Consider the following 144,179-nt stretch of genomic DNA (forward strand, 5'->3'; position numbering starts at 1 on the left):
AAATGTGTCACCCCCTAACGGTGGTTTAATCACAAAATATGCTTTCATTTATGAGCTTCTTGGAAATGAGTTACAAAATACACATTCATTTAAATACTATATATAGACATTTATCAAAAAAGATCTAAAAATGCCCTCTGTTCAAACAGCGGTGTTAAAAGGGAAGTGAAAGGGAAGGTCTGGTGGTTACTTCTCGTGCAGCTGTGGATGTCTGTTGACTGTGTACTTGCAAAACTACAGCATCGTAAGAATTGCTATGTTTTATGTCAGAAAACATGACCCATTGACATCTCCCTGGAATGTCACATTCCAGGGAGATGTCATTGGGGCATGTTTTCTGACATGAAACATAGCAAAAGTCCTTTGGATTATGTAGATACACAAGTAGGGGAACTTAAACTAGCAACTAACAAGCTGCAGCAGTTTCTTATGTACGTGTCCTATTCCGCAGTCTGGACAGTGTGCTTGTGTTGGCCTGTGACCTTGCAGCAGGAGCAGTGGCAGCGCTGGGTTGGGCAGTGGGCACAGCTCTTGGCGAGGGAGTCCCTCCTGGACGGGCGCCAGGGGCTTTTGCTGGCATTGCGGCCCGCTGTCTAGCTGCTGCCCCTCTCCCCCGGGCTGTTCCTCTCCCTGCGGGCGCTGTTACATTGAGTGACGGCTCAGTAGCTTTCCCCTTCTCTTTCTCTCTCTCTACCTGGTCCTGCCACCACTTCTGGCCTGTTTTAAAAAATAATATTTTCTGTTGACGTGTCAGCAGTGAATGGGATGTTCTTCTCTGCTTTAAGACCGAGCCAAAATAACTGTGGCTGTGCAGTTACTCCACATCAGTGCTACAGTTGTCTAATATAACACAAGAAGTGTTCAAGCTGTGCCAAGCCCATATCCCGCTTACTTGCTAATTGTGTCGGGGGAGGTCCAGAATCTGGCATGTCCTCAAGGTCAATGCTGGCTCGGAAACTGAGGCGGGCCTCGCCGAGCACACGTGGGCTGTCCTTGGAGTCGGGGTTGTTATCGTATTGAGCCAGCTGTGCTGCACCCAGGAGGTACAGAGCGTGACTGCTGCAGGGAGTGGCACGGACTCCTAACTGGCAGACCTGTTGAGATGAAGACGATTCATGCCACAGGATGACTATTTAATCTGCAAGCACAGGCCCTGACAAAGCCTCCAGGAGCTTTAACAGCCATATGAGAAAACAATAGTCTAGCAGCCACTAGATTTGTACTCTGTACTCTGTACTCCTAACATCTGCGTGTTGGCATCTGACTTCTATGTCCTGGATATGTGTACACACTACAGTATAATATCTCCCTTAGTCAGGCTGTTTGTCAGACACAGGGTACCTTTTCCTGCATGTCTAGGAGCTCTCTGCAGGCGGGAATGGAAGTCAGTCTTATCAGGGCAGTTAACCCTTGGCACCGCTTGGCGATCCAGTGCTCTCTGCCCCTGGGCTGAGCCACGAGATCCTCCAGGAGGGAATAGTGTGCCTCCAGCAGCACCCACTCCAGCTGCTGGCCCACTGCCCCTCGAGATGGCCGCCCACACACACTCCGCGCTGCAGCATCCGCCACGCTGCGATAAAAAAAGGAAAACCAGTGAACACGTATGCAGTGTGCGTGACTCTCCTCTCGGTGAGGGGTATACGGATTCACACTGACATGTGAAGGACCTGCTCGGCGCTCATGGATTTCCCGGGACCTGGAGCTTTTCTCAGCCACTCTCCCAGACTCAGGCAGCCCCTCAGGAATTGCGCGTTCGTAACAGAGAGGGGGATTGCCGCCTCTAGGTGTTCTCTGAAAACAAACAAAACACATTCGTTTTTTAAACAGTACATGATTTCTGTGGCTTGGAATGGTCCTTGTAAAAAGTGCCTTATGAATCAGGACTGATGGGTTGATTGAGGAGCAGTTTGGCGGCTGGTGAATCGAGCACAGACCTCTCTGGAGAGCCCCCTGCCGTGGTGAAGTGTTGAGCGAGGACATGTTCCAGACCCTGCTGTAGATACATCACTGCCTCCTGCTCTCGCGGACCCGGCCCTCCGTCCTGCTGCAGCAGAGCCAGGCCGGTGTAAAACCTGAGACAGCACAAACCCTAGCCTTACTAAAATAAAAATATTGACAATGCCCCTCTCCTGAAATTGTTATTTTAGCCAGCATTTACGCCAAAACAAAAAAGCAAGAAGCTCAAAAGCTCCAACACAGCAGAGTTGCCGAGGGCCGCCGCTGTGTTGAGTCGATACCTCGTGGACGCTCTGCAGGGCTGCAGGGCGAGAGCTTTCTGTAGGTGTTGTAGTGCTTCTCTGCATTTCCCCTGCAGCAGTAGATGCCTGCCTACATAGAGATTGTACTCCCAGTGCTCAGGATTCAAAGACCAGGCATCCAGATACTTCAGAAATGCTCGGTGGAGTGGACTTTCTTCATCCGAAACCATAGCCCTTCCACTCTAAACAAGGGGATACACACTATAATTATTGTTGTTGTTTTTGTAATTACAACAGTTATTTGAAATTGCAGTCATTTGAATGAATCTTTTGTAGTTAAATTGGTTTCCATGACAAAAATATAAAATCAGAGTTTCACTGAGCACGAAACACACACATAAAAAGGCTTAACTTCTGAAAAACCCTCTTGACCTTCTTCGTGGAAAGGAACATCTCTTTGAAGTATAAATAACTGCCAAGTTACCTTTCCAGCCTGCTTTGATAGCCAGATGAAAAGGGTCTGGATGTAGTCAGCCCTGCTGGACTGGCCTTGTTCCTTCAGCTGCTGAAACTCAGCATCCAAAGCTTTGAGCTGGTTCTCCAGAGATGGCTGACCCTGGAGTCCATGCAGCCTACAAATAGCCAGGATTTCTTCTTCCCTACCAGCAGCCTTGGCATGGCTGAGGTCTTGTGTTTCCTCTTTGGCCTGATGAAGACCAAAGCAGTGTTCACCACAGGGGAACAAATTCAACTCTCCTTCATCCCCACTTAATACTGATTAAGTGCATCACGATGGTCTAGATAAATTAACACGGATTTCTATTCATTATGTCTGATTCTGTGAGTGTAGGCACAAGAGGTGAACAGGGAGACATCTTTAGAGGAAGCTCATAACCCTGTCGGGAGGCTGAGTCAATCGCATATCCACAGTCAGTTCAATCAGAAATAAATACAGTGGAAACCTTTTGAAACACAATATAGGAAACACAAGATGGTAGAGAACCTACAAGGATGCCGTGCCATTTGTCCTGTACCTTTTTCTTCAGCCCGTAGATTTCAGTAGCATAATAGTGTTCTTCCAGGGCCAGACCCAAACAGAAGTGCAGCCTTGGATCTCTTGAATTCAGGCTGATCCCTGAAGCATAGTCTACAGCTACGTGGTGCAAAGCATCGAGAGGAGATACTCCTTCATACTGAGTAAGGTCTCCTGAGTTCGAGCATAAGAGGTAGTACTGGGATTAGTATTCAGCCAGCAGTCATGTTTAGTTATTCCTCTCATTTTATTTTTAGTTTTCATGCACAAAAGCACACACTAGATTGTAAATTGTGTAACTGTGTAAGTTCTCTTTTAAAGTTGGGTATCTAGCAATGAGATCTTTATATAAATAATGTGTTCTATTATTCGCGAAATACACTTCAGCCAAATTATCTTGCCTATGTGGGAGGATGTCAGGGGAATGATATATTTGTATAGAATATACTCGGCGTGTAGGTGCATGAGGAATAAAGAGCTTCATTAAAATGTTTAAATGCAGTTTGGATCCATCCTGGTTTATGATTTTCAATAGTATCGCTTTGCTTTTCTGTTTCATTTGAAGGGAAACATGCAAACAAATCATGAATTCACAGCTCTGGTTCAACACATGGATTTTGCCTCGACTCAAAGTTAGATGAATAATAAATGAGAGCAACAACAAACAAAAAACATGCCTGCTTTGGGAAGCCTTTGTTTGTATAGTTGAATGTGCTCGTCGGCTTGACGGCAGAGTTTGTCCACGTCGTTGTCTCCCAATGCTTTGTGCAGTCTCCTCTCCCAGTTTCTTGCCTTTAAAAAAGTGTTTTTCTTAGATTGTTGTGGAGGAACCTCAAACCCCACACTCATCCTCATCCCTAGTCAAAGCATTGCCTTAATATATTAATATCAAACCACAATGACTGTATTGTACCTCTAGAGTATGTTTGGTCTGAATCTCAGGACTATCTGAAGATGCAAAGTCAGTCTTGTACCACTGCGAGTCTGTGACCTCCTGAAAAGAGAAGACATTTCGTATTTTACTAAAACAATCATTCCTACTGTTTTTGTTAAGGAAATAATTATTAGTGCATTATTATAGTTATACTCTGTTTTGGAACAGATATGTTTATCATGATATATTTAGATAACTTACATTTGAATACTTTTCCCCACTGTGTTTTTGTACTCATGGCTAACACGGCCACGTTGAAGCAGGTTGTAAAATGTTTTTGAAGTAGTGGCGGAAGGATCTTTTAAATGCGACCCACAAAAGAGTAACCTAGCAATGCCACAACCAGTAATACAGTAACCAAGTGATAAACAAACTAGTTGTAGACCGTGCATGAGGTTCATTTCAGTGACATGAACTGAAATGATCCACCTATTTTTAATAGCAACAACATTTTGCTAAGCATAACAAACAAATATTTATACCACTTTTTTTTGGCGTACATTTATATGTAACTTCATAAATATATAAACTTTTACAATACTGCCTATTTGTATTGTTTTTGTTTGTCTTTTAATAAAATACATTAGATACACTGCCAAATAGGGATCTTTGTAGAGCATATTTATTATTTTCATATTAAAAAAGATGAAAGCCACAGTGAAATCCAAAGCCGTGACTCTGATAAAAACAGATTGTCAATATTTAATGCTGACCTTTGCATCCAGCTCTGGCTCTTGCTTATGTGGACAGTGTATCGCATGTTCCCCGAGATCTGAGAATTTCACAACAGTCTCACAACCTTACAATTAAGAAAGAAAACACATTTTATTCACCTGATGGTAATTCTAATTAAAATGTCATTAAAAAAGAAATGTTGGCAACACAATTAATAATGGGAGTAATGTAGCATAATCTAGTTTACACGAATGCCTTATCTGATAAATGCTCCTAATCCGCCAGCCATCCTTTTAAAATATTCCAACCACTAATTGCTGTGGATGCTGAAGAAATCTCGCCCAGATGTCGTGCGAATTAAAACATTTGAGCATCACTGATTCAGACTGTCTTCTGAGGAAGGTTTCCTAACAGCTTCTGTTTGCTAATGGTCACGCTTGTTCATCAGTAATTATTCAAACTTTTTTATTCTCAGCCACAGTTCACAGGTTCACACACAAGTGAGAGTATGTACCTTGAAAGCTGAAGCAACACTTCACAAGGGCTGCGCTCATCCTCCTCTCCACCTCATACTCGGGGGTCTTCCAGCCCTCTCCTAGAGGACGCTCATCCAGGGGGTCCACCTTTGACCTTCGGGTGAGGACGTCGATGTATGGAGCTGAAAAGATGTGTTTTGGATCACTGCAGAAAAGGCAATAGGAACCCCAGTGATTACACAACACATTGATATATTATTTGTAGGGGGCCAAGCAACGAAAGGTGGCTGGACCACCTTTTGTAATTGTTCTGATTATTATTATTATTATTATTAATAATAATAATAATAATAATAATAATAATAATAATAATAATAATAATATTATTATTATTATTATTATTCCGCCATATATTTCAAATGGCCATCAAATGAAAACTACTAGACAGAAACTCACCAAACTTGGTATGCTGGTAGATGCCTATATGATGTCCTCAAGAAATTTGGAGGTCATACTTCATATCATTTGGTGCCAATATTGGATTAATGACAATTATTAGACAATATTCATACCACACTGAATGTACAGCTGCTCTTGAGACAGAGACAGGGGCGGACTGGCCATCTGGACGTTCTGGAAAAGTCCAGAACGGCCGTCCGTTCGTCCCCCAGACCACACTTCGCTGGCACCCAGGTTAGGGATAGAGGTTACAGACTTGGTTTTGGGTCAGGGCTTATACAAGAGATCAACCAATTAAACATTACTTTGCCCTGTAAAGGCTGTTATTGCCTTACCTCCCATTAATTGAGACAGGCCTGTAAAATGCCGTTAGAGAGATAGCACACTCAAACTCGATCTGGTCTTTTAAATCATTGAAAGTGACAATATGAGGAATCTGTTCCCGAGTGATCACGACTGTGTACAGCTGAAAAAGACAAGTAGAAAACAATATGCTTCTTTAACTGACTTGTATATTTCAAAGGTAGACAATATACATATGATGTGCTATAAAAAATGATCCAAGATTGGCTACCTATTTGCCCATGCCAGCTCTTCTGAACTGTCTGATGGGTAGCACTGTGAAACACTTGTTCATTTCAATGCAATGTCTGTCCCTGGCGATGAGTTTCTTACTTGGGATTTGGTGCCATCTGCTGAAGAAACCTGGACTTCAACCAGAGTTTCTCCAACCATCAGCTGCACAGCCACGCATGCGTCTGCGTCCTGCACTGACACCTGCATGTTGCTGTCTGGCACCTTTGGCTGCACAGTTACAGCAGTTATACAAAAAGCAACAGTACCTGCCAAAGCATTGGAAAACAATTATATATTAATAGCAGAATAGCAATGCACAGAATACATAACTATGTATATAGATCGACAGATAGATATTTGAATTTGACTCACATGTGTATTCAAAAACGTCCGGAGCAAATTCCGGCTGCAGCTGCGCATGCCCAGGTATTTGGAGACCGTGCAGCTCTGCAGTGCTGGCGGACAGCTTAGTTACCTGGATGGTGTACTTTTTAGTCGTGCCATCCTCAGCTATTACTTCAATGTCAATGATGTTCATCCCATCTTTCAGCTGAATAACCTTTGACCCGTCACCACCCAGCTGAAAAATATATATCATTGAAAACACGGTATATGTCATCATCATCATCAGCAGCCTATATCGATCCACTGCTGCATGCTGGCATCCCCAAGATATATAATTAAATATATATTCCTACTTACAATTTTGTATGATGCCCCGCTGTCGCTAGTTAGTAGATCTAATGTTATTTTACTGACGTTGCTCGGGACATTCACTTTATAATTTGTTATCAGTGGCTGAAAAGGAGGATCTAATTTTCCCGTGCAGACAGAGAGTTTCTCCAGATCGCAGTTATCCATTGCATTTGCACTTACAGACGGTTTGTTAAGATGGAAATGAACGACACGAGTAGCTGTCCGTCTTTGTCTGTTTAGTTTCTGTGTCAAGATGTAGCCATAGGAACAGGTGCAACTATTGTTTTAAATTGGATCCTATTTTTAAAATGCATTTGTATTATCTTGTATGAGACCATTCATCCCAATGCCAGATTTGCATATGGTTGAAATCACATCATCTCTTTTAACTGGGAAACAAGTTTCTAACGAGGAGAATGTAAAACCACAACAGTTACAACCGTTGCATTATAGTAGAGGCCTACAATTCCCACAATGCAACGCGCAACAACCATTTCCTGAAATGTCACCTTTAACCCAGGAAATACAAGTGTGCTGTGAAACGCGTGTGGAAGTTGTGGTGAGCTTAGTGTTTTCTTTTTGCGAAATTGTATCTTATTTATTACTCGCATTATTGTAGATATAGTTTTATTTTCTTGCTGCAACGTAATGAACAGTATGTTAGAACAATTGCGATTCCTGTTAGCCTATTTCAGTTTTAATATTCATTTAAAAATATAGACATACATCATATTTAAGATGCCAAGTAAGGTAATTTCAGGATTTTTGTGCTATGGGTTTGTTTAATAAAGAAAACATTGTCCTGTTCATTAGTGGAATAGAGTTATATTAACGCTAGTAATTTGATTTAAGTCACGTTTTAACAATGTAACCAGTCAGTACGAAATATAACCTTTTCTCTACAGAATGTAACTTTGCAAACATTTTGTTCAATTTTTCGTTCACATGTCCCCAAAACACAGAAAACTACTTTTACATTAGACTCTTCACATGCTATGAGGTGTTGACATGTGAGACGTGTGCAAATATTAGCCAGTGCATTGTGTTTTTAGACATTATTTTCATTTTCAGAAAATGGCCGATGAAGATGTCCCTGTGGAAGACTATCCGTCAGAGATCGCAGAGTACCTGACAGGCTTTGAGTCCTCCCTGGGCTCTGTGAATGAGATGATCAAGACCATGATGTCCATCTCTAGGAGCGAGCTTCTTCAGAAAGTAAGTCACATTAAAGGTTAAATACCAGGGATATCTCTGCACTATTATCATCAAGATATATACACAGAAGTTCAGTATTCTTAAATGATGATGAATTGGTAAATTGTAATGTTTAATTTCTTTGTCAATTTAAACTGTATATGTATGAAGGTGGAATAGTGATTTGTGCCTTTTCATTTTAGTTGGACCCCCTTGAACAAGCAAAACTGGATCTGGTCTCGGCTTATTCCCTGAATTCCTTGTTTTGGAGTAAGTATTTCTGATCAGAACATCCCTCTACAAAGATTATTTCTTTTTTGTGTGTATGCATACATCTAATCTCTTCTCCTTTGGCAGTATACTTGGTGACACAAGGGATAAACCCCAAAGAGCACGCAGTTAAACAAGAATTGGTAAGTATTTTATTATTATTATTATTATTTAAAAATCAAACGCACAAACATCTGCTTTCTGCTGTTGGATTGACCAGGCAAGAACAGATGTGACGCTAGGGGATAGTAAAATCCCGATTAAAATGTATAGACTTCACCCCGGCTTGTGACTATACTTGCCTAGATCTGAACTATCGATATGTTTTTTTATATGGAAATTGTTTTCTAATGCAGTCTGAAAGCTTTTTTGGCATAGTCTTATTATGTTATATGGGGAAACGTGACAGTTGTGACAGTTTTACGTGGTGTTTTGTGATCTGGTTTATCTTTTGCCAGCTACAGGATACATCTTGAAATTCAATTATTCTAAGAATCTCAAAACCATTTTTATTTCTCCTTCAATTACACAGTGGTCAGAACAGAAGGCTTGCACTGTACATTAGATAAGGTGTATATTTTCCAGCAAATATTGCCTCATATGTTGTCCCTGTGCAAGGATATGACATATTTTATTTTGGTTTAAAACAAATAACAAGGCACAATTCGATAGAGATATTACAATCGGTCAGATATTGTTTACAAAGAAATAAAATATAAAATATAAAGTATTTGTATATTAAGCCGAGCATCTGTACTGTATATATTTAACACAGTTGGGCAGCATATCTGTGATTTCCAAAGTCTACAAATGTCTCGCAAGTAATAAAGTTGCATAAATCTGATATCGGATACGAAGTTACTGTATATAAACTTAAAATCATTTGATAGGACAAGTGTAGAAATCATCCAAATATCTAAACCCTTTGTAAACATTTCGTATTATTTTTCCACAAGCACTTTATGAAGGAAACTGCTTCAAAAATGGTTTTCTCTACTGTAGAAGCAATATACTGTAGTCACATTTATATAAAATACATAATTACAAAATTACCGCAATAGAAATGCATAAAATCATGTGTTTATATGTAAATATGTAAATTGTTGATGGGTTACATCTGAAACCAAAATGAATTCAGTTCCTACATCAGCACAAAAACAACTTCTTCACTAAACCGAGCCATAATTTTCTCTTCCTATAAATAACTTTTTTTTTGTTTGTAATTCTCCTCGCATAAAAGCTTTTTTGGCAGTAGACGTGAGATGTGGTCTCGTACTTTTTTTTTTTTTTTTTTTCTTGAAGAATTCCATTCTGATATCGAGCTCCAGATAATTAGTTTCCTGTTTATTAATCACATAATTGTTATATCTACTATCTAACTCTAAACGATATGCAATCCCGCACAGAATTACTACTTTAAAAAATAAAATGATACAGAGCTGAGTAGATCTTTCGCATGTCTTGTGAGGGATCATAATGTTGGCTGTGTAATCAGTTTTTTTTTTTCTTTTTCTGGGGGTGGAAGTAGGTGTATGTCTGGGATTGGTTATCTTTTACAAGTTAAGTTAGCTCACATGTTTCTATTTTGGCCAGAGGTGCATTGTGAGTTTACTGTTTAATAGTTATGTTCCTTGAGATGTTTTGCCCTTCCAATAAACGTCAGTGTTTTTTTTTTTTTTTAAGTTTTATTTCACAATTCTTAGATTTGTTTTTGTCTTTCCCTGCTGAGCAGTGTATTTGACTTTGAAGAGTTCCAATGCTGTTGTACTCACATATAAATGGGGATTCCAATATCCATACTTTATTTAAAAATAATAATTGTGCTATACAACTTGTTCCATTGTTTCTTGCAAATAGATACATATTTAAGTATTCAAACCTTTAAATTACCCTCACATACTTATTGAATACTTACGTACTGTGAAGTGAAAGATATTTCTCAATTTTTGGACGGCAGAAAATACCTTCTGCTTGTAGAGAATGATCTTGGTTGGATCCACACAGCCAAATTATAATGAGTGTTGTCTCAGAGAGGTGCTTGTTCTGCAATCACACACACACTCGCAAAGCTATGGCAAGATAATTGTAATTGCTACTGTCACATGAAATTCTAGTGAATAAACACTGTCAACAATGGCTTTGGAATCACCATAAACTTGTTTCATTGTGCAGGAGAGAATAAGAACTTACATGAACAAAGTGAAAGAAATCACTGACAGAAAGAGAGCGGCCCGCCTGGACAAAGGAGCAGCTTCTAGGTTTTTGAGAAATGCTTTGTGGGAGGCCAAGTCGGAGGAGCCCAAGGCTGCACCTGAAGGTTCACATCAGTCAAAACGCAGAAAGCGGAGCTGAAGAAGAACCGCAACAAAAGAGGAGAAGAATGGACGCGTGCCGAAGACGACAACCTCTCCGTGCTGAGTGAATTGTGTGAAGATAAAGGGATTTCTCAAGACAATGCTTGAAGACACTTAATTAATAAGCAATTGTCTTTCCCGTACTTGCAATTAAGACGAGACACTGCTGGAAAAAAAACTGCATTTTCGTTGCAGCTCTTGGTAATGTAGGAACCTGTATTTTATATGCATAAACCAACCCAACATTCATCCCTAGATTGTAAGAGTCTGAAAATATGTACATAGAATATCAAGTAATTTGCAAACAAAATAAATACAGTATACATCAAATTGTGTCATGAGTTTAACATTAGTCAAGTTTGTATGTAGAAATTCTCTCTAAAGATTGTGTTGTTGTTGTGTTGATGTGTATTAAATATAATGGATCAAACATGTTCTATGAAGTTGCCAATGAGAAGACTGGATCGGCATTTGTTCACATAATTATTGTGTGTGTACATGTTTATATCCACAATATATAGAACATGTTCAGTTGCATTGTGTAAAATGTACCTCATGTCCTCCTCTCCTTTTCCTGTAATCATCCCAAACTTCTCATGTTTACTCAAATGTTGCTTTTCATTTGTGCGTTCCAGTCAAATCAATCTGCCCGTGCTAATCAAACGCAGGAAGCAGACGAGTTGCCATGCTCCAGGGTACTGTTCAGGGTACTTCATAATGGTTTTCAAGCAGGCTCCGTTGTTTTATGTTTGTTTTGCAACCATTTATGATTGTCTCCTGGTCTGAGGAATGTTATAATGGTGTTTTGTATTTTTAAGTGTTTTCCTTCTTTACCAATTAATTAAGCTTGTTCGGCTTCATTGATTTCAGGTTCAGCTCAGTTTGAGATCCCGTGTCAGTCCAGCCATGTCGTTTTTCTAGGAGTGTATTGAAAAAGTGCTTTTATTTTTTATTATTATTATGAGCTACTAAATCCCCGAACTTGTAATTGTGCCATATATCCTCACTGAGGACAAATTTGGTCATGAACCAAGAACACGACCCAGGAACGAAATAGAAAAACAAACTGCAGTCAGATGACATGCAGTTCAATTTCCGTCTTGACTTTATTTATTTCTTTTTATTTGTTAGTATCATTACTGTTGGAGACATCAGTGTGTAATAGATACTGACACCATCAATGCAAATAACCCGAGGGCTAGAGTGAGGGCAAGGAAAGGTTTCGTGTCAAAGCTCATTTACTTGTGATTTATTTTACAATGTGAAACTTTTATTTCCACAGACAAACTGAACATTTTTTTTTTTCCTCTCTGAAACAACAAACAGTGGGATCTGTGTTAAGACTTGCTTGAAAGGTAGTTGTGCAAGAACATGACAAGTAAAATCTGAGAGGTAGTTTAGGGACTAATTAAAATATTGCTTCAGAACAGGATGACTGTTGTTGGGAGAGCTGCGGCTGTAATTCTGTGTCAGTTTAATTTCTCTGTGTGGTGATATGGCAAAGAATGCATATCGTGCAGCAGTGTTTTTAGTCTGCAATAATTTCATTGGAATCAGCATTTAATGGCTCAGACACACCACTAATTATATTTATTAATGCCATGGTATTGGAACAGCATCGAATAAATGTGCACCTTTTAACAGGAATAGTTTGGGGCTGACAAGAATTACATTTTAATTACAGTAATGGTGTGTTCTTGGGAAAATCCAGAAAATGACTGTAGTGAGAAATGCCACATTCTGGCCAGGGAAGTTTGTGTTTCTATCCCATCATATCAAGACTAGAATCCCAGTAAGGAAAGGACCATTTAAACAAAAACTGTTCAAATAATTTGTAAACACGATATCTGTGACATTACATTTGTGGCAGAATAATGGCAGCAAAACTGTTTAATACAACTTGATAAAATCTAACCTTCTAACATGACTAAACCACACACATGTCAAATGTTACTTAATTATACATTCCTTTAAGGTTAATGGCTGCAGATGAATTAAGTTTGGCTCGGTTGATGGCACCTGTTAAATAATGTAATGGTTTGAGCACAGAGGGCACAACTTCTAGGTGCAGGATTCTGGAGAACAGTTGTTTGTTTCTGTAGGTGAACTTCAGTTTGCCACTAGTTTAGCTGTATTAAAACATTTTGGACACAACTCATGGGTTTTACTTCCAGCCTTCATTCTGCCTGCGTCCACAAACATTTTGACAGCTGTACCTTTTTCCTTATAAAATATAAACATTACAATAAAGAGGTTTTAGTGATGTCCTCAATCAGAAAACTTGTTTAATTATTCTTTGCAATTAAGATGAAAAATCCCCGCACAGCTGTTTGCAGCTGGACTCTTAGTTGTTTTCTGTATCTGTGACCCAGTGTTTGTGGTCATGGTCTGTAACTTTGTTCAATGTCCATGAAAAGTGCTGTACTGTACTCTCCACAGTGGTGTTATCTGTGAGTATTCGGTCTTTAAGTGGTGAAGGAGATGTAGTTTGAGTACAAAAATACTGATGTAGCATGCAGTTATTGTATCGAGGTACCCTCTGTGTATGTTGGCAATGCGGGTAGTCTTTGCCAAGGGGGAAACGGTTGTTTTTGTGATTTAATATAATAATAAACTTGACTCACGCTAAACTTCCTTGTTGTTCTTATTGGACTTGTCTGCACATGAAAGGTTAGGGTTGACTTCACCACGTAGTGTCATGTGTGGGTGATTACCATCAGGGTGTGAATTTGAAAAAAATAAAGAACTGGAAAAGACAATAAGTCCAAACAGGTGACAACTCTTTAAAGTTGGCAATACAAGTTTGACAGAAAATGGCCAGGAATATTTCAGTGTATGATTATGAATCAGTTGACAAGAGTTTGTTTGTAGTGTGGTGAATGATTTTGTACTCTGTAGAGTTAACCGACTGAGATTTGTTGTTATTAGTTGTATAAGATAACAAAGAACATACGACCTATAGAAATGTATTAATTTGTTGATTTTTTTTTTTAATCATCCGTTTACCGTGGAATAGTCGGCAGCAAAGATATTTCTCCACTTCAAAGGAAGTACGTGTCAATGGGCTTTAATTCAGCTTTGCAGGGAGGTATTTAAGATTCTCAATCATGGTGCAGTCATGAGTTCCTGAGAGGCAATTTTCAATTAGCCTTGCTAGGCTGTAGTACAGAGCATCAGTTATTAGCCAGCGCTGAAGAACCGGCCTCCACTTGTAGGGCACAACAGTCGTTTAATTTAATTGAGAAGAAGGCCTGAGCATTAACCAGATGATGGCTGCTGGGTGAACGCTGGACAAGAGGGAAATCCCTGGCAACCTGCTTTTACCTATTAATGCAATTGTTAAATGCGTGGTCGTTGTCTGACATGACTCCGACGTGATTTACGGTGCCGAACGCTTCAGGCAAGACCTTAACACACACTACCATGCCAATCTCCGGAGTGTCTTTGTGCTTTTGTTTTTTGAGCTGCTACTGAAAAGCGTCCTTTTGTTATTAATATTGCCTAGCATGTGTCTAATGGCGAACTAATTATAGATCTCACTGAGGTCATTGTGGATAGGTTACAAAGTGTCCTTCATTTATTGGCCTGTGCTAATAAAATCACCACCGACGGCAGGCATGAACAAAAGGAAAATTAACTAATGGGATAGAAAATGGGCAACAGGGATGACTAGAAGCAAGCAGAGGTATGATATAGAGTTGTTACAGTTGCTGTATTCTCCCTGTGGCCTATAAAGTTTGCCGTTCAAAGTCAAAATGAACCTTTTTCTGTGAAAAATGTGTGCTAATATGCTGTTTAACCTGGGGCGGAATAAGATTAATGATGGAACCTGGCATTGTATCCGATTTTGTGAATTATTTCGCAGGCTGCCATTCCGGATGAGGGAATCGTCCACTTCCTGGTCCTTTTTTGGTTTGATTTGATCTGATTTGGTGATTTTGCTTTAAGCTGGATCTCATTTGCTATCCTTCATAGTGAGTGTACAGCCGTTTCTGTGTATGCATCTGGCTCGGTTTCAAGACTTCTGGATCTGTGGAACGGAGCATTTACTCGTAAGCTATTAAACTGGTCATAAGAGCTTCTTTATTAAACGATTGCGACTAAATAATAAAGAAAGTTGCTTTATAGTCTACTGCTTGTCTTTAAGTATCTGAAAGGGAATACTAAACCCATAACTCTTTCTGTATCTGAACTCCTATCTGTTCAAGATTATGTTTTATTAAAGACTTCTGTACATTTCGTGGGGGGGAATCATGTAAACTGGAGGAGTCCATAGCCTCTGAACCCCCTCCTAATCAGCACCTATGACTTCACTGGCAATTGCAGTCTTTCTAAATAAAGCCCGAGACTCCAGGGGCCTCGGGAGAATTCCTGATGTGACGGATGGTATGGAGAGTGGCCCAGGGCTGTTTATATAAGCACTCAAAACATTCTTGTAAGTAATTTGTGCCACCTTCCATTCACCTTGTATCGTGCAGATGGATAGATTAATCAAGATAAGAGTTTTTTTATTTTATTTATGCACATTGGCTTCACAGGCAAGTTATATTTCAAAGCGAATCCGGTTTTGTGATGGAGCTAAACTCAAGCAAGTCTGGAACGGTCTGGCAAAAAAGTAGTCTTTGCACGGGATTCTTCAGGAGAGAATCGGGAAATCAAGGACTTTAAGACATTAAACTCCGTTTTACTACCTCAATTTGAAGCTTTAGACGTATTTTGCCACATAAAATCCTACACGTATTTGATCAAAATGCTAAATATTGTTTATGTGGCCTCTTTAGAAGAACAATAACTCATCAGGCCTTGTTAGACTGTTGCTGAAGGTTTATTTTATTCGCACTCCTACCAATTTGCCTTTGTAACTTTATCATACAAACAAATTGCCACATCCAGAAAATGAAATTAAATAAATTTGTCCCCCAAATGCCTACATGTATCTTCTAATTAACTGATCACTTAAGTAGCTCGAAAAGCAGTGACCTTCAGGCCGAGAACAAACCAGTTTTTGGTTGGGTGAACTTTCTAAAGAAGCAACTGCTAAAATGTACTTTCTTGGTACAAAAATATATATTGAATTTGACACTGTAGGTAATGTGAGGGGGCAAGATTGTGTAATTGGTAGTATTTAGGGTCCCTGGCCCATTATGTACCTAGTTAGACACTTGTCTTGTGTGAAACGATCTTCGTAAATGCTGGCTGTATGGGAACATTTTTATTCTGCAGCCCCTTGAGAAGTTTGAAGCCGTGTATGTTGGTGGTTTGCTAGTATTGTCACTGGGATCAATATTCACCTCTCCCCTGTGTAAATTGTTCTACGTTTATTTTGTGGGGAAGGTGGAATGCTGATAGAGCATGAATTTCAGGTTTTTCTACACATCTTTATCGAAGGGTGGGTTATGTGTGCTTTTAGATACATGTGTTGAACATATAATCATGTCCACAACGCTTGCATCACCCGGCATTGTCTCCGGCGCTGGGATTGTGCAAACCTGCTGGGCGTCGCTGTAAACGATGCGTGTATTTTCCTGCTTAAGCTCTGTTAAGGCTATTATAAGGCTTTGGTAAAACTGCCTGCAAGTATTTCTCTTCAGCTTGATGATGCCTTACATGCTTCATTTCCCTTTTCCAAGATAAAATAAATGGTTTATAGAAAGTCAATACTATCATTCATCTTCCTTGTAGTCCCTTTTATTGCCAGTGTGGGCACATTCACAGCAGGATTGGAAGCCCCCCCCGCCCTTTTGTTAAACAGTAGCTAAGAGTCAAATAAAATATGGGTCCCTTAATTTTATGGAGATGTGATTTGAATGATGTGGAAAGAAAATATAGGCAATGCATCTTCATTTGATACACAGCTAGCGTTGCGCTGTCCGAACGGTGCCTTCAGCTCTGCTCAGACACTTTATATATGAGAGTGGCGCTATGCGGCGTGTTTGCACGGTACTCTGCTTTTCAATCTACCCCCAGTGTTAAGTGGCTGAAGTCATCCCACACTGATTGATGCGTGAGCCGTTTTTGCAGACAAGTGGCGGCAGTTCCAGAGCGCGTGCGTTGCGTGTCACGTGATCTGGCTCTCTCTCTATAAAGCTGTGTGTTGTGTTAATAGTCTCTGTTGTGGAAATTGAAACCACCAGTAAATATGGAAGGTGGTATTCAAATTGGAAAACGCGCTGCAATTTGCTGTTTGGAAAAGGAGCCCCAGATTAGCCCCAGTGTTTTAAACATGATAGCAAGAGATCTGACATGTATGACACAACTTAGGTAAAAAAAAATGTAGGTGTCTTATCACGTGTATCTCACTGAAGCTTGCCAATCTGTCATGATTTCTTCTTGCTGCTTTTCATGTTGACATACCAAACCCATAAGATACCATTTCAATGCCTGTAATACATGTATCATTTCAGTCCATGGATGAAACACACAAATAAGAAAATAATGTGAGATTTTTGAACCCATAGCAAGGCCATATATATGTATGTGTGTGTATAATTTGTACATCTGTCTATCTCTCTCCACCCCGCTATCAAATTAGCACCTACTTTCTGAAAACAATACCGAGATCGTTGCCTATTTTTATTGGGCCACTAAAACCCATCTCCCTCGTGTGCATCGGAAAAGCATGTGTCCCTAATCCCTGTGCGGAGCCCGGGCCGGCTCCCCGCGCCCTGCTCTCCAGTTGTTAGCAGGGATATCCTCGCAGAGCAGAGATCAAGGCCGCGATTCTTCAAAAGGAATATCTTAATCCAGCTATTTTCCAATTGAATGAATCGGGAGGTTGTTGACATCCCCTCGAGGATGATTAACAAGCCTCAAAGTAACAACAACATCTGCCGCAGGAACATCCCTTCTACCGTTTCTACACCTCTTTTTATAGGGGCTTTATGTCTTTTTTTCTTTACTACGCTGCCAAAACAAGTGCTAATTAAGGTGGCGCTAAATGTGGGCACGGAGAGTGAATCTGTAGAGCCAGGGAATGAAACGGATCTACTGCAGAGTCAAGCATCAGATTAACCTACTAATGAAAATGAACTGCAATCATTTTTTAAAAAGAGTAATGTAGATTCAGTTCCACCATTTGTGTTTAATAACATTTTAAAAATATCAGGCCTTACATTATTGTTACAGTCGAATATAGTGGCATTTGCATCATATCAAAAATCTTGCTCTGCTCTTAGTGCAATACTTTTCTTGTGAGCTTTGCTTGAAATAAATAAATAAATCTGTGTAGCCTTCTGAATACTAGTGCTATGATCAAAATTACAATGTGGCAGCGCATATGAATAATTTAAACACATTTCAAAGGATTAACTGCCGAAGTATAATGTGTCATTCTATGGCCGTCCACCTGATGGCAGCAAAAGATTGTAAATTCTCCTATCTCCTTTTCAGGGTTATTTTGTAGATGCCAGTTAAATCTTTCTAAGATCATAAACAGTTATTTTTCATCTCACACAGGATACACTAATACAATGTGAATATTGTGGTTTTGTTCTCATAGTTGTATGTGTGCAGTATAGTTCACTGAAGTATATTAGCTATTTATTGTCTTAGATTTGTCCATGTGTTGCAATTGTATTTTGTTTACTATGCCCAACGAGTTTAAAATTATTATCAGTAAAAGGCCGTCTTTAAAAATGATGCATTGTTATATAATGAAATGGATTGTGATTAATGTTGAGGAAAGAAAGGTAAAAAGAATTACTCGGTGAGTCAGTATCAGTGTGAGGTTAATACTTTTCATAGGACAATAAAGTGAATTAGTGAAGGGGAATGAATATCTCCTGTGAAATGTGATGACTGTAAATGGGGAATATAAATCTCGCAGCCCCCTCAGTTCTGAAGTGATTGTAACATAAACAAACAGTGCGCCGCTAGCTGTAAGGGACGAGGCTGCCGGTCCATTAAGGGTTTCTAATGAAAGGGTAAGTCATAAGAGCAACATTTTATTTGTGGTAAGAGAACACTGAGGCATATTTTGGCACTTGACGGAGAATGATGTATAAAGTGTACAGTGACTTTGAGGAAATTTCATCAGAATATCGGGTTGCACTGACATCAATGAGGTAATTTGTAGCTGCATTAATGCTGGCAGATTTGTTCTTTTCTTTTTTTGAAGTGTACTTAGGCTGTTTTGCTTTTTTCTTCCCGAAAGATGACCCAACCTTTCAGATTTAGAATCCATCGCTTACTTTAGTTGTGTTTGGCCTACTGAAATGGGGATGAAAATAGTTGAAAGTTTATGCATGAAATGACTAAGGTTTGAACAATGCTTTTTAAAGACACATTATTATTATTATTAGAATTCGAGAAACCTATGAAGTATGGGATTACTGTCAGAAAGATTGTGTTTTAGTTGTAAAATGTCTTCTACAATTATTCAATAAGTTATGTAGGTTTAATTTTCTGCTGGATTCGATGCTTTTAAAGTATGCCTGGAAAACTGAAGTGAATATCATTTCGAAATAACTGGATTCTCATTTTGCTTTGACAAAGTTTTTATTTTATTTTTTACAAAATCTTTGGAACACGGAGGGGAAAAAACGTAGCACATCTTGTTTGGCCACCGAAGTTTCACACCACATTCACTCGAGAGCTAATCTTACAGTTATCAGAGGCTCAATAATGTGAAATGTGAGTTTCCCACATGTGAAGAAGACTGTGAAACCTTTCTGTCCTACTTCCCTTTATTAAAGATCTCACACTGGCAAAATCCTTGTTACGTCTGACCCCTTTATCTGACTCTTTCCCTCTTTAATTAGTAATTTCTTGAGTGAAGCATTGATTTGCATTTTTTTTTTCCTTCCCTGTTTTCCCCGACAGTATGCTGCGACGCAGAGGCAAAACACGAACAGCAGTGCACCTTCCCATGGGCTTTCAAAAGTAGGACATACCAGCATTATCTACAGGTGCGTAGAGCAGGAACCCCCATCTGAGACTCAGTGCCACAAACAGGCCCCCTGGGTCTGGCCTGCTGCCAATAACCGAGAGAAACCACAAACTCGGAGATCTGCGGGGAGGACTCGCAGCACGGGAGAAAGAGTCTACTTTCAGATCTGCTGTGAGGTTATCAATGAGGGGTCTCACTTCTCCTGCTTCTCAATATACTTGGAGATTGTTCTGTATAGCAGGGGGAGATGCACACATTAAAACTGATTTTATTTTTTTGTTTTTGTTTTACTGTACCTGAAAAATTCCGGCATTCAAAAAAAAAATAGTGGAATAGCAAATGTGTGTAATAGTAATGCTTTAGCATGTGGTTTTAACTCATCACCACTTCAGAAACAAATTAGCTAAAAACTACAGTTGACCAAAAGTGGGATTGGTACAGATTGCAAGGGGGGGTTAGGGAAGACCTGGCCGAAATCTTTTAAGGCGGTAATAAATATTAATGACCTTTTCGGGGGTTTAACACTGAGCTCCTAAGTGGGATTAGAGGTCAGATCCTCTAACGTAGCAACGAGAGATGACTGCTGTGCTGGATGGAGAAAGCTGTCGATATCTGAAGAGCGGTTCTAGTTTTAACTGTCACTATTGATTCATTCGGATCATTTAAGATGCTGTTTTAGGACCCTCGGTCGGCCAGTGACCTTTCTGTGATGCGCGTTCCTTGTGTAAAACGTCGCCTTTCAGATCTGATATTCATATTCCATATTGGCAAACTATATTGACAAACCGAAACACCGCGGACACTGTGAACCTGTTCATCATTCTACCTGCCAATCTCCGTACCTACTTCGATATCTGTCTTAGCGATCTGATCTTTGTGATTTGTGTGTATATATATATATATATATATATATATATGTGTATATGCAGTGTATTTGCAGCAATTTTAGTTTTAAGTAGTTTTATTTTAATAGATAGCATGTGGTCATTACAAATGGAACAAATTAGTATTGTCAGTGTGCCGTTAGACTGTCTCAGCTGGGGCTGTATCGGACTATTACGGCCCTGAAACAGCTGCAGTCTAGACTGACACTCTCGCGGCTCGAGCGCTTCACACAACAGAGGAGCAGAAAGCAGAGCTCCGGCCTCTCGGTGAGGAAAGACCCCCACTCTCTCCTCCTCCACCACACACACACACACACACACACACACACACACACACACATACAAGGGGGTCTGCGATCATATCGAGATCTTTAGCTATAAAGCATTATACATCGAGCATGTGTATCTATTTATTTATTCTCGTTGAGGAATTGCATATTTATAGAGTCTGTTTAGGTTAAATGTAGATTAAGGAAGACCGTGCCCACCCCCCTCACCCCCTGCTGTGCTCGGCAGTGTTGCTCGGCAATGAGACCGTATTCCCCGACACTGCGGCCCGGGCTGCCCGGCCGGGGTCATCTGTCTGAATCTCTGACCTTTCCCCCCCGAGTTCCTCTTTGCTAGACAATGGTCAGCAATCTTCAGGTTGGGTTTACACAGCCAGCACCGCGCAGCCTGGTAAAAGCAGTCCTCCTGCTGGCCATTGTTTCATTCGCACATTGTTCTCCCGCACTTCTGTAAATCCCACGGTCAGAGCGTGTGTTTGTGACTGCAGACTGCAGGGCTGTAGGTGTGGAGAGTTTTCCAGTGTCATCATTTTTGTGTAGGTTGCCTTTTATTTACCAGCGCAACCAGTATGGCAAGGGTAGATCTTTAGCCGCAGCATTTGGTAAATATTTCCCCACCAGATACCATATATTCACATGTTTAGGCAACCAACTGCTGTAATTAGAATTCTGTTTTAATTCAGTCTGTACAATATTTAGGTAAAGCAATTCTGTTCCACTTCCACAGTGTTACACAATGATTCATTACTGTGAGGATTTGATTCTCATCTAACTAATGTACTGAAAAAAGCCACATTCTGCGCAAAGAATACACATGTAGAATGAAAAAGCAACATGAACAGATTTGTATTCCTCTCTTTACCAGTCCTTTAATTTGTTTATTGTTGCACACACACGTTTATTTATACATTTTTGATTAAACGCGCCTCCCGACTTGCTGTGATTGACAAAAAACTAACACTCCCTTGACATGTAGGAACTGTCTGCACAGTTCACACACTCCCTGCAAGGCTGCGCACAGATGCCAGTGAAAGCACCAAAGTGAGCTGTAGGAAATGCCGTTCTAAATCTGCGTGGCCCGAGGTCTCTAATGATAGGCTGTTATATCCTATTATATCTAATTGACATAGAACATATCATTAACTAATTGAGAGGCATTTGCTCTTTGAAATATTTTTGGACAGTGGATTGGATTTTCTGGCTGCTCGTTGAAAGGACTTCATTATACTTCAAGAGCGTGTAAACAGTGAGACGCGAAATGATCATTTCCAAAGTTAAAGAAACATCATTTATCACCCAGCTTGGCACCTGCAGGTGTGACCCAATTCCCACAGCTTAATAGACACTGAAGCGGGAAGTAGTTGCCTTTCTGGACCCGATGCCAGGCCGCGTAGGCACTCTGTACGTGACTCTTGTGCTCTGGTTCATAAATTCTACAAACGGCACGGAGTCTTGAAAAGTGGAGGGTCATGTGAGCTGTGAAGGCAGGGGATACTTCTCAAAAACTGTTTGCTTTCTCTGTCTGCCCCGGGAAGAGTTAAAATGACATTGGAATGCCACACAAATCCATAGTTTACCCCTGTGTTGACTTTACGATGGCCCTAGTGGTGTTTTACTGCTGTCCTTGCATGTCATCTGTGTAGCTACAAGTTAAGGTTTTAAAGGGTTTTGTTAACTAAGGAGAACAGTTGAGTAAACACTGGTGATAGCCAGCAGTACTGGAGTCCTGGGACGACTGCCAAGCCGCCGTGGAGGGTGGCACGGAGCGCGCAGGATTACACACACCGGCTCTTGTTTACTAGACCCTGTATTTTCACACATACAGTGGCAGGGTCACATATCTTCTCTGCCACAGGTGTTTCATTGAGAACCAGGCCAGTGACCTCCTGATAGCATTTTTAAACAATCAGGTCTTTTTTAACGATAGTACATTTCACAACACCGGGCTGCTGTGCAAATAAGAAACAGTTTTTCAGGCCTTCTTGGTGTCACCAATACTTAATTGTTGAGGATTATTGAGTAATGTTAAAAGTATCTCTAGTATACTTTGCATTAGGAAAACCTTTTACCCTAAAGCCCAATATGAACAAACTCGGTGAAAAGAAACTGCGCAGTCTCCTATTGGTTATATAATGATAAAACTTGACTTTTCTGCAATTCTGTCTGATTTATTGTTTTGGCAGCAAAAGTGTAAACGCGTCCTTTCACATCAACCCCTTCGTTAATCTTGATGAATGAATACATTGCGATTTGAGAAAATCACAGTGAAAGTGTGAGGAAAATAAATCATATTGTTTAACCGTGCAAAACTGCAAACAGACCCCACCAGCCAGGCCGGGGAACACGGACATGCAGCGCGGCAACGTTAAACGTAGTGCTAGTGTTTGGTCAGCGTGTCAGTCTCTTCCTCCATTTGACACTTGACATTCCTTTCTGAGGGAAGGGCTGAGATGAAAGCAGCAATTGATGATTATTCCCTCGCGTTAGTTAGGGCTGTTTCCTGCGGGTCGGGGTTAATGCACTGTGGCCTCTCTGAGTTGCACCTGCTCTGAGGACAAGCATATGGGTTCACTCTCCAGTGAAGATATTCCATCAGTGATGCTTTTCCATGTGCACCACATTAGACATTAGCCAAGTGAAGGAAAATTACACTCCTCCATTAATGATACTGGCAGCACACTTAATAGTTTAAAGTGTTTCCACTGTGAAAGAATGGCACACAAGCAAGCTGACTGCAAAAGGGTTATAAGCTGGAAATCCATAATGAAACTGAAGCGTTTGGGCCGATGTCAGATGTGAACGTGACACTTTTTGAATCGGGAGGCTTGGATTGTTTTCTTTTCTATTTTTTATTTCTATGGGATTTATCTGTATACCAGAACTGAGAGTTATATTTCTTCTGTAATAAACTACCATAGAGTTAATACGTCTTTTTGGTTCATTTTATAACCCCAGATGTTTATCGTGACATGCTTTATCATCAATTCATTTCTGATTGGCTTCTGGTCCTGTTGGAATGAGATCAGTATTACTATGCTAATAAAGAGCTTGAAGTAAGTGAAATATCGTGTTGGGGAAAAAAAACATCATGTACCTTCAAATGCAGCTTTACTTAGATTTACTGGTTCCCCAGAATAGTTTACATCTTTCAGAGAGGCGAATTTCATTATACAAAAATTGTTTCTTAGAACTATGAAAACAATGGGTAAAATGATGCCGTGAGCCAACAAACACAAGGTTTGGCAGAATAATTGTTTGATCACTATTTTGGTTGAAAACAATATAATTTGTTCTCCCCGTTCAGCAAAATTACATAATTAACAACATCTGTTCGTTCAGATTGGACTGAAAACAAGTGGAAAGAGGTGAACTTTTAAAAGTTAGTTTTATAGAGTTAGACAAAATACATTATTAAACTAGCCTGCCAGGACTAATGAAATGAGTCCAAGATCCCGGGATTATTCGTTAAAAATCCATTTCACTTATTGGATTCTATTTCATGCCACTTGATAGCTGTTATCATTCCCGAAAACCCTCTCATACTTCTAGTTAACACGCACACATATGCACATACACTGACTGTACCTCTTTTTTACTAAAGCTTACAGTGTTACAGGTTAGAGATTATGTGTTCAATATTTCTCATGAAATGTGATTATAATCATTTTAAAATGAGATACAGATTTTTTCCTTTCCCATGATAATTAAGACATTTTACATTTCTGTAGTACTGTGCATTTGTTAGTTTCTTGTACATTTTCCTCAAACATACACACTAATAATTTAGGAAATTAACTATTAAACTGATTAAGGCTCATGGGACAATATTTATTTCCAGTGCATTTAATCAACACATACTTCCTGTTTTTTTTTTTTTAAACCTTAAGTAGAAGGGTGAATGGATTACTAATCTTTATTTTATAAATAGTGAGCAGTCTAATGTAGCCGATTTGTTTTATTTTTATTTTCATTGCTCAACACCATTGAAGAAAAACGTTTAATGATTAATGAGACTCAAAAGAAAAAAAAAATACGAAATACGAAAATACTAAAGAACTTACTGTTCCTGCGCCTAAAAGGGAATTATGCATCTGCTGTGCTGAAGAGTTAAAACCTTTCTATTTTCTTGCTACACTGAACTCGAACCCTTTTTGTTTTGTTAATGAGAGATTGTGTTTGAACTCCGCCATTACTCATCAGAAGAATACAGTCAGATTCTTAAATTTCAACCCAATGTGTTTATCACACTTCTGTCAGCAAGCTTAGAAAGGCCCCAGACCACATTCGATGGAGCTTTTACATTTTTTTTCTTTTTTGAATAAATGGGTTTGGCTATCAGGCTGATAAAAAAATGTTAACTGTAGCAGCCTGTCATTGTGGGTCTATTTTAGCTCTTGCTCTCGCTTGACACGTTGCGTTCCACCCATTTATCTGATGTTTGTATAGTGTGTGTGTGTATGGGGGGGGGAGTAATACCTGCATGCATGCACTTTAGTAAACCTGTAGTATTTTATACCCAGGCACAGAAAGGCATTTACTGAACAAATTAAGAAATGTGACAACCAGATAACGGCTCTGCAGTTTGTAATCGCCTGCCGTGTCACAATAAGGTTCCAGCAAGTTATACTATTGGAATTGTTTGCATATAAACAAATCTTTTTTTTAGTTTATTTGGGCTGTGTGTATCCCAGATACAATCTAAGGCGTACGTTTGCAAATTCACTTTTGTTTCCCTCGTTCAGAGAGACTCATCCAGCACTGTCCTGAAGCGAGAGAGCGAGAGAGCGATAGAGTGGGAGGGAGGGAGGGGGTGCAGGATACCACATGGCAGTCTCTGAGAAATGGGATTTAGTCCTCAAGTAAGGGGGATTCTGTAGCAACAGAGCAGCTGTTGTGACAGCTTAAAGAATGAGCGTTGTTAATCAGAGAGTATTTTGGCTTCTGCCAGTTTTTTCAGGTAGTAGTCAGGGGAAGGGGGTTGTTGGAGGGGAGAAATTAATACTTCCTAAAGATGTAAGAAGTTGCGTTTTACAGTAATACTACTACTCGCACTGGTACTAGTAATAAGAAGACTACAAGAAAAAATAATTATGCAAATAAAACCAATTCGGATTAAAGGGAAACCCACTTTACTTACTGTTACATATCGTGCCTTTGCAATGTCTAAATTCATTCTTCTGTTTATGCTGTTTAATTGTCTCTAGATAATTAGAAGGTGTGTCTTATCGGGCTATGATCTACAGAAGAAGGAAAAAGAGAAAAACTCAAAAAACAACAACTAATGAAGCCCATCGACATGTTTTTTCAGAAAGCTGGAGGAATTTCTTTTGAAAGGTTAATAAGACAGGGAGACATAGATCTGAGTGTTAGGTAGCAGGGTGTGCAAAAAACTAAAATGGGAAAAAAATGTCAATGGTATTGCAGTCATTTATTTCTTCCTGCAATCACTTTATAATGTTTTGCTTCTAATTAATCTCCATGAGGCGCTTTATGCTTTTTCTATTACTATCACCATTGATTGATTAATGGAAAAACATTTATGTTTTCCTATTTTAAAAGTGTGTGAAGCCGGTACCCACATATTTCCAGTAGTTAGCAATTTTTCACCTGATCTTGACCAAATATAGTGAACATCTTCCTTTGAGATTTCATATCCATCTAGCCATCTATCTATCTGTCTGTTTCTTCCCCATGATTAACTTATATTGATCCACTGCTAGATGAAGGCAGTACATTTTGCCTCCATATCTCTGTGCCCACATGGCAGCACTGAAGACGTGGGCAGCTGTTGCGTACTTCATTTTACGTACTTATTTCCGATTGATAGACAGTTTTAAGGGGCTCTTGTAAGTAATCAGGGTTAGAAAGGAACTCGGCTTAGACAACATCCGAATATGACTCTAGTGTTTCTGGACGAAAGAAAAACTCTTTATGTGTGAGCCAACCTGATATCACAGTTGGATACCCCAGCTCATCTACACCGAATCTTAAGCAGTACTCAGTGAAATAAAATTGACCTTGAAAACGGATGCATATTTGCAGACATTTAAGGTGTACAGGGATGCTATACGAACTGGGTGGCAATTTTATGGAGGCGTTTTTCACTGGAAAGAGAGAAAAACAGTACATTAAGCTGTTAGAGACTTTGCGTGTCTCCTCATAGTAAACAGGCCAGTATATGACTCTTATTGAGCTCTGAGTCACCTTTGCAGTAGAAACCACAGCTTGCAATTACTTTCCCCCAAATAATTAAACCAACATTTAATTGTTGCATAAACGAAACGTATTCAAATAAATCATTTTTTCTATAATACTGTTTATGAACTACGTATAATAATAGTTTTGAATATTCAGAATAACAAATCTGTTATACCCATGGCACAAACGTTTATATTAAGGAGCCCACAATAGCAGGTGGAAAAAAAGAAAACACGAGAAGACAAAAAGAGCTTGTGGTATGTACAGTAATATTAGCCCTCATTGTGTGTAATTGTTGGATAAGGGTGTGTAATAATCCCGTGTTGGGAGGCTAAGTCCCCTTTCATGACGCTAGACCACCCAAGACTGTGTTTTTCACAGCTGCTGAACCAAACACTCTCAGACAGAGTCCATTTTTAATTTTAATAAACACACCTGCTGACTAATTGTCAACAGGAAACAGAGTGGATCCCAGAGACATGTTTCAAGAAGGAATTCAATCACTCAGTATATAATGACTTTCTTAGACTTTTCACCTGCTCTTTTAAAGTCCCCTGATCAAAGGGGGAGATCTGGAGGTAAGTATCACTGTTACCAAATAAAAGACGGAAAAATTGCCAGCTTAAATGACGGAATTTGAAAACAAACTCATGCCTTAAGGCCTAGTTCTCCTCTCACTGTCTTTTTTTAAAATCTTCCATCCCAAAGGTCTTTATATATATATATATATATATAAATACTGGTAATAGAAAGCTCTCTGGCACAAATTACTGGGGTAGGATTTAGTTTCACCCTTTAAAAACCCTGTGATATTAGTTTTAATATCTGTCACTGCTTTATTCTTCAAAGGTCAACTGGCAGGTTGCTGTTGCTTTTTTTAGTCAGTTCACCCCGTTTGCTCTATTTGCTTTCGCCGCTTCACAAACTCTTGAGCCCTAAAGCCTTTACGGCAGAAGAAAAAAAAAATGTGTTACCTTGGAAGTAGGTTATAAGCAAAAGGATAAGTCCAATTTCTCTCTCTCTCTCTCTCTCTCTCCCCCACTCTCTCTCTGTCTGTAAGACTGATTGTATTGTAACAGAGCTGGCTTCGTTCCAGCACTTCAATTCAAAGCAGTTTCTTTTATTGAATTCCATCCAGAGAGATATCATAACCTCAAAAGGCTACTATTACCCAGAGGGTTTCAGATGAAACCGTTCAGCCGTGACTTTTGAAATGTAAGGAGTCAACAATTGCCATTTGACTACATGGGACCTGTCAAGACACCTCATTCAGGCAGACAAGTTGTTTACATAATCCGGCCTTCTGCGCCCATCTCGAGGTGAAAGCTCCTGATTGCCTCAGCTCTGGCGCTCAGCAGGTGCAGATGCCGGGGAAGCGACGTGTTTCTGCAAAGAGGTCTCTGAGCCTCGTCATGCAACATTTCAGCTGCAAATGCAGGAGCCTGCAATCGGAGGACTGTCACAGGTCAACGGCAGACCTGCGGATTCGGCGCGGCAGGCAGGCCCGGGGTTTTCATTCCTCTCTGAGAACAGGGAACCTGCAAATCAAAACAAAGCCCATCGGGGCGAGCGCTGGACCTGCCCCGGCACATAGGAATGCATGAGTAACAGGAAAGTGATGTCATGGCACCGTGCAACACAGCCACCGCAGGGGAGTAGGTGTTCTCGTCAGGAGATCGGACTACAGACTTTTTTATTTTTTCCCTCTCTAGTTTATGAATGGTTCAGGTTTAAGGAATTACCTCATCTTGACTCTAAACAATTTACTTATTTGCATTTTCATATATATATATATATATTTGGTAAATGATGGAATACATTTTATCCTCTTACATGTATGTATTTAGATGCTTATGCATTAACTTTGACGTTGGTTTATCACCTAGGCTACCAGGCACCTTGTGTGTTGTGTATTTTTACAAAACCTTCACAGGCTTTTAACAAAACCGTTATCAAGTGAAGGCGGTTTGAAATGGCTTTTATATCATTCTGTTTTGATATAATACATTTTTTTCAGATTAGAAAGGTTGGTCGAGTAGTTCTTCGGTATGTGGGTAAGGTGAAAACAATGAAGTAGGTGATAGTTATGAATAAAAGGGTTTGTGTACATTGGTGGATTTTCAAACCTCATCTCCTGCTCGAACCTGTTTATGAAGTGTCAGAGGATGACCAGAGAGGACACTCGAATTACACCCCTATCACGCAGCAATTTAACCCGGAAAGTAATTTCTGAGACGTAGGAATAAAATACCCCTCCATTATTACATATTGCTATTATTATGAAATACTGGCTGTTGCTGACACTTATCTAAACATGCTTCAGCCCACAATATTTTTGTTTTCTTTAGATTGACACATGGCACACTTAAAAAATAATGCTTCTTTGCAGTTCCTTGTCAATGGGTTTGACTGAGTAGCATTTCCAAGTACTGTTGGCACTGCTTGAATCAGGATTGACTGGAAGGGCCTGGTTTCTTTTAGGCCTCTTCAGAAACTAGGCCAACCTCTGGGCTAAACAGTTTGAGAATACTTCTGATACCCAGAAATATTTGTCTGCGTGTGAAGAATAAAGACTGACTGTCAAGTCATAAACAAATGCATGACAGCTGTAGTGTCTAGTAATCTCACCAGTTGTTCTCTGCAAGCGGGGAGGGGCAATGTTTTCTGTCTAAAAAATGAAAATTAGTTTTAGAATTATAACAAGATAAGTGAAGCTCAAAAGCATTTAAAATCGAGTTGCTTAAACAAAATAGGAAAATGAAAGCAACCTGCAGCCTTGAAATACAACACCAGTTCAGCCAGGTGACATAAAAACAGTTTTGTCTAATATTTAATGTAGCATTAGGAACTTTTAAAACCAAAATCTCTAACATAAATATTTGTTTTTCGTTTGCCATTAACATGGACAAAACTATGCTTCAGATTTACTCTTGGCATTCATCGCTCACAGCTAATGCAAATAGTCAGAAAGGCTAAAGCAATTATCATTAGCAGCCAGGGCTCTGTGTTTTTGGTTGCTATGAAAGCTGGCTGTGAGCGGCTTCATTTTAGCCCTTTGAAGTTAATAGACTTTTGCTTTCAGGTCTTTTTGCTTATAACCAGTTTCCAGTGAAAGAAAAAAAAAAAAAGTTTGAAATGATCAGCTCCTTTGTAATATGAACTCAGTCCCTCATTCCCAGTAATAAATAGACCGGCAAACTAAAGAATAGCCTTCGTATCGAGAGACCTGACATTCCTCATCCACTGATCCTCTGGAGTTCAAGTTTCTACTTCTCTGCGTTTGTTGAAAAGCTCCTGACATGGCAAAAATAGTGCCTATAAACATCCATCCCTTTCTTTTTCTTGTTCTTATTTTAAGCACCCTTTTAAGACACTCTTAAATGTGACATTTTGGCTGAACTAGAAAAGGATAAAATATGTGATCACCATTGGATTAGATTAAATTCAAAAAGCGACTCAAGAATCGCACAATCTTGGTCTGATTTGTACATTTAGAATCAGACATGTAGGATTAGGTTGCCCATGTCTTCAATAAACATATTCATGATATGGTTAAATATATTAGGATGGTGTATAATGAACATCTGAGATAATTATAGTGATCATTAGAGTGGAGGAGCGGCCCTGTGAAGGTACACACCAGATGGTGGTGTTGTCTTGTCCCCTGGGCCGATGTAAAGGCACACGTCTCGCTGGTGGTTTCAGATTCCTGGGGAATGGGGTTTGTTTGCCTGTAAACACGGCTCGTGGTGCTGAGGATAGCGGCATAACGTATATCATGCACGGCTGCAAGAAACACACCAGCTGAAACCCGTCTGGCTGACGCTGTGTGTAAACCTCGACAAATGACTTTCACGCAAATAAAATACATGCATTTGTGAAGGCTGCCAGTTAGTCATTTTGTTAATTCTTTGCGGGTATAAGTATGTCTTCTAATGATTTTGGTTATTTCACTCTATCTGCAATTTTGGAAATGTTTCATACCGCCCTCGTGCAAATGACAGTCTCTAGTTGTGGAAAGGCTTAATAAGTGAATCAGTAGATCAGTAGAAAAGCTACATTTTTCTTGACGTTTATTTCTGCAGTCACAACCTGGAATTGGTGTATATAGTCCATGTCTATTTTCCCAATTTCAACACACAGGCCTGATGACAGATTACACATTTATTAATAATTGCTTTCCATTCAAACTAGACATTTTTGTAAAGTCATTATGCCAAATTCTAAAACCTGTTCATTTTCAACGCTATACATTACTATGAGAGACAGCTAACAAGGAAAGTGTGTTTGCATTGTATAAATATAGTCAATACCATTATCACTCATGGTTTGTGAGCAGTGACCTCCAAAGCTCATAGAAGTATGTAAAAAAGTACGGTCTCTCTCTCTCTCTCTCTCTGGAACCTGATCCTTGGCTTGAATATAATAAAAAGAAAAGTAGAAAACTCAGCATTAGATCCCATTATGATCCCCAGCTGCCTTCTCAAAAGCATCCAAGGTTATCTGTGTACGCAGCAGTCATTTTTCACAGTTTCTACCGATTTATATTTCTTCTGTTTATAAATGATATCCAGATATCCCAGAGACTGGTTAATGATCTGTTAAATGACTTTCTGTGCTTTTAAGAAACCCGTTTTGGCACAACTGTGTGCATTGTCGAACACCCATAAAGGTGGTGCCCATGCTAATCACTCCTGTAATCGATCTTTTCAGCTTTCTCCCGGCATTGTAGGAGGCTGTCATCTGCTTCTTTGATGTTAACTAATGATCCTACCAGCAAGCCATCCCAAATAACAGGCTTAGGTCACACAGGCATTTTAGAGATGCAAGTTCCACATGTTAACTTTCTCACGTTACCTAACATCATGCACTTTCCAGGTCACTGTTCAGGTAAGAGGGTTTAATGCTAGAAAAACAGATATCTAATAGTGCACAGATAGAATCCGATATATAATCTCAGGGAAAAAAAAGAGGTATACAAGCCATTATGGGTCTCTTTTGATAATCCGGCTAAGATCAGTCACACGGCGCCACCAGAATCAATCCGAGGGAACATTTTAAAACACGCATGTGATAAAACAGAGGAGAAAATTACTGTTTAGACCTCAGTGACCTGCAGATTTATAACTCTATTAAAAACAAGTTATATTTAAGCAAGAACTATGCATTAACTACGTACTAACTATTTGGGTTAAGTAATTAAATCTCAACACTTTTACAACCTTTTTGTGAACGCGTGCTTCCTGATTTCTGTCCTGATTACACTAACATCTCAGATATATTGTGGACTTCAGTCACTTAAAATCACATGGGCTGCAAATGCCAGCCAGGAAATCATTAATATAGTCTGAATGCATAAGAAAGAGATTCTTTGAGAAGGAGGAACGTTTTATTGATGTTTTTAAATATGCTTTCCCGTTTGCCTGGCGGGGGAAATGCTGCTTGATCTCAGGCATTGAGACCACGCCGCCCAACAGATCTGATTTGAGATTTATGGTTTAAATTCGACCTCTCTGCGATCTCGTCCGCCTCAGTTACGGATACTCCTCGAACAATGGATGTGCATCATACATAATGGCAAGCTTTGCAGCGCTGCGAGGTTACTGGGTCTCCAAGCGCCCGGTTCGACCTTGAAAGCCTGTTTGGAAGGGCCAGCCAAGACACAAACCTGAGGGACTGTTCCCGCTCACATGTGTAGGTCAAGTGATCTCACAGCTAAGAAATGTAAAACAAGAATACGGAGGTACATTTGGAATGGGTTGTTTCATTATTTTACACATAGACACCAGCGGGGATTTCTTGTTCTCATGTGCAACATTCATATTATATATCTTCCACCTTTTAAAGAAAGGTTCCTATTTGCCGACTAGACAAGCTAGACAAGTATTAAACTACAGAGATGATTTGGGATTCAAGATCTGGCCTTGAGAAAAGGAATACTTTACGAATTTACCAGCTGCACCAAACTACAAAATACAAATAACAAAGCTCATATATGTAATACATAGTGTATGGTGCATTATTAGGGAAGAAGATTCCTTTTATGACATTCCATAGGAAATACTAAGTAAAAATGACAAATGAGAAATACCTGACTATTTTTTAATTGAAGAACAAACACTTATTAAAATAAACAAGGAAAATTAGAATGATAATGACGATGGAAAGTCAACCATGCGCTCTAGCACCTAAACAGCATCTCAGACACTGACACGGTTCACAGTTTAAGCACTAAGAGAACTACAGATCAGTGGATATGCATAGCTTCAAATGCTTTAACCACAATGGGAATATCTATCACTGTAACTGCTTTAATTTTCATTACAGATTTTTTTTTTTTTTCCTGAATACATATGGCACAATTATGTAGGTAATATATATGTTTATATACCAGCACCTTCTGGTCCAATTTGAGAGTAATGTGAACAAGCTGGTTAGATCCCTCTAAGCCATTTCAGGATGAGTGGTCATTGGGGACCGGGGAAGCGACCCCAGGGACACGGCCTTAAAAGGCTTGTCCAGCAGAAAAGAACAAGATTACTGATGCTGATGGGTTACAAACCCGTTGCCCACTCCAAGAAACTATTTGTTTCTAAAGCAGAGATGGACAACGGTAGGGTTAATGTATTTTAGTATAAAACAAATGTCACGGCGAGGGTGCTATTTGAGACCCTGTGTTTTGACTTTGTCACACTGAATGCATTGACATTTACTCTACTATCACTTCATTTCCAATACTTTCTCAGCTTCCACTGAAGGTATTATCCTGGGGTAACCAAACATACTTTTAGTGTGCTAAAATAGAAAGAAAATGACATTTTGTTCTGGTATTGGAACTGGTATACAAGGTATGTTTTTTCATCGATATGTTTTAGTGTTATCGTTTTATTGAAATATGTGAAATCTGTGTAGTGTATGCCTTGATATTTTTGCCAGATTGCACCAAAGTTGCGTTATTTTTGATGTTAAACCCGCAATCTCTTTCATACACAGAAGAAAGGCTACTTTATATTCTAAGGTGGTATAAACAAAGGAGTCTTGGTCATTTAACAGTGCAATACATTTTTTCTTTTCCTTTAATTGACCACGTTTTATTGCTGATTACTTCAGTCAGTGTAATTGTAATTGAGCGCAATCCATATTTCTGCCATCACACCCTATAATCGTTACTTTGCACATTTCTCCTTGGGAGCATCTCAAAAATCTGGAGGCATCCATGCAAGAGTGTTTACATTCTCAGACCCTAGCAAACAGTGAAAGGAAATTAAAAAAAAGCACTGAATTGGTACATTTTCTAGTCTGACACATGTACAGACTCGATCATGAGGTCATTAAAAAACCAACAACATTCCTTTCACGATTGAGAGTTGGGGTTTTGTTGCTTTCTGTGCTGTATAGCTTTACAGAGATCCCATTAATGAAGCACGCTGTACTCAGTGTTGTTTTTTTTAGTTTTTATGGTGAATGTTGAAGAATAAATATATCAACAAAAGAAAGAACAAAAAGCTGAAAACATCTCTGGAATAAACATCAGTGAGGTCTGAGTCTCTGTTCTAATCTATTTTGGTTGTTGCCCTGTGATATATACATTTAAAATCTAGATTTGTGAGTTCAATTAAAATGTTTGTGCTTTTTCAAAGTTTATATTAAGAGTTTGAAGTCTCACATTCCGCCACCCACAATTCATAATACTTCAGTTTTATGATACCTCTTAATTAGCCTATTTAATGAAAGGTTGGGATAAGCAAAGATAATATTGTCTTGTACACAAGCCTTTCATTCATTGAGATGTGACGGAAAGCTGAAAAGTGCTATATTGGTATTAAAATAACGTTCTGTCTGCAACTCTAATTGCAGCTCTTCTGCTCCTACTACCAATCAGACTGATACAATGAATAATGGATAGAAATAGAATAAATCACTTTTTCACTCTGCGGATATACCGTTCTTTATTTGGAACAATACACATGGAGACACACAGCTCATTTACAAGGATCTTGGACCAAAACTGGCCAAATAAAGGAATTCCACTTTTGAAAAAACAAACATCAAATAATAAAGATTAATGGAGACAGCTGATAATTACATTGTTTTCCCAGATGGAGGCTCAATTGAGCTGGGTCTGGATTATCGCCAGAAAATAAAATTACTTTAAAAAGAAAACATATCATATCATATTTTGTGTGGATATTGGACTACAGTATTATATTAATTGGTTCAGTTCTATTATCGTGTAGTCTTCTTATAATTATGGTTACTAAATAAAACAGCCAGACAAATGAACCTGAATTTAAATTATGAATATTTGTCATAGGTGTCTAGAAGTTAGTTATTTCATTTTCATTGCATCAAAAGTTGCATCAAAACAGGGCTGTTCAGAGTAATCGTTATTATGACGTCGCGGCTGTGGTGACGCACTGTTATTATACGAGAAACAAAGCCTTCCTTTCAGGCGTTTTTTTTTTTCTCATCCCCCATGAATCTGGGAAGTCTCCTGAATGTTATCTGGCATTCTTAACCAGCAGCAGCAGAACAAATGTCTTCCTCCGTCGCGGGTTTGAGCTCTGAGCCGAGCCTCCTTGGTGTCAGCCTCTACGAGCAGCGCCAGCTTTTGATACCAAGTATCAGGGGGCAGTGGATTTACGTCCTGAGTTCGGGTTGGGGGGGGGGGGGGGTGGAGGCAGACCCGACTCCCTTCTTTGTTATTTATTGACTAGAATTTTTTGTCTCTCGTGTCCAGATCAGGCCCAGGCAAGGTTTTTTTTCCCCCTCTTCTTCTTTTTCTGCGGCTAGAAAGGCTCTAAAGAAACCCTTTATGGTAGCTCACAGTGGGCCTGCTCTCAGTGTATACATGGATTGGATACAGCGAAGCCAGCTGGTGCAAGATCGGGTTTCCACTGGCATGAAAATGTTCTGCTTATATCATCAGCAATCTGAGGAATTACATTCAGGTGTTGCAAGCCATATTTTGTTTTCATACACGTACCATTTACTTTACAGAGACGTAAATGATTTGGCACTAATTCCACCCCCCTCCCCCTCTAAATATATATTTAAAAACATATCAGAAATCAAATAAAAAAGGTAATCAGTTCAACCAAGGGGACTATAATGTTTTCTTATAGATACATCGCAGCAGTTATGTTTTTGATTAGGTTGAGAGACAAGTGCAACAGTGTCAAAAGGGCAGCATGTAATTTATAGCTACATATTCTGTGCTTTTCTTCAAAATAAAAATGTGATTACATCCTGGAGAAAAAACCCAACGCAAAATATATACCATATGGTTCCTTTGATAAAACAATCTCTGAAAGGGATTATGATGATTGAGAAATCAGCATTGTTGAATATCACTAATACAATATCAATGAGATGAAGGGCATACTAAGATATTTTTTATTCCTATACATTACAGCTCACCTTAATTTGAAAGAGACTGCAGTTCATCAGTTCATAATATACAGCATATCCATGATCAAAGTTAAAAGTTATATATTACTTTGAGAGTTTGAGAGGTTTGTGAGTGGGAGACATTATGATGATGACATTGTATTGAAGATAATACAATACAATTGCATAATAGGTCTACGCTTTGCAACTCTGAGCATTTGTTCATCAGTACCAGCGCTGTTATTGAATTAACAAAGATATATTTTCTTCTACAAGCTTATAAGGGTATGAAAACTTTCTTCTGGCATATAATGAGTTTCTGGTCAGGATATATTTTACTTTCTGAGAGAGTTGGTTGAACGAATTGCTGTTCTTTTCAAAGTATGCTTATGCAATTCACACGTGATCTTTTCACAGCCGTTCAGCTCTTAATAGCAGAGGAGGGTGATGGAAGTGTAGCCAGCTATTTTCAACGTCAAAGATTTATCAACCAATCGGATCTGTCCCAACTTTTCCTTGTAGATTAACGTTTGAACAATCACATCTTAATAATGTCGATTTTTTTACTCCCACCACTCTGATTGCTTGATTAAAATCAGTGTTTTTGCCTGTAAAAGGAAGCATTTCTCAGAGGTGATCATACGAGTAAGGGGCCCCCGGAGGCTGTGTTAATTTGGAAATAGATTGTAAGGGAACTGTATAGATGTGCGTGGCCCAGAATAAACCCAGATCCCAGTCACACGAAGATCTGCAATTCGTCAAAACAGCCAATTGCGTATTAATGAATACCCTGCTTTGTCACATACATTCTGGCAAGTCAGTTGCAATAAAGCCTTACATCATGTTGACAAAACTATTGGGACAGCAGACAAATACCAAGACTTTTCACAATGTATTTAATATACTGTAGAACCACCGCTTATCTCTTGTGTCTGATACAATCTGTTTCAACGATAGGATGCTAATTTCTAAGCAGGCCCTGAAATGTTTTCAGAGCTGTTCTCTTTTTATCACTGTGCGACTGGGGTAATGAAAACAAAACATTATATTTTTAACATGCATTGTTTAGTCACATCCTCAGTTCTCATTAGACATCTGAGAAATACGTCTGTTTGATATGTTCATCAAAACAAGCTGCGACCTGCGTCTGAGGCATCCCTCCGTGTACGAGTCAGCCCAGTCCCTTGAATGCCAGTCTGATGTAGAGCTTGTATGGATGTACACTAGAGTACATGTGTGAGTAGCTTGGTAAACACAAATGAGAACTCATTTGTTACTATTTGACCTTGCAGGTTACCTTAGGGCCATGACACATTCTGATAACCTTAGACTAACGTTATTTTGATATGGCACAAGTCTTTAAATAGGATGACCTTTTTTGAAAAACAACAACAGTTATATTACAACCAAAAAACATATTTTTCTCCGTATCTTTTCTCCAGTCCTTACAACAGTGTTTTCCAGCCATTTAAAGCCTGTGTTACACCTTTTTAACACACAACATTGGGTAGCACACCAACCCATTACACCCACCCAATACATAGTACAACACACAGTGAGAAGATAGAGCTGATGTACAGACTTCTGGTGGGATTGATTTCTTAATTTAGTATTGAATTTTATGTGTGTCTTTACCACAATTAGGCTCATTAGTTGCCATATCTGGATTAAGAGATGTTTTGGGGGGTGGAGGAGGGTGAAAAATAAATCAAAAGGAAATCAAAAATTCGTATTATTATATAGAATATTTCAAATAGGTAGCATATTGATGCAACGCAATGAACAGCACCTAATTTTGCGGAACACCCATCTCTGTTTGGATGTTTTTTAATATTTAGGTCTTATTTGATCTTTCTCACTCAACACATGACTCAAATCTTTCCCTGGCACATCTGTCCGTGCCTGCCAGGCCCACCGATCTGCAGGGGAACTAGCTGAGATATCGGCTGCAGTGATAATGATGTGTACATCGGACTTTCACAGGCCAGGCAGTCATGATTTTCAGTTTTGTCTGCAATAAACAACACGGCCAGTCAATAAAGGAGAGTGTGTATGGATTTTCAATACCAATTCAGTACGTAATGGAGTGAAGTTATTTATTTAACTATTGATCCAAGAAATGGGACCCAGTCTTAATCAGTAACTTGTGTGACTTTCTCATAAAAAAATAAAGCAATGTGTCATTTTATGGAATAATTTTATGAAATGATCATCTACATCTCAGGGCAGGGATATGTTAATCATCTTGAGTAACAGACGGCTCTATTGGCATTGTATGATATAAAAGGGGAAAACAGAGATTTTATATTGAGAGCTTTACCTAAGTATGAATAATAATGAAAGAAATTGGGATATAACAACATTTTAGTAACACTCATTGATTAACTTATTTTACTAATGAAAACCCCACCCCACTTACAGCACCAATTTCCCCCCGACTCTAAATGATATCTTAAGTCAGTACTGTACAACAATTATATAACATGTGACTTCATATGGCAGACTGCTTTACAAATTGCTTCATAATTGCTTTTAGTCTGACATCTTGCCAATTTGAAGTAAAAATTAAAATGAAGCAGAGCACAAATTCAACAGAGAGTAAGTCTTACAATTGTTTGCTTTCATTAAGGTGTGCACTGCTTGAATCTTGTTCATTGTTTTCCAGAGATAAACAGTACAAGAATGTTTCTCATACACGCCCTCCCTTTTTTTTTCTGTAGCTTTAGAAAAAAAAAAACATCTCTCTCATCATTACATTAAAGGAGGATTTAATTTATTTTGTCCCTGTAATGGTCTGATTATGTTGGACTATGAAGTCCCATTTCTTAACTATTCCATAGTTCTGGATTTGATTTCCAGTTCCAGACAGATTGTTTGCAATGGCTCATTTTAAATGGAAGAAAAAAGAAAGGCAGAGAGCTGTAAACTTTAAACTCTTTAAACTCCAGTTCACATACAGTACCTATGAATGAGTCAAACTGCTTTCTTCAGATAATTTTTCACTGTTTCCTGAATTCCTTTAATTGAGATCACCCAAAACGTAACCACGAGCGCCAGTCACCATCAATTAAAAATCACATTTATATTCCGTTCGCAAACACATGGACTTTCAAAGAGTGTGATTTTCATAGGACCTGCTCATCTGTTTGTGATTTAAGGTCCAGGCCATTTTCCATATTTATTTAAATGTGGCCCAACATGAAAGCCTTGTGAACTAAACTGCGAAATGACTTTTTGATCATACAAATAATCTCACACTTGGCAGAAGCTGCCTTTTAAATAAATATCCGATTCATAAAATATTAGCTTTTTTAAGAGCTCTGTTTATTGTACAAGTGCCTTTAGTCTAAATTAAGTATGAAAACACCATGATTATCACAGAATTCAAAACAGGCTGATTAAACTGCAAGCCTGATAGCAGTGATGGCCAGGCTTCACAAATAAATAGTGCGTTTCAGTCCTAAACGCCTGCACATGTCACAGTGACTTGGGGAACCCAGAGTTGAAGTAGCATTATTTAACTAAGGGTTTGAGTTCCTGTAGGAGGCCGAGGGACTCTGTTTGTAAATTGCATTCCGTCTCATTTTTTTTCTTGTTAACGTTTTTGCAGAAGTTTCAAAAGTCTGCCAGCACAGTTTTTAGTTGTACACCATATGGAATGTTTGTATAAAGACCACTCTGGACAAACAAAGAGATCAAGCCATTACATTGGGACTTGAATGAACCGTATGTCTTTTGCTGTGTTATTTTCTTAATTCCAAGAACACTGGATGTAATTCAAAGTAATTACTGTCTGCTAACTTGTTTTCAATAAATGGTGCAACATTGCTGGTCATGTGTAGTGCCAACGATCGCACCGGAGTCAAATTCCAGTCCTCAATATAAGTTGCTTGATGATCTGTACCAAGAAAAGGGTGAAGCTCTATTGACAAACCAACTAATAAACAAACAGCCAAGGAAATATGATAGTTTGGTTCACTTTAAAAATGAAGAGGTCAGCTGAATGTTTCACATCATTAGGAACTGAAGACGTTATATGTTTTTAAACATTACTGCCACCATTAGAGTCTAAAAACATCTGGTTTTGTGTAGATCTTTCTTTCCATTTCAAGTTCAGTACCTTCAAAAAAAAAAAAAAGTACCTGTACTCCCTAGACCTAAATACAGGAAACTGTCCTTCCTTAGTTCTCTGTCTCGTCCTACAGGGTTATATTCCTGGAGGCCCCGCAGTCCCCTCTCAGACTGAGCTGTATCAACGACGGTCTCCATAGCAACCGCCTCCAGCATGCACATTTTCATCAGTCCAGGTCTCCGTCCCACACCATTGTCCTGCCTGAGATTAGCTGACCTTGGCCATGGACTGAACCCGTGACCTTCCAGTTCAGAAAATCCAAATATGACTTCAACCGTTAGACTTCATAAACTCTGAGCATACCGACATGTGTTTCATGGCACTTTCACAGACCGCACAATACAGTTCAAGTACAAACATGAATCAACAATTAATCAATAAGCCTTGAGGCTATCAAATCATAGATAATGGAGCTATTTCACATTTCTACCATTTTCATATCATATTGGCAGCAAAGGTAATGTGTTGAGGGAATGCCAAGGAGAACAGATGTATCTTCATTTTAGATGTGAGTGAAAAAGTAGTGGCTTCTCTAACAGTAACTGGCAGAGGGTCCTAGAGTAAGGACTGGAAAATTTCCCCCAGGTGTGTCTCACTTACTGCAGCTAATGGTCCATCACCAACACAATCTCAGTTTCTGCATATGGAGCAGATCAGAGAAGTAAGCAGAGTGCACGATCCTGTGTATTTATTTTCCAATTCAGATCCAAGTGTGAATAAGAGAGCCATTCTTTGGCATAGGCATTGACTTTCCTGAACTACTGTGTTTAATCAAACTGTGGGGGCATTCAGAGACGGGGGTGTCATTCCTGGTGACATTAGCAAATGGGGTGACAGCAAAATCCCTCAAAAGCCCCACTCGGGGAACCCTGCTGTCTGAAAGATCAGCCAGCTTACATAAACAGAAAAGAGAGGGACGCGCAGGCCAGCTTTGCAGCCAGGAATGCCGTGTCAGTAATGAGTCTGCTCCTTCTGAAATCGGATGCTGCCCTGACCCTGATTAATTACCTGCAAGTTATTCACACAACCGAATTCCTGCTGTCAGTGGGCCCTGCGCTACACTCCAAACCTGCCAATGAAAATAGAGCAGTAATAATCGGAGTGAATTATCGCTGCCGCTGGATGCTGCGTCTGATCAAATGAGTATCATATGATGAGGCTGTTGGTGTTGGTGCGCCCCCTTCCTCGCCAGCTCAGGCCTCTCCCCGCCTCCCCAAGGGCTGGGGGAACGGGGCGCTGGGTCGCGTGTTTGCTGGAGGAGTGGCACAGCTGCTGTGGACTTCGTGCCACAGTATGGGGAGAAGATCCTCTGCAATGTCAGCACAGCTTTAGGAGCTCAGTATCGATATAAATAAAATTAAAAAAAGCTCAAAGTGCTAAGGGGGGATATGAAGGGGCAGTCTCCCGTTTTAGTTTACAAGTGCTTAGCAGTGTGAGGACAACAGAAATGGAGCCACCGGGGGATCTGGTCCAAAACCTAAGCTGCCCCAAGAAGGCTTAGGGATGCAGAGACCCCGCTAGAAAGCTGCCGTGCAAACCTGCCTTCATCCCTCCAATAACGAAGGAACCCCAGTGTCGTTCAAGGGAGCAATTCACAGTAAAGGCTGCTAAATGTTTGCTAAGTATAAGTTCATTATAAAACAATTACTCAATGGTAATTAAAGGAATTAATAGCACTTAAGTACGATAATCCTAAAACGTAGTGTGATGCTTCTCGGGAAATTACACACGTGTTGATATAATGAAGATACACTAACGTGGATAAAGCATGACAATATGTGTTAGACTACGATGATTAACTTTCTCACAATATGAACAATATATATATATATTTTTTTTTTAACTAACGTCGTCAATCTGAGGGAAAGACATTCGAGTATGGAGTGGTCCCAACTACTTCATTTATAAATGTATAAATATTCCACAGCTGTATCCCGATGAGCAGGACGGAGCCAGTTCTCAGCGTGAGAATCGAGGCTGTAGCTTCCTTGGAAGAGTTTACAGTGGGAGTTGCCTTACAAAGAAGGCTGTAATACTAACTTCGCGCACAGCAAGGCCCCCATTTGGTGAATGGGTGAATCCGGATGATTGAATGTTAGACAGACTCCAAGAGTCACTTCCCACCTTTTTTTAATACATCTTCTTTTTGTAATTGATGACAAAGTTCAGATCGCTCCTTCCTGGATATTAATCTTTTGACACAGCAAACGTGAAGCCATGGGAAACTTCAGATATCAGATTACTTTCAGTGTGGAGCGGGGTCAGCTGTTGAACTGAAATATTACACAAAGTAAATGCGTTAATATAAAAACTCTGAAATAGGGGAAACAGTTCTGATTAGATGGTAAAGTGTACATGCAATGCATCATTATACTAACTAAACATTAAATAACAGATTTTTCAAAAACTCCTTCAACTGCAAATAGAAATGCAGCACAATTATTGTAAACATTAGTGTAAAGCTTACCTGTTTATTCTCAAAATAAATAGAGACACATGGTTCTTGGAGACTTTTTGTTATTTATTAATTAAGAAACATTATGCCATGTTGTTTTGTTTCCAGTCATGGATCACTGTTCAACTGAGCAATCCATACAGAAAGCGTGGACAGTCTGTTGAAAGCTGGTACAACCCTTGTTCACGTAACTACATAACTCTTTTTATCCCTATAAATCAGCTTAATCAAAGCTGAAAAGTCTCCAGTGTTTGAGAGAGAACAGACTAAAGCCAATAATTTAAACATGGTGTCATCAAGTACCTCCTGAACACTCCTTTTAAAAGTCGTATTAGTGGAGAGCTTTATTACTTTAATTTGCCTGGATTAATCCCCCTGCCTGTGCCAAATCCACGACAAACCTTAAGTTGTTGTGGACTTTTCTGACACATCTTCACTCAACGCACATGCAGTACAAACCTGACAGCAGTGGATGTTATTAACAGCACTTGGTTAGTAAATCTTGGGAGCCCTGGTGTTGTGGCAGGCTTTGACCCATATTCTGTTGCAAAGATGGCATGTGATAAATATAAATGATAGTGATAAATAGCACTCTGTCCACTATCACAGACTGCTAGTGAAATGTGAATAGAGTCGTCAGTGTTTGCTACTTTGTCTACTATGTAGTTTACTCTTTATGTACTGGCATTCACGCACAATAATAATGGGCCGTTATTTGATAACCAGTTCCATTTCCCATAAGAAATACATGTTTTTGTGCTTAAGCAAAAAATGTCTCAAACTGTTATGTTTCATAGATAGATTTTTTTCTTCTTCATGAATTCCTTTATTAATTTATTTTTTCACACACCCACACACAAATATTTATATAACAACATTTAACAGAAACTCTACAATATGTGTTTATTGAAGCTAGGATGACTTTTTCAGTTTGGCTAGTCTTCATCCACGTAATTTAATATATAAAATATGTGTCTAATATGTTTTTGAGCTACATCCTATCTCATGTAAAGAGATTTTATATAATTTTATTTCAAAGTGGAATATTTAGCATAATGCTTTTCTTCAAATATAAAATACCCTTTTGCTGGTTTTCACAGACCTCGACTGGCAATAGTATAGGACTATACCTAAAATAATATTGTGCTTATTTGGGTCTGTAAAACCAGGCCTTTATGTTATTATTATTATTATTTACCTGGAGTATACATGAATAAATACATAAGCTCAGAAGGGAAAGTGTACAACATCGCATAGTGTAATACAGTATTTCATTTAAACACTTGCATATGTCTGGTGTCTGATTGCTGTCATTGGCAGATTTCCCATGATGCACTGTGATCTGACGCCTCACAATGAAAGTATGAGCTGATGGCCCAAGGCTGTGCAGGCTATCAGAACAAGGATTGAATTTGATAGTGAAACAAGCCATCACAGGTCTGGAGTTTGTGCCTGGGAGAGGATTGGGCTCCATCACACAGTCATAAATCCTTTCCATGCCCATAAATCCAAACAACGATAAGATTTGCACAACTCCATGTACTCGTACTTGCCATTCTCCTGACAAGCTCCGGGACATACGTCGTCATCAGTGCCTTGCTGTTTATCACCAGGAAAAGTATCAGTACAGATGTAAAAGATGTTAGAACTGAACTTTGGAGATGATGGTTAGGGGCGAATTTAAATATTTTCATTTTCGTACTCTTGAGAGATAGTAGCTGCCTCAGCTGATGAAGAGGGATGGGGACTAAGACCTGGAATTAAGTCACAACTTTGACCCACCAGACTTGATTCAGGCTTCTTATGTTGCCCTTAAATTGGCCATTAAGGACGTTATCCCAGATAGAGGCTCTCGTCACATTCTGTGTCGCTCAGCGCCGCTTATATTTAACCGGTGAACTTTATTCCTTGAAAGCCGGCTTAGGGATTGTAATTAAAGTGGATATTCATAGGTATTTCATGCTAGGTGTAGCTGCCAGTGTGGAGATCTTTATCACCTTTTTTCCAGCTTCATTCATACTAACTTCAGTATTTCATTTCAATGGCAAATCCCAAGTGGAGGTAAATGGTGCGTGCAGGAAAGGTGGGGAGCTGCAGCACCTCCTGCCCTGTGTCTCTTTCAAAGGAAGTAAATCAGAGCTGCACGGCACATTTGAAAAATAAAGAAACATCACCGGGCGCCTGTCCTCCAGGGAACTGGGGCGAGCAATAGTACACGATATATTTGAAAAGCAACCTTTTAAATAAGACCAGCTTGGGGTGACAAGAGCAATGGAGGAATGGTAAAAAAATAAACAAATAGATACAAATGAATATATGCATCAATACAATCAAACAAAAACTGAAATCTGACATGACTCTGAATATAAATATATATATATATAAATCACCCTGTAAGATAAATAAGCAAATAGGTTAAAACTATAAGAAATGGACACACGTAGTACCAGGATGATAATGAATGCAGTCATCTCCACACACTCAATACATATTAACAAATTCGACAGGAGTCTGACTCCTAGTTGAGTGAAATCTCAAAGTGCACTCGTGGCTTTTAACAAGAAGAGTTCATTGTCAAATGGATGTCAATGTAGCTCTTATCAGGTAAACCAATCCTCCTTTTTCTTGTTCTCCCTGACACTTTTATTGCCAATAAACTGCAGAATATGTCCCTCATAAATTAAATAATTCTGTGAAGCATGTCCTCTCGCACAAGCGTGCTCCCGGGCTTCTTTTCCCTCGCTTTACTGCCAATGCAAATGTTGTCACCACAATGGCCTCATAAAGCACCGCATAAGCATTTCTATTCAGATAAACTGCCAGCTCGGTTAATGCACAGGGCAGGGTGTGACATACAGCTGCTCGTCTCATTATGGCTTTTGTGTAGATGGAATAGCAGCATTCATGGTCAGAGAGAAGACCCCAAGCTCCTTCTCCTTCTATTTTGCAAATAAGATGCTCTGGTGGCACCATTTCTACTGACAAGGGTATTGCTCAGCTCATCTTCCCCCAGTCAAATGGCCAGGCATGTCATAAACCCACCTTTTCCTTTGTGTAACATTGCCACTCACATCCAGGCCATGTCTCCTGTCCTTTTTTATATCAGGCCGCAACAAGCTCTGAAGAGACGGGTCTGTTTTCCGCTGCATGTCCTCGGCAGATGGAAATGCTGTATTTCGCAAGCTCCTGGGTACATACATTTCAAACTCCTTCTGATTTAGCCAGCAGCTGCCACAGCTACTCCTACAAACCCCCGGGGGAATGTTTCAGCGGACAAATACGGTTCTGAAGTTTCTGATGCAAAAATCAACAATTTATGTCTTCCTCGCATAGGCTTATTGTTAATGTTCAGAACATACGGTATGTAAAAACAGGTTGATTCATAAATCGTGCAGCGCAGTCAAGGCAGGGTGAAGACATGGCGGAAGAGAAGTGAAGGAGAAATATCTATGGCACCCAGATGCACCATTAGACCAATAATGTCAACATTTAATTGGAACTGAGAACAATGTAAGCCAGTAAATGCTGGGAACAGATCTACAGGACTGCAGATCTGAAGGTCAAAAGGACTTTTGTTTTTATTTTATCAAGTGTTTACCTATTTATTACTGCATGTTGCATTGTTGTACCCCCAGTTATGGCGATCACGTTGGGTATTTATCTCCTGGGACTTTGCAGCAGTGAATTTGTGATACAGAAGTGTCCCCAAAGAAAGGAAGCCTGCTGACAGGAGAGGCCAGGGAACAAGACCCAGGCCTGGCTTAAATCAATACTCTGACTTCACAGCCTCCCAGTCAACAAATCCCTAACTCTCTTTTTCTGGCTTTCTGTTTACCACAGGCTTCTTGTGTCGTTCCCCATGCAACGCCGTCATCTAGGATTTGGTTTGGAAAGTGGAAAATGTGATTAATTCTGAGCGCTAGTCTACCTTATCCATCATCTTGCCCGTTCACTGTCTAACAGAGTATAAAATGAAGTATCCCCCATCCTTTCTCCAGCCTACATTGCGTTCCTGTTGAAGTGAGAAATGGTCTCCTGTGAGAACATACCTGGCACAGTAGCCGTGCGCTTCAGGAGTTTGGTCGTACTTTACAGAGTGCATTAACAGGTCAAGCACTGCTGCTCTTTGGACATCTTTACTTGGAAGACTTCTGTTTTAATTATCTTCTGCATGTGATATGGCTATCGAATAGTTACACAGAATAATCTCAAGATGGATGAGATTCCAATAGATTAGACTGTTTAGGATTTTAATTTCTGATGAGATTTTTTATTTTGTAATTAAAGCAGTCCGAGCTGTCCCACCCCCCCACCCTTTCTTTCTTCTATGTTCTCAATTATGTGGATATCTAAAATCTGATACAGGAAATGAATGAATAGTGGCATTTGTTTTGCCAGTATGTACCAGCTTAAACAGTTTCAGATTTAAGAAGTGGGTTTTAAATGTAATTTGCCATCCAAGTTTTGACTGAGTTGCTCTTTTCAGTTAGCAACAAGATACTGGCTAGTGTCAAACGCCATATGGTTTGAGGTTTTTTGGCCTGAATATACATACATTCTCAGACCCATCACTGCTTTGAGTCACAGCAGGTTACACTTGTGGTGTTCTTTAAGTAGCTTTCCCACAGATTTTTCTTTTAGCTGTTAACTCTGTAGTTCTTTTTTCTACTTTCTCCAGAGTTTATATTTGCAGGAATAAAAATATATATATATCGACCAGGGTTTCACTTTTAAAATTCCCTTTTCTCCTTTGAGCGGAAACCAAAACCATATAGAACTACTCATACCCCACACATTGAAGCAAACAGCTACGGAATTACACTTGTTAATGATGAGTACTAATGGATTTCAGCAACATCGTAAACTGTAAAAATATTAGAACCAATCAACACACTAAATAAATCATCACCGCTTGATGGATTGCACACATGAGGCATGTGTTCCTTTACTTTTGCTTGCAATGCTTGCTCTTTTAACTCGTTAGTTAAATGTCATGCCTTTTAAAATTAGGTTTCATTTTTATACAATAAACTTGCATATTTTAAGATGCACTTGGCAAACAAATCTGTGTAAATCTAGTTCATATTTAATTTCTGATCCTGTTAATATAAAGGAATTTAAATCGGGGGAAGAAAAATCTCTAATATATTTTTTGACTAGTGATGTATTAGGGAAACTAATAATATCTTACTTATTAATCTTGGAGTAGTACATTTTCCTTGTAATTATAGCTCCACTGTTAATTGATTTGTGTACTTTAGGAATAGTAGTCTGATTAAAATGTATAAGGCCCATGTTTACCTCCTTTCAGTATTCTTTTGATGGTAAGCTGTAAATGTCAGTTTTTATTTTATTCTGTTCACCTCTTCCCATATTCCTACACTTAATTGAGGCCTGTTCTTATAATCTTAGGTCATTGAACTATGTACTCAATATATTTTAATACCAATACAAATGTTTTTGACTAAAAATAAAAAACTATGAAAGGATAAACATTTTTGCACACTTGTAACAAACGCTTCCCATTAAGATGTGCATTATCCTCTCAGAGTTGTCAAATGTATCCCAGTTTGCAAATTCCTATGTTCTTGCTCAGACTGTGCTCTGTGAATTTCAAAATCCTCTCAGTGACAGATGGAAATGAGTCATAAGAAAGTACCTTAAAACATCTTAATTTCATCAGACTAGTCTTTCCATGGCATAACTTTATATAGCAAACACACAAATGAAATGTACACATTTTAAATAATTACTTCTCCAATACGGAATGTCAGAGGAATTCAAACTAAATGAAACGATTAAAAATGTTATTTTATCACCCTCTGTCATCTTGAGAAGATAACTGAAAGTGAATGTGCTATAATAATAATAATAATAATAATAATAATAATAATAATAATAATAATAATAATAATTATTATTATTATTATTATTTTAAATACAGGCACCATAAGAGGAAATTGTTCTCCAGCTTCATGGTTTTAAAATACCCCAGAAGCAGAGCAACAAAAAATGGGGCTTTTAGAATAAGTCTCAGGTGTGCTTTTATATCCACCCATAGTTAAGCTAATAGCGAACAACAGAAGCCCTCAAATATATACGCCTCTTGACATACATTATGGCATTGCACACATAATAAACCTGGTACTTACAGCCATTTAACACTAAGGGAACCTATTCAGCACAGTAATGAGTGCAAAAACTTTCAATCTGCTTTATGAGGCCCAGATAATCCGTATTCCATAAAGGGTTTCAAGGACAGTGCAATGCCATTGGTCATTTAGCTGTGTTTGGCTACCTGTGGATAGTTATTAATTACAATCGTTCCTTTCCCTCCCTGTTTTGATACTGGTCTCACTTTACATGATGGATAAGCTGTCGTGACGAGGGTCTGAGCCCTTGTGCTGACGGGACGCTCTGGACTTACTACTGCATCATAACTCATCCCCTGCTCCCCAACATGCACATAAACATACACAGACACATGCACCTTCACATTGGACATGCTCTGTTCTCAGTTTCATTGCTGTAAAAGAAATATCACACATATCATGTTGGGTAATGGAATTCCATCCCGCATTTCTTTTTTTATAGTCCCTTAATGCCCATTCGAGTTGAAGGCAGCCATTCAATTAAACGTTGCAGCGAAGGTAAACCGCCGAGTTTGTGATGGCAGATAGTGTCGTAGCCTTTTACTTTAGGCAGCACCGCGGCACCTCCAGAAGCAGATTTAACCGAAGGACCAAGCCGCAAATATAATTGTTGTAGCTGGTGACGACGTGAAACACATAGCTTATTTGTGAGTCCTTGTACGCAAAATATATGATTTTTTTTGTTTTTCTTTAATGAAGTCCAGTGATTAAAAAGCATCTTCCAGAAAGTTCCCAAACACCTTTAACTTTTGACATCAGTACTGTTTAGTAATACGCCATAAATTATAAAGTCATATATATTTGGCAGTTTTTTGGATAATGTTTTAAACTTGAGCATCCCAGCCCAAACAAATGGTGCTGATTATCATTAAGTGCTGTGATTTGGTTACATTCACCCTTGTGTGGATTTCGCTGGATTAAACTGAAATGTACCGATTTGGTTTATAATAAAGAACAGTTGTTTCTTGCCCTGAGATAATCAGTTTTAGACCCTGTAGAGTCTAAAAAAAGAAAGCGAAACTTGCTCTTGTTTTGAATTGCTTCTTAAAACTGGTCTCCTTTATATAACGAGATGTCAATTTTAGTTTTAGAAACTCAAACACATTTTCCACCAGGTACCTTAGAAGCTGAATCAATGTCACAGTCAGTGCAAAAATACAGCAGATACACTAAAAGAGTTAAAACCACAAGATTTTTGCCTTCATCATCAGGTAGAAAGATAAACATTTGAGGGAGTCATGCCAAAGACAGTGATGAATCTCAGATAACCCTCATCTGTAGATAGGGAGAGACAGGATGTATTTCCTTACTGGAATCTCCTTGTACTCAATCTTTTTACATGGCCCCTCATAAAAGTCTGACATTGGGTATCTTGGGAGCACCGCTTAACTGTATTGTCTGGTGTTATATTAATAATTCATGCCCTCAAAGGCAAAAATCACATATTTTTGAATGTCTGGTTTGCAACGCTATAACCGCATGGCAGCCTGCTGCTCAGATATTTTTGAGCAAGTTGCTGTTGAAAAACATCAGGGCAGATTGGCTATTTTGGTCACTGCTCACCTTTGTGTTCTATCTGCATCCATCAACATAATTACAATGAGAATGGAACCTGCCAGAAAGAGAGAAAAATTAACCCCAAAAACGGTATTCTGTGATGGATTCCCCCCTAATCGAAACAATTTGCTTAGTTTCCCAGCTGGGCTTCATGTGCTTTTGATTACTGTCTGCTATTTAGTTCCACAAAATTACATGCTGCTTAATGGACTTTTAATGGTTATAGGTTTCTCTACTTTTTAATGAGGTTCACCAGTTGGTTGCTAATGCCCTATGGAAATTTGGCAATTGTCCAGTTTTTAAGTTACCGTTTTTTATTTCTTTGCCGCATAAAAATCCAAGAAGGCCATTAAGAATCCTGGGTGTTAGACTTTCTTCAAAATGCCTTTCCACCAAACACCTAATTGTAATCCCAGCAGTCAAATAATTTTGTCATTAAGTATTTAATCACTTTGCTGCTAGTGTTTCCTTTTGCTTGCTTGTTTATGGGCACAAGCAATACTGCCAGTTTTCCCCCCCCCATCTCTTTCTTTTTATTATGCAAGTGCAGCTTAACAACAAACACCGATCTCCTGAGTCTATATGGGAGATGGTAAGTGGGATCTAGTTCAGGTTCACAACTGACCTTTAGCACCCCATGGGGGAATGGCCAGATTGAGGACCTCTGTAATGAGAACTCGCTTTTAATGGGAACATAAACAGCTGCTTTCTGATGAGTGCCTGTTTATGGGACCCAATTAAGTGGAAAACAACCACATATCTTTTCACTAAATAAACCACACAAACGGGAGAGGGCGGATGAGGAAACTCAAGCCCACACCTAACACAATGAACCTCGGAGTAGCGCCGGGGGATTCTGCACAATGTCATTGATAGTATGACTTTCGTTGTCGACTAGAGCTAATATAACACATTGTTCTTTACATGCCATTATCCTCTTACGTAATATTTGATTATCTGCTTTAACTTTAGCCCATAGAAACAACTATTTCTCATCACAGTAAACTTAAGAAGCTTGGCCCAAAGTTTAAATTCCACTGAAGGGGTACACTTTTTCCGCAACTTGTATCTGATGAGCATCATTTAAATACCAAATGTGTATCTTATGTTCGGTTTAATCTGCATGAATATTTTTGTACTTGAACTTCAAAGTTTACTGGGGATTCTTCTGAAGGGCTGTGATGCATATGCAATGAGTTGGTGGTATAATTTGTATATATATATATATATATATATATATATATATATATATATATATATATCGTATGGCGGAGATGTTAGGCTCTTCTGTAAATATGGCCCCTACCCCTCTTTATTTGTATTTTCTTATTATGTTACCCCTTCTTTACATGCAAATATATATTTATATTCAATGTGTCAACAACAAGAATAATATTTCCAAATTGTTTAACAGGCACAGTGGGAGATCAGCAACACAAATCTGTAGCTTGGGGACTTTTTGAGACGTAGAACCCTTTTCTCAACTTTTCTCAATTACAGTGTCACAGACTGGTATAGTGTGCATTTATTTAGTCATAAACAACATTGGTATGTCGGTCAATTTTGACGTTATTAGACTTATAGGAAGATGTTCCTTAAGATATTCCTAACACTGAACAATCTCAGTCCTTTGAACTTCAAAAGAATCAAAGAAGTCTTACTCCCCGTGTTCTGTGTTTAAATTAAAAAGTAGTAATAGATAGCTGAAGAGAAGGGTATTACTCCCACTGGATTGGAGATTAGTTCTTGTTGAATTATTTGTTTTAGAAACAACAGTCACAGCTCAGAGAAATAGGTAAACACATTGCAAAATGTGAAATTATATGAGTATCTTAGTGGAGACACTTTTGAAAGTGTGAAACGTGTATATTCAAATCAACTCATTCATTTAAATGTTTAGATAGGAACATCTAGAACTAGAAGTGAAACTTGTATATTCTTCTTGGACTAGAGTACCTTTTCTGTCACATTTTAAAAAAATGCTCAAGATTATAGATACAGACAGTGTTAATGCACTGTTTGCAAAAGGTGGGGAAAAGAGACTCTGTAAAGCTTATATAGAGTCTACAACTGTGATTGTCTACGGTTTCTATGGATCGGTGTGTTCCAGTTTTAAATCAGAGGAAAATCTCTCTTGCTTTGTTCGAGTACAGAAATGAATGTCAGGACCCTAACACTTTCAAAAACTGCGAAGCGGGTTCCTTCACAATGGAGAGATGTGAGCTGGAGCTTCTGCTTATTGAACTGAAAGATTAACACTCTCCACAACTCGACTTCCTATTCCAAACCCGGAGTGCCACAAATCACAGTAGTTACACAGGGAAATTTCCTTTGGGTTCTCCCGACTTGGCGGCTAACTCTGCGAGCTTTATGCAGCATTTGATCCCTCAGTAAGCAATCATGAAAAAGAGTCATTGAAGGCTAAGATCTATAATTTTGGCAGTGATCAACCTTAGTAGAGAAGCCAAAATCCATGTGTTGTGAGCCTGAGAGTGTGCTTAAAAGCAGATTATACTAATTCAATCAATAATATTAATGAGATATGCATCTATGATGTATGGAAACTATTTTCCCTCAACACTAGATGTTCATTTTGCAACATACTATATTTGCATCAATGGAAAATGGAGCATTACATGCAGTGATATATGAAAAATAATGGGAGAAGCATCTTTCCACTGGTGATATATTGAGCCGAAACTCATGTTCTGTGGTTTAGGTTGTTTGTTTGGCACCAATTATTGATTATTATTGTTGATTTAATTTGTAATAGTCTGGATTACAGTGTGCTTTAAGTATTTAATTATCTGTTGAGGGTCCATACATCCACCAATAGGATTATACAATGACATGTTCTGTGTTTTGGAGCCGTTTCACATGCATAGTTATTGATATTGGCCTTCAATGGTACTTACTGTTGAATTAAACTTTAGGAGCAGTTGTACATTTTAGGAAATGTTGAAGACCAGCTCACCACAGTCTTCAAAGTTCCTCATCCAGGATTCAATGCATGATCACACCACATTATCTGTAATGAATGTACCTTTTCATATTGTTTTAAAATATATATAATACAAGTGTTTTGTAATTTTCCTTGATCTTTTTGCTGATGCCTTGCTTTTACAAAGCTTTAGTAATTGTATATTGAAAGACATTTCCAGAGGTTAAATACAATAGCTGGAATGCAGTTCTGTACACTGTATGCAAGGCTTGAACATGAAAGAGTCTCCTTTAATCTTCCCAGTAATCAAATCCTTCTACTTTAAGCTCATAATTTATAAGTTCAGTAGAAAATGAAAAACCTTTAGTTAAGTCCAACTTGAATTCATCAGAGATTTGAGTTTCAAGACCCCGGGTTGGGTGCCGGAGCCAGCATCACACTGCAATGTTTTTCGCATGCAATGCTTCACTTCTTAAACAACAGTCGTTTGTATCGTATTACGTTCATTTCAATCATTCGTCACTTCCCAGTAGACCTTCTGTCATAAGAGTTGTTCATGTGTGAAAGAAAGACAATTGTCAATGGTAGATGTTGTCATATCTAACCTGTTTGTTGAAATTTTGCTGATAAGGAAGAATGAGTTAGTTAGCTTCACCTCAGTTTAGTGTTGATCTTCCCACAACATTTCTAACATGAGCTTTCCTCAACTGATTAGTTAATTGAAATACTTATGAACAGTGTTATTCTACATTATTAATTCCTTTACACTGCAAAGATAAAGACTTTGTAGAAAAATAAATGCGTTTTATGAAATAACATCTTGCACCATTACCCACACCAATAACGTGTGTCACAGATTCGACTGTGCTATATTAATTATGTTATAATTCAAGGTGCAACATTGGATACACACACACGCACATCAGGAAGTTGAGGACGGCAGATTACTTTTTACGAGTGTATCATCTTCAGAAAACTGAGGTGCTGTATACATTTACACTCCTCATTAAAAGGTTTTTGCTGGTGACTTTCTATAATTGGCTTAACTGATATGTGATACTTGTATGGCTTTAGCGTGTTACAAGTTATGACATATTTGGAATGTCCTTGGATCAGTGATCAGAGCAGTGAGAGCGAGTCAGTGCTTCAAAATGCTGATGTCTTACTACTGTAGAGGGCAGCATGAGACTGTGGTTCACTGCCAGACTAGCAGGCCTGCACACATCCGCTGAGTTGTCTTTTCCAGAAATAAGACACCCCTCATTGTGAGCTGTGCGGTGGGATTAACATAGGCATGACAACGCTTTAGGCCACTGTGAACCTTCAAATAAATTAGGTCTCTTATCCCTTTCCGATGGCATGTTATCTTCCTACATGATGCATGTACATCTATCCTTAATAAATTATTGTATCAGCACATCCACCCTGGAAAAAAAAGATAAATCAGAAACTTTCCCAGGTACCCAAAATGGCAATGCAACCGTAAAGGGTAAGAAAACGGTTTTATATCCATACACTATAAACAGTTATTTAAAGAATGAATAAACCGATGAGTTTAAGGCTTGTGCTTCTGTGGAATGGTTAGCTTACTAAATTATTCAACTGGGTTCAATGAATTGCTCTACATACTTGTGTCAGAAGCAAAATAAATTGCCTTTTGGCGAATGCAAGAAACATTTATTTTGAATTAAGGTTTGTTTTGGACTAAAGCTTAACGACTGCAACTTCTGGAAATAGTAGCAAAACAGGCTAAAACAAAATGATGAATGGATACGTGTGATATGATCTGGCCAAAGGCTAGGCATTGTGCAGAATGAAAGACCTGTTTTGGTAAAAACAAATTCACTGTAGCGTCTGAATGCTGCCGTGGTTTGGATCACCGATTGTCAGTTTTATTACCAAAGAGGACGACTGTGATCCACTTCCAAATCAGCCTTCAGCCCGAGCAGCATTTGACATTCTCCTTTAGATCTTAATGGGAAAGACACCCAGTGTAGCGTCTCTATAACAACTCTGTGTGTGGAGCATCATAACTTACTCCCTAATAAACTGCTCTGCTGTCTTCCACTGAATTTATTTCCCCGTTAAACATCTCAATTTAAATTTCAGCACTATTAACAAGCTTGAAATACAGAGACGGCCAATAAAATCCTCTGGAAATAGCCAGCATAGTCCTATACCTAGCAACTCGGCTCGGAGACATAGCTGTAGTTTTCCTCGTGAAACATTAGACATGGATACAATCATTTTTAGCTCATGAATACTTACAAATAATGGATTCATACTTAGTTTGCAATGTGCTCTGATACCCTGTGTGTTGAAATGTCCCCCATTAGCTGAAGATCTTGATGAGTTACACATCTATTTTAAGATTGTAGTAAAGTATTTGAAGTAGGTCAGTATATAATAACAGCTATAGTGAAGCAGTGGAGCATTAACGGTGTACTGTGTAATCTCATCTCATTGCCTCATTGTGTGACTTACCGGTACTTGGTGTTGTTTAAGGCATTTCGTTTGGAACCAACAAATGTTTTGTGAAAAATGTGAAAAGAAAAAAGCCAATGTAAATGTTACCATTAGAATCAAGACACTATTGACTGATACAATTTCAATTTTTATGTTTACAAAATGTTTACAAATGTTTATCCTATATTTTAAAAAGCACATAGCATGGAATATATTTGCCACATAGTGGAAGCGGAGCAACAGCAGTGTATTTGAATATATTTCTATTACTATGCTCTGAGAAAGTTTCTTACAGGAAAATAAAAAGGCACTTTTATTACAAGCAGCATGATTCACCCAGAATAATTAACGCCTCTGTCCAATTTGCTATCTTTATACCAGTGGAATGTTTTATGCTTCCCAATTTGTTTCAAAACAGAGCGCGATTATGAAGCTTACATTGCAACACATGACTGGATGGTATAAGCAATTACTGTTTTGCTGTACTAACACAAATGACAATACACATTGCTGGAAAAGTTCAGACAACAAAATAATGGTACCAAAGCAAAATCGCAATGCAAATCAATAAGAGGGAAAGAGAGAAGTACAACTTTTCCCACTCAGAAACTTCCCCTGTCCTTTGCCTTTATAAATTATAAAGTCTCCTAGGGAAGAAAAAAAATCCTGTTTGCTGAAACTGAAACCTAACTACAGTAACAGCAGAGGTCAACTGGCCGGTCTCCATTCCAGAGCTGTCCCCTCCTGGTTGACACTTACCAGCTCCTCACCTTTACTGACCCAGCACAGCTGCAGGAATGCAAGCTTCTAAAAAAGTACAACTCGCTAAGGCCAGAAGGTATGAGATCCCGGTACTTCACTTCATTAAAAGTCTGCATTCTTGCTTTTCAGGTAAAATAGTTAAATTGATATTGTGTTAATATTAAAAATGATAAAGCTAGTAAAAACATTTGCCCCCCAAAAGGGATGTAATCTGTAGAAGAATATTTGTATTGTTGATTTAGTTAATAAAATAAATACATACACAGGTATGCACTGAAAATAAACAAGAACCTTATTTTTTTACTCTGAAAAATGTAATAACACACCAACAGTACAATATGTTTCTATTTTTCCTATAAAGCAGTGTTTTGGAAGCTTATGACAACAGGGTTCTGGAACACAGCCCCTTCTATTTATATGGTCTTTATTGTGCCATTTGACTTCAAACCTACACTGTGATCAAGGTCTAATCCAATTTTATTAAACTACTTGTATCTCTGGCAGCGTTACATGCCAACCTTTCTGTTCTTGACAATTCTTTGATTCCTGTTTCAGTATCAAGAGGATATTCACTCTCTGTTGTACTATTTGAATAATTCCTTCAATAAGGCCAATATTTCACAAATAGCAAAGCAGTGCCAAAGACAGTTGCCAAGTTTGCTATTGTACGCTATTGACGGCATGCAAAACACGACCCTCTTCCTTATATATTTACATCAAAAGGGGTGTGGTGCAATATCTGGAGAAGTATATTTCAGTATGTGGGATGAACATAATACTAATTAAGAATAAACGCAAGAATTTCAAACAGAATAGAAAGAAATTTCAGAAATTTGATACATTTGCTTAATGAACTAAACAAGCATTACATCACACATCTAAAACGTTTTTTGGGTGTGTGGAGGACAAAAAAAATACTTTTTGTTTTGTTCACTAAAAATTACCACCAGCTTAAAGTTAAGTATCTGGATTCAGCTTGTGTTATGCAATGATTAAAAACCTGTCGGTGATAATGCTAATTTATGCCATTCTTTACCGCAGAGCTGTCTCTGTAAAGGGGAATGATGAATGAGGTTTATGTTAAAACTAATATTACAACTTTACATTGTCAGAACAGTTTTAGGTGTAGGCTTTCATGGGCAACGGGTTGCATTCTCCATGCTACATTCGTCATGTATTTGCCTTCCTTTACTTAGCTTTGATAGATTATCTGGAGGCTGCAGTGCGTGTTTGTGGAGGCAGAGTATCCACAGGTTACTGGAACGTCTTGCTGCTTTGGAATTGACTGTTTAATTACAAGAAAAAAGCAGGACAAATAATAAATACCTTGTCTTTAACAGGGTCCTGCAGCACTGGTCTTCAAAGGGATGACTGGTTATAAAGCAACAGCTATTTGGCACAATTAATGACACCATAGTAAAGGGTTTGGGGGAAATATTCCATTATGTATGCTTTTCAGCAGACGGAGATTAAGTTTTTGGACAAATGACTGAGTTAATTCCCTGGAGATTATTTATAGCAGTTATCAATCCCCTGCCAAAGTGTGCCCCTGGTTCAGTTTCCTTACTTAGCAGAATGACAAAGTGGCTGCGCTGTGTGGCTTACTGGCTTAATGCAGGTCTCCTGGACTCTTCAACGGGATGTCTGAAATGCACTCTGTAGGTATGTGACCCATAAACAGTTAATTGGATACACTACATATCGTGCAGCGATAATGACGCTGACTAGGTCCAGTGTAGTAATCACAGCTACACAGCCTCCTTTGCGGCTCCAAGAACAGCCTATATATACATATATCAAGGGCTACAAGAAATACAAAACTATAGAAAACTATTCATGTATGCATAACAGCAGTGGGGCCTGAACACCAACCGGAATCATTCAACCACTGCGGCACCAATTGCCCAAAGGTCAAACACTCTACTGGCTAGCATGCTTAGCACGGTCATAGTCATGCTAATCAGCTCTTCAGTGGAGATTATGCAGCACTGCTACAGCAAGTCATACCAAGCTCTACAGATTGCATATTGCTAGTTCTGACTTTCATTCATGTTGGGCCTATGCGTCTACCCATACCAATTAATCAGTGAGTCAATCAACCAATCAATCAATCAGTCAATTTCTATTTAGTATAGTGCCCTTCACTGGGTATACATACATGGATTGATATACACCGATCAGCCATAACATTATGACCACAGACAGGTGAAGTGAATAACACTGATAATCTCATTATCATGGCACCTGTCAGTGGGTGGGATATATTAGGCAGCAAGTGAACATTTTGTCCTCAGAGTTGATGTGTTAGAAGCAGGAAAAATGGGCAAGTGTAAGGATCTGAGCGACTTTGACAAGGGCCAAATTGTGATGGCTAGATGACTGGGTCAGAGCATCTCCAAAACTGCAGCTCTTGTGTGGTGTTCCCGGTCTGCAGTGGTCAGTACCTATCAAAAGTGGTCCAAGGAAGGAAAAGCAGTGAACCGGCGACAGGGTCATGGGCGACCAAGGCTCACTGATGCACGTGGGGAGCGAAGGCTGGCCCATGTGGTCCAACAGATGAGCTACTGTAGCTCAAATTGCTGAAAAAGTTAATGCTGGTTCTGATAGAAAGGTGTCAGAACACACAGTGCATCGCAGTTTGTTGTGTATGGGGCTGCGGAGCCGCAGACCAGTCAGGGTGCCCATGCTGATCCCTGTCCACTGCCGAAAGCGCCTACAATGGGCACGTGAGCATCAGAACTGGACCACGGAGCAATGGAAGAAGGTGGCCTGGTCTGATGAATCACGAGTTCAAGGTGTTGACTTGGCCTCCAAATTCCCCAGATCTCAATCCAATCGAGCATCTGTGGGATGTGCTGAACAAACAAGTCCGATCCATGGAGGCCCCACCTTGCAACGTACAGGACTTAAAGGATCTGCTGCTAACGTCTTGGTGCCAGATACCACAGCACACCTTCAGAGGTCTAGTGGAGTCCATGCCTCGATGGGTCAGGGCTGCTTTGGTGGCAAAAGGGGGACCTACACAATATTAGGCAGGTGGTCATAATGTTATGGCTGATCAGTGTACACATACAAAGAAATGATCAGTCTATCATTTTAATGGTGGGTGTATTTTAACAGTGAGAGACAGAATAACAACAAAAAAATCCAGAAAAACGCATTTCAAAAAAGTTATGAATTGATTTGCATGTTAATGAGGGAAATAAGTATTTGACCCCTTCGACTTAGTACTTGGTGGCAAAACCCTTGTTGGCAATCACAGAGGTCAGATGTTTCTTGTAGTTGGCCACCAGGTTTGCACACATCTCAGGAGGGATTTTGTCCCACTCCTCTTTGCAGATCCTCTCCAAGTCATTAAGGTTTCGAGGCTGACGTTTGGCAACTCGACCTTCAGCTCCCTCCACAGATTTTCTATGGGATTAAGATCTGGAGACTGGCTAGGCCACTCCAGGACCTTAATGTGCTTCTTCTTGAGCCACTCCTTTGTTGCCTTGGCTGTGTGTTTTGGGTCATTGTCATGCTGGAATACCCATCCACGACCCATTTTCAATGCCCTGGCAGAGGGAAGGAGGTTCTCACCCAAGATTTGACGGTACATGGCCCCGTCCATCATCCCTTTGATGCGGTGCAGTTGTCCTGTCCCCTTAGCAGAAAAACACCCCCAAAGCATAATGTTTCCACCTCCATGTTTGACGGTGGGGATGGTGTTCTTGGGGTCATTCCTCCTCCTCCAAACACGGTGAGTTGAGTTGATGACAAAGAGCTCAATTTTGGTCTCATCTGACCACAACACTTTCACCCAGTTCTCCTCTGAATCATTCAGATGTTCACTGGCAAACTTCAGACGGGCCTGTACATGTGCTTTCTTGAGCAGGGGGACCTTGCGGGCGCTGCAGGATTTCAGTCCTTCACGGCGTAGTGTGTTACCAATTGTTTTCCAGGTGACTTTGGTCCCAGCTGCCTTGAGATCATTAACAAGATCCTCCCGTGTAGTTCTGGGCTGATTCCTCATGATCTCTCATGAGTTTCATGATCATTGAAACTCCACGAGGTGAGATCTTGCATGGAGCCCCAGACCGAGGGAGACTGACAGTTATTTTGTGTTTCTTCCATTTGCGAATAATCGCACCAACTGTTGTCACCTTCTCACCAAGCTGCTTGGCGATGGTCTTGTAGCCCATTCCAGCCTTGTGTAGGTCTACAATCTTGTCCCTGACATCCTTGGACAGCTCTTTGGTCTTGGCCATGGTGGAGAGTTTGGAATCTGATTGATTGATTGCTTCTGTGGACAGGTGTCTTTTATACAGGTAACGAGCTGAGATTAGGAGAGTCCCTTTAAGAGAGTGCTCCTAATCTCAGCTCGTTACCTGTAAAAGACACCTGGGAGCCAGAAATCTTGCTGATTGATAGGGGATCAAATACTTATTTCCCTCATTAACATGCAAATCAATTTATAACTTTTTTGAAATGCGTTTTTCTGGATTTATTTTTTGTTATTCTGTCTCTCACTGTTAAAATACATCTACCATTAAAACTATAGACTGATCATTTCTTTGTCAGTGGGCAAACGTACAAAATCAGCAGGGGATCAAATACTTTTTTCCCCCACTGTATATGTTGCATTCATAAAAAATTGCCTGAAAAATATAGCTAAATACATTTTGAAATATATTCAGTCTATGTTTCTGGTGTTTGTTTGTTTTAAATATTGCAGAGAAATGCTCACAAAGTGTTTACTACAGTGCTGGCCCACTCTAAGCCTTAATGACAGCTGCCATCTTGTTGATAGATGGCAGGAGGAATACTGTGCCATTTGTCCCACAGCCCAGTTTTTCGTACAGCAGGAGAAGGTTGACTTTAGAGTTCATCTCAGGTGGTATAACAGGAGATTGAGGAGATTGAGATTGAGGCCACGGAGGTCTTCACCGCTGTTTATCTCGAACCACCGATACAGTCCCGGCTTTAAGATGTGGTGTATCAGACTGGTGGTAGACTTACAGGGAGTGTTAGAGGAGTGTTCAAAAAACGTACATACCAGCAGCTTCGGCATTAAGGCACTCCTGACCTGACCTGAGTTTGCAAGCTCTTACATGCACATGTGGATGATTTCATTCTGTGCATACATATTTTAAGGATTATACAGATTTCTGCATGCCTAGTACATTTTACTAGCATTAATCCTTGAATAAACTTCGTCAAAATGAGTCTCCTCATGGAAACACCTAAACTAAACTTAGATGGTTGGCTCCATGACATATTCTGGCGTTTGGTAACTATACCAATTAATAAAGCAATTTTTATAATAATAACAACAATAATAACAATGTTGGTATAAATCCAGTGCATAGACAAAGGAATGGTGGTGATCTGTATCCATGTCAGTGTTATGGTTTATATGAAACAGAGAGTAACATCAATCTTGTATAAGTATTTCTAATTTTTAAATGTTTGTTTTTAGGTTGTTCTACAGCATATTATACAAAAGGTGTTGCAGCATTTAGGAACTCAGAAATGAACCTTCCTTTCCTCAAGGTCATTGTCAACATATATAAGCAAATTAGCAAAATTAAAAAATGAACCCCCCCTATCTTTTAAACATACTACTTGTGTCCTTGTCGAAGTTTTATTGGTAAATATTGGCACGAGGCAGTATTGAAACAGGTGGCACTGGGTTATTTCAATAATAAGTAATAATATCATCAGGTTCCCATCTGGATAGCATGTGCTTGTGTCTAGTTATGGAGTGTCAGAACATCCCAGAATGCTTTGGGAGGGTAAAAATAGCAGAGCACAAATGCTTCCAGAACAGCTACTTAAAAATACATAACCAATACATATATACAGGAGTATTCTTTATACCCGAGATAAGCATACACATACAATCATAAGACTTGAAGTTAGTGAACTGTTTGAAGCGATCTTACATGTTTCCATAAATTGTCACACACACAAAAAAAGAAAGCAAATTGGTCTTGACCTGAGCAAAACCAGTACAGTTTTTTTTTAACTTAAAAATGTATGAAGTTACATTTTTTAGCTTCATCCATCAGAAGGTTTCACTAAATCTTAATATCACCTATGGCAGGAGAATTACATGGACAGAATCCAGAGGTGAAGAGTTTAATGCATTCTGCATCATAAAGAAGCAATAGATCTACTGTACTGCAGAGATCTGCATTTACCCAGCAACCTCTATTTATTGCAGCAGCACATTTTGCCAAGACTGTACTTTGACTGATGAAGGCTTGAGGAAATTACTTATTTCCCAGTAACCTTACACCGATATATTTCTTTCTGTCCTCAAAAAAGAAAGTAAGACAGAAACAACCAAAGAATTCAAAACCACAGGAAATGTTGCTTTCCATAGTAAAGAAGAGCAGCCATGACTTTGGCTTGTATGAGGTGTTTGTTGACTGTTGAGATTCCTTTACAGCATGCAAAAAAAACTCCCCAGAAGAAGTTCAGTATTTGTGATTTTGTTGCATCAAAAATAATAATAAACATGAAAGAGTTGTTGAAGAAGCACATGTGACTGATATTTTAACGTTCATAGCCTTTCATTTTCACTTGCCTATTGCCTTGCCCCTGCACCTTATAAACATTAACCCAAGCCACAGAAGTTTTCCCTTGAATGACCAGGCAATGGAGATACAGATTTCAATCCATGTGTAATAGCTGCTGGAAGCATGTACGTTTGAAAAAATAGTGAATGCCCTACTGGTTTTTCATATTACTCTTAATGTCTCTGTGACTTTAACTTATTTCACACTCTGGAACGTATTTTATAAGTGACAGCTAAGCAAAACAATCTTAGGGGATGAAAAAAAGAGACTTGTCTCAATGAAATGATCAGAGCAAGATTTAATACCATATATTGTAATCTCTTTACAAAGGCGACCTATTTTTACCCTTTTCAGGTATCGTTTTTCTCTTGAGTGACTTCTGCTTTAAATCACAGGTACTGTTATTGTATCAGACTATTAATTCTGCTGGGATAGAAGTTCTATGACACTTAACAGTTTCCAGTACAGATGTGGAATAATTTAGTGTGTAGCTTCAACAAAGGGGACATTTTGTTTAAATTTAAAAATTACAATGGAGTAATTAAAATAAATCATCTGTTGCACTCCCATTAACCTTGGCTGGTTTTACGTTTCACTGTGAAAACCCACAGGATCAGACTAGTTTAAGATTAATGTTATCTTCCCCCCAAAAATCAGAGGGAAGAAATTGGCTCAAACCTTCTGTTTCCTTCTTTTACAGAGGGGGAAATTTTTGTATTCGACAACATTAAAGCACTTAATAGAAATCATACATTTCTTGTGTTTGGTTAAAACCTTTAGGAAAGTCTTTTAGGGGATGCAGTATGCATGCTTTACATTTTATTACTTAAAATTATTTTTGATCTCTCTAGAAAATGTCTGACAGGGCAAATGATCATGTTCTTCTTAATCTTTTTTAATAGATTGAATTAATATGTATATACAGGCCTTGGGAGATAATCTACAAAACACTTTTAACCAACACACAAACCAACCAATAAAAACCAAACCCAAGCTTGTTAGATTGGAAACGTAGCTTAATCACAGAATATATTGGTTTAAACAATGAGAGTAGTCATTGCATTTTCAGGAAATGTGTATTATTATTGCTTTCTGATTAAAATAAATACATATTATATGTAAACAGCTACCTAGAATATTATAAGGGTTTGATTACTTAATAATCAATAATAATAAATACTTAATTTGTCCCTATTGAAATGTTTAATTCTAAAATTGTTTCATACATCTCCAGTTTTGATAACCGCCACAGGCATATTAATATCTTTCCCCTAGACTTCTTTATTCATCATACAGTCAGTTATTTCATTTTAATTATTTCTTGCAATCAATGTCAATGGAATGGTCTGGGACTTTTTTTTTTTTAAGCTAATTTACAGAACTGAGTGTAATCAAGTGCACTCCTAGAAACAGCTGGAATACAAATGGTCTGGCGATATTGAATCTTAATGATGGAGTAAATGTGTGTGTCATTTGAAATAAATTAAATATTAACAGGTTTAATTGTATTTTTGATACAAATATAGTCATCCAATCGAAACACAGGTTGTAATGTTTCTCTCTTTGTTTGTTTGTTTTGAGGTGTAGCCTTGAAATCTGAGAGTCCGTTTCAACGGTTGCTATTTAAAAATAATAATAGAAGGAAGGAGGGATCACAATTATCTCACGAAAGCTTTCCCATCAAACCTGGAAACAGGAAATAAATCAATACTGCTGAAGTTTTAAAAACAAAGAAGGATCACAACAACAACCAGAAAAATGCTATTAACATTTATCAACAAGCCCACGAGTAATGAGAACTCACATATTTATATGAAACAGACGGGGGCAGGAATTTATCGTGTATTTGAAGGTCCCGGCTTATGAGTAATTCATCACGATTACCATTTGTAGGAGCAACTCAGCCCAATTGTTTACTTCAGAAAAGTAAAAAAGCTGTTGTAATAGAAAAGCTGGCATGTATTGAAAGGCTAATTTGCATTAATTGTGATGAAACCTGGTGATATGGTTTTGAAAGTGTGTTATTAAAATACACAGATAAGCTATTTCTCTCTGTGCTCTTCTGAAAGTCTTTTCGCAGTACGGGGGCCTCTCGGTGTGGATCAGTTTTCACCCTAAGGAGTTAGGTGATGAGCTTTTCTCAAAACATGGTAGTGTGACATAAACACAGTAATAAAGGCATGACTGGCGGCAAGAGAATAACTGAAACTGAACACTTTCGGTGGCCGAGGAGGAGGGCGGAGTGGATTTTGACCGAGGCCGAGGTGTTTTTCCTGAGGACAAAAAATTAAATTTAACCAAAATTCCCAGAACCTTGTCATTAAGACCCATTTTAAGTTAAGTCGCACCAAAGCTCACGATGGAGATCTAATAAATAGTTTTGTTTACGCTGCCTCTGGGACAGATTTGTCGAGAGGATACCGTGTTAAAAAACCCGTTCTCTGTAAAACAAAAGAAAATGGCCCCAGGAAAGGCAGGGGAAAGAAAACAAACACAGGTCGGTCATGAGAAAATGTTTGTCATGTGTTTCCTGCTCTTCAAGTACGTCAAACGAACGAACGCAGCGCTAACTTTTGCAACTGCGCCAGCTAGTCACACCGGAGAATGTCAAATATTACGAAACCAGAGTGAGTGTGCGGAGAAGCTTTGATTGCCATGACAAGAAAGGTTTAAGCGAGGTGTTGAGAGTTGCATTGTTCCTCCTACTTTACAGCTACAGTGTACATTGTATTCAGCAAAGAGACAACCTGTTTCCTTCTTATTCATTGTGACTAATACCACAATTATAATTTCCTATCACACCACCATCGCTTGAGCTGCTGCACGTTGGCTTAAGGCAGAACACTTAACACAGTCCATTCCATTGCTGAATGCTTATTATATTGACAGGTGCTGCCTTTTTTTTTGTTATGAACAATTTCATCAATATGCTGGGGCCTGTTTTTCTTCTTTTTTTTGTTTTTTTGGTAAAAACCTCAGGGCAGATTTACATCACACCCAAGACCTGGGCCTCACACCCTGACTGAGGTTTTATTAAAAAAAAAGACATAACAAAAAGGGCCCTCAGGTGTATGAAGAATGTGCAAAACTTCTCAGCAGCAGCTTTTTTTTTTAACTCCAAGGCCGAATGCTGTATTACTTGCCGGAACAAGTAGTGGCTTCAGAAGATTAGCCCCCAAGGGTTCTGCTTGCCCTTGACATCGCCCACTTTCTAACCACAACAGGGGCCTGTGGCAGGAGTCACAGGTTGCTGTAGTGCCACGACAGCTGCACAACTGCGCCTATTGATTGATGTGTAATGGGACTAATTCAATCAGCCTTGAAGAAGAAGAGGTGCTCACTAAATGTAAAAATACAGGAGAAAGAGTAAATATTTCAATGCTTTTTATCTAACCCTTCTATTAAACCAAAGAAAGAGGTTATGCTCTTTCTGTATTCCTGAGTATTAATGGCAGGGTACAAATCAGTGTTTACAGTGGCAGCAATTCAAGTTTGGTTTGTCTGGCTTACTCGATGATATGTAGGCAGAGGGATGAATACAGTGTTTCCAGCTTTTATCAGAAAAGCACGGCAGTTTCTCTCTTACAGTACCTAAACTGGCTTGCTTATACAAGAGGAAAAAAACCGACATGTAAACATATTCCCTGTTAGGAACTGTTTTGAGTGTAAATCTATAGTGTGTGACATTTGATGTGATACACTGAGCGTATGAGCTGCGGGCTGATGCGTTGCAGCTCTGCACCAAGACTCCCGAGGATTCAAACAGCATCTCAGTCACTTCCTATGAAGCAAATCTGCTCTCTCATTGTTCGTGCCCATGAAGCTGTGCTTTGAATGCCCTGGACTGACACTTTCGGTCCCAATAAAGCACAGCATTTGGTACCTGAGAGTTCACCAACCTGTAAAAGATGTTTAAGAGATTGACGTCCAGCAGTCCTCCTCTGAATGAAAACAATAGGTAGGTATTTTAGTGAATAATTAATTGAGTAGCTACAGATTCTATACGTAACATCAGTTTACAATGCCAAATAACTACATACCAAAGCGTTTGATAAACAACACAGTGTTAACGTCTCCTCACTTTCTACCAGAAACCATTTCTAGTACAAGTATGATGTTTATCTCCTAGTATTGTGATTTTGTATTGCTGTGAAATAAATGTCTCTTTTAAAAAGAACCATAACCTCAGAAAAAGAAAACGTTGTTGGTAATTTAAACCATGTTTGTAGAGCAGCTCGATGAGAGGTTCTCTTTCTCATGTACCTTGGGATTTTTGCTTGCATGCCCCGACGAAACCACAGGAGTTAAAAAAAACATTCAGACGTACAATTCAGACCCACAGTCACCTAATTAAAATAACGCACTCAAAAGGGAAACGATGAGACTGAGATAATTCTGAATTGCACGTAACTTGCAGCTGCAAAGACACTGTGACTTAAGTGTTTTTTTTTTCTCCAGATTTTAAGCTAAAGACTTGATCAAAGAGGTTTTAAAGTTCTTTATGTGAGGTCTGAAGTTGTCTAGAGTGACTCGTTCAAGAGAGGATGAGTCACTTTACTGTCTCAACATACACATAATATATTTTAAAGATAGAATTTTTATTTTTTATTTCCTCTGTTGGGTTGTTTATCTATTTATTTTGCTCTTATGGGTTAGGCCATAACTTATCCTCCTGTATAACACTGACGTTGGTCACTGGTCTGAGGTTTCCCCTTGATTGATAGAATTGTCACCAAGGACTCAAGGACTGGGATGGGCCCATTCAAAAATGCTCTTGGTATTTTAATTCAAATCATATGTAACCCATTATCTGTCATCAACTAATAGAATTACATTGTCAGGCAACAGTGGCTTCACTAATCAAAAGAAATATAAGTATCCACACTGCTGTGCATGGGCAGTGGAGATGTGTGTGAGAAGCAATGAGTTAACTGTAAAACTAAACTAAAAAAAAACGTGTAACTTAATTTAAACCCATACCACCTAAAAAGTGTTTTTTATTTGTGTTGTTAGTTCAGACAGAATGCCACAGGCAGAAAACAGGTCCCTTTGATATTTAACAATACAATGGACTTTTTTTTTTTTAATCCTCTTATGTTTCAACTTGAAGTAAACAGGTATCAAAATGTATGATGAGAAAGAGGTACCGTGTTTTCTCTTACAAACACAAAAGCAAAGTAGTGAGAGCAAACATTTGGAAAGTCAACTGACACTAGCCTGAAACCGGTGGCTGTTTGAAGTCTGATCATTTAGCTTGATGTGGATGCTGACATCATTCATAGAAGTGTTGTCATTGAATATCAATCCTCCCTTTTTGTTTGAATATTTCCCATTACTGCATTCCTAGTTCAATTTGTATATTTTGTATTTTTCTATGCTTCCAAGTAGGTGTTCCCTACTTGAACTTGAAAATAGTACGTTTGACTCCAGCTGTGAATGTTTTAAGTGAAAACCTAACTCCTAAAGATTCAAAACAGGAAGCCAACAATGACTGATGAAACTTGATTCTGGAGTTTTCGCTCCTTTTCAATTCTTCCACCCAACATCTGTTTAATGTCCTTAGCGAAGAAATGTGCGCCATTGCGATTGTTTATTTAGATGCAAATTTATTTACCGAGCTGTGAGAACAAACGGCCCAATGAGCCATTATGAGGTAATCAACGGCGAAGACTAAACATTTAATCCCATCTCCAGGGGGTAGCGCAGACGGACATTGAAAGATGCTGATGTTATCTTTTAATATTAAGAGGAATTATCCCATTAAACAAGAAACATGCAAAGCTGTCATGTCCGCGAGGCAGCCTTATTTATCAGAAACTGATTGGGGAGGCTCAGGTTACAGCGCCAGCCTGGTGCAGCTTGGGATTTACCTACTGCTCACTCCGGGCACAGGTGAATGAACAATAACCGCAGGTCTTCCTCCGGCGGCTTTGTTCTGTGGAATTAGATACAACTTTGACAAATTAGAGAAGCCCCCTGCCCCAGTGTCCAGGGAGCACTACAGTCGCCCCTTTATTTCCCTCTGCGTCTGAAGTCCTGCAGTGTCAGAGCCATCAATGGGGCGCCGTATGCAGCAGTGTACTTTTAATAAGCCCAGTCTGTCAGCACTGGATTCCAGCGGTCACACAAACCTCCCTAATCCTTAGAGTCATCTGCCTCCCCATCAGATTCGAGTCATGTGAAGTCACCGCCTGTCTGAAATAAATATTCCTTTTGTTTACAGTTTATCTAGCCCGGCCTGTAAGGAAACTGCAAAGCAATCCCTCGCTCTTGTTCTAACTCTGCGGCATGTTAGGGTCTTTCTTTTTTCTCTTTTTGGTTTCGCAACTCAGTCAGTGACTGGAGTCTTGGTTCTTGCCATTTATAGTGTGTTCGGAAAGCTGAAGAAGTGATAAAGATATAAAATACAGCTGTGCCCAGCAGGACTCGTACTCTGGCACCGGCCCAGGCTGTTTGTAGAGAGTGCTGGTGGGTAAAGTGTGCAGGGTGTCTTGCTGCAAAGGAAGTGTGCAATGGTGTGTGGTAACTGAATAAAAACACTAATTGTCTGGACACGTGCTCTGAAAGATCAGTAAACCTTCCTTGGGTTTGTTTCCAGCTCGGTGGGAAAGCCACACAAAAGGTTTGTCAATTCAGCCCACACATTTGTACAATGCCAGTACAATCCACCCAATATCTGGATGTAAATGAGTGACACAAATGTCCAGGTAGAAGTTTGATCCCAATCCATGATTTAATGTAAAAATGACATCCCCTTCAAAATAATCTTCTGGAAAGAAAACGAAAGCATCCTGTCACCCCATCCATCGGCCGTGTGCATTTAGTTCTGAAGAACAACCTATGATAACTTTAGTTTTTTTGTTTAATGTAGGAAATTATGTTAAAACTATTATTTTGCTACCCAGATCTATTTAAGTAGCTGTGAAGTAATTTTTTTATGTTCTCGTCTTTGTGTTTCTTATAATCAATACTCAAATAATAATGCAAAATAAGAGGTGGAGTACAGCATGATATATGAAAAATAATACAATCATAACGTAATCAAAATGTATAGTCAATGTCAAATGTACTGTACCTTGATGACTGTGATACATTTTCTTGCATCTTAATGAGTAACCTAATCTAATCTAATTTATTTTAATTCGACGTGTATGAATTCTCATATGTTTGGGTGGAAAAAAGCTTAGTGGAAAGTGTAATTAATATAGACTTTTTTCCCCCGTTTGAAGCCAAGCACTTAGTGTACATTTATCATATGATGTCTATTCTTATTTTGTGGGACACTTCTACACATGCATTTAGCACTGAAATTTACCTCTCACATTTTGCATAGCGTCTATTTGTCTCTCATACTATTAGTATACATTTATCTTCTTCTGGTCAGTTTTATGTAAACTATGCTAGTGGCATCTTGTCATTTCCAGAGCATTAGTAACAAACAGCAGCCAAAGACCAATTCATCACACTGACCCAGAAGTCAGGAGAGTGGAAACGTGTTTGTGTCAATACAGTGCCTTGGAAATAAAGCAAAACCACTTAACCGTTTTTTTAATGAAGAGGATATTAATGTGCTTGCTCAGCTATGGAGTCTTCACCCAAAGATTATGTACTGTCATTGCACCATAGCTATGTACTTTCTTTTCTCTCATAAACCTGTGAATTACATATCTGATTGATGTTTGGACTGCGTTGTGCATTCTTAGCATTTCATGTGTCCCGCAGAACAAAGCAAACATGGAAATGGGACAGGATTGTGTAAGTCTTTGCTTAAGATTAAGATATTTTCACATATATATCACATGAACAACATGAATTTGGTTGCGTTCGCAATTTAACAAGTCAAAAAATAATAATCTGTAGGATTGAAATACCTTGTGTATAAAATTAAACAGTTTCAGATTTTCTCCCAGAAAATTCTTTGAGAAAATTTGGCACTGGAGCAAGAAAGCTTTAAAAGTAGTTTTGCCAGTAGTTCGTATGGGATTCTAGTGCGCAAAAAAAGCCCACCACATGTTTCCATCCCTTTGAGAGTTTTGGGAAAGAAACATCTTTCAGAGAACAGATTCTCCGGTGCCTTCTTGATCTTTGGCAGAACTGCACAGTTAATGTGAACCCTGCCTCTGGCGTATCCCCTTGGCCATGCTTTTTCCATCCATCGCTTCTCCTACTTTTGGGTCTAGAAATGCCACAGCTCCCCTCTATCATTGATTTCCTTTAATATTCATATTTTTACGTAGAAACAAAACGTTAAAAAAATCACAATAATGTTAGCTTTGCTTACTTGTACTGTCATGGTCGTCTATGGACTTGTACAGCAGTCAACACGTGTCTAATCGCAGTATATTTACAATGTTAATTAACAGGTATTCATACTTCGATGCTATGTGCTTAAAATACACCCAATGAGGTCATGTTTGCGTCCTGAATTTCAAAACGTGTTAATTCCTGCAATTACCTATACTGCTCTTAAAGTGTAGCAAATAAAGTTAACCGTAAGTACGTGTAATAAGAATTTAATTATATCAATTTAAATTTATGTGCTCTCCCATTCCATGTGAAGTATTACCTCTTTGTCTTTTATGCGTATTAATACCTACATACCTAATAGCGTGGAACTCAAATGACTTTAATTATACCCCGAGAACAAGTTAAACAGCTGTTTTGCGTGTTCCAAAATTTCAGACGTCCACGGGTCAGACCGGTCTTTGAATACAGCACCCTTTCCTCTTTGAATTTTTTTCTCCCGGCTGCATCAGGAAGTCATGATGATTTTTACTGCCGTGGCCGTTTATCATGCAGGGAAAGACACTTTTTGGTATGTCAGACAATGCCAGTGGTAATTATAGACAACAAGGCCCATACCATAGGGGTTAAAGTTTGATGTCGTAAATTCGGACAACCTCTCTGCTGGTGAGAATTAAATTTATTCGGCGGACTCCTCTCATCTTCCTCCGGAGAGTGCAGACACATAAGTCAGGGTGACAGATTTATCAGGGCTCGCAGAGATAGTGGGTGTTTTTCAGGGAGCAGGTGGAAGGGAGAAAGCGCTCTGGAGGCAGCTGCTAGAACCGGGGCCTTGGTTGAACCTGTGCCATGGCATGAACATTAATAATAAATCTTCCATTGAGGAACAGCTCCTACTCTTATTTCAGTCCAGGCCTAACCTTTCTTTCAGCCGTATCTCTGTTTATTTTAAGCCTGTCTCATACCCGAGAGGCCTGTGAAGTAATTATTTCATAAAGTTACACCTCCGCTGCCACAAATTACCAGCGCTGGCCCACACTTTAAAAGGTGTACCGTGATTAATTGGGGAAGGCATGCAGCCAGGAGAACATAACATGGCACCCTCAATTTGTAGCTGTGCTCCTCATGACGGAGTGATGTAGGGCTGGCTCCAAAACAAAACACACTCCAACTTTTTATTGATTGATTTGTTGATTGATGAAATGTCCCAAGGAAAGTTTTCAACATATTCAGTATATGAAACACAACGTAAACTAATAGTAAAATAAGCTGTGGGGTCATTTGACTTGACGTTTATGCTCTGCTAACAATCATTATATTAAAAAACATCAAATAAGTAAAGATATAAATAAACCACAAAGCATATAAAGCTTTATTTTATTTTCCAGGATTACTACATCTTTTTGCATATACATATATATATATATATTTATTTTTTAAACACGATGATTGATTTATTATGGCTGTTAAGTGTTTGTTGGGCCACAGAAAAATGGAAACTGTGGCATCTTATGGGCTCTATATTTGCTGTTTCTGTCTACACTCATAAACTTACTATTAACCAAATATCTTAGTTAATAAAGCAAATAACATGTGTGTTGCCTCCAACTGCAGCCACCAGATAGCAGTAGCAGGCATGTTTTTAAACTTCCCACTTCCCACCAAAGTATCCCAATAGCTTTAGTGTTTTTATTGCAGCCCCTCCTCTCACATGAATTACATATATTCTTTTTTGGGGTTGTGGCATTTGGAAGGTGGCATTTCAGGTAGAAGCAGAACATTTTAATCTTCACAGCGATGAGTTTAGGGGACAATCCATCAATGTACCATCCAACCGTCTTGTGGCACCAAACAGAGACAAATTAACTAGCTTAGTTGTGGTCTTAATTCACCGGCAGATTATTTGAATACGATTAGATCACATCGTGCACATCTATTTTAATTCAAGGACCGTTTTGATTTTGTTGTCGGTGTTGTTGCCGGTGGTTTGTTAATTCTATTCCTCTGATTAATTAATGTAATAATTATTCTCCTCCAGAATGACCTAACTAAAGCTAAGGCTAAAGATAAAGGTGCTGTTTTTCAAATATAGAAGAGTGATGAATGGAATTCTCTACCTTTGTTCCAATGTGCAGAAACCTCCACTGTCCTGAACATACGTTTTGTGTTAGATACTGGCATCCTACTTCAGCGTAACATACCTTCAGCTCCACGGTGTAACATGTAGAGGTATGCAGTTTTTTTTTTTCTTTTCAACTCGGTATAACCTTTCGTGAAGCATGTTTTAGTCTGTTTTAGTGTGTCTGCTTCCCGATGATGTAAAGGAGACATAATTTATTTGTTTATAGATAAAAGACTGTCACTGGTATATCTTCCTAAATCATCCCTCGTCCACTAAAGCAGCACCCATCCGGCATGTGCTGGAGAATGCACTGCAAAGACTTGCGAATGTTTTCCAGTTTATTTCAGCGCGGTATGTGCAAAGATCATAAAACGTAAAGACACAAGGGCACACTTAGAGCTGTCACGATTTTTTAAAGTTATAAATAGAAAAGCTAATAAACATTTATGATCTGCCCGTAAATTCCTTCTGGTATAAACGGTTGACAATAAGTTCCGTTATCCCTGCAATGTCATTTAAATGCCCTTTGGAGCTCTTCCCATTACTCATGCGGGCTCAGTGTAGTCACAGCATACATTTGCTATGCCAATTATCCGAAGGGATCAACAAACCGGAGAGGGGAACTTCACAAAAAAAAACACATTTCCCCTCATTTCCCAAATATATCGCAAGAATCCGCCTACTTCCTGAACATATGACATAAATATAATCAGTGATGTGTCAAAAAGCTCAGACGTTTTAAGATTCTCAGGCCTTGTGTACATTTTCACATTTGAACTTCCGTTTTCACCACTTTAAATACCCGCATCAAGAGGGAGTGCTTTAAACTTGTTTGGAGTAGGAGAGGGATTATGTCTCTGACCCTGACCTCCAGGTGACTGACCTTTCTCACACAGGGCCCCTTCCTCTTTCAAGAGCTTTAAGACAGTACAGGTAGAATGCCTCTCATACCACATTGTAGAAGATGCAAAAATGCCTTAGAAGACAGATGGAGAAGTCAAACTGGTGTGCGTGTTGGTCTTTCCTTTCCTCCTTTTCAAAAAACATGACAGATACTCTCAGTTGATAAATAAATAAATATGCATTTGTTGTTCATATTATTATTATTATTATTATTAGTAGTAGTAGTAGTAGTAGTAGTAGAAGTAGTGTATATAATAAATTGATGTTTGGATTAAAACAAAATGACTAATGCCAAACTCCAATTTTGTTTTATAGACATGATTTAATTATGGTAAACCTTTTTTAAAGCCTGCTTTTCTGCCAGTGTAAGAAACAAACAAAAAAAAAAAGATATGGTTTCCTTCCTTCACATGTGATTTCAGCATCAGTAAGTTTTCTGTTGTTTATAATTAATGGGACAGCAGGATCCACAAAGACATCTGTTGACTAATTTGCACATTTCAAGTGGAGTTCCACAGTCTTGTCCAATGTTTTGCCCTGAGTCCTTCCTAAGACAATACGAACGCCATGTGTCACACTCTCCCCTTATGGCTTAGCTTGCATTTTAATAAAGCCAAAGAAGGAAACATAACCATAGACCATAACGCAGTTTTTCTAGTATTTCTAAAACACAATTCACAGGAATGATTTGTGTCTCTGATTCTTGCAACACTTGTTTCACAAATGAAGATCAGATTGTGCATGTCAATTTGATGCCTTAATACATACACCTAATTAAATTAAATTAATATTGTAAAATCAAATTTAATAAACATCCTCACTTAGAATGGAGAAAATTAAATTAATTAATATATATTTTGATGTATGCATGCATACTAATGCATGTTTAGGATTTATATTTAGTATTTAAATTGTAGAGAATACATATATATTCTTGGCTCATGGCTATTTAATAGCAGCACACCAAATCTTTCACCCCACCCACCCCATTATGAACTTAGAAATGTCCAAACAAACATACTGTCAGTGACAAACTTGAGTATTCGTGGTAGGAGTAATTTATTTGGTATTTAATGTCTATCAAGTGTGTTTTATTCACAATTCCATTCAACTCCCAAAATGTGAAAAATGTACATTGTTTAAGTTATGCAAATGAATTGCCATATCTATACTAAATGAAGATTAGATTCAGAAAAAAATCACAATCGGAAGCTCTGAAATGAGAAATTGAAAAAACAAGCTATGTTTTAATTAGGAAGGCTCTTACAGTGACAATAGGGTTGTTTAGAGAACATTATTAATGATTAATGTAGCTACATTTTGCATTCAAATAAAGTAATGTGGTGAAATTAGGTTTGCATTTTGGTCTGAGCTAGGGTTAGGGTTAGAGTTCCTGTTAAATTAAGGCATTCGTTAAGGCTAAACTGAATTAGGTGTAGAATTGTGTTGGCCTAACTTAAAATGGTTGGGGTTCAGGCTTAAAATGGGTGCAGGTAACCTACTGATATAATGAGATGGTGTAAGGTCTCTCCTGTTGACTTTGTAATTCAATTAATCAGCACAAAATACCCATCCTCGAGAATTGTATATGCTCTTGTGATATCAGCATTAGAAGCTCATATTCTCAATGAGCCCTTTTATTTTCAGTGTTATCCTGCTGTTGCAATTGGAGATTAAAGATTAAAGGCAAGATACATACAGCATGGTTTAAAAAAAAATACAAGTCTAGTTTTACTAAATAGGCCCATGGTACATCAAAGTGTGATGCCTTTTGCTAAATACTCAAATCAACTGATATAGGCTGGGGAATTCCTTCTTATTGCTATTACAATCACAACTAGTGATTGATTGTGTTATGTTTTTAAAGCTAATTAGTGTCCAGGGTAGTATCAGGCCTCATTAATCTTGTGCCCAGTAAATAACCAAAATTGACGAAATAACTGAATTTGGCTAATGATAGTGGATGTTGTCTTTGTATCTAATGACTGTCATTAACCTCTCAATGACTAAATAATAGCATCTTAATTAATTTGTTTCAAAGGGAAAGTTTTTAGTGGAATTTAATTATATTAATGTGCAGCCAGTAGGTACACAGATAAAAGCTGCTTCCTCATTTTTTTAAATGAGAAAACTGTCTACTCCTGGTGATGCACCTGCCCCTCAAGCTGAACCAGGCTGTTTTAAGCAGCACATTACCTCAACTGCAGCAACACCACCCTGCTGGCCTTCTCGTTCACAACAAACCTGCTTTTTGTTTAACCTGAATTCAAAAGAATGGCTTCAGTTAATCTGTTTATCTTCTACTTAAACAGGAACTTGTTTTTCTTCTGAAAACTTACAGGAGGGTTGAGAAATCATTACTCCCAGATCCATGGACCAAAAATCCAGGTTTATAGAAAATGATGGCAAAATCGGGGTCAGTGATTGGTTAGGTGACATCACATGACCAAGTAATAGGCTGCAAAACAATATGCAGTGTTAGGAAGGCGTCTCCCCTCATTGTACAATGCTTGGGCATCACTGTTTCTCATACTGGCTGGGGACACATCAGCTACATATGCATGGTGTGTGCATCCTAACAGACTTTCTTCCTAATGAGCTCCTTCACACTGCGTTCATCACCGTAGAATTGATGAATCTCGACTCAGTCCCAGTCCAGAACTCCCTCACCAACTGCCATTAATAAGTATGTACACACAGCCATGAAATGAAATCCAGACATATGAATTGAAGTAAAATATACACAGTCCAGATGTATACACAGACTATGTTATTTTGTTTGTTTGTTTTGCTTTTCACTTTAAGTAACTTGAAACGTCGCTGGGCCGCAGACAATTTCTTGGGTAGTGAAGGGCTCTGATTCAGCTCCTTTATCGTGTGTTTGAATGTTGAGCATTATTTTGAAGTTTTTTGTTTTCTTCTGTGCTTCCAAAAGATGTAATACAATTTTCTTTCTAATTTCTAATTTCGGCAAATTGACCTGTAGTTTTGACCCTTTCTGCCTTCCATCAAATACATCAGCACCATTGTCACAGGAGGGGGGAAAAAACGTGCATTTCTAAGAGTAGATGTTGGGAATATGCTAATAATAATAATCATCATCATCTGTATTATATAAAACAAATGCGTACTGTTTTTGGTTTTTATTCCAATACATCTCTCAAACCTATCCATGTATGTATTGTTCATGACATAAACGAGTCACACTTTACCTTTCTTAAGTATATATTATTACATAGCTGCACTGGTTTATGTTTTACCCTGTTGTGTGGACAGGAAAGTGGTTTACTGTGCTTCTGTTTCCAGATCTCTGACAGTAAATACACATTTCCATAACAGCTCGTACAGCAAGAGGGGAAAAAACTAAAAAACTCCTCCCTGCAATGCCAGCTTGCCAAAGTCGTAGGAATCCTAATTGACTTCAACATTTAAACTAAACCCTCGAGGTGTAAATGCATCCACTGGTTTAGTAACTCTGTGAATTAGTGATATTGTACACATGTCCCACTGTACATTTTTTGATAAATCAGGACCTAGATTTGGCCACATGGGATAGATTTGCGTATGACCAAGTTAATGCAGCAAGCAATTGATGTGAAAATGAGCTCAGAACCATTTCTTTTCTGACTCTAATGGCTCCATTTCGTGAGTATCGGGTTGCATTATAAAACGTAAAAGTTAAAGTATGAGTAATCAAAATGTAACAGAAATCCTTACCAAAAACACCTGTCTAACCTCAGATCTCTCCAGGGAATACATTGTTAGTTCAGTATTTTAATATGGAATGTGCAATGGAGTCCTGGAATGAATGATACCCTTAGTGTAGCTGGATTTCAATAAACAATGCATATTCTATCTATGAATGTTTAGGTTTTACCATATACACTCACCTAAAGGATTATTAGGAACACCATACTAATACTGTGTTTGACCCCTTTCGCCTTCAGAACTGCCTTAATTCTACGTGGCATTGATTCAACAATTCAATTGATAGGATAGCATCTTGCAGTTGATGGAGATTTGTGGGATGCACATCCAGGGCACGAAGCTCCCGTTCCACCACATCCCAAAGATGCTCTATTGGGTTGAGATCTGGTGACTGTGGGGGCCAGTTTAGTACAGTGAACTCATTGTCATGTTCAAGAAACCAATTTGAAATTATTCGACCTTTGTGACATGGTGCATTATCCTGCTGGAAGTAGCCATCAGAGGATGGGTACATGGTGGTCATAAAGGGATGAACATGGTCAGAAACAATGCTCAGGTAGGCCGTGGCATTTAAACGATGCCCAATTGGCACTAAGGGGCCTAAAGTGTGCCAAGAAAACATCCCACACACCATTACACCACCACCACCAGCCTGCACAGTGGTAACAAGGCATGATGGATCCATGTTCTCATTCTGTTTACGCCAAATTCTGACTCTACCATCTGAATGTCTCAACAGAAATCGAGACTCATCAGACCAGGCAACATTTTTCCTGTCTTCAACTGTCCAATTTTGGTGTGCTTGTGCAAATTGTAGCCTCTTTTTCCTATTTGTAGTGGAGATGAGTGGTACCCGGTGGGGTCTTCTGCTGTTGTAGCCCATCCGCCTCAAGGTTGTACGTGTTGTGGCTTCACAAATGCTTTGCTGCATACCTCGGTTGTAACGAGTGGTTATTTCAGTCAAAGTTGCTCTTCTATCAGCTTGAATCAGTCGGCCCATTCTCCTCTGACCTCTAGCATCAACAAGGCATTTTCGCCCACAGGACTGCCGCATACTGGATGTTTTTCCCTTTTCACACCATTCTTTTGTTCAGACATTCAGTTTGGAGTTCAGGAGATTGTCTTGACCAGGACCACACCCCTAAATGCATTGAAGCAACTGCCATGTGATTGGTTGGTTAGATAATTGCATTAATGAGAAATTGAACAGGTGTTCCTAATAATCCTTTAGGTGAGTGTATATATATACACACACACACTTATATATATACATTTTAAGTTATAATTATGCTTTCTGTATTGTTGTGTATGTTCAGTGATCTTTAATAATTGTGGTTTTATTTCACAGTTCAGATACTTAGCTGCTTGGTGTGTTTTAGATGATGAGATTTGTCTTTGTGTCTGTATCGAGGTCTATGCTGGGGTTGTGTGGCCTATTGGTGTGTGTCTGTGTAGACATTTGTGCCGGGTCTGTGAAGCAATAGCGTGACACTTCCTGTTGCGTTCGGCCGATGTACTGCCATGTCAGGACTCCCTTGCAAATGCAGCTTCAGCATCAGTGAAAGCTTTCCACTCCAATAAATGTATCCTCTTCTGATGCCGCAGTTAAATGGATAAGGACGCTGTAATGAACTGGATCTTGGAGCAATCACAGTGCTCCCAATGCTGAGCGAGTCCTTCACGTTCCGGATGTGACCACGGATTTATCATCGGGCCCTGCGGAAATAAAGGGAAGAGGGCTTTGATTTTGTAATGCGATTAGACAGAAAAAAGTGCAGTCCAATGGAAGAAGTCAATAAGGAAGATGAACCTAAATTTATTACTGTTCTGCGTTACGGAAGTACAAAATCAATTCGGTGATTGAATAATGATATTATACCACATAAATTATAGTGTTGTTTGCAACTAGCAGTCTGATGCACTGCCATCCACAAAACTAGATATGTCACTGCTGTATCTTTCTTTCATCATATCTTAGCGTATCATATCTTGGTTTCCCGTGTATCCCCACCGACGTATCACCGAATAAATACAGACTCTGTGAACATTGTAAGAAAGTTTCTAATGAAAGTATTGTCCGTTTTCTGCCTCTGTCTATGATTTTTCGGCACCCTGAGCCCTTTCTTTTCATTTTTGAAGCTAACGCCAAAGACCACACAACTGTTCAAATGGTCATCATCCAACAGGAGATGGTAACAATGAAGAGAAAACCCACAAACAAGAATGGAAAACTCACATGGCTGACAGCTGGACAAAACCTCGCAGCCGGCCAAAAGATCATGGCAGAGACACAAAAAAATTGCCTTATGTAAGGGTAGCAAGGAAAATCCTTGAGAGCTGCTGAATCATTAAGGTTAACAAACATGTCACTTCTCTACAGAATGGCTCAGCTTTCTTTGACCAAAACCTGCTGTTGCCAAGCGCAAGCTAACTGTAAAATTTTAAGCTGAAAATATAATTACTTTTCTAATTAATTTGAATTCGAATGTATTGGTATCATCCAGCATTACACCTCTGTTTGCATATATAGATCTTTTAGTTTGTATTACAATATAATTTAGTTTCCGATCAGAATACACTCTCATTCATTATATTGCAAGTGAAATATTACACAGTTTTTACGCCTACAATGAGGTTGTGGTGGCTCTTATCAGTGCATTGTATAGTTTATTGTTTGTTTTGAACTGTATGTACTGTTACTGACAGCGAATTTTAAGGCTTGCCTGAATTTGGAGGAAAATGTTTGTCACTGTTTAGGTTCAAGAGATATATTAAACAATCATTTTTAGGTCAGGCAACTTGTAATGCGCAGAGTGTTTTCTGAAGGTTATTTAATGCAGTAATACACATCAAGAAACAGGCTTGAACTTTGGATTGTGCGAGGAAGTGAAAAAAAAAAAGCAAGGGGAAAAAAGCAATAACTTCCCTCTGCTCTTTGTGACTCAGATCTGGTGTTGCATACAGTACCTGTGCTTTCGGTGCTATTGGGGAAAATCTACACCGCCAGCGAATAAGGTTAGAACCTTTAACTTACAGCCTGTAGTAAAGAGCTCAGAACTAGTTCTTCTCTATTCCCTTAAAGGTCATTGCATTTGCTTTGTGGTGATACCTTTCCTTCAAGTTGAAGAGAGAGGGCCCGGAACATGTTTGCCGTTGTTTCCTTAATTTCACTGAAATTGGAAAGAACAGAAAAAACACTAGAAAACAAAACAAAAAGCACCTATACCTATTTGGTTGTAGCTCAAACAGGTAATAAGATCATTGCTACCTTGCATAGACCCCATATACACTTTTGAAATAAGAGTTTTAATACTCTATCCGTTTGCCCGTCTGTAAGCTATTACAGAGATTGTTCTTTCCACTGTTACACTATATTATCAAAGACTGTGGGACAAAAGACCAAACGTCAGGTGTTTGTTATGTCTTTGATTGGGGGTACGCTCACCCTTGGCCTATGATGACTGCAGTCCTTTAGATTGAATGCTGTTTCCCTTGCTCCCTTCAGCCTGTGCTTGATTTTACAATTCCATTTCATCTATCCATATCAATTAAATATTCACATTATTCTGCTAGATCTAGAGAATTACAGCTTTGTCACATGATGAATCATGTTGGTAGATTTACAGGTCCTGTCCAAAATATGACCATACGTACATGGTACCCTTGACACACCTATATATAATATATTACAGCTATTTTAAAGTAAGTTAATTTAACTTTAAAGGAAGTATCATAATGACATGGTTTTGTCTATTCTTGGCCATATGGGAACTGATACTGAGCTGTGAAGTGGGAAAGGACGACTGTAACCGCATGGGCAAATTATCAAGAGTAATTAACTACGATTTCACCGAAGTCACAAATCATATTGCGTCAATTGCCTGGGAGAATGTTGTGATATAGCACAATTCCAGCCTTTTAGCTATGGGTTTGTCAATAGTTTTATACTCAGTAAGAGCCCCAGCTCAGGAGTGAGAAATGTCAACAGCTTAGAGTTCCCATCGCTGCTGAGATTTAATGAGAGAAATTAAATAACAGCTATAAACTGGGGGGGGAATGATTTAAAGATAAGGCATCATAAATGTAGATAGGTCTGTCGCTGCCAGCTGCAGGACAGCACAGTGAGACGGCTAATGCGATGAGCGAACACATGGCTGGGCATCGACCAACATCTGCAAATATTATCCGTCCCGCTGCATTGTGGGGTCTAGTAAACATGTTACTTCAATTCACATTTGTATCAACATTTTTGGTGGGTATTGTGGTGCAATGAAGTAATAGCTTTAAACTCTGTGCCAACCATATGGTTTCAGCTCCCGCTGGGAGTATGTCACTGACTGATTAAGTCAATGTGTATATTCTAAACATACTTTTGAGAATGTTTCAAAGGTTCATGGTTAATACACAGGAAAGGATTAAAACTGGCAAATATGTACATGAACTATACTGTTTGTAACAAGTTAAGTCTAGGAATGTTGCGACTGCTCAGTTAAGCGGCCTCCGCAGATGAGAAACAGACTCGGTTGTGTGCCGTAATAAACAATTTCCACTGACTAGAGCCAAATATGACTTGTGTAAATCCTAATTGCTTGATATGCCATTTCAGTGTCTTCCCTGTGTCAAAAGCAGGCCAAGTAGGGTTCCAGATTCAACAACGACAATGAAACTTTCAAATTTTGAGGGAAGGGATGCTTTTGGAGGTTTGATGGTACAAGTTTCCCATTTGCGATTCCAGTCCATTTATCTTTAGATCTTAAAAGAGTTACAGCTGTAATTTTTTCCATTCTATAATTTTGCACAGGAAGCACTTTATTATTGAAACAATTTAAATACAGCGTTTGAACCAGTAGTCTCTATTGTATTAAATGAACTTAATAATTTCCACTCCTTGTAAATAGTTTTATCCATTACTTCTAAGTTCTGCTCTGTAAATATGACCGAACTTTGATGACCATATGGTACACTGGAAATACAAGCTTATTTCAAACAGAACAAAAACAAACATCAGCCCTACCCCCCCCCCCCGCCCGCCTCCCAACCCTAACCAAAGCTTGCACACTATTTCAATTCAAATTCTTTTTCTTTTTTCAGTTTTTTTGATCACAAACTTTTTCTCAGTGTTTGGGGAATAGTGACGGAAGATCTGCTGGTGTCCATATGCATTATAATTTATTTTTTCATGTTCTAAAAATACAGTGATCAAACAATAAAGTGTGCTTCCATCTGGCTTCCTTGAAACATGCTGGAACTGTCAATAGCACTTTACCGATGTATCGTTCCTCTTTCATTACAGCATTGCATAATTAACTCTTCGGATGCCTATGAAGCCTCCTCGCCGTTTTAAAGATCCCATCGTTATTGAAAAAAAACTGAATGTGTCACTAGCTTTTCCTCAACTGTTATGAATGTTTGAGCTAATTTATAAACTTTTGTATACTTCCTGATGCTAAGATTGACCTGTAAAAGAGCTAAATTAAATGCCTCGTATTTGACTGATATAACTAATTTATTCCAATTGTTTTAGAGAATAAGATTTCTTTAAAAAAGGGAATCATGAAAGCACTTTGTTTTCGTGACAAACAGAGAAGATCTAGCACCAATTTGTCATGCCAAATCAGATTAGCGCAAGACAGCCACTCGTCCTCTTGTCTGTGCGGAGCTGGGCAGGAGACAGGACACATCAGCTAGTGTTCAATAAGCATAGCCGTGCTGCTAACATGATATACAATCTGAAATGTTTTGCAAAGTAAAATAAATTCAGCATCCAATGTCATCATTGATCTCCGCTAAGCCCATCGGCTAAAGGGTGGGCTGTGAGATGATTTCACGTCCCATCCTTGACAGGAATCCAAAGGGAACATCTTTCCCGGACAGGCAGCTGACAAGAGAAATATTGCCACACCGGTGCTGCTCGGGAACTTGTTTGTCTGTGTGAGAGGTGCGCTCCGTAAAAAAGAAAGCACTGTAAATTTCTCTGGGGTGGGAGACATGGCGTTCCACAGGGTCCGGTGGTGAGTAATGTCTGGCTATTTGCAGTCCCCCTCTTTGCCGCAGGCTTTATCAGTCATTCCAGGGTTATTTACAAAGAAATGTGTCTATCAGTTACAAGGACATGACTTTGCCAAGCAAGAGATAACAAAAGAGGAAATCAGGCACTGGCCTTGTACTGAAAGGCGTTTTTTTTGTGTGTTTTTTTCGAGGCAGAGAAGAGCCCCGGACTGAATGGGCCCTCTTTGGCAGCGTGCCTGGCATGTTCTGCTATAGTACATTTATCCCCACTGATTAGATTAGGAATTATTAATGGAGGTCTATGGAGCAGAGCAAAGGGTCATTTAGAGTTTAATTCTATTCTCAGATAACTTCATTTCAGCTGATGTGATTGTTATTGCCGGAGTTCGAGATGTTTATAGGAAACAATATCCTCAATAACACATTCAGACATCCTATTTAAAGGGTCAGGTGGGTCATTAAAAACCTGCTTTTGAGGAGTCTTATGTGAAAGCTGATGTGAAGGCAAAGCATTTCTCGAGTCAACAGAAGCTTTGAGAATCTTTTCTGGCTGCCTGGAAATATATTCATACCATTCATAGTGTAACTCAGTGTTGAGGTGTTCTTTTGGTATTTTTGTATTATCTTTGTATTGCATTGTTTAATAGTCTGTATATATTGATGTATAGATAGATAAATAGATAGATATACAGATGGCTAGATAGTAAATGGGTTTAAGAGGAAGGCAATCAATCAGTCACAATCACTCCCATTCATCATCATGGGAAAAGTCACTGTCTGAAAAACTTCCCCAGCTCTGATGACAGCTATATTACAACCCTACCAGGGAAATGATGCAAGAAGGTTTAACCCAAACGTGTGGTCGGAAAAGTGATTTGAGAGGCTAGTTCAGACTTAAGGGCAACGATTGGAGATCCTCAGCTAGCTTTGCTCTCATTGGTGACTCCAAGAATACCATTCAATGTCAACTGCATAAATCTGCCATCAGTGACAGAGTTACATGGACGTTATAATATGAATGGCCCTCCTGGAGTGGCAAGCATAAGAAGAAGAGACTAAATGTCTACCAAGACAATTGGGACCATGCTTTGTGGTCACATAAAACCAAAATTGAGCTTATTGGATACACACATAGGTTGTGTCAAGAAGCATGTCTTTCCCTCAGCATAAAGGCAGATCTGTTTTGCTTTAGGGCTGTTTTGCATCCTCTGGTCCTCATTCCCTTGTTAAAATGAAGGGACAGATGGATATCAAAGGTGTATTATATATAAATATATAATACTTGCTATATTGATGTCAAGACTGCTCATTTTATTGTCTGTGCTCGCTCCCTACATGAGAGAGAAATCAAGTCTTACAAATGTAAATTCAGGGAGAACTCCCGGATCGTGATCAAACAGAACAGATAACATTTCAGTAGGTATTTGTAATGCACAGATTAGGCCCTATTATATACCTGTCCTCTGATAAAGGTACTCACCTTTCCTGACTTTAGTCTGTGCTCAGTCTAACTGACAGCCAATTTAATCAGGCAGCTGCCAGCAAGCCTAATGAAGTAAACTCTGGAAGTCATCATTCCTGAAAGTCAGGGGCTGACTTCACGGGCCCAGCACAGCGTATTGATCTGTGTTGAAATGCAATTTAAATGGAAGAAAGGGACGCTGACTTATAGAAAACAACTGTATGAAAAATCGGGAACAAATGTATGTTCGGCAATTAAACTATATGACCTGACACGTGTTCATTAAAATACAAGGCCTTAATATCATTCCTGATTCTGATATTTGATATGGTCATGAACTATTTCAAGGAACATTCCATGTAAGCCATTATTAACAGAATATATCTTAGTGTAATGTAAACCTTTGCTCTCACCCCGCAACAAAGTCACTTTAGCCTTGTGTGATTGATCTTCAGCAATATGTTACTTCCTGCAATTAAAACATATTTACGATAAAATAAAACCCAGTATTTTTATGATTATGTTTTATAAGGTTACTTCCTGAGTCATGACATGCTACATGTTGGAATTCCTCGGGCCTTCTCCTGAAGAGGTCTCTCATTTCCTGCCCTGATAGTGCTATTTGAAGGGTTCCTGTTGTTAAGGTACTCCAAGTCAAGTACAATCCTTGGGCACGAGAAAAACTATCCTCAAACCCAGAATGACATCAGCTCGTATGCAGTAGCTGTCATGTTTTCCATTCTTGTATATTGCGGTGACCATAGCAGCACGATGCAAACGCTGGTCAGCACAGCAGTGAGATGGTGTTCAGCAATAGGATGAATTGTTGGCAAATCTATTTCTCTGTGATGGATGAGCCTGTGACATGAGGCTGTCCTGAAGAGGTACATCTCATTAAATGCATGCATCTTTCACAGAAGGGAGTTGGCATTTTTCTGATGGTTTGGGACTGTTTCTCAGTACAGCGATATGGTCAGCTGATTACAGTGGAGGACTGCATTACAGGGAAACAGTCTCCCCATCCATCTTGAATGATCAGTTACATGTACAATTTGGCTTTTGCTTTTAGGAACCTCAACCATCTTTATTTGATGAAACCAGGAGATGTCCAGCTGCTGAACATCTGGAAGCGCACAAATGAGGCTTGTGTGAAATGTAGAAATATTTCTTTTGTGGTCGGGATTACTTTTCCCAGCGTATCAGTTAGCAAAAGGGTCCAGAAATGAAAATGATTATTTCTGTGTTTAATGAAAGGAAAGCAAGGTGGCTGGAAAATGTTTTTAGGAAAACATTTACAAAAGGTAACGGATGAAAATCGCTCATTGGGTTGATGCATGTCATAGTCAAATGAGTCTTTCATTGTTCAAATCAAACAAAAGTGAAGAAAGCCAAAACCCCTGCAGTAAACCTCATTCTAAAAGCTGTAAATGCATGTCTATGATGTCTTAAGCTTAAAAAAACAACAACAACATGGTGTCAAATCAAATTACAGCACCACAATAGTACATCAATCCAAAATTCAGGTATGTTGTTATGAAAAAGAGACACTTTCAGAAAGCCTGAAAGAAGCTCTGCTATTATTGTGTCAGACCCCAAGATTGGATAATGTCCTGGAAAACTCACATTGTAGTGTGTTATATATTTACTGCTCAGCACTTTCATACAGTCGTATTGATTTTTAAATAATATTTTCAGGGTTTAATACCCCTGCATACCTAGTCTGGGTTACAAAATCATTGGTGATGCTACAAGTTTGATTATACCGCTCCTTGGAGGAGTAAAGAGTTAAACAAGACAGGAGGGGGGTGAAAATACAAAGAAAATATTTAACCCAACCTGAGCTGATTTCCATATCCTTCTGAATAAACAGGATGTTTAGTGTGTTCTGATGGCTGCTGACTAACTAGCACGCTCCAGGCATTGCCTTAGTCTCTGTACTAGCTGTCAGGTGGCAAAGTCACCAAGGATTTCGCAAGCTGTTAAACACTGCAGTTAATTATATCTAGCTGAGCAATGTACTGTTTATTTGTACCAAGAACTACATATGTGGCACAGAAACATACAGATAACCCACACACCAATGAACCATGTTAACGTTGATTTTTCTTTTCTGTGTAGGGGGGAGGAGACACGGTTTCTTGCTTTTCTTGACAAGCCTGTTTAACATGGAAAGGGAAGACAAACCACAATGATATCAGGGGTGTCCTGTGAGTTGTTGAATGCAAAAGCAACGTTAAGTGTACGAAAGAGAGGGGTGGGAAGTGGGGGTTGATAAAGAAGGTAAAACAGTAATTTCCGGTAGCAGTGAGCAAAACCCCTGTGAGATGTTCGGAGAGACGAAACACATAAGTGCCCCGTGTGATGAATGCCGCAATGACAGAACACACAGCCTTTCCTCCCTCAGCGCTTCCTGCCCCCCGTTGCTCGTGACTATTCCAGCGGTGTGTGGCTGCCGGAGCCCCTTCACTTTCAGGTGAAAGCAGTAAAATGTAATTCATGCTGGAGTCTCAGAATTGACGACGAAAAACTCTGAGTACACGTCAGGTCCCAGAACAGATGTAGCTCTGAGCCCAAAAACTGCTACACTTAACTACCGCTCCTCAGCTGTGACCTTCAGCCTCGGGCTCACTGCAATAAAATTTTCATGCAACCATATGGAAGAATATTCTTAATAGAGATTTACTGTCAGGAACCGTCCCACAGGAGAAAATAAGGAAGCTGTAACATATTGCTTATGGTAAATCAAGGGAACTTCAATGGAAAAATGAGACTTCCCTAGGGCAGGCATCTTTAAAATTACAGGCAACACTGTGTACAAATATGTATACAAAGGACTAGATTAGCACCTTAAGTAGGTAGGCTGAAAATGATTTCAATAAGAAAGCCATTATTGTAACATGCGAAAATTACTAGATAAGCGATGAGAGCTACTAAGTGCTGCTGAAGTAATGATGGATTTTGCACTTTTCTTCAGCTGATGCTCGGGTGTGCTTCCATCTCCCTTTCATGGTAACATGAGCACGTCCATGCTGCCATCGAGGAAGACAACAGGTTCTACAGGTTGAGCAAAATATTTAAATTTGAGACAGAAACCGAAGCCCAGACGTTGACAGATAAAGAGTTTTAAGCAAAAGGTGTCAAGTGAAATGGTCAGAACCCGTCTCTCATACATGTAACTATCCGTCTCGTTTCACACAACATGTCACTCCTGCACATCTCGCTCCAACACATACTTAAAAAAAAGTTGTTAAAAGCGAATATATATCAATATCTGTTGCTGCATTGATTTATATGAGTGAACTACATGATTTAAATCAAACAAACGACTAAAAACATAAAAATAACTAACCAAATACTTGTAGTCAGCAACAGCTTCAAGGGAAAATCCAAACAAATGAAAAAAGGGCAGTTTTTAATTGTTCTGGATCAATGCCTTTTTTCTACACACACCTAATACCTTTCATCACAATGGCAAATCCGTTTCATAATGCTCACGTCTTTAGCTTTTCACCACCAATGAGCCACATTACTGACTGTCTGTTTCATTTAGAAAAGTTTTCCTTCATGTGTAATCTGTCTCTCCTTCAGGCTGTTCTTTGAACCTGAATCTGTAGTGGAGCAACGTAGGTGAAAATCTGAACCAGATTCAGAATTGTAGATTCTGATGCTGAAGGTTATTGTGGCACACAGCCCGCTTCCTGCTTACTTCATTAACATTTATGTATGCAAATGAGGGATTATGCGAAAGTGTTGTTCTCTGTGTTGTGCAGAAAGCTTTTGTACTAGAAGAGCTACACATGCCTGATAAATACGGTTTTTGAACTCTTCATAATAGATGGCAAAGGGGCAAACATTACTACAGTGCTCCTGGAACCAATTAGTAACATTATCTTGCATGAAGGCTTTGATTGACTAATCTTTATTTAAAATATTATCTGTGGTAACTTATGTTAAATAAGGCTTAGCTTTAGCCTAATAGTGTATACTTTGGTTAAGCGTATGTAGTGCATTTGAATCCTTTGATTGTAGACATTTCACTGACAAACGTGCCATAATAGGGACTCCTTTGTCAGGTATGATGGATGACACGGTGGAATTTCATTCATGGACTTTCATGTTTTCAAGTTGCTGTGACAACCAGGTACAAACAGATAAGTCCAGAATATTAAGTTACCTTCCCCCAAATGGAAAAGAAAGACAGTAAGGTGCCTTTAAAGGTTAAACAAACATTATTTTTTTAATAGTTTTGTACAGGATAATGGGTGAATTGTCTTTCGGAAAATGGTTACAATTACAAAATTAAACTTTTGTACCCCTCAGTAGAAGACATTCCTCAGGGATGAGTTAATTTTAAATCAGACGCCAAAATTCCTGCAAAAAGATAACTATCTACAATTTGATGTGAATTCGATACTTTTATTTACTTTGTAATTTCTTAATCGTTTTATTAATTTCACACACACTAACATTACAAATTCTTGCATCACACAAACCCCTCCCTTCGTCCCACCCCTTTCTAACACATAATATAAAAAACATATTGCCCTGACAGTTGTTTTAGAGTATTTATTGTTTTGTTGATAAGGTGTGAAAAAGTCAGTGTAAAAACCAACAAACAACCTAACACAACATGTGCACAGCGTCCCACAGGGTATTATTTTCTGAATCTGATCTGGAGCTTTTAAAGGTGCTGGGTTCTGGCTCTGGGCTGTGCAGGCCAGATGGGTGAGCCAAGTCTTTCTAGTTGAGGAAGGGTAAGGGTTAAAAAGCGTGCTTGATTATTTATTCATCTCAATATATTTATACAGGGAATCTTTCTGTGTAAGCATATCTGATTCCAGAGTCCCTGACCTGCTGTCTGAGTGCACTGAGGATTTCCTCAAAGCAGAATAAGCCTGACCCCTCATCTTTTTTCACATTTCATTCCCTAGACAAGAGGGTCTAACTGATTTGTTGCTTTAGTAAATCAAGGGTCAAGTTCAGTTATTCATTTTGGCTTGTGCATTTTTTTAGATGATGATAATAATAATGCAATAAATAGTTAATAAATTAGTTACAATCTTTCAGTCTCAAGAATCTTATGAACCAGTATAACCAGTATTATGGTCTATATGGATACAGTTTGGTTTGGTTTATTCTTTGTGTGTTTCCATTGACAATAACCTTCAAGCATGGTCTTCTGCCAGACCAGTATTCAAACAAGTGGCGCTGTGTCTTTGACAGGCATTTGCCCGCACAAACACACGTGTGTGTACAAGTCGCAATATTTAACATTTCGCACATTGCCTGTCACAATAGCTCAGCCTGAAGAGACGTTATCTGTATGTTTAATACAGTCTCAGACTTCACCATCTGAGGTAAATCAGAGGCAGAGCACAAGTACTATAGCCTCTGTTTAATGATGTATGAAAAAGCCACCCGGTAAAGTGCACCATTAAGAATAGCTAAAACCAGCACATAACAAAGACTTGATGAAATATTGATACCTTTTTCAGCCAATACTGTTTTGCTCACTTGCGAACAATCATTGGACAGAGGCTCTCCTGGGAGACAGAACCAGAGTGTGTTTACACAAAGGAGAGCCGAAGCCTGTGAAATAAGCCAATGTAGCCGACTGCTTTTTGCCAGGCAAGGCAAAGAAAGACAAAGTAATTTACCGCAGGCACTCAGCTGGAAACCCTGACATGTGAAACTAAGGGCTTATCTGTCTCTCGTTCTGTTATTTCATTTAGTAAAAATAGTAATCAAATTCATCATCCTCTCTACATAACAGTCCCCACACATACCATCATATGCATCAAAATGTGTTAGACTGCAATGTTTCCTATTTGCATTCCTACTTACACACTTGTTTGCTTTTAAAATCTAGAAGCATGTCTGCATCACCACAGACACGAACATGAAAGGTTACTTAGTTAGTTTTGGACGTACCAGTATCCTGCAAGAGGGGTTCTGTATTTTGACTGTTTACTTTAGATATTGTGAGGAAATACGCCCCTTTTTAATTTCTTAAAATCAGATGAAAACGTGCAGGTAAACACAGAACTGTGCAATATTTTAAATACAAATCTGTGCCATTGAGCGGTTTGGATCAGAGGAGTTTATCCCATGATGTCATTCATGTTCTTCATCTTAAAATAGCAGCAATGTGGGAATAATGCCGTCCACCAGCACTGACGTCCTTGTCTCACACACTGGCCTAGATTTCGGTGCCTCTTCATTAATACAGAAACTGCTGGCACCCCTTCACTGGGACACCACCATGAAAGCCAGCCTTGTTGGAGAGCTCAGAGCACATACCACACTAATTTAAATGGCTGGAATCTGCAATAGCCCATATTTTGATACGCCCTTGTCAGGATTAAACAAGTTGCTATTTGCAGGACCGGGCACAGATTGCGAACACAAAAGCCCTCTCACTCGCCACACTACACAATCGCCAAACTACACCGAAACACAACAAACCAAAGTGTGCTGATTGGAGCTGATTCGGTGCCGTATCTCTCAAGACACTCTTTCTGTTGTAGGTTATCATAAATATTTGAATCTCTGCGTAACGGACATGTGTTATGTTGTGTGTGAGAGCACCCCCCGAAGAAGAGCCCCGAGACATCCTGACAAAGGAGATTAGCATTATCTTGAAATGAGCAGAAGACATGACTGTGGAAAGAAGCTGTCGTCGATTTCCTAATTTGCCATCTCTTTTAAGAGTTTGCGAGACATTTATGGAATCCGTTCTTACAAGTTTAACTTCCAGTTCTTTGTGTGCTGCGTTACTGTATAATACTGAAACAACTTCAACTAATACACAAGACTATAACATAGCCTTTTACTTTGAAAGTCTCTGTAATTAATACACAAAATGTCAAGATGTTTCATGCAAATTAAGCCTTGGCTACATCTTTACAATTCAGTGATTTTACCATTAGTTTGAACTAATGTATGAAAATGCAAGTTTGAGGCTTTTGGGTTTCCATAAATATTAATTATTTACTGCACTTGTGCTCCATTATTCAAATAGTGCCTCATTTCATGGGTGTCCACACCAAAACGACACAACAGCACACACAATTCCACCACCATACAAAAAGACTCATCCCTGATATAAAATAACACACACACATTTTCCTCTTAAAGTGTTTAGCCAATCTATAGCTGTGCCACTGCATGTGTCGTGACTGACTCTGCACAGTACATGGAGCCTGCAGCCCCTCGATCTGCATGCCAATATGCATTTGGGTTACAGCCATACTTTCAAGCACAAGAAAAGGAGGGTATTCTCTGGGGGTCCGCACTTTTTGTCCCATTGCACAACCTGAGAGTGACCTCCAGGGAGACAGAGCTTAGTGCCTGTGCATTGCATTGAAAAAGGCTCTTGTAATATTGATTATTTGTGCATTTATTAGCTTAAACTTACTTTACTGATCTACTGGCAGAATCAGAGTCTGTGAATATTGTGGAGATATGCAATATGACAGGCCTATAAAAAAAACAACAACAATTAGCCACACGACATCCCCTGCCTTGTGACAACCTTATGACCCCCGGATGTTAAAATTGTAGAAAACATGTATTTATTTATGTTTATTTATTTCAATTAACTTACCGCAGAAATGTGTGTGTTTAAGAAAACTGCTTCATTGCCACTTCCATTTTAAAATTAATTTATGCTTGTGCGTTTTTATTGTATTGATAAACTGCTGCTTTAACTAAGTTTGTAATGGCATCACCATCCCGACAATGCAAGCTACCTCTAGCAATTGTATTTTCAAATTGTCAGTTTTATGATTTCAATTAAAATAATTATACCAATTATCGCCCATGCATTATTTATGTTTTACAGGAGTTTACTGATAACCTGGAAGTTACATTCACGTAGTTACATAAACTAATTATTAACATGTGCATTAAGTGCCAGTCCCCTCCCAACGAATGGACTCCGGCTACTGCCCTTAAGGTATGAGAGAGAAAAGTCTGAAAAAGAGCAGACACACTAGATGTCACTCTTGTAACTTAATAAAGTGGGTTTCCCCTACAGAGGAAAACAAACCTTACAATTCAGAAATATACTAGCTAGGTATTACTCAACAGCCACTTCAACTAGTATGTCAGATTTAGAATAAATATATAAACATATAATTAGTTTGTGTTTAATATAATAATAATAATAATAATAATAATAATAATAATAATAATGTCTCATAGTTTAAATGTAGAATAAATGCAGAAATGTTCAAGTTCAGTTAAAAAAATACTATGAAAAATAAATAAAAACATTCTAAACCTTCTGCAAATAACTATTATTTATAACTAATATTAACACCGTAATTGCTTTATTTAGTTGTGGATAGGCTTAACAATTAAAAATGCTACCAATTGGAACAAATTTACAACTGTACTAATGTTAATGAAAAACACTCCAATTAACACACAACCATTTTTTCTCATGCAGGTTTTTTGTATTTTTTTTTTTGTTTTTAGTGTTTTTTCTTTTCAAAGTCTGAACACCAGGACAATGCCCAGATGGGAAAATGCAGCACTTACACTTTCCATTTTCAATGCTTTTTAAATTAGAGAGCCTTACACTTTTTACATGAATATGGAATATATGGGAAGCATTAAGTTACTTCATAAATACACAATGTAAAGCTTTAATATTCTGCTTTCATTTGTGACAAGAGCCCCAAACTAGTACCGGACTCCCAAAATAAGATGTTTATTTTATGAATGAATAGTATGTAAATTAAGGGAAAAGCTAGCCTTCAGGAATAATAAAGGTCATTATAAGGAAATAAACAATTGCTAGCAGTATTCAGCAGGCTGCATTGGAGAATAATTGCAAATCAGAATGAAAAAGTTTAATGACGAAAATGGGCATATTATTATTATTGTAATTGTGCATTATATACAAAATATATATCTTATTTGTTTACCTGATTAATTCAATATATGAGTATGTATATATAATGTTATAAATGTGTAGTTTACTTGATTAAATAAGAATTAAATAATAAAATAGTAATATGTTACTATTATAAAGTTAAATCATGCTGACTTGACAACTTTTCTGTTTTCAAAAATACAATAACTTTGTAAGACTAAAATATTGAATTAATTAACTTTTCACATGATGGATTATATTTAGTTTTACTTTGAATTACATACAAATTAAGGTGTCAGTGATACCAGAACAAATAATTACATGTGATGTACACATAGAGCAGGATAATGTATAGCCATGTTGAAAATGATTGAGCTCATGGTTTATTCCTAAAATATTTTAATTTAATTTAGTTTAGTTTTGTTTGTTTAACTTTTACAAATAAAAAGAACAGTTTTGGGCTCAATTTTAAAAGAAGAAAAGCTGAGGCAGAAAAATCATTAGGGAGTCCACACTCGACTCAACCAATCAAATATTTGTATAGATAAACCCGTTTTCGGGACCTGCTGTTGGCGTTTCCACCGTGAATTGTTGAGAACATGGAGTTAACAGGAACATTGTTATCTGTGTGTGCTGAGCTGGATGTCTTGCATCTGAAAAACACTCCATCTCTGCAGCGTCGATCTCGAGCCTGGGACTTGCATATCTTACCATCAGTCATTCTAGCGAGGGGTAATTGGAAACACACACTCCGGCCTGCTGCATGATACGAGAGAAACCCCAGAATTTTCCGCCACAAAACAAGACCAGAGGAACAGGAAGATGGATCCAGATTGGTCTTGGTGGGAATAAAAGCATTGTGTCATTTGTGTTTATGTCTATGCTGAATTGTTTTGTTTTATTACATATTGTGCTTTAAAGAGGCACAACATGTTTGTCTCACATCAACAACTGGAAAGAGGTTTCTCTCATAGAAGAGGGTTTTGTTTGCATTCCTTTTTCTTAAACCACTTTCAGTAATTAAAAAAAAAAATGAAGATAATCTTTTGATGCAGTTGGATAACTCATAAAGAGAAGCAGATATAAATTTCAGTCCAGACTCCATTCAGTAAACGTATGAAGTAGTGACTTGCACAGCCTGTTGTGTTGCATTTAAGGTTATACTCACTTTCCAATGCATTAATCTACATACAGAGTGTATACTATTTTGCCCTCTATATATCTGGTACTATCTCAAACCGCTTTATATTGAGTGTCTCTCCATATTGATTAGATTCCTTGCTGCCTGTGCGTCTGAAATGTGGTAGTGACTTTGTAAATGTGCCGGGTGAGTGGTAAGTGTCAGGCCTAGCATGATGGGCAATCATCAATCATCACCTGTCAGGTTTTTTTTTTCCGTCTCAATGAGCAGTCTTTATTTAAAGCATAAAGTAAGAATGCTGCCAGACCACAAGAACAAGCCTTGAGTTGTTTGCAGGTGCTACCATTCACAGCTGCCAATTAAGCCCTTGTCATTTCCATATCAGCCATGGGGCAAAGTAAACACAATGGATTTTAATATCTATATCTATACTGCGTTTTGTTTTTATGTCTCTCTCTCTTTAAACATCTAATTATTATTATTATTTTTGTGACAAAGGAACGGTTTATCCTGTTTGTAGATGGTTTTGAAATTTCTTGTGAAAATGCCACAGAGTTTCAAGTCTGCGTAATTAGAATGATGTTTGAAGCTTATATAAAAATCAGGTTATGTCATCTCTCATGCTGAAGTTGTTTTGTTTGTGACACGTATGAAGTTCTGTAATAAAACATAAACATGACTTAATTACACCACTGTTTGAAAGTATGCTATGAACATACACATATATTAAAAGTCATATTAGTAAAAATGCATTTAAACTCGTAACATATCTTAATGATAGTAATGAATGAATCATTGTAGTACTGTAACATATTGAGGTCTAAATCCGTTTGATTATTATTATTATTATTATTATTATTATTATTATTATTATTATAAAATTGAAGTGACAAGATAATGCAGCTAAACAAGCAAGGTTTTGTAGGGATTAATTTATTAAATATATATTTAGGGTGTTTGGAGTAGTGGTTTGGGCTCTGGACTCAATATAATGTGATATATTGTAACAATAGTAAATCGCCGTGTATAATTGAGGAGAGAGAGAAGGATTATCAATTAATTATCTTTTGGCTGTATGTTTAGAAATGATATACTGTAGATCTGGTCTAAAACTTTAAACGCTGACTTTAATTGACTTGGCACACAATTTTGAATTCTCTGGGTTGTATTTCTGAGTTATAGGAACAATATGGGAGTAGCGAACTTCAACTGAAGCAGCTTCTCCACAGCTCCTCGTTAAAGTTTTAAATAAGCCATCCTAATAAATCTTGCCTGGGCTGCAACTGGATATCTCCTCGTTCGAATTTTGATTTCTCTTACCGAAATATTCCTTAGGTTTGTATCTGTTTTTTAAGTAAACCTTTTGTCATTGTTGGCAGCGCCCGTAATTTACAATGGGTCTAATGATGTGCCTTTGAGTATAAGACACACAGCCAACTGTATTATCCTTTGCACTTTGCTGCTGATTTCATCTCCATATAAGTGCTGCTTCTTTTGCTGACAGAATTAATTAACCATACCCAGGTAAAGCAACTTCTGACAAAATGTCATGAGCTATAAACGTTGATCATAGTCTGGGATTTCCACTGAGAAACGAGGTCATTGTCTGCAGATGATTGTCTTGGATTGTTTTTCTGGTCAGCTCTGGGAGGCACCGTGTCCTTCACTGGACAGCAGCAACTCTGCATGGTTTGAAAGTCTGCTGTGCACATTGCATGAATAGCAAATGATCTTAACCACGTTCTCTTGAATTTTCCATGAAGTGAATGATAACCACAAACAGAGCCAGATGGGATTTCACTTTACTGCATCCTTCATGCAAGCTTTGAGCACATCATGAACTGTACTCTTGTGACGTGTGAGGAGCAATTTTCAGATATGCATGTCTTGTCTTAATATTAATTTTAAAATCGCAATGACTTGCGTTGACCCAGACCAGACAGAAAATAAATCTAAGAGAAGGAGTTTATATTTTTAGTGGCACACTAGAAGATATTGTACCATGAAATGGCCCCTGTTGTATCATATATTCTTGTTAATGCAGAAAATGTAGATTTTGTATTTACCCAGCAAAAAGGCATATGACCTTTAAAAAATATTTCCCAATTGAATTGTTGGCCGTGTGTCATCATTTCACGAAAAAAAAAAAAAACTCCTGTATGATAAAGCTGCAGCAAAACATTACAAAATCGCTGAAAAAAAAAAAAACTGTCATCAGACCATTATAGCCTACATCGGCTTATTATGGGATGCAAAGAAATAGAAACTGAGTCAAATGCACTGTACCGCAAAAGTGTTGGCAGATGCAGGAATCTGGAATGTTACTGAATGGATATTTATTTAACAAACTTCACTGCTTCTTCAATTTACTTTTAAAACAAATTAAGTTAGTGGCCTGTTATCAGTTTTCTAAACAGCAAGGACTGATGCCAAATTTGAATAGATTGCTGTTGTTACCTATAAGCCACTATTGCAAAAGCAAGTATTCTGCTTCATGTCATTTTTTAAAAGGTTCTCTGGTATTTTCAGAAAGTAGCTACAAAGTCTTCCTTTAACCTGAGTGAGAAGGAGTGAAAGGGTAAAGGAATGTGGTATCTCAGTCAGAAAAGTACTCATCTAAGAGTTAATTTTCTAGTCCGCCTCTCAAAACACACATATTATATATCTGTTATTTATTTTAACTTCATTCTAGTCACCAGACAAATATTGAAAACGGGCTTCTTTGAGAGCATTGTCTTTGTTGATTTTAGCGTGGATTGAAACACATAATCTTAATCAAACACAATGACTGTTTCGCAGAGCTTGTTGCCAACTTTGGTTTTATTACAACTATCGTTCACGTTATTTGGCCATTTCACTACAGAAACCAAACTAAAGCGGTGTTGCCTTAAAGAGATTAAATATAAACATACAAAAGCATATCCTGGCGTAATGTCTTTACTCTCAAGTGTGATGGTTTCATAATTATTTAAATGTTTCAGCAAACCTGAGTTGGATATAAATGCAGAGAATGTCTTGCCAAAAAGTGCATTTACCCAGTCATACCTCAAGGCCTGTGAGAGGATCACTTGGGTAAGCTTTGTTGAAACAAAATCCTGGCTGCTAATAACATGCATTGTGGAAATATTCACAGTTCATTTACCTTGATGACAACTGCAGCATTTCTGCTCCTTCCTGCACTGTTTTCTCTATTAGTCATACTTAAACAGTAATCTTTATGGAGTGATGCTATAAAAACAATGTTTATCCTCAAGATCCTTTAATGCATGGGAAACTGATCAGATCAATCTGCTGTAGGAGGTTAAGTTTCTGTGTAGGTTCAATATTCAGAAGTAGAAAGACTTATCTGATGTGAAGTAAATGGCGTTTGGATGACATTAAGCACTTGTAATTCCCATGGCTATTCAAGACAGAAGTGTGCAGGACATGTACTTTAATTTCATAAAACATTATTGAGAATCTGACTATTGAGAGTCTATTTTTTAATGTACAATGCTGGTGGTGTATTACATTTATTCAGTATATATATATTTATATATATGCATGTGTGTGTGTTGTAGTTTAAAATATTAAATCTATTAATTTGGAACAATGTTATTTAATTTAAAACATATTGTTCATTACATCTATTCAGACTTTGTTGAACACTGATTCAGGTTAGAGAAAACTGTAAACAGCATTATTAGTTGGTCTCACAAACCAACCCTTCTGCTGTGAAAAGCTTTAAGCGGACCATAAAGCAAGGTGCACGAATCTTACAACAAAAAGACTCACTTTTATTAAATAACATTTAAATAACTTTTGTTTTGCTAAAAATGGGAATAGTATAATTTTGTAAGTTTCTAAAACATGTCTTGTAGACCCTAGCTAACCTCCTTGGGCTCTTTAAAAGTCAAGGCACAAATTGAGGCAATTCTACAAAACAATAACATACCTCATGATACAGTCTGTAAGACCTCAAGGCCTGCCGACACAACTCTTGGCACCTCAAAAGGGTCTACCGGCCTGGAAACTGGCCTAAATTATTGTTATGATGGAAGAAAAATAAATACACACGTGCAGAAATGTGGGAAATCTTCTGAATGCTTTTTAAAAGTAAATAAATATATGTGGATAGTTTGTGTTAAATTAATAAGGTGTACAATGTCAATGTTTCTTATGTATAAAAATCTGGGAAATGGGCTGCTGTTCTACCCTTAAACTTTCATTAAATCACTCTTAGCATAGGATAAATCAGTAAGGACATCATGAGCCATTAATCAATGTAAATGCCTCCTCTCTCTAACTGTCCCAAAAGAAAACTCTTCTTTCTCCTTTCGATTTTACATTTCCTTAGACTTGTATGTACAGTGAGGGAAAAAAGTATTTGATCCCCTGCTGATTTTGTACGTTTGCCCACTGACAAAGAAATGATCAGTCTATAATTTTAATGGTAGGTGTATTTTAACAGTGAGAGACAGAATAACAACAACAAAATCCAGAAAAACGCACTTCAAAAAAGTTATAAATTGATTTGCATGTTAATGAGGGAATAAGTATTTGACCCCTTCGACTTAGTACTTGGTGGCAAAACCCTTGTTGGCAATCACAGAGGTCAGACGTTTCTTGTAGTTGGCCACCAGGTTTGCACACATCTCAGGAGGGATTTTGTCCCACTCCTCTTTGCAGATCCTCTCCAAGTCATTAAGGTTTCGAGGCTGACGTTTGGCAACTCGAACCTTCAGCTCCCTCCACAGATTTTCTATGGGATTAAGGTCTGGAGGCTGGCTAGGCCACTCCAGGACCTTAATGTGCTTCTTCTTGAGCCACTCCTTTGTTGCCTTGGCTGTGTGTTTTGGGTCATTGTCATGCTGGAATACCCATCCACGACCCATTTTCAATGCCCTGGCTGAGGGAAGGAGGTTCTCACCCAAGATTTGACGGTACATGGCCCCGTCCATCGTCCCTTTGATGCGGTGCAGTTGTCCTGTCCCCTTAGCAGAATAACACCCCCAAAGCATAATGTTTCCACCTCCATGTTTGACGGTGGGGATGGTGTTCTTGGGGTCATTCCTCCTCCTCCAAACATGGCGAGTTGAGTTGATGACAAAGAGCTCGATTTTGGTCTCATCTGACCACAACACTTTCACCCAGTTCTCCTCTGAATCATTCAGATGTTCATTGGCAAACTTCAGACGGGCCTGTACATGTGCTTTCTTGAGCAGGGGGACCTTGCGGGCGCTGCAGGATTTCAGTCCTTCATGGCGTAGTGTGTTACCAATTGTTTTCTTGGTGACTATGGTCCCAGCTGCCTTGAGATCATTAACAAGATCCAAGCTGCTTGGCGATGGTCTTGTAGCCCATTCCAGCCTTGTGTAGGTCTACAATCTTGTCCCTGACATCCTTGGACAGCTCTTTGGTCTTGGCCATGGTGGAGAGTTTGGAATCTGATTGATTGATTGCTTCTGTGGACAGGTGTCTTTTAAGAGAGTGCTCCTAATCTCAGTTCGTTACCTGTATAAAAGACACCTGGGAGCCAGAAATCTTGCTGATTGATAGGGGATCAAATACTTATTTCCCTCATTAACATGAAAATCAATTTATAACTTTTTTGAAATGCGTTTTTCTGGATTTTTTTGTTGTTATTCTGTCTCTCACTGTTAAAATACACCTACCATTAAAATTATAGACTGATCATTTCTTTGTCAGTGGGCAAACGTACAAAATCAGCAGGGGATCAAATACTTTTTTCCCTCACTGTATGTGTTTATTCTTCAGGTTTATGATTGTAGGTAAGATGCATACACTTACAAATATGTATTTCTACAGCAACATTGTAGTACATTAACTGGGTGGAACATCTTCTCATTAGTGTGAAGATTAAAAACTAAATTTGCCAAATGTGCTTTTCGATTTAAAAGCCCAGGTGCTATTACACATCAGGAACTGTGACAAATTCGAAATGGTTAGAACACGCAGGTTGAACCAAGACTTCAATTTCATTTTCTGCATTTAAAAATATGAATTGGTATTAATTGTTACTACTAGCAACAATGTCCAAAGAGAATCTGAACATTGCAGTAAACAGGCGTTGTTCTTAAAAATAAATACAAATGGAAGCTGGGGGGTGTAGCTGTGTGCGTTTTGATGTCTGTTATTCCACGAACATCCACATCCAAACTCATTAATTATGTAAAATAATAAAAATAAAAGCAACTCCAGTCAGGTATATTTTAAAATACATTTTAATAAAGAATGATTTTCAAAAAGTGAGGCACTATTACTGTCAGGTACATCTGAATATAAACTGCTTATATAACTTAATGTAACACATTATGTGGTTCCTTTTTACTCTTCCTTGGTGCTTTCATAATAGTGCAAATATGTACAAACAAATACAGGACAGGACATAGAAATGACTTGATGTACAGTTGCTCGACACAGCACAGCTACAACAAATATCTTGCAGGACCCCAAAACATTCACTCGCCTAACTATTTTGCTTAATGTAACCCAGGGGAGCAAAAACATTGCAGGATCATCATTACTTTGACTTGCAATGAATTACTGATTACAGTAACAAGAATAGACCTGTAACCTCCACAGCAGGTGTACTTGATAGACAAGCGCACTGGTCCAGGAAGACACTACTCACTCTATAGGGCATTTCTAGGACATGCAAGACCAAATGGACTTCTGTAACTACTAATCAGACCAGGAAACCAAAATAATATGCTAGCAGATCATGCAAAGTCAACACTTCGGAGAATCAAGGCTTCCAAGCTTTTAACTCACCATTAGGAGAGAGAGAAAAAAAGTTTAAGCAGATGATTGAATATGGACTTAACCAAATATTTTCTCAGCACTATCATTTTGATGACATCGTAAAGTTCTGCATGGTTTCTAAATAATTTAACCATGATAATTGTCTTACAGGCAGTGAAGTACATACGTTTTAAGTGCTCCATAAGGTTCTGCATTGTACATAATACTTAGTGTCCCAGTAGACTTTTGAATTCACTACAGTGAGAGAACTGTATTTAGGATGTGTGGGGTTATTTTTAACTCTGGGAATTTCTTGATTCTGGGCTTTTGAATGGCAGCTTTTGTGGCAAGCTTTTGATGTAACAGTTAATTTTTAATCGCTAGTCAAAGCTTTTAATATAAAAAAAATAAAAATAAAGTAGGGGGGAAAAATATTTTAGAAGGGCAATACAAGATTTTGCATTCCTTAAATAGAACGAAACACAATGTCTCATTACACAAATTAAACAATCTTAATGTAGTGTTTCAACTCTAGAAGCTACAAACCAGAGAAACTACGTCTTAATTTTGAACTGCAGTTTAAAACTTTATCCTTAAAAAAAACACTCTGGTTGAAGCCCATTAGCAGATTAAAAAATAAGTAAAGACTGTAAAATTGTAATTTAGTCTGAAATCAGCAGCAAGCAACAGTCAAACTCTGCAGAAGTCAAACTCTGCAGTTAACCGACACTGTCTTTGGGCATTTCAGAAACCTTTCGAAGCTCCAGAAATGTCTCAGTTTGTACGCGCTCCTCCAGAGAGGCCTTGCTGGTAGCATTCACGTCGAAGCGCCATTCTTCTGAGAGGCCTGCATCCATAACCTCCTGCGGGCCATCGCTTCTTGTTTCTTCCTTTCAATCTCTTCTTTAGAACACTTAACAGTCTTTTCATTGGAGAGAAAAACTGAAAAAAAAAACAATGTTAATGATGAAAAACAAAACCAATAACACTGCTGTTCAAATGCATTGGTAATCCTTGATTATATATAATATTAACTACATTCTCCATTGGTACACTATCCCAAATCTATATTCAAATTACATTGAGTACTGCATCTTCAGAATCTTGACAATCATAGTTTGAAAGCAGTTTAGTTGTTTTAAATAGATAAAATCCATGTTTTATAGCCATAAGTAATAGTAATAATAATAAAAAAACAAACAAAAAAACATTTCTGTTGTTTGCAAAATCTTAATCTATGAAATAAAACAACTTATTTTTCTGACATACCAAAAATGAAAATTATGTCATGGTATAGGGAAGATTCAATATATCAGAAAAAAAGTTTTACTTGTATCAAGCTTCACTTGCATGTACACAAAAAATGTAATCAACAGCTGTGAATTATTAAAATTAGGATTCTGTTACATTTGTAGACTGTTAACATGATTAAATTACTTCATGAAGTGATTTATAAATATTTCACTAACTACGGCTTCCCCATCTCACCTTTGTTTGTCAGCGCCACAGGGTCGGACAGATGTCTTTTGAAGGAAAACTTATGAGAAGCTTCAAGGATTCTTGCCGATGTTTGTGATGGGACGGTCCTGTTGCTAAAGTCCTGTATATAGCCTGTGCCCTTCTGGATTGTATTCTTCGTAGTTTGTAATCCTATCATTAGACTCTCGTGATCTTTTTTACTCACATTTGAAATGTTCGTTTTTTGCGTCAATGACCCAGCCACATATGCAGCAGGTTTTCCACAGCTTGAGGTGGCAGTATTTACAATAGGACTATTGGCTGGTAAAGAATAGGATCGGTTGAATGCAGTTGGGGGCTTATTTTTTATATTCTCCAGGCGTTTGCATTGGTTACTGCTGTGAGTGACTGCATGGAAACTTTGAGCACTACTTAGAGCTCTACTCATGCCAATAGCTGGGACAGACTCCAAGACAGGGTTCGGGAGATGTGTTTTTGTCAGGGTAGATGCAACATTTGTTCTCAACCCCACTCCTTGACTTTGAGAAATCTTTTCCACATCATCACATGCTTGATATAGCAAGTCATCATCACTTCCATCGTCCCACAGAGGGTCAGAGTCAAAAAAAGAGTCCATATCAACACTGCTCTCAGCTGTGCTCTCAACTGGCTGTTGGGCAGTTGAGGGCTTTGTCGTGCCTGAAGATACTGAACTTTGCGGAACAAAGGGTTTGTATGGTCGGGGTTCTACTTTTCCACTGTGAATTTTCTGTGAGGCGTGTATATGTGTAGCAGATCCTGGAGGCTTGTTTTTGTCACCGAGACTTGTTCCAACAAGAGGTGCAGAATGATGATGCATGACTTTTTGTTGAGCAGGTTTAGTCCCTCCAAAATTGCTACACTGCTTGGATGCATCTCCTGAGACAAACTGAGGGTTTGCATCCAGCGTGAAAGTACTTCTGTTTTTTGCTTTTTCATTTTTGCCTTGGAATGCATTTGTCACAAGATTGCTCCTGGTTTGCAGGGACTTTCCACAAGCTGTCACAGTAAGAGATGCAGAAGATGAACCACTGGCAACGCCTGCAGTTTTTGCTTGAACAAATCCCATTTCATTAGACAAGTGCTGGGCTTGTTTTGGAGCAGCGATAATGTTTGGATTTTGCATAATTTCAAGCACAAAAGAGTCATCTAGCAAATCATCACTACCCCAGTCATCATCAAAATCGTTATTTGATGCTACAGGCTTAGCAGGTGCTACTGGGTTGTTTGCATGCAACTCTAGTGAAGAGATGTTTTTATTTTTTGCAGGAAGCGCCTGGTAAGGATTATTTTCTGGAGGTTTACTGAACTTCAGATCATCTCCCTTTTCACAAACACTTTTGGCTGCAGGTTTTGTCATTTCAGCTCCTTCTCTTGAGTTTCCTGCTTCCTGGGAATTATTCGAAGAGCCCTGACTCAGTCTTCCACTGAGGTACTGAGTAGGTCCATCAAAAAGAGCATCCATGTCGTCGTCCGCCTCTAGATCAACAGGTCTGTTGTTGGAAGGGTTAATACTGACCTCTTCCAATACACCAGGATCTGTGACTTTGAAAGAGCTGACGCTGCTTGTTCTAGCATCTTCACTCACAGAAAGAGGACGATCGTTTTGCTCACTCTCGTCCACAAGGGCCTGTTTCATGTTTGTATTCTGAAGTTCACTGCTTTGTTCCTTATCTTGTTGGATCATATTGATATCAAACTGCTTTGCGAGCTTCATAAGGTCCTCCACTCCATTTTGCCGACTGGAATATAAAAATAAAACAATATTTTAATGAATAAAGTCATTGTCTGCCCCCCATATTTATTCCTGAATGGTGAGCACATTATTGTTCACTCACAATAGCCTACAGTTGATTAGCCTTTATGATTTTATTGGCAGAAAACACTTAAATACAGCACTTCTTCTAAGATAATCATACATGGGTGACTACAGAACATCTGTAATACTTGCCAGCATAACACACAAGTTTACAAAAGATAAACCAAATGCGGTTAAGATACCAACCTTGCAGATTTCTTCTTCACTCTAGTGTGCTGTACCTCAGGAGTGCATGGGACCGCACTGTCGCCAATCCACTTCTCAAGCTGAACCACTTCAGGGGCGGCATGTCTCTCCTCCTTCAAATTATTTCACAGTAAGTTATAATTCTATACACCAATGAAGACACAGCACAGCATGAGGTGAAATTGTTTATCTTGCAAATGTGTAACATGCAAAGTGTGGTCAACACATATGAAAACACAAATGTTACTGCAAGAATAAATAATCATTGTTATTTTTTAATTACTATTAAATTTGAAACGAGCACTTAATTGCTGCTGGGTTTGTGCATTGCAAAAACTGATCTAAAACCAGACTTACCCTACATTTACGTACCAGCTGATTGAAAACTAAAGTATTACAATGAATTGAACTGATCATAATAATAGTAAAGCAGCGCCCACCTTAGGAGCAATCCGATTGACAATGTCTGATATCTCCACAACTCTCCCATTGGCTGCAGATTTATTGCCACCTTTGCCTAAAACATATTACAAATACACATTTCATTACAGAAACATTAAGTGAGTTGGTCTTAATGACAGCATCTTCCAACACATGCACACACATCTTAATATCGTCATATCTTGATTTTACACTGTAATGTCAAAAATAATAATACATGAATATGTACCATTCCTGACAGGAGTTGGAGATGTTGGGTCCCAGAAAATGTCTTGCTGTAACTCGGACTCATTGCTAGGAGAATCGTAACTTAAATGCTTGACCCTTGTGTATCTTTTGGGTGTCTTCATATCTGTTGGGGTGTAAAATATTAAGTTCACCGTAATATAAGTATAGTTTTAGCTACATAGCTATTGCAAAACATTGTTAACCAAATGCACTGCAGTTCGTATGATTAGGAAGATGCATAAAAAAGCAAAACACATAGAAAGCTATACAATCTTATGCAATGAAATAACAGTAAGCAACATTTTTTTGAATGCAATTTCAGTAATGTCACCGATATTCATTATGTTTGGTATAATTATTGAATATAGTTACGACTAATACATACGATAAGGCATACCATGTACTGTACCTGACTGTACATCGTTAGCATATGACATGTACCGTTACCTAGGTTTTATCTTATAGGCTATACATCCATCAGGCCTATAATAATAGTAATTCAACAACTTTCTTCTAATCTACCGTTATATTGCGCTTACCTTTGTTATAAGAAGAGTCTAAAGTTGGTGATTTTTGTGTTTGTTTCAGGCCCCTAGTCAGCCTGTTTGTTTTCAATCTGCTTTGAGACAGTCTGGCTTTGCGACTCTTTTCAGCCTCCTCTGTAGGCTTCAGATTTGACAACTCACAGTGTCTCCTGCGGGCAGTCATGCTATCGCCGTGGCTTTGTATACTGTTCGTCTCTTTCACATTGCTTTAGCAAAAACAAAACAAGGGGAAAATAAATGCTACTGTTGTAATAATGCTTCACTTCGTAAGCGCCGCCATCTTGGGCGAACAGTCAAGGCACGCTTCTCATTGGCTTAGCACGGAGCAGGATGTAGGTCGCTGATTGGCCGCCAGGGTAACGTTAGTCTGACGCAGGCGCAGAGAGGAGAGGCAAGCAGCACACAATTTAGTTTTCCTATCGTAGTTGCAGAAGTATGTCGTTATTTATTAAACATGAATAACAAAGGGAAAAAAGTGCACAAAATGATAAACTGTTTAACTGCTTTAAACACAACGAAGAAACTGAACTGATATAGCCATTCCTGCACATGGTTGAGTTTGAATTACCTTGATAATAAATAAATAAATAAAACGTGGATTACCATCCCCCCAGTGATGGAGCTGCAGGTAGGACTTCGTGTATTCTCCATTTAGACCCTGGTGATGTTCAATGCACTTTCTCGTTTGTTTGAACTCTGAACAGCAAAGTAGACTCGGTTTCTACTCGGACTGGTATTGTAATTTCACACACGTTTGCAATAAAGTAGCCTACTTTTCCTAAAATAGTATTGAGAAGCAACCAACAGTAAGCCACACCCGTTTGTAATGTATTATTTCATTTCCACCTATGACCAAAGAAATAGGTTCTAGCAAACACATCTCCGTTTTGGGAGAATGCAAATAAATCGGAATACTGCATAATTAATGTCATTAATACTTTCCATTAATCAGCCAAGCTGTAGGCTAAATGCGAGCATTCACCCATAGTTATTATCCACGTTGCATACTAGCCACACCAGAATTGGTTCATTTTATTGCAGCTTTGAAATGAATGGGATAACATGTATTTTAATTTTTGCAGTGTAAATGTATTAATTATTTTGCATATTGCACTTATGCCAAGCTGTTCAAATAAACAAACCTGTAAGGATCTGCTTAACACCACAAGCTGTTTAATGAACACCCTGAGCTTTCAGTGTTTTGCTCAGAAATCAGTTGTTTTTGCCAGATCAATGGCATAGAAAATCAAGTCTTTTAGTTGTTCCTTGCCCATTTGGCAACCAGCCTGTCTAAATATTTTATATTTCCTGTGACCTCTATAAACACAAGGCTAATATAGCCAATCCCCCATTGAACTGGTTTAATCTCTTGTGGTATTGCACTAGATACTTCTTTATAATCAGGTCTTGCTGTCGCCTTGTACTGGGGCTTGACCCACTGACCTTCTGGCCTGAAGTCAAGTGTTTTAGCCAGTCAAGCATCTTCAGATCTCTGTTTTGTCTGTTAACCAGCTACACTGAGCCCCTGGGATAAGATGTTGTTTTCACTCTCAATTGAGGACTAATTAATACCATTCATTAGCACATTTGTGTGTATATTCTGGATGTAGAGAGGGATTTATGTGATTGTATTGTTTGCTCTACATCAGCTCTCTTCCTCATATAGACTTTCCTTAACCTAGCAGAACTCTTGAAACGGTGAGTTTTTATTGAAAAATAGGTTGTATTTAATCCAAATGAAATCCAAGCTCCGTTTAAAAACTGGATTGGGTTACTGATTGAGAAGACGTGACCTGCTACATGTAAAGTATTTTGAAATTATTTTTGAGTGTTTGTGTGTGCACGCACGCCAGGAAATGTTTGAGGCTGTGCGTTTTTCTGTCCAGGCTGTGAATAAGACCTGTACAATCACATTAGGCAGCGTTTTGTTACATGTATACATGTATTCATTCACTGTATGATTCTATTGTGCCTACTGTGTTCAACTCCACCAGTTAAGTTAAAGTAGAACCAGGTGCCATTTATTTCAAGTGGTATCACATGATCACGGCCAATCACCTGAATGCTCCGTAAACCAAACAAGCTGGATTTGGAGTTATTTATAAAACCTCTCACAACCAATTGCTGGGGAGAGTTTCAAAGTTTGACTGCAAATGCCAGGCTTAATAAAAGTACATTCCTTCTGGGGACATTTTTGGTATGCTGTTGACACTTTCTGGCTAGACACAAGTCATTCTCAAGTCAGTCATCGCAGGAGAAAAGCAAAATCAGGATGTGAGCGAACCAAATATTTCAAATATCAGTCCTTTCCTTTTGAAACAGTTTCCAACAACACCAGTAAGCTGAAGTTGAAACAAAGTCTTGTATTCCTTGTCCGTTGGCTTACACTTTAGTCTTAAATTCCTCCTTTGTTGCATATTTTGTACAGAAGCTCTTTTATCATATCTATTTCTGGAATTGAAGGATGCCTCTTTTGATAAAATGTGACCCTTCATTAGACAACCTTAAAAGGGAAGTTTCTTCTTTTTTTTTTACTGTATATTTCGAGATTTCTGCTTGTTAAACATGCACATCACTTCACAGCGGAGATTAAAATATAATTAAGACATTAATAATTGCAAATCAAATTGTAAATGTAACCTTTAGCACAAAGTCCAGTGTCTACTTGGAAGGCAGGTATTTTTATTCCTCTGTATTAATTTTCATCTCCAGTAATTACTTCCTGAATAAATGAAGTGCCCTCTCTGCCTATGTGGGTGGTTTTAATCACAATCATATTGCAGCAGTCAGAAAGAGCCTGTTTCTCTCAGTCCTAACTTCTTGTAGGAGGATGTTGTGGATGGTGGATGGGTTTTTGACAGGCACCCTACTGTGCCGGAAAACATCAGATTGCTTTTTTGATCGACAGCTAGAAGGAAATCAAGTCTAAAAATACTTTTTAATGAAAAATAGACACACACACATAAACAACACTATTATGGTGATATACGCAATGCAGATAAGAGTAATGTTTAATTTCATTTTGTGAGGTACTCTGCCTTGCTGGGCTTATGACCTTGTGTACTGGAAGAATGTGTTTCTTAGTGTTTTAGCCAGGCAGTGCAGTATAGACTCCTTTGTTTTTGGCAGTCAATATCTGATTACATTTCCAATACTGATTAAGTGCCTTCCACCTACAACTATAGTACTTAGTCATTTGTTTACACAAACATACCATACACTCATCTGACAGAAAGAGTTTATAACACATCCGGTAACCAGCCATTAGATTATGCACTTTATTTCTCAATCACCTGCTAGGGGGTTGTTAAGTTCTCACCTGAGACATGCATATCTCAACCTGGGGAGCATTATGCTGCTTTTGTTTTATTTGTTTACATGCTCTTTAATGAGGTTTGCAGTACATTCTCCAGCCTATTGAACCCATCAGTAATGCACATGACATGTATATCACCAATAAAATAGTTTCTGCATGTTGAAATCCCCCCCCCCGACCCTTCCATCCCCTGACACACGCTAAAGTTTTTTTCTTGAACTTCTTCCTGTAGGTTTCAAGCCAATATATCTCTACTAGTTCCCACAGAGTAGTTTTGTGACCATGAGGTTTTCAGTAACAGAAACTTAGCTGTCCCCCAGCACCACTAAAACACAGTAAAAACAAAGGAAATCTTTTGTATGTACTTAGTTATAGACTGTTAAGTTTTTGTTGTCGATGCATTCTGATTGTGCTTTACTTTGTGCTGTTTAAGTTTTGGCAACATTTTAAGAGTATCCACATTCATTATTATTTTTTTTGGCTTGTGTTTGTGTTACATCTTTTTTGCACAAGACTTTCAAATGGACGACTGAAAGACATTATATATATGGAAAAAAAGTTCCAAATTACATCAGTATGTTATGTTAGTCACCAAGTGTTTAGTAGTATTGTTGTTTAGGGTGTTCTATCGTCTCTCTTTGTATGAAAGAGAAAAAGGTGCCATTTCGTCAAACTATATGAAAAGCAAGATTCTTACCAAGTACCTGTCTACACTCAGATGCCAAAATTGAAAGCAAAACATTGGTTTCCCTCTGACCCCCTACTACCTCACTCACCCTGAATTGAGTTGCAATTGGTTATGCTATTTTCAACCATTTGCTCACATAATGTCTGGAGCCAATATGTCTTGATCACATAGCGTATTAAAGGCCAAATATGTAAAAGGAAGTCATGTCCTTTTTTTTCCTTTTACGATTGGACCCAAAAATAAAATTCAGCTGTCAGTATAAAGGATTATTGTGATAGTAATCATCACATCAGTCTTTCTGTATTTATTATTTTTATTTACTTCAAAGCTTGTAAAAGGGAATGTTCTAGAAAAATCTGAAAGAAGCAATAAGAAAAAAGCTGATTATTGTAAGTATTATACTCTTTATAATTGTTTTTTGTAGTGTAAAATTAAAAATATATATAAAATTAATAAAATACTGATTACTTTATACTTAATTAAAATTGGAAAATAAATGTATATATTTTATAATCAAATATTGAATATTTCATTTGATTATTAAATTGTTAGACCGCAACAATGCTGAAAATAACTGGATGTAATGATTTTATTACTTTATATTTTCATCTTCTCATTCCACAAATTCTTATAGGCATATTTGTTTTTGAATTAGATGTTACCGGTTTGTAAGTAGGCCTAATCATGCTAAGCATTGGCATAGTTACATTTTGCATTGTCACTGCATAGTGGATCAAATTCCTTCAATCTAAATTGCCAAGTTGTTTAAAAAAAAAAATGCCAAAGTGGACACATCTGCTACTATTTTTCTACAGTTGCTCAAGCTTTTGCATGAATAAAGCACTAGATGGTGCCTCTATTCTTCTTTTGTTCTGTCTGTGTAATTCTCCAGGGAAGGCCCGATGCTGAGAGGATCAAGCGTAGTACAAGTGTATTTTGCCGTACTTCACAATCCCCCTCCTGGAACAAAGCAGCTGCTGGGGAGACTGCTCTTAAGGCTGCGTCAGTGAATGCCTGCTGTGAACATTTGACAGATGAAAATGAAATAGATTAAACATTTTTGTAGGTGTTTCTGGTCATAAACAACCTAGGTGAGAAACAAACAGGTAGCCTCTGCTACAGTTAATTGCTGGAGAAGGTGGCGGAGTTGTATTGTTGTCTCTGATGTGATGGTCTATAGTTTGTAGGTAATTTACTGCTACTGTTTACTAATATTTTAATTTCTAATTACAAATAATTTCTGCATTGTTTTTGAAAAGAAAGATAAAAAGCAGTGATGCCAACTTTCCATGAACATATTGTTTTCTTCTATAGAGTTTTACAAATGTTTAAAAACATAGACTGTCCAGGAAATAGACCAAATCAAAACACAGACCTACACAAAGTACAAATATGTACCCTATCGTGGTTTAATTTATTGTTAGAAGCCACTTTATACTATTTCTAAATCAAAACATTATTTATGATATGTAATATAACTTATTAATTTGCGAATCACAAGTGGGTCAAAGTTTTGATTTGGTCTATCCCTAAGTTAAATTATTTAGGTTTTGTCATATCTTAGAACTTAAAATTCAAGAAATATAAAAGGTATTTAAATGATAAAAATCAGTTTATAACTATCTCTGTCAGTAATTACATTTATCAACTTGGTTCTCACTTTTATGGCAACTTGTGATGTAAATGCTTACAGGTTTAACCAAATACTGTCAGATGGAATTTTCCTCGAAACTGAAAAACTCCTTCACATGCATTTTTAGTTAGATGTTAAGAACTTTTCTATTATTATTATTATGATTATTATTATTTTAGCTTTCTCATGTAGTTGGGCTTAGGACATTTGTGGATAAGGACGGATTTCTTATGTGTGTGTCTGTTGTGACTTTACAAATCAGGCTAACCCGTCAGGACAGACCCAATGTGCGTTCTTGAAACATCTCTACTCCATTAACCGAGGTACTAGCCATTCTCTTAGTGCCAAGGTTTAGCATTCCAGAGCACCAATAATTAGGTAAAGGGTAAAAGAAGGTTATAGATATGTCACTTTTGATTCATATGTGAGAGTTCAGCCTTGGATGTTTCATTCTTCCAAACAGCACTTTACCCCACAAAATGGGCAGTCCTGTTAGGGCTAATGCTTTGCTTTTGTATGCAGGCTCTGTGCTGGTCTCTGTTCCGCGCCTTTATTTATTTATTCCGTCTTCGTTATTTAGATCCAATTAGGAACTAATTGTCGAGATCATTGAGGATTGCATTGTTGTAAAAGTATAAAGCGTATCGCTAATTGCAGTACCAGCTGCTAGTGTTTATGAAAGGCATGGGACTAGCGGCACAGAGGACTAAAGCTTTCTTTTTCTAATCCTTAGGCCAGCTACAGAGCGACTGGGTACGGAGCCAGGTAACCCAACACTGCCGCTTGTGCCTAAATCCTGACCTGGAGAGAGTAGACTGTACAGAGGTAATTATCACTTCAGAGTTTTTTGGGGAGGGCCTCCTTTGGGCAAACACTGCTTCATGTATGACAGATAGCATGTGGTGGTTTTGTGATGTGGAATACATCCAGGAGGCACAGAGCCAGTACCACAAAATGATTTCACTTATTGCCTTAGCTGGCGCTTAAAATAAGTGTCTGCAATGAGACAAAAAGGCTATTATGGGCTGCTGTTTTTTTGTTTTTTGTACAGTCCTGAAGGAAGTTCCAGTCCAGTGGGTCTCTGCATTTCCAGCGTTAAGTCCAGCTGCCTGTATTTGCAAACTTTGGACTCTCGCTCAATTGACAGAATTAATGTAAAATGTCACATTGTCATTTTTTGTTTATAATTTGACACTGAAATAAAAACACTGTATGCGACACACAAAAACAGAGCCTTGCTCGGGTCATTGGGATGGTTGGTTTTCATAGCCCTATTTTACCTGCAGGAGTCAGCATTATACTGTAAGGAACAGCAAAGCATTAAAGTATATGGGACTGCTCTGCTACATGCCCCCCCTGGGACCTCGGCAATATGCCCCAGTAAAAGTAAAAGGCGCAGGGATGAGTGTGAGCCTGTTAATATAGCCAGTCCTCGGAGAGCAATCAGCTGCCACACCACTATTTTAAATTTACTTTGCTGTTTGATTAACCACTTTCAATGTAGCCCAGATAATCATTGGACTGCCAATGCCATTTCACAGATATAAGCTTCTGTAGTCCCTTTAAAAATACATTTTATGAGACACACAAAAAAAAGAAAACTGATTTAACAGCATGTGGGTAATATGCAAGTCCTTCACTGACGTCATTACACATGATAACACTAGTCAGGTGTATTTTCCTATGTTAATTAATCCAAATGTGAAAAATGTGTGTCAGTCAGTATTACATACTTCAATAGCATATCTGTCAAAAATTGTTACATACATTTTTAAATATGTTCAAATTTATTCAGTGAGTATTTCATGGATCCTCTTTAGGGTTTCATAACTTCCTGTAGTCTTGCCATAGGTTCAGCCATTTCTCTGGAAGGATTTTTGACCAATCCTCTATGCATTCCTCTCACCAGCTCCTGCAAGTTTATTTGAGCTGCTGCTATACACAGACAATCAAGGTGACTCCCAATAGCTTTTATTAACATCCAGAGGTTTTGTGAAAGTATCCAAAAAAGTAGTGCAAAACAAATGTAAAGCATTTCTTTCCTAAATATCCACAGGGTATGAATGCATTTTAACCTGGTATATTGAGGAGTACATGTAATTAGTTTTGACAGATCAGTTTCAGGGGCATGAATAAATTTGGAGGCAAGGGTATTAAAATCAAATATGTGTATATCAACAATACTCCAGTGAACAGAAGATGAAATATTTGTTTAGCAGAATTAAGTAAAGAAGCAGTAATAACCTTGTATGCATTGAAGTATATTTAACTGTATAAAAAAGACAGAAAGCAGTCTACATTTTCTGATATTTCCTGTTGAACATTTTTATGCCAGCCACGCTCCACGGTTAATCTACCAAAAGTACAGATGGAAAGTAGACTAACCTCTCCAGCTTCATTATGTGTGAGGAACAACTGGCCCGTACTTATTAATCTAACTTGTGATATGTCCGGCTGTGTGGCAAGTTGACTGCTCATTTATTCTGTTTATAATAGCAAACAGTATGATAAATATCCCATAGAGTGCACATGTGCTAAAATATTCATAAATTGCAACTCTTAATTTGCAAAAGGAAAGGGGAAAAAAAACTATAAATTCGAAACAGTGACAGTCATTATATATGTTAGAGTCCGCGAAGATTAATCCATTTGGTATTTGCTAGAAACCAATTGTAATTTGCTCCTTTAAAATTAGCATTGGCACACATTCACGAAAAGAAAACAATCTGGACTGCACTTTGAAGTCATGTACCATACAAATGAATCCAGATTTTTTTAATAGTCTTGGTAATCTGAATTCAAAGAGCTCAGCAAATCATAACCCAAAAATATTATGAAGTAGAATGGCTTTGATGAGAGCATAGCTTGACCCAAGTTTTATTTTATTTTTATAATTTTTTATTTGCAGAATATATGCACTGGGCAGCTTGGTGCATGTAAGCTGTAGTCAATTTAAGTGTCTATATATATTCTGCAAACAAGTATGAAAAGGCCTGTGAGAATTTATTTTAATTGATCAGGGTATTTTCCTACTTTCTAATTCCCATGTTTTTCTATGCGTGTTGTTCCTCAGACTTGTGTGTACACTGTTACTATAGGAACACTGCTGCAGCAATCCCTTAACCTGGTAACTCCAAGGTTTACGTCTGAGCAGAGCCAAGAGCTGTGCAGTCTGCTCCATGTCATCTTCCTGGTCTTTGCTCATACATGGCAGGGTCAACCCCTCCCATGAAAGGTGTGAGCAGGGCCGGGCCAGATGGCAGAGAGGAGCCTGGTGCTTGTTTTCCTCCCGGGGGACATGGGAATAGCACGGCTGTGTGAGCCAGTGGCTTTGTGTGGCATCTTCCCCCAGCACTCCCACTGTGGCCAGCTATAGAGATGCTGTGCTTTCTCTCTCTCTCTGCGTTGTCCTCTGAAGTAAACCTAACTCACCTCAATGGTGCCTTCGGTGTCTGCCATTATCCACCTCTTAGTGAATTTAATTGGAAAGATTTATGATCAAATATATAATGGTCAAGGCTGGTAGGTGGCAGTCCCCTGTACATTGGAAATTAATAGATTAATCACTTCAAAGATGATACCGTTGTAGTCTATACAACATTATAAAAATAATTTTAAACATTCTAGAATGGGTTCCATTTCATGTTTAATCCTTGAAAATATCATCCTTCCTAAAAAAAATCAAACACTTACAAAATAAAAGTGTCATCACATTGCATCAGTTTCACAGTATAATCTTGGCTGCAAAATTAATTTACAAATTTGATAAATAAACATAAATAACATCCATATAAGGAATAGTATGTGTTTTGTTGTGAGAATACATATTTAAAATCTGAACCGTTTATTCTGCAGATCCACATTAATTTTCTGTGGGCTTTTCATTTTTCTTTTTACGTGACACACATTCATGTTTTAGCACATTGACAGCCCGAGTTTAAAACTTGCCTGCATTTCCAGTATAAGGTACTCTGCCTGTAACTTTGCGAGAGTCTTTGATCTAAAATTGGCCTCTGTAGAAGACTTGTATACAGTAATTTTCATATGAGCTTTGAACATATTGAAGGGGCTGCTGCAGCTTTCACTTTTATCCTGTCATTCGTTTTCCCTTGGAAATGATGAGCATATGGCAACCACCCTCACTGGATTCTCAAACAACAGGAGGGACCTTATTCTGATTCCTGCATCCTGTCATCAGCGAATCCCATGGTATTTTTCCCTTGCAAGGCTATAGACGTGCTTCGCATTTGCCATACGGACGGAGCTTAATATAACGCCATTTTACTGCGGGAGCCCTCAATCAGTTAATTAAACATGATATAAATCACTCTGTGAATTTGTAAAGTAAGATTAATACGGCAAAGTCGGGGTAATAAAGTAGCGGTGCTATTGTGCGAGTGTGAATCGTGGGAGATGAAGATTATCCCTTTTTTGAAATCAGATAGCTTTGATTGTTCCTTTTGGGGGCTAATCTCCAGGTCTGCTTTTGTGCAACTCGAACCACAAAGCTGTCATCTCCAGCCAAAACTTCAGCCATAACCTTCCTCAGCTTTCACTGTATAAACCAGTATTCATATTAGTCAAAGATCAAACCCTGCTGCAGACAATGCAGATTCTCTGTCTCACCTGGGACACAGATAACATGTTTAATAAATATTTCAGCTCATATAATCACACATTCTAACTACCAGACACAGCAAAGTACCCTTACAGAGCTTTGTGGGGCTGTGGTCACTTAAATTTATAGGCTTAATTAGTGGAAATCCTTTTTTCTTTTCTTTTTTTTTTCTTTTCCAAAAGTAATTAATGTCAGAAAGCTTTGTTAATTTAGGGCAATCATAGTAATGGGGATTGGATGCTAAAAAAAGGAACATCAAAGCTCCTCCCGAATTAATCTCCTGTTGGAATCGTGTAATATGGCGAGCTTTTTTTCCACATTTTGCCTGGGAAAAAATGTTTTTTTCTAAGGACAGATTTGTATTGATGACATTTTCATTATGGATGTTTTAGGAGTTAAAATAAATAAATAAACAAATAAACAATGACACCAGAGAGAACTGTAATAAGGAGAGCGCAAATGGAAAATACTGAAATGTTATTGTTTTCACTCTACAGAAGTAGATGTCTGTGTCATATACTTATTAATGGCACTTGAGGTCTTCTGGCTAAAGTTGCATTCATGACATGGTCAGTGATGACTGCAGTTTTATCCTTGTAAGTTTTTAGTGTTTTTTTTCCTGTCTTAATTTAGCATGGGTTTAGCAATGTTACCATTAGAGAAATGAGAATGTCTTTCTTTTCTTTTTTTAGTATTATGATCTAGGTAAGGTTTAAAAAATATATGTTGTATTTCAGAGTTTCAGATAATATTCATAAAATCATGTTGCTATAATTAGAAACTCAGTTATGCAGTTCTTAGTTGTTAAATTGTTTCATATACATGAGACACTAATTTATCATACATTTTATCTGATAAATGTTACAATAATTAGACATCTCTTGTTAGAGATCTGGGTTCACAGTAATTGTAATGCATTTTTATAAAGAAATGTTGTAGGAGTTATTTCCCTTTTAAAAATAAATATTAAATAAGAAACATGCTCATATTCTACAATGTATTGTATATGTTATAATGAGCCACCTTTATACGTGTCTGATATACTAAGTGAGTACTTTTAATAATAATTTAATAAGAACAGAATATGGCAGTTTACATAATTACAATACATGAGCATCATAATACAGTAATTGAGGGATCATTAATTACACTGGTGTTTAGAGTTTTATTTTAAATAAAAATAATTCAGCATCCAAACTCAGAAACCAGTAATTACCATAGATTATCACTATGCAGTTTAACATCAGTTGAAGTAATTACAACAGTCCCAAGTTGCCCATATAATCAGTTAACAGTTTGAGCCCATTTAGGGAGTTTTGTTAACTGCAGAAATTCTGCATTAAATATCGCCTGTTATTGCTGTTAGCTCTATCTCTGAGCCATAATCGTTTTGTGTCTGGATGTACTGGAGGATTGAAGGAATTTTAAATTGAACTCTCCTCATTCTCGAAGCTGGCTTTGTCTTCCCCCTCCATTTGCAAACTGTCACCAGATTCCTGTTTATGACAACTGGAGGATTTCTCCTTTTGACTTGCAGATTTGGCGAAAGATGCGGAGCGGTGTCGCCTCGGTAAATTGGATAAAATCAGGCGCAGGATAAGATCGTAATACATACCATCTGGGGATTGAGTAGGGTTATTAGGCTCAAGGGATGACAAATAGAGACACACGGGGTCTGGGGTGAGAGCCCCGATGAAATAAGGCCAGAGAGCACCTTTTTTTTTTCTCTTTTTTTTTTGCATTAAACCCCCCCCGCCCCCAACCGCCACCGACAACAAACAGACATGGCTTCTTTGTCTGATTTCATCCACAACGTCATTTTTTTTTTTTTAACAGTTGTACTCTTTCATTCTTCACCATGTTTTTTGTTGTTGTTATTTTTAGTTAAAACACATTCCACTTTAAAGAGAAAAAAATGTTTGTTTTTAGTACATTGCAGTTTTTGATACAATATTATGAATTCAATTAGGTAGCACAGCTTCTTCCAGATGGCCTGTGCCTTTCATTTAGAAAGGATGCTGCACACAGTTTTCTTTCTTGCTTTCTTTGTACATGTTTTTTTTTTTTGTTATTCTTTTAATGACTCTCAACACTCTCCTCTGACATTGCCAATGAGATGAACCAGGACTTTGACTTCACTGTATAACTGAGGATATTTTAGCCCAGGCTGTGACCTCATAAAGGCTCAGCAGCCATGGCCAACAGTTTGCGTCACACATTCGTGCCTTAGTTGTACAGAGACCATAAGAATTGCACTGTTGTTTTATTCGAAAGGAAAACAAATGTAATTGATAAGACGGGCGTGTGGGACTCTTTCACACCATGTTACACCTTTTACACACCGAGTTGTACTAGAACTTCCCACTTTGTGGCAGTGAAGTAACATTATAGTTGAATCATTTTTTATAGTAGAAGTCTGTTTAAAAAAAGAGAAAAGAATACTTATCTTCTGATCATATTTCCCCCTCCATATTATAAGGCTTTTGTTCTTTCAGGTGCAGCTCACACATCCACAGCTAACATGAGTAAATATGATATTCATATTGATATTCAAAAGCTGCAGCAAGACTCCTATCTGATGTTATCTCTCTGCAGGTGGCGGGGTTTTCTCTAAACGGGAGTGGTATCCGTGGGGTGCCAAGAAGATGGCTCTCTCCGCTCCATCCGTGATATCCACATGGTCCAGCTGAAGTGAGCTCCTCTTGTGAAAAAGTATGTATATTATATTTTCTGTACACTTCCATGTGCTGAGGTATAGGAAACTAGGTGTCTGGTTATGATTGAGTTGTTCAAATGGGTGTAATAATATAAACCATGTTTTATTGACTGGTAAAGATTAAAATGTGTATATATACACAGTGCAGAAATGACTATGTACAAACAATGTATTACAGATAGTTTTCAAAAGGACACAGGTAGACAATTTGATTTCCTTATCCTGAGGTTTTTGAGAAATGCCTTCTGGTCCCACACAAGCAATACTTTTATGTTAGCATCTGTCTGGCCTTTTCTCAGAGCCTTTAATGCAGTGACTAAAGTTGTGTGTATACTCTAATATCAAAATATCCACCTCCCCACTTCTGACAGGGGTGTGATTCTGGCGGTTTGTCATTCGGGGGATGGAATTTGTTATAGGAATTATAGGAGGGTATATGCCAAATTTTCGTGGCTATACACAAAAATTACGTGGGCATACGCAAAGTTCCCTTCAAATTACGTGGGCAGACAGCATGCGGCCCTCGACTACACCACTGCTTTAATGGTAAATAAAAAGAACATCGATGAAACGGCACCATTTTTTATTTATTTTTTACATAAAACATTCAGAATTATTCTGTACCAGATGTGGCAGCTGCAAGTTATTTCTTATTAGTCTCTGTATTTTTTTTTAATCTTTTTTAGCACCACCTTATCAAATGATGGCTAGCATTGCAATCTAACAGCATACAAGATGAAGACGGGTAGCTCTTCAAAAGACAAAATGTCCAGCTGTATTTCAGTCTAATGAATGGTGGTTAGCTCTAGGAGCGCACACAGCACTTCCACGAAAAAGCATCCATCATGGCAGCCAGCCCCCTCCAGCAGCCGAAATAAGGCTGAATGGATCTGATAATACCAACCGTGGTCTAGAGCAATGAGGTAATATTTCTTTTTCTGTTCTATCGAGGAAAATATTTAGTCTAAACCAAACGGGTCCCCCAGGTTAAATTTTCATTCAGTATTTTCCTCTATTATAGTAATGACATTGTTTGGAATAGGATCCCGCTTCAAGTTCTTTTTGAGCAATTTAAGCGGACAACTCTCTTCTCCAGGGTGGCCAATTGGTCCCTGTTTCTTGGCATTGGTTTGGGTGGTAATTATCAGCATAACAGGCCATAACACTTGTAAGACGCCGGACAGTTGGAAATATTTTGGTCTGGCAGCGGAGGAAGCAGAAATGCGAAAAGGAGGACTCGGATTTGAAAGTTAAATTCCTGCCCCTCAGAACGCAGCTGTAAGACCAGGGACATGCTAGTGCAGTCGGAGAAATGAGAGAGAAAGAAAATATTCATAGAAATGTGTGTGAGTTTTAACATATATGTATAAAGATTGCTTTTCTTCCCGCCCCCCCATCCCTCCTATTGTGACAAACACAGAAGAAAAAAAATCTGTGTAAAATTTCAGAACCCGAGAGAAAAATCCCAGGTGAGCTGCTGTGTTTCATGCTAATTTCCAACTTTCAAAGCTTGTAAACTTTATCTAATTATGCGCTAGTTTATTCTCCCTAGCTAAATTTTGGCAGGTTGCTTCTTTAATTTATGAAAAACAAATCTGAAATATGCAGATGTCTTTTGTTTGAAGCAGATGTTTGGTCCTGCTTGCCAGAATCTAATCAGCCATCTCCCAGGAGCCTCTGTACAAGCTATGTCCAAAGGTTGTTTGAAGTCTGTTAGGGACAGTGACTGTATACAATTCCTGGCACTCACCTGCAAAGGGTGCAACAGATATTGAGGCATGTGAGCATTACCATGCACCACCCAATTTAGGCAGGATCGGCAGCATTTTCTGATATCGCTTTCAAGGAAATGAAAAGATATGGGATGGAAATAATAGACGATATCAAGGTGAAAATATGAAGCTGTTTTTAATTAACTCTTGTGAATTTTCAGTGCATGGAGTTTCAGGGAAGCCTGGCCTTGTGATGTAACTGACTAGTCCTTGTTTTTGTTATCGATTTTGATCTGAGCTACGTGACCTTACAGCTGTTGCAGTCTCGCAGCTCCCTGTCATTGTAGTTTTATCTGCATGGGAGGGATGGGTGTAAGTATTTCAACTGTGCGGTTGAAAAAAAGCAAGTGGAGAGGAAGATCAAGGTTAAGATATGGCTGTAGTATTGTTGCTGTTCATTGCCAACACAACAGTAAGGGCAAGAGAAATTAAAACCAAACCAAAGCAAAAATTGTTCTGTGGTGTCATGACCACAACTGTTCCCCTCCCCCCCAGAACAATTTTTCCATTTTATCCATACTGGTTCATTGACTCCATATAGAAAAACACAAAACAAACCAACCATTTAAACAAATAAACAAAAGGAAACATTTCAAAGTGTAATTACTGTGTGGAATCTCATTAAAACTCACAGTAGAGAGAACTATAAAAAATGAGCAGTCAAAGCTTACTTTTCTTAACTCTTCATCCTACCTCAGGAATTGAATATTAGCTTTCATCGGTATTACCTGCTGAGAGTTATAAAGGAGCATGTGTCTGTTGATTTTAGCTTTCCTGTACTTTTTTCAAAATGGTTATTAATGTCAGCCGGTGGTCGGCCATGTTTCCATCAGAAGGTTGTTTTTGTTTCTTCTTTCTGTTTTTGGTACAATCAGGAAGGCAGTCACCAAGGAAACTGGTTTTCATGATTGGACACTTAGTGCCTTCAGTGAATGGAGGGGTGATTATAACCCGGAGAGTCTGTAAGGGGTCAGTGCATAGCATTCCTCCACTCAGATGAAAACATTTAAATCAATAAAGGGGCATTCAGGACTCGACTCAACCCTGAAAAGTCTTGTTTCTGTCAAAATCCCCCGCAGCTTTATGTTTGTGTGTTTTTGTGACATTCTTGGTTTAGCTACTGATTCTTCCTTACAGAACCGTTAGTGGGGAAAGATTACTCCAGTTCTAAAGACCTAATGAAGCGCACGTCAGCAGCTGGATGTACCTGCTTTTTTGCTGCCAGAGCGCTTAATGTAGTGAAAAGAGCCAACCCATGTGGCACCCTGCTTCAGCAGATACACATTTTCACGTGACATATTTGGAAGAGTTTCCGTGTGCATTTTCCTAGGGTTCCTCAATTTCACCTTTATTTTTTCCCTACAGATGTTAAGGTGCTGTGTTAATAACCAAATTTAAAAACTTATTCCCTCCACAGTGGTTGTTCTATTAGCTGGAAAGATTTGTGTGCCCAAGTAGAATTATACCTTCTTGAAATACTTTGTTTGTTTCACAGCTTATGATACTTTACTTGGATGAATCCCCCCCCGCCCCCCCACCCCATATGAAAGAATAATAAATATAAAATGTGTCAATTTAAAGAAAATATATAAAGATACAAGTGTCCTGAAGGAAGGTGTTGCTTTTGTTTCTATTATCACATGAATATAATGTTCATTCTTTGAAACTGAACAAAGTTTTGCTGTAGTTCTCCAAATCATCCGATAACTTGCAATGCAAAGTCTTTATAATCTGGTGGGTTAACTTTTCTTTTTGAAAAGTAGTCTAGAGTAACAGAACACAACTTACCAGTTCTGAATATAAAATGCACATTAAAAAGCCATGTGCAAGGGCACTTTTCCCCACTGAGATATGGAATAAGCACCCTATACAATACAATATTTCTGAGGTTTCGAGGAGCACAACAAACTCTCTCTGCTGTCAGGGAGTTATCAGCCGTTCATGAATCACAAAGTAGGGATTCTTAAAACAGATCTTTGAGTTCTTTATGTAGGAGCTGATTTCCACGTTTGAATACGCTGTATATCTCAATCTATTTTAGGTGACCCATTTTGTCTGACATTTTGTAGAAATGTGCACTGCAATAAGGTCATTACCCAGACAGTAGTAAAATATCGAGATTCCAAAAATGCTAAGTCTGTCTTATGTGAATAACATGTTTTTCTTAGTTTTGGGGTTTGTTTCTTGAAAAATAATATCTGAATAAAGGCATTCAATGGAAATGTACTGTATCCCACAGTTCAAATCTGTGGTCCCTCATTGCTATAAATTAGGTTATTAGGAATACTAAGATTTACAGTGAAAAAAGGAACTGCACTATTAAAATCAACATTTCATCTGAAAGGAGGGCATTCACATTGCTCTGTGGTTTCGTTCTGGAAAGCAACTAATTTTTCAAAGATAAATGACAAATCTAGTGCTAATCTTTATTTTATTTGAAGAATATCTTGTTTCTTTTATGTGGATTTATTTTATTTTATTATTACTACTACTACTACTACTACTACTACTACTTCTACTACTACTATTACTAGTCCTGGCTTGTTTACAACAGATATGTTCTTGCAAACACTGTTAGCTGCATTCATTTTTAATTTATGGGACTCATTAAATGATGCGAAAAACCAGAGCAATTATCATTTATCTTAATATATTATTTACTAGGTCTTACTCTCAAGGTTTGGGGCCTAGGGCACGTAGCTGGGGAATTAGGCAAAGACTCCCAGGGTGCAGGTTGGGCCTTTGGGCTTTGCAGACAGCTGCCATGGCAGAAAAGCCCAAAGTTGTGACATCTTAGCTGAGTCTCTCATAGCCTCAACCAAACTCAAGAAGAAGTATTGTTGGGAAGGTCTGGTTTAGCAGTTAATGAACCTGCAGGATGATATTAATGAGCAGTCCTTATTAGGCCCCTGAGCTCATCAATTATTTATCCTTCTTTACTCCCGATAGTTTACTTTCTTCCTCCGTTCTTTTTCTTTTGGTGCAGTTAGTCTTGTGTTTTCTCAACAGAGCCATGCGTTTCTACATTTCCATCTTCTCACACACTGTTCTTTTATCTTCTGTATTAATGGGAGTCCACGTAGTTTAAAAACAATATTAAACATAACACTGCCAGGTAACAGGATGTGAAACTGATGAAAGCCAAACACACCTTTCATACTGATTTCACATGGCGGGGTTTCTTTCATGCAACTGTGAGTTTCCCTTTTCGTTAGGTATTGTAGATTCTAGAACCCATAATTCAGTTTTGTGGTGAATAACAATTTGTCTGAAAATGGCATCTCAGACCTGTCCACTACTAAATCAATGTTTTCGACCAGGACCCTGACAATGCAAGATGTGTGTAGGAATAGTGTTGACAGTGAGTGGCTTCCTGCTGTGACTCATAACGATATCTGTCCCCCTTTCCATACAACTCATGGCCTCTTTATTTTCAGCTGCTTCCCCAAAAAAATCCCCACCACAGATTTGAAATATTGTGTGTTGCGAAAATGGCGATGAAGCATCCAAAGTTAGCTTTCTTGAAAACTAAAAATATCTCAGGTGAATAATAAATGCACAAAATCTTTTTTCATCATTTATCAGCCACTGCACTCGCGTAACAGACAAAAATGACAAAAAACACTTCCTGGTATGTAAGCCTCATGCAGCTTTGTAAATTGCAAGCTAAAACCAACCTGTCTTGTTCTTTTAGAAACAACAGCATCTATAGATTAATTGAAATTAATAGTCAAATGAATTTTGAAACACTCAAGTAAACAAATAATGGCACTGATGTAAACTGTCAGGTTATTTCTGTCTTGTTTTGTTTTTACTTTAACTCGTTTTCTCTGGCTATGAATACAGAGCTAACACCTTCTGGGTCAGATGTCTTTTGTTGCATATTAATCTATTTTTTACTTCACTAAAATCATTGCTGCCAATTTTGCACACATCGTCTTTGGCAGCATATTAATCAAAATTGGTTTGATTTGGTGAATTAATAAATGATAAAGCTGGACTTAAGATTAATGCACCTTTTATGTCGCCTCCTGATACCATCATAACTTATTGATAAAGACTGTATCCTTGTATGCTGTTATATTTATGTAAAAATCCCCCCAAAAATGCAGTTTTAAAACACAGGCAGTCTGGAGATACGCTCTTACTTGGGTGTATATTGCCAAGTGGTTTAAAAAAAAAAAGCCTTTGCTTTGATTCCTGTCAGAGGCAGGTGAAGTAAAGTAATGTAACTCAGTGCAATTCCCCCGGCTTGTCTCGTCTGTCTCTGGGACACTCTCTGAATTAGATGTGACATCTCAAAGAGGTTTTCCTGGTAAAACAATTTTAATAAGTAAATAAATAATAAGTAAATTTTCTTAGAACATTCTCCTTTATAAGATGTGCTCAAAGGCTCTGTTGCAGCATAAACGGAATCTGTGAGTTATTTGGGATTTCCTTTTGATGGACACGTTGCCTCCAGGCATTTTAGATGAGGCAAAGTAAATAAAATAAAATAAATACATTTGACTGTTGCTACATGTAAATGAAATACTATTTGATGTCTAAAATGCATGAGATTTTCCATATGTTTTGTTTTTATAAATTAATCACTATTGGAAATGCTATGGTAAATTACTTTAGCAACTTTTTTTTTTTTTATTAACAAGAATAAATATGCAAGTTTGTTGTATTGTATTTTCTGTCACTTAACATTCAGATAATTTGCCAGTATGTTTAATTAGCATTATTGTTATAATTTTGCGTATTTGGAGTATTTTGTCCCACCATTAAATGTGCAGAACTCTCATTGTAAAATGAAATCTCAGCACATCTGTGGAAAGACAGGTTGTAAATAATAAAACTGAGGGAGAGAGGAATGGGAATGGGATTAGTGAAGGAGAGAAAGCTCACATCAACAGTGTTACTCTACTGTCAGGAGGCAAACCTGATTCCAATCTGTAAAGAGTTTTTTCTTTCATAGTTTGTGTTAAAAAATAATAATCTGTGAATGCTACTTAATCTTAAATATCTTGGAAAAACTGACTCTCCTTTAGATTGGTGTCAAGAGAGAGCATGGCTTTATTTTAACATACTGTATATCCCCCTTGCCCGTGGTTGGCCGGTAATTGACTTTGTCCTTTTTTTCATTTATTTCTTTGCCTCCCAGTTGTAGCAAGCGTGTCTCCCTCCCTCTCTCTGCAGTCTCAGGTTAGAAGTTTTCCCTTTTGTGAAACCATGACAGGTGCCTAATTGAATGATGAATGTCCCTTTATTACTCTGTAATTGAACTGCCAGCTTTTTGATTGGTTTGTAGGGATGCTCCACTCCTCATCAGGCACTGCAGGGGTCTCTGCGGCTGCCAGCCAGGGCCCACACTCCATCTGTCTAATCACATCTATCCCCCTACTCACTTTTTTGGGGGGCAAATCATAATAAATTATGCTAATTCTGCGTTACGCTGACAATGAGAATATCGCATTGTTGGGTGCATCATTCTAGTAAATGCTCACTGACTTATTTTTTGCCTCTGCGCGTGGACAGCGTGACCTGACAGAGCCTCAATGAAGATTAATGACCCTCACCTGAGTGACAGCGAAGAGGATTGTGGGGCAGAGTGGGGTCATTTATCATACTCTGACAGGTGCCATTCAGCGTGACAGCCGTTTCGCCATTGCACAGCTAGCCGTTCCATTTTTATGCCAGTTAAGCAAGGAGTTTAATAACGTACCCAGAATTAAAACTCATTCTTTGTAGCGAGCCTGACAGCTGAAAATAAGAAAATCAATTCCTCACATGTTACAGACCAAGCTAACTGACTGGAGGCTTTGACTTTAATTTAGTCTTTGAGTTGAATTCCAAGCAGGGTGAACGTGTAAGGTATCATCCATTACAATTTACCAATAACACTAACTTCAGGATCATTACTACCAGTGCATTAATGATTGATTCTTTATTACCTGCTGTAATTCCTTTTGCTCTGAGCTCATGAGGTAAAGGATGCATTTGAGCATTGCGCCTCATCTTTATTACCAGCATTTAAACCTTCTCTCTTAATTAATATTGCTTCTAAAATTACAGGGGGAACAAGAAAGACACTTATTAAAGTCTGTTTGCAAACAGAGCTAAATGGCAGCTAAATGTTTAGTCTTCTCTCCGGTCTCAATGTATAAGCATTTTGTGTATGCATATGTGTGTGTTTGAATCCTTTCCACGTCCATGCATACAAACACAAAATGGTTGCATTCATACATATGTACATATACACATATACAATGAGACAGTATTTAATACATATTTCATAACGGAATAATAGTTTTGCCTGTGAATGTGGGGGAAAAAAACTAAACATAAAAATTACATTGATTGTAACCAAAGAAATATGGATTTGAATTACATTGTTTTCCCTCCAGATTAAAATGTCTATGATTAAAATAATAATTGTCAATAATAATTTAATTAGAAAAGAGAATTAGCCTGGTTAGAGAGAGAATTGGAAATGGTAAACAATGGTAAACGGTGCTTCTGAAACCAATAGGGAGACTACTGATCTAATATTTACGAGGTTTTTACCTTTTCATTTAATTTAATTGTATTGCTAAGGACATGGTATGGCACGCAAACAGCAACATAAGCAGAGTGAGATGAAACAACAATGACATATCAGTTTGTTTCTAAACTAATTCACTCCTCAATACAGACACATTAGAGCTTGATGTTTATTTATGAAGAATTTAGTCACATATTGTATAATTTAGGTTTGTATCATAGAAAGTTTGTAAGTCATGTTACCTGTTCCATACAGCTTTCACAATTATAAATTGTTGTTGCTCTGGTTTTATTAGCTAATGGAGCTTAATAATTCATGAAAGATTTATGGCATCTTGGTCTGTAATTAGCATTGTGTTTGAGAAATATGGGTATGCATCTTCATTAAATATCAGAGAGAGTATTTTAATCTTCATTATGACCTTCACCGTAATTTTTCTCTTTCTAATTATTTATTTTGTTTCCCGGTACCGACATCACGTAAAAGGCAAAAATGAAGAAATATGCTTGTTATGGATGGATTGGCAAATAGACTGAAATTCCTTTTGAAGATTTAAAACTTACTCTTGAGATTATACTTTGAAATCACTGTGTGTGTGTGTGTGTGTTATGTACTGCACTTTGCATGATTAAGAGACAGCCCACTTTTTTTTGTCTAATATAAATAAATTGGATAATGAAACTATAAAATTGCTTCTATTATTTCAGCAGCAGTACAAAATTAATTACAAGCAAAGTCAGCAGTGATTGCAAAAGCAGGCGGTGATATTTAGTGTGAACCCCCTTAGACTACATTAAAACACCGAGAAACACTGCCAGGAAGCTTGTTTTGCTCCTGGTTAGTAATTTACTGAAATAAAGGTTAAGGTGGGGAATTAGAGTTGAAATGATCCATCATGTCCGTCCAATACTACACAGAAGATTAAGATGTTATCCATCTTTTGAATAGATTCTTCTATACAGTATTTAGTTGTTTACTTGTGTCTCAAAGGTGATGTTAAGTAAATGTTTTTGTACGTTTTTGTCTATCTACCTATCTATCTACAGTAGTATATATATACAGGGGATGTAGTACTAATCATTACAGGAAAATGAATCAAATGTAGAAAGTAATAATCTCACTAATGTCCTTTTTTATTACTCCTGGACTGAAGATGAACAGTGTTATTGTTCTTTTAAAATGTAACCGTTTCAAAAGTATAGTGTATTTCTCCATATTTTATACTGGCTCTGTTTATAGGGATGGATGGGGTTGAGTGTATTTTAGTTTTAAACCATGTTTGTTGTCCTTCCAGTGTATCGTTGTTTTATTGAACACAAACAAGTAGGATTGTTCGGAAACCCCAAGGATACATCCGTGGCATAATACCAGCTTATACAGGCACCTTCGCTCTTTATCATTCGATTCATTGGTCCTCTTTTTCAAGTTGTATTATCTTAATTGTCCTAGTAAGTGTGTTAGGCAGTTATATTACCAATTTATTGCACCCTTTGCCACCTCATTAATCTAGCAGTTAAAATACAGTAACCATTTGGTCTAACTATATGCAAGGCATAAAACTGTCCTACAGTTGCCACTGGCTTTATAAACGGGACATGCAGTATTGGTATTATTCTCCCATTCTCCCATCGCCAAGCTAAATCTTGCAGTTTTCAGTGCTTCTGTCATTCCCTTGGATTTATATCATGTAATTGCAGGTGTGCACTTCTACAGATTTTAAGTAGTTTGTAACCTGTGGTTTGCCTGAGTATTATTTTAGGATCGTATTACTTTTTTAAACTGATTTGGTTTAAAGGATAATTTCAAGGACAGAATGCAGCTGATGGAAGAGGTGTTTAATTGTTTCAGTAATAGTTTAGGTAACTTACTGTATTTTTAAAAATATAAATTCCTGGTGTCACATATAGGCAGGCGCTTGATTTAAATGCATAATCCGAAACCACAGATGATTTAATCCAGTCACCTAATTTCTCTCCAGCTCACATGTTGATAGTGTGTGGTGCAAGCGGAAGAAGGCCAGGTTAATGCTGAGAAACTGCAGTTGCCACCTTTGTTTAGTGCAATGATATTTTATAGTACATTCATTCTCTCACACTGGTGCAGCCTTGTGGAATTCAATTTGGAAGAAAGAAAAGATCTCAAAGGGCAGATATTATTTTTTTTCTCTCAATTTTAGAGGTACACAGGTAGCTCATCACATACATTAGATGTAAGCAAGGACTTTCCAATGTAAAGTTTTTCCCCATGCAGGGTTTTTGAGCACAAAAGAGATTGCCTGCTTCCCTTTGCAACAGGGTGTGTTTTTGTGTGACACAACAGTCCATGATAATTGAATCCCCAGTGAAGAGCTTCCTGCCCCTACTGTGCCGACTACTAGGTGGGCTGGCACGTTCATCCCAGGGTGTGGAGTGTCTGGGCTTTTGGGAAGTCGGGTCCGGAGGTGTTGACGGACAGGGCTTCGCAGCTGAGATCTGCATCTTCAAAACGTACTGCTGTCCCAGAGCTGGGAGTGTAATGCACAGAGTAGCCATATCTTATCTCTTTGACTGTGCACACTGCAAACCGTGGGAGCTGATTATGATGCCTGTGAACAAATGGAATTACAGATTGGTGGAAAGGTACGGATTGGGCATGTTGCCCTTGGAGTTACAATGCTATGTAGGTCAGCCCTCTTCTGTTATGGCAGAAGATATGATTTCTTAAAAAAAAAAAATAATAATACACCACACCTTCCATTCTAACTATTCTAAGTGCATTCTATTCCATTCTAACTGCAGAAAATATCACATCTATTGTTACCATATATATATATTTAAAAAATATTAATTTTGGTGTGTTCCATTTTGTAAAGCTATTTCTGGACCTCTGAAATTTAATAACCATTTAAGTGATATTAGAACCCAGTGTTTGGTTTTCCTTCCCATTCAGCTTCTTCATCTGGAAATTTCACACGCAATAATTGCCTGACCTTTACAGCGCCAGGATTGCCTCATTAGAGCCGTGAGATAATGACTCCGCTGTGTGAAATGTGAAGTTGTGTGATAATGAAATGTGCGGCAGCCAGCATTATTGTCTCGAGTGAGTGCCGTTCATGGATCACCCTGATGGAAGTGAGGAATTTCACTGGAAATAGCTGCACAAGCCGGACACACAGACCTCCACACAGCAGCTCCACCGCACTAATTCGGTGTCCTCCTTTCAGATACAATTGCCGAATCATCCTGAATTGAGCAACGGAGAATGCTGATCAATAATAATAGCACAGCTGGAGTAGCCTCTTTGTCTTATTCCTTACAATACAACAGGGGGAGCTGTGTTTGGGGTTTACTTTGTCCCTCCACCAACACCACCTGTTTCCCTCCTTTCTGACTCCAAGTCACCCAGGCTGAAGTAAACTCTTCACTGCTGTAGCCACATAGTTTTGACGGAGCCATGTGGCCTGGTGGGTCATCAGGCCAGAAGTTAGAAACATGGGAGCTGCCAGGCCAGCAGGGGGTGCCCACACTCTGGTAACCGTCTTCCCTCCGGGAGCCCTCTTTACAGCTTGCTGGCTTCCAGGAGCTGCTGGGGCTCTGACAGTGAGAAGGGCTGGGCTGCCAGGGTAGCAACTTTCTAAAGTGTTGTATTGCAAAATTGAATGTTTGCTTTATGATATAGGGTGTATGTTTATTAGTATATGTTTTTGCATTGAATTGTGTTTGACTAATAAAAGCTGTCTTCTGTATGTGTAGCTCAGGTGTTTCCCAAAAACATTTTACATTTAAAGCGATGACTAACTATAATTATTATTGTTCGGTTTAATTTAAACCACAAACGTTCAAATCAGGAAACAGTCATACGTGAAGATATTTTATATTCTGCAAGAAGGTTGTCTTATTGTCTGACGATATTATAATTCACTGTAAATTCATGCTAATGATAATGTAAGTATGTCTTTTTTTTTTTCTTCTCCTACTTTTGTTATTCTTTGTCAGGCGTGTGAGCCAAGAAGTATTGTATAACTGTGTCTCAGTTCTAATGAACACCTCCGAGGACATTTCACATGTTTTCTGCTGATTTTCACAACACCTTTTTGATTAATTATCAGCTTGTTAATTGAGTTGATCTTTTTTTTTTTTATAGAATGATCCATTGTTGTAAGATAATGATTTCTGAAACAACCATAACAATTTTACTAATTCAGTAATTCATATAATATATTTTCTAGCAGAAGTTGTAGTAAAATACATAATTTATCAAAGAAAAAAACCCATGCCATTAGAAGTTAATCACAATCCCCGCATCATCTTGTCAGGTTTTTGAAGTTTTGCAGTGGTGCATTCAAGTGTTGAATCACAACAGTGTATCACCGCAGTGACTCTCCTGGCCGTTAGCCTCCGCTTTCAGGAGGTCACAAGTTTAGCTCCCTGGCCTGTTGTACAGACAGGAATGTGAAGCCCATCTACAAATGCATTTCAAACAACTTTACACGGATTCTCCAAGCGAATGACTCCTCTACAATGTGTCCTGTACTGTACTCTGTTGAGGTGCAAAGAAATATCATGCTTTAGAAGAATGTAAAAACAGAAAATATATAATATACATTTGTCTAGACAGTATATAGATTAGATTATATCAGGTTCTCATCTTGTATAAGGGTCCATGTGGAACCCTTTTCACTTTTATTGTATATTCACACCTGACATGATACTTAAAATCCTGGTGCAGCAGTTTTGGAAGAAAATACATGTGTAGTTATAATTCAAAATGACTTGTTATGAGTTTGCATGTATTGTTTTGTTTTGTTTGTATGTCTGCTACATTTAGTTTTTTGTAAGTTAATTATACATTACAATTTGAATGTTTAAGCAAGCCTGTTGTGGAGATTCAAAACAAGCTCTTTAAGAATTATTAGGGTAAGTGTTATTGAAAATAACATATTCCTTATGTCAAAAAATGTGCGGTAGAAGTTGTAAACTATTTGATTTGTAAAAATGTACATATTTTATTTTGTCTTGTATTTCTTCTGTTTTTTGTTTTCAAATGTACACAGTTATTGTAATCTCTATTTAAATATTGCTGCAGTTCCTTTCCTCTCTCATTTTTGCATACTATGATTAAATAAGTTTACTTAGATTTTTGTATATTTATCTCCTCCGTCTTTTTCTGAATCAATACATTACAGTATAAATAGTAATTTTACCTGAAATGTTTCTGAAAATGAATGTTTCTCACATTCATTGAAGTTAAAGCAATTTCCATTAATGCTGTTTTGAACCCATATTATCTTAGCCTGATAATGACAGTAATGTTAAGCAATTAAATAGTTTTGATGGAAGGGGTTAATCATTACTACTGAAATTCATATTTTTGGTCTGAAAGTACTCAGGGGTCAGAGGTGCAAGGAGGCAGCAGCAAAGCCATGCAGTCTACTTCATTGTGGCTCAGAGGTGCAGTGACACATGAGTGCCATTTCAAAGTGGAAGAGACGGTGACAGTGTGTAAAGAGCTTGCCCTCTTCATTGATCACATACTGAAAGACGAGGGTAACTTTTGCCTGGAGTTATTCCTCCATGTTTAAATTGTATATATGTTTTCACTGTCTACATGTGGTTCATGTTGTTGCTGGTATTGTTTGTTTTACAGATCATTTCTAATTTTTCCATTATACAAAGCATGTATATCATCATAGTTCTGCTGTTATATTTTAAATAATTTACTCCCCCGAGAAAGATATGTAAAACATATCGAAATGTGTGTATATATATATAGATTCTCTTGAGAGATGCCATGCAGAAGAAAGGCCCCAGAACAGTCCTGTCAGACTGTTTGTAGATCCATGTGGCTGATCATGAGGTGGCCCAAAATGTATGGTGGTCATTGGAAAAAACTCTGCAACACTTTCTTGCGGTCTCTTTTTATTTTCCATCTGATTTAAAAAATGTTTAATCTACTTATCGGTTGGACTCATACATTACACATTTTTACATCGTGAACCAAACAAAATAATGAAATCAGTAGTTAGAAGACTATACTGATTACAGTTTCTCGGTAACAGGAAAATACATATATTCAAGTAGTATTACTTCACATGACAACTGTTTTAATAAATAAATAATGTCTTTCAAAAGTTTTTTCCCTCATTTTACCAGTTCAGTATGTTAACAGTTGCAAGAGAGATACTAACACAAGCAACAGTGGCTTCCTAGACCTCTGAGAACTTTTTGATCCTAAATGTCTGGCTTTTCTGTGGTGTCTTCAAGCAATATTCCCATTTCCTGGGGCAAAGATGAGTTTCCTCAGGTTCCAATGATTATTATATTTCTAAGTCAAGAAACTCAAGTCAACTTTCTAGCCCTTGGCTGTAGAAGGGCCCATCATGGATAGCTTGACCTAAAGTCTCATTGCCTCTTCTACCTTTTGGGGGCAAGTACAGACTCTCATCTATAATGGATTCTGTTCCCTGGCTCGGTTTTAAAATCTATGCAGAGTAATAATAATGACAAAATAGGAAGAAGCTTATACTTCAGTTTCGATTGTCCCTGATTGCATCCCCCTACTTTCCATATACAGGCACATCTGTATTTTCTCTCAGAGTAGTCTGCGACACTCACACCCTGCATTGTATCTTGATATTGTTTGTTGGCAGGGATTCCATTTCAAAGCCTGATTTAGGATTCTGCAGGGCAAATAGATGTGAAGCCCAATAAAGCTTAAATGTAAACCCTGTTAAAATACTTGAGATATTTAAAGTGCATTTGCATGGTTTGGGGCTTGTTTTAACTATATTAAAGGCAACAGTCCTGCATTTCAAAATGGAAGAGTTCAAAGAAATATGTATCGCTCGCTATTGCTAGCATTTTCTATTTGTTTTAAGTGTCCCTCATGTTAAATGTAACTGAGCTCATATGCAAGACATAAAGAATTGGATATTTTTTAGATTTTTAGTTTATTATAGTAAATATACACTCCATATAATATCTCGTATAAGATCTATATTTCATTTATATATAATATATATATATATATATATATATATATATATATATAATTCATTTAATTATATAGATATATTTGCATTAAAATGTATTTCTTTATTGAAACCTATGTTCTAACACTTTGAATTACAGAATAAGTTCCTAAAGCAAAACAGCAGTCAAATTTATAAAGTATCAGACATCAGTAGCTTTTGATTTCTGCAAATAATACTTATTTTTGAATAATGAGAATACCTTAGGGGCTGTAATTTAATCTCTCCATTTGCTTTCTGTTATATTTGCAACTTCGAGAAACTTGTGCTTCTCTATGTATAAAAATATTGACATTGTATTGTGTCTTCTATTTTTTTCTTAGTTTATCAAAATATGAATCTAAAGAGATATACAACTAAACATAAATATTTATGTTTAAAATACCTAAGTAAGTGCATCTACTTTGGAAGTATGGTGCAGTTTAGACTATTTATTGCTCTGTAGCAAAGCAATATCAATGGTTTGTTTTATGCAAGGTTTTGTTAATGTGCAAAGTGTGAGAGGTATATAATGGAAAAAATAATGTACATATTTCATTTAAATTTTGGTCATTGCCTCTATTGGGATTTCTTTATTTAGTCCGCAATTTGCATGTGAACAAACAGTGCACTGACATTGTTGTGCTGTCATTGTTTGTCCTGGCTGGTGAGTGAAAGTCATGCTGCCTGAACTCAAGAGGACCAAAGAAAAGGAATGTATTATTTTTATAGTATTAACTGAGCGCCCAGAACGCGATAATTTATGTATGAGGAGCACATACACTTGTTTGACAGTTGGCGTTTGAAGTTTAGTTGTGAATGCCTTAGTTAGTAAAACAGTTTATATGCTGATTTTAATTATAAATTAGATCACAGACGATCTTGTCTTTAGTGCAGATCAGCCCAAAATCACACAAACAATGGACAACATTTTAAACAAATAAATCTTTGACACAGAACATTGCTCTCATGTCACCCCTAGTTAGTGTTTAGGAAGAGAGGGCAGCACACTAAATTTGGCCTTTATGGTAAACTACTTAAGGTCATCTGCTCATAGCTCGCATTCTGCTGCTTGTGTACTACTGAGGATAAACTAGTGCACTTAGACAATTCTGCTCTGCAATCTCATCTTATTGGCATCTGGCCAATGATAGATATGCATAATATTTCACAGTGAGACCCTGCAAATAGAATATCCTGCTGTGCTAAAGAAAACAATGTGTTTCTGAGCACCAGAAAATAATCCATCACTTTACAGGCAGCGGGGAAGAAAAAAAGGCACCTACCTGCTTTTTACATCAGAGGAAAGAAAAATGACAGGCCCTGATACCAAATTCTGAGCACCTTCATGCATGATCCATGAGCACATACCCTAATCAAAGGATCTTTCGCCTTTGGTATTGAAAAAGAAACCGATTCCAGGCGGTGCACTGTAACCTTTTTAATCAATCATTACCCACTTGGATGTGAATGTGACGTTTGCGGATTAATTGTGTTGCTTAATCTGTTGGCATCGGTAAACAGGGCCCTTTAGTGCCATTTTCATTAAAAGTTGTCTGTTGAGAGGAACACATGTGCTGGCATATCGCTGCATTGAGAGAGTCGGGCCGTCATCTGTGTCATGTGTTAAGCTCTACCCATTGCATCAGATTTCATTGAGAGGACGTCCGTTAACATGTACAGGAACTAAGTAGCATAAATGCCAATTGTAATTACTTTGAATCCTATGACATTTATTGTTGGTATAAAAAAGGCTACTTTGAGCTTGAGAGAGCAAGCTTGGGTCAGAGCGCATTTCATTTCACAAAGCAAGAAATGTGATTTTTTGAACGATTTCTCACTTTTCAGTTGGGCTGTGTCTACTAACCTATGATTTTTTAAATGATTTGATTGCAGGTCACTTCAGGCTAAAAAAAATTACGCTCAGGGACTCGCAAGCTGTTTAAGCTCATATAGCAATGAGTTTTATTAAGACACACACCACAAAACACAGGGACAGACGCAGGCATTACGGTCTGCCATGAAATATTAAAAACAAATTAGTAGAAGCGTCACTTTTTATCCTATATTCCACCCTCGAGCTCCCCTCCTCCTATCTGCGGTCATGTGACCCTTCCAGCCAGCATCAAGCATTGGCAAAAAGATATAGCTGTGCTTAAAACAACTATATTCACAGGGTGCTATGCAAGTGCCATATTGACTAATAGGTTTTATTCTGGGTCATAGTTATTATTCCAGGAGAGTTCAGATTTACATTTCCGGCGATGCCATGCTAAAATCAACACTGTTATTAAAGGAAAATGTTTTAACCCTACAAGTGATGAATAACTTAATTCAAATGATAAATAATATAATTTGCATATGATCTGAATATCCCGAAAAGGAGGAGGAAGTAATAAACTTGTGCCAATGAGGAACAATCACTTATATCTTGACAGGTAGCTCAGGAAATAAACCGTCAATTTAACAATTCATGAATTTCTCCAAAACAACACAGTGTCAAGCAAACTTAAAGTCATACTAACTAAATATTCATATTTACAGCCTTGCATCATGCATTTACGTAATGCATTTTATGAAGAAGTTTTATATTAGTGTCAGAGTCATCCGGAAGTCTCTACACAGTATGTTTTCTCTTACATACTAACAAGAGATGTCTAAAATTGTAATTGATAGTTACATAGCCTTTCCTGCCCTGTAAAAGCTTGACTAATGCTGTTTTCAGGAATGCAAATCATAACAAAAAGAATAAATCTGTATGAATGTGAATAGGATAATTAGGTATATGTATTTTTAAAAAGTTGTTATTTATTGAATCTTTGTTACCAGATTCAGTGACTTCAATTTGAAATTTCCTTGCCATTCAGTTTCATGATTCTGTATGAAATCTTTAGGGAACACAGTATTTATCTGTTTACCTCAGTTTACTCCTGCAGTGAAGTCTTTTGAATTACAGGTATTTAGTGTGATTGCAGACAGAAAGTTCAGCACAGGTGATTTGTAGAGAAGGTACAGCCATTCTGACTATCCTATCTTGCTTGCCTGTCTGCAGCAGTGACATGTTATGGTAACCAGTTGTCATCTGTCCTACGGCTGTTTACACATATTGCTTATTCATAACCTATACTTTGTGTAAACCATGCAAAGTACCATTTTGTTTTTAAAATCCTGGAGAAGGTATTTTTGTTTTGTTCAAACTCAGTGCAAATCAAAGCAAAACAAACCCCAAACTTTTAACCCAGATTAATTGTAAATCAGTCTGATCCATCAGTCTTTTTGCTATTCTTTTTGAGTCCTGGTAAAACAAGTGCATTAAACACACACAACACTAGTTTCCGATGCTTGAAAATGTATACAATGCAGTGCAGTGAGCAGTGCAGACCTAGGGTATTCACAAGGTCAGATGTACAGGAGGGCAATGACAGTCCAAGCCTCATTTTTCTATCTATCCTGCTGGTGCATGTCAACTACAAATCTACAAAAAGCACATGTTACGTCAGTCTATACATTCCAGAACTCTGCTCTCCCTGACCTTTGCTCTTTTTTGAGCTGAGGCTAAGAAATGAAGTACCTATCAGCACTAAATGTACTGGCAGATTTGAAACGCAATGTACTGAGTGACACCAGCAGACATTATTTCACTTGCTGCCTCACAAATTTCCTTCACTCTGTGTGACCCTGAAGTGGGTTTTAATCTCAGTCTGACCAGTAATCAAGGAGTGAGCTTACCTCCCTACTGCACAAAACCGATTTAAAAAGAAAAAACAAATGTATAGAACAGCAGAATTTCATTGTACCATCATTCTTTTTCTTTGCTTCTGTTTCTTCCTTTCTTTCAATTTTATTTTGTGCTGTATATTAAATCACATTCACATAGTTTTCTTTTATCTATAGATATCTCTACCTATTCAGATTACACCTGTAGATCCTACAAAACATCTCTGTTTGTAATCTGTAAGGTCTTATTACCTTTGAAGAGCTATTTCACACTAAGCACTATTACATATCAGATCACATGCACCTTTTGTTTAATACTTAGTTGTACTACATGATTGCTATTCAAGCATTGTATGAATTGTTTTGTATGTGTATATTTGATGAAGCACTCTATCCTTTATATAGTTTGCAGTGTATTGTTTTTTTCTGTTACTGCTCAGTTCAGAATGGATAAAACGCATCCGCTTAAAAAATGAGTCACAATAATCATAATTTAAATAATTGAAAATAATGATAACAACAATGAAAATTAGGATACATTTAAATCCAGAGTTAGCATCAGTGAGATACATGTAACCATTAATTTAACCTAATTCCGTAAAGGTGAAAAAAAAAGTATCTTATATGAAATGTGTGTAGTGCCAGCTGTAGGATTTATGGGATCTATTTATTTTGTGGTCGTGTTTTCCTCGTCTCTTTCTAGCTAGCATGGTCTCAACGTGAAATCACTGCTAATGCGCCCTGACACTTCGATAGAACTCGCCGAGCGCAGTTGCTTCGTATGGTTTCAATTTAATCAAGGGGAGAGATGGAAGTGGGTGTGTGTTATTTTCAACTCCTAGGCCACTTCTCCATCCGTCATAGTCAGCACACAGTTGCCCAAGACTCAGCATTAACGATAGCTGTCAAAATAATAGTCTGCTGGTCAGAGGTCGACAAAAATATGTAAAAGACTTCGGGGTGAAGCAGACGATAGTGTAACTCATTTAGACCATTAAATACTAGAGTGAAATTGGCTGAATGGGTTCAGGGGTTAGTGGTGGTGAAAGGAGTAAATGGGAACATCTTCAAGTAGTTTACTCTTGTTAAGAGATGAAAAAAGATGATAACAGCATTACCAAACAGGCACACTAAGAGCAATTTTCTTAATTACAAGACTGACCGAGACGTTCGCTAAGACCTGTAGGGCTATTAGAATAAGAGCCTTTACTTTTAAACAACATTAACTCTTTGCTGTGAGGTTAAATCATACTTGGCTTTGGCAAGGTTTCACCTATGCGGTTCCTTGGGGGTATAAAATAATACAAATATTTACCTTCAAGGTTTTCAGATCCTTGGGTTCACTTTTTATTTACAGCATTTAGAGACCTAATTTAGAACAGCTTTAATTATTCCAAACAATGTGTAAGTGTGCTACACTTCAGTGGAGCTATTGCTATAAGAGTTTGACTATTTAAGCCTCCTACATGAGGTCTCCATCAGTCAAGACCAACTTGTGCTCTAAGATGTTCTCTAGCAGTATTGTACTGTACTCTGTAGTCTTTCCTTCACTAATGTGTCTGAGTGTCATAGGGCATTGAACATTTTGTAACATCTCCTGTTCTACAGTGAAATGGACTGTACAGCTGAAGAAATAATTCCCTGTAACACTCAGGGCAAGAATGTCTTTCTCCCAGATGGTACAAGGATAAGCCTCAAAGATCATGTAAGAAACTCCCATGCAATTAATCAATAGTTTTGTTTTTGTTTCTGGTTTCTGATCGCTCTTTTGCTGTCTCGTACAGCAGCTCATACAGGGTCCTTTCATAGACGACGGAAGATTTTCAAAAGTGTACTACAGTATTTGACTTAATCTTCTCGGTTAGCAACCTTCTCATTGTGCTGTAATGCAGGAAAAAAAAGCCGTTATATGTGTATATATGCATTTACTATTGGCCATGGCTAGTAAGTGAATAAACTCACTGCTTCTAGTAATAAAATAATCACAGCAGGCAAGTACCATTTGGTTAGCTTGATAACTCGTCTTAAGGAATTTGGGGCATATGCTTTAAACCGTAAGTGGGTGTGAATCTAATATAGTGATATATCATGGAAAATTAACTCTGAGTTATTTTATTATCTCATTTCCTACTCCCAAACTGTGTGTTTTATGAAATGGCCCTTTAACTGAAGAATATTCATACAACTTTTAGTATAACAGCTGAAGTAAATCTGACTAGCCTCCATTTCTGTTTCTGGTCAGTAGCAGAGGCTCTTCAATGATTGTTTGATGCTCGGAGGGCGAGACACTCTGCAATGGCCACTGAGACAATGCTCCAAGCTGTTCATTGTCAACAGCTTATATTTCAGGAACTGTTTAGGGCAGACACTCATACCTCATTCATGGGGGGAGATAATACTGTCTGTCTTTTACATTGAATGTAGAGACTTTCTGATTTGCAGAAAACACTGAATATGTTTAAACAATGCACGCCTGAGGGGTTTGGGACGATATGTATCATATTTGGTACTCAAAACAAAATGATGACACAGAAATTAAGCCCTGAATGTTGCTTTCATGTTATAGACCAATAATTGGATAATACTAACCATAATTATTATATTTTTTAATCTGTAATTTCTATCATTTTTAAATATGTTTTTGAGGATTGCATTATGTATTGTGTACACTGTTTATACTGTAAAGACTGTGGGAGATCTTTCTTTATATTCACCTTGGCACTTATTCCAGTCCTTCCAAGCTTGGTTTTCAAACAAAGAAGTATATAATAACAAGAGAGGAATGGGTTGTTGTCATGCTCCAGAAATGTTGTAAATGTATCCTTTTTGACATGTTGCCCTGTACCTTAGACTACAGAACAGATATCTTCATGGACAGTGATAAGACTTCCAGCTGTTTTTTTATTGGGTGCCTCCAGCATAGTTAAAAATCTTTCTGCTGTGTAACATCCTTCAAAAGGAAAATGGCTTAAAAGGATCCATTATGGGTTTTTTTTCCTCCCAGTTATACAGTACCATAAGAATGTGTAGTACATCAGGTAGTGTTATCATACTTTCCTGTCAAATGACTTAAGATTGAAGCAGGGATTTAGATTTTAGAAGGAATATTTCCGCTTCTGTTTAATGAAGATGATTTAAAAAAGTGAGAGAAAAGATTTTCATTAATAATGTGTTATCTGTCTAATACCAAATGGCCCATCTTCCTGAAGATTTACATTTCAGCAGGGATTGGTGGGGGGCAAACACATTCTTATTTTCTCTCTGACACACTACTAGTTTAATTATTATTGTTATTGAATTCTTGTTCACTAGTTTAATTATGTCTCTGCACAGGCTTTCACCATTACAAAAACTTTAAATGTTGGAAATTGGTTTTATTTACTTCTCAGGGAGTGAAATTCTGAGAGCGTTGCAGTTTCCAAAACTTAGTGGACAGGCTGTCAAACCACAGGCACCCAGCGCACTGCCATTTACCACAATCTTTGGCAATGATGCCGAACTCTGTGGGAGGGGCAGGATGGCCATGCATACCGTAGAAAGCCATTCTGACGTGAGTCATTTGGTTTCAACATCGGTAGCCTTCCCAGACTGAAGGGGCAGGGAGAGCATTGGGAAGTCTGTAGCTGTGGGTTACACATATGGTCACATGTGTGAAAAAGTATTGAAAGGAATGACATCAATGCATGAGCTTGGGACACATGCGATTTGATTAAGTATTCTTGCTTTGCCAAGTGGGATGAAATGCTGGGACTGTTATGACTTTTCCCCCTGCTTTTTAATGTATTTTATTTAAGTTGCATGTAAGCATCCTGCTCAATGCTGAACAACAAATGATGCCCACAACATAGGATAGATTGTTTGTGAGAGTTAACAGATGGCCAGATGATCAAAAAATCAAACATGCGTTGTATATGGGTCTTCAAAACATACTAATTGTCTTCACTCTGGAATGGATCAATGTATGCATCTGCAACAAGGAGCAAGAGTTGCAAATACTTTTCGCACTGGTATCCATTCCTTCTACATATGTCTTGTCTTAAAAGGTAGTGTCTCTTATCCTGAAACCCTGCTTGCTTTTATGTGAGGTTATTGTAATACCATATGCCATATACTGGACAGCCTGAATAATCTCTCAGAGGAACTTTTCATTAAAGTCACTCAGCAGTGACTGGTCTATTATTTGTATACCAGTTGTACAAACACTTATAGTAGCCACCGTATGTATACCACATAACATTCATAGGAAAGAGCAACCTGACCTTGATTATTTCACCTTTTTTTATTGCTATCTGGAAACCCATGTTTTTCCCATCCTCTCCTTTTAAATCCTCTTTTCCATGACTTTACAATACATTTGCCATTGTAGTTCACTACTGCTTCAATGACTGTACTGTTATGGTACCCATGAAGAAGTCTGCTGTAGCAAAGTATTGCTAGACCGAGCTGCTTTTCTGTTAAGGACACACCTAACAGAGGGCCTTGTTTTCACAGCACACCAATAATGAGCATGACTTATTCAATTTGCTGAGGTCAAAAGGTGAATTTGTTATTTCTTTCTTGTAATTAAGTCGGTTGTGGATGTTTTTTTGTTGCTCTAAATAAGTTTAACTTCTTATTGCACGGGTGCTAAACAGAGCTAATTAAATAAGCCATAGGTTTAAGCATGGCATAATAAGAGGATTTGGAGAGGACAAGGCTTGATTTGACAGGAATTCACGGCAGAAGGGAATTTG

At 38.1% G+C, this 144,179-nt stretch overlaps 3 protein-coding genes and 1 long non-coding RNA gene across 5 annotated transcripts in view; 2 read left to right on the forward strand and 2 right to left on the reverse strand.

Moving 5' to 3' along the window:
* The window catches only part of LOC136718819 (uncharacterized), a 9,679-nt gene extending 2,271 nt beyond the window's left edge, over nucleotides 1-7,408 (reverse strand). The window contains exons 1-16 of the mRNA XM_066696570.1: nucleotides 7,054-7,408; nucleotides 6,724-6,931; nucleotides 6,451-6,617; nucleotides 6,111-6,241; nucleotides 5,355-5,521; nucleotides 4,879-4,964; nucleotides 4,145-4,225; nucleotides 3,909-4,023; nucleotides 3,233-3,405; nucleotides 2,683-2,904; nucleotides 2,238-2,440; nucleotides 1,935-2,072; nucleotides 1,657-1,791; nucleotides 1,342-1,570; nucleotides 893-1,094; nucleotides 483-717 (exon numbers count right to left, since the gene is read on the reverse strand). Of these exons, the coding sequence (XP_066552667.1) occupies nucleotides 483-717; nucleotides 893-1,094; nucleotides 1,342-1,570; nucleotides 1,657-1,791; nucleotides 1,935-2,072; nucleotides 2,238-2,440; nucleotides 2,683-2,904; nucleotides 3,233-3,405; nucleotides 3,909-4,023; nucleotides 4,145-4,225; nucleotides 4,879-4,964; nucleotides 5,355-5,521; nucleotides 6,111-6,241; nucleotides 6,451-6,617; nucleotides 6,724-6,931; nucleotides 7,054-7,212 (2,651 nt within the window). The 5' untranslated portion in view covers nucleotides 7,213-7,408. The remainder of the gene's footprint in view (nucleotides 1-482; nucleotides 718-892; nucleotides 1,095-1,341; nucleotides 1,571-1,656; nucleotides 1,792-1,934; nucleotides 2,073-2,237; nucleotides 2,441-2,682; nucleotides 2,905-3,232; nucleotides 3,406-3,908; nucleotides 4,024-4,144; nucleotides 4,226-4,878; nucleotides 4,965-5,354; nucleotides 5,522-6,110; nucleotides 6,242-6,450; nucleotides 6,618-6,723; nucleotides 6,932-7,053) is intronic.
* A 109-nt stretch (nucleotides 7,409-7,517) lies between these two features.
* c1d (C1D nuclear receptor corepressor) lies at nucleotides 7,518-11,195 on the forward strand. The gene is made up of 5 exons (XM_066696573.1): nucleotides 7,518-7,606; nucleotides 8,119-8,262; nucleotides 8,445-8,511; nucleotides 8,599-8,654; nucleotides 10,684-11,195. Exons 1-5 carry the CDS (start codon nucleotides 7,550-7,552, stop codon nucleotides 10,861-10,863), a joined length of 504 nt encoding a protein of 167 aa, XP_066552670.1. The 5' UTR covers nucleotides 7,518-7,549; the 3' UTR covers nucleotides 10,864-11,195.
* Nucleotides 11,196-19,690: 8,495 nt separating this feature from the next.
* On the forward strand, nucleotides 19,691-114,317 carry LOC136719013 (uncharacterized). 2 transcript variants are annotated; one of them, XR_010805344.1, is made up of 4 exons: nucleotides 19,691-19,771; nucleotides 106,281-106,385; nucleotides 113,840-113,931; nucleotides 114,158-114,317. It is a non-coding gene; the product is annotated as an uncharacterized LOC136719013 (long non-coding RNA). The 2 variants fall into 2 exon arrangements; XR_010805343.1 differs by lacking the exons at nucleotides 19,691-19,771; nucleotides 106,281-106,385 and adding an exon at nucleotides 107,854-108,097.
* Nucleotides 102,218-107,761, reverse strand: LOC136719012 (ewing's tumor-associated antigen 1 homolog). Its single transcript, XM_066696842.1, has 6 exons — nucleotides 107,464-107,761; nucleotides 106,926-107,048; nucleotides 106,696-106,772; nucleotides 106,256-106,368; nucleotides 104,242-105,992; nucleotides 102,218-103,695 (listed from the first exon to the last, which is right to left on the reverse strand). The coding sequence occupies exons 1-6, from the start codon at nucleotides 107,630-107,632 to the stop codon at nucleotides 103,571-103,573; spliced, it is 2,358 nt and encodes a 785-aa protein (XP_066552939.1). The 5' UTR covers nucleotides 107,633-107,761; the 3' UTR covers nucleotides 102,218-103,570.
* Nucleotides 114,318-144,179: the final 29,862 nt, after the last annotated feature.

The sequence above is a fragment of the Amia ocellicauda genome, chromosome 23 (assembly GCF_036373705.1).
Source record: "Amia ocellicauda isolate fAmiCal2 chromosome 23, fAmiCal2.hap1, whole genome shotgun sequence".
NCBI lineage: Eukaryota > Metazoa > Chordata > Actinopteri > Amiiformes > Amiidae > Amia > Amia ocellicauda.

Excerpts from the sequence above, each read along its gene's own strand:
- c1d (XM_066696573.1), top strand. The coding sequence starts at position 7,550 with ATGTCACCTTTAACCCAGGAAATACAAGTGTGCTGTGAAACGCGTGTG. Across the intron at positions 7,607-8,118 it reads AAACGCGTGTGGAAGTTGTG|AAAATGGCCGATGAAGATGT; the intron begins GTGAGCTTAGTG and ends TTTCATTTTCAG. Across the intron at positions 8,655-10,683 it reads ACGCAGTTAAACAAGAATTG|GAGAGAATAAGAACTTACAT; the intron begins GTAAGTATTTTA and ends TTCATTGTGCAG.
- LOC136719012 (XM_066696842.1), bottom strand. The coding sequence starts at position 107,632 with ATGACTGCCCGCAGGAGACACTGTGAGTTGTCAAATCTGAAGCCTACA. Across the intron at positions 106,369-106,695 it reads TCAATCGGATTGCTCCTAAG|GAGGAGAGACATGCCGCCCC; the intron begins GTGGGCGCTGCT and ends AATAATTTGAAG. Across the intron at positions 103,696-104,241 it reads TGTGGCGCTGACAAACAAAG|TTTTTCTCTCCAATGAAAAG; the intron begins GTGAGATGGGGA and ends TTTTTTTTTCAG.